This window comes from Equus przewalskii, chromosome 11 (assembly GCF_037783145.1).
Source record: "Equus przewalskii isolate Varuska chromosome 11, EquPr2, whole genome shotgun sequence".
Lineage (NCBI taxonomy): Eukaryota > Metazoa > Chordata > Mammalia > Perissodactyla > Equidae > Equus > Equus przewalskii.
Genome location: NC_091841.1, coordinates 31,934,533 through 32,070,640, shown reverse-complemented (window position 1 = coordinate 32,070,640; position 136,108 = coordinate 31,934,533). Strand labels below are relative to the sequence as shown.

General features: G+C 59.5%; 5 protein-coding genes and 5 long non-coding RNA genes across 21 annotated transcripts in view; 3 read left to right on the top strand and 7 right to left on the bottom strand.

Moving 5' to 3' along the window:
* The window catches only part of KCNQ1 (potassium voltage-gated channel subfamily Q member 1), a 389,488-nt gene extending 375,580 nt beyond the window's left edge, over positions 1 to 13,908 (bottom strand). For 3 of the 6 annotated variants that reach the window (XM_070564494.1, XM_070564498.1, XM_070564499.1), the window contains exon 1: positions 13,393 to 13,902. In XM_070564494.1, the coding sequence (XP_070420595.1) occupies positions 13,393 to 13,781 (389 nt within the window). In that variant the 5' untranslated portion in view covers positions 13,782 to 13,902. Of the gene's footprint in view, positions 1 to 13,392 lie in introns of all 6 variants that reach the window. The other 3 variants (XM_070564497.1, XM_070564495.1, XM_070564496.1) reach the window with 3 other exon arrangements.
* Positions 13,909 to 28,880: 14,972 nt separating this feature from the next.
* On the top strand, positions 28,881 to 47,147 carry TRPM5 (transient receptor potential cation channel subfamily M member 5). Of its 3 annotated transcripts, XM_070564431.1 has the most exons (25): positions 28,881 to 28,937; positions 29,258 to 29,384; positions 30,818 to 30,998; positions 31,725 to 31,891; positions 32,662 to 32,845; positions 34,092 to 34,156; positions 34,322 to 34,513; positions 34,893 to 34,995; positions 36,108 to 36,226; positions 36,627 to 36,950; positions 37,032 to 37,172; positions 37,273 to 37,396; positions 37,821 to 37,966; positions 38,417 to 38,529; positions 38,775 to 38,867; positions 38,965 to 39,223; positions 39,444 to 39,562; positions 39,738 to 39,870; positions 39,947 to 40,121; positions 43,371 to 43,524; positions 44,176 to 44,357; positions 44,731 to 44,863; positions 45,642 to 45,714; positions 46,175 to 46,241; positions 46,643 to 47,147. In XM_070564431.1, exons 2-25 carry the CDS (start codon positions 29,268 to 29,270, stop codon positions 46,747 to 46,749), a joined length of 3,471 nt encoding a protein of 1,156 aa, XP_070420532.1. In that variant the 5' UTR covers positions 28,881 to 28,937; positions 29,258 to 29,267; the 3' UTR covers positions 46,750 to 47,147. The 3 variants fall into 3 exon arrangements, with proteins under 3 accessions (XP_070420532.1, XP_070420530.1, XP_070420531.1); XM_070564429.1 differs by lacking the exons at positions 28,881 to 28,937; positions 29,258 to 29,384; positions 30,818 to 30,998; positions 31,725 to 31,891 and having other exon boundaries at positions 32,306 to 32,845; positions 39,953 to 40,121; positions 46,643 to 47,142; XM_070564430.1 differs by lacking the exons at positions 28,881 to 28,937; positions 29,258 to 29,384; positions 30,818 to 30,998; ... (2 more) ...; positions 46,175 to 46,241; positions 46,643 to 47,147 and adding an exon at positions 45,353 to 45,617 and having other exon boundaries at positions 32,330 to 32,845.
* Positions 47,148 to 48,120: 973 nt separating this feature from the next.
* Positions 48,121 to 51,191, bottom strand: TSSC4 (tumor suppressing subtransferable candidate 4). Of its 2 annotated transcripts, none has more exons than XM_070564433.1 (3): positions 50,991 to 51,191; positions 49,563 to 49,690; positions 48,121 to 49,397 (listed from the first exon to the last, which is right to left on the bottom strand). In XM_070564433.1, exon 3 carries the CDS (start codon positions 49,375 to 49,377, stop codon positions 48,418 to 48,420), a length of 960 nt encoding a protein of 319 aa, XP_070420534.1. In that variant the 5' UTR covers positions 49,378 to 49,397; positions 49,563 to 49,690; positions 50,991 to 51,191; the 3' UTR covers positions 48,121 to 48,417. The 2 variants fall into 2 exon arrangements, with proteins under 2 accessions (XP_070420534.1, XP_070420533.1); XM_070564432.1 differs by having other exon boundaries at positions 50,980 to 51,129.
* A 1,463-nt stretch (positions 51,192 to 52,654) lies between these two features.
* CD81 (CD81 molecule) lies at positions 52,655 to 71,492 on the bottom strand. The gene is made up of 8 exons (XM_070564435.1): positions 71,197 to 71,492; positions 58,828 to 58,942; positions 55,873 to 55,970; positions 54,903 to 54,977; positions 54,492 to 54,596; positions 53,945 to 54,046; positions 53,335 to 53,421; positions 52,655 to 53,253 (listed from the first exon to the last, which is right to left on the bottom strand). The coding sequence occupies exons 1-8, from the start codon at positions 71,260 to 71,262 to the stop codon at positions 53,191 to 53,193; spliced, it is 711 nt and encodes a 236-aa protein (XP_070420536.1). The 5' UTR covers positions 71,263 to 71,492; the 3' UTR covers positions 52,655 to 53,190.
* Positions 66,788 to 69,611, bottom strand: LOC139074400 (uncharacterized). Of its 2 annotated transcripts, none has more exons than XR_011523990.1 (3): positions 68,365 to 69,611; positions 67,541 to 67,608; positions 66,788 to 67,012 (listed from the first exon to the last, which is right to left on the bottom strand). It is a non-coding gene; the product is annotated as an uncharacterized lncRNA (long non-coding RNA). The 2 variants fall into 2 exon arrangements; XR_011523991.1 differs by having other exon boundaries at positions 66,788 to 66,965.
* A 121-nt stretch (positions 71,493 to 71,613) lies between the features above and the next one.
* On the top strand, positions 71,614 to 74,870 carry LOC103541829 (uncharacterized). Of its 2 annotated transcripts, none has more exons than XR_011523989.1 (3): positions 71,614 to 71,896; positions 72,262 to 72,425; positions 73,933 to 74,870. It is a non-coding gene; the product is annotated as an uncharacterized lncRNA (long non-coding RNA). The 2 variants fall into 2 exon arrangements; XR_542558.2 differs by having other exon boundaries at positions 71,766 to 71,896; positions 73,443 to 74,870.
* A 7,269-nt stretch (positions 74,871 to 82,139) lies between these two features.
* On the top strand, positions 82,140 to 100,063 carry LOC139074403 (uncharacterized). The gene is made up of 3 exons (XR_011523995.1): positions 82,140 to 82,266; positions 89,114 to 89,179; positions 96,830 to 100,063. It is a non-coding gene; the product is annotated as an uncharacterized lncRNA (long non-coding RNA).
* Positions 85,892 to 89,606, bottom strand: LOC139074401 (uncharacterized). Of its 2 annotated transcripts, none has more exons than XR_011523993.1 (2): positions 89,105 to 89,606; positions 85,892 to 87,542 (listed from the first exon to the last, which is right to left on the bottom strand). It is a non-coding gene; the product is annotated as an uncharacterized lncRNA (long non-coding RNA). The 2 variants fall into 2 exon arrangements; XR_011523992.1 differs by lacking the exon at positions 85,892 to 87,542 and adding an exon at positions 88,774 to 88,882 and having other exon boundaries at positions 89,105 to 89,332.
* A 27-nt stretch (positions 100,064 to 100,090) lies between the features above and the next one.
* On the bottom strand, positions 100,091 to 117,395 carry TSPAN32 (tetraspanin 32). Its single transcript, XM_070564434.1, has 9 exons — positions 117,152 to 117,395; positions 116,400 to 116,514; positions 115,434 to 115,531; positions 111,426 to 111,500; positions 105,303 to 105,404; positions 104,544 to 104,630; positions 102,414 to 102,497; positions 102,030 to 102,121; positions 100,091 to 101,399 (listed from the first exon to the last, which is right to left on the bottom strand). Exons 1-9 carry the CDS (start codon positions 117,269 to 117,271, stop codon positions 101,249 to 101,251), a joined length of 924 nt encoding a protein of 307 aa, XP_070420535.1. The 5' UTR covers positions 117,272 to 117,395; the 3' UTR covers positions 100,091 to 101,248.
* Positions 117,396 to 117,708: 313 nt separating this feature from the next.
* LOC139074402 (uncharacterized) lies at positions 117,709 to 120,716 on the bottom strand. The gene is made up of 4 exons (XR_011523994.1): positions 120,431 to 120,716; positions 119,732 to 119,998; positions 119,105 to 119,548; positions 117,709 to 117,915 (listed from the first exon to the last, which is right to left on the bottom strand). It is a non-coding gene; the product is annotated as an uncharacterized lncRNA (long non-coding RNA).
* Between the last annotated feature and the right edge of the window lie 15,392 nt (positions 120,717 to 136,108).

The window sequence follows — 136,108 nt, the reverse complement described above, 5'->3', positions numbered from 1 at the left end:
CCACGCCTCCTTGGAGCTGCACACGGGGACCTTGAGCAGCCCGTGACCCAGGGGACAGACTAGGAGGTGGGGGTAGAGAGCTGGCTCCACCTCCAGAGGCTGCAGGGGTTCAGAGCCCCTCCTGCCCCCCCGTCTCCCGTTTCCTCCCCCGCCCAGCGAGGTAGGGGTGGGCCTCTCCAGGGACATGAGGAGGTCAACTGGTCACCCGAGGGCACTCGGCAGGTCAAGGATGAGCCAGGAGCAGAGTGATGTGTTGGGACTCCCCACTCTGATCACAAGCAAACTGTGGCCCCCTGGAACCCACCAGTCCCCACGTCTCCAAAAGGCCCCCCACAACTGCTGTCCCACCTTCACCCCCTGCTCCCCCCCGACCCAGCAGCTCAAGAGGCTCAAACCAGCCGAGGACCTCGCCCACTGAGACCCTGTGTGGCTGCTGGGCGTGCTCGGAAGAACCTGGACTCCTGGCCAGGCCACGTGGCCCCTGCTGAGCCCGGCCTCTGCTCCTGTCACCACCCATTGGCCTCCAACTTGCCAACGTGGGGTGGGTCTCCTTCCCGCTCCTCCAAACGGCCATGCTCCCCCACCTCTGGCCTCTGCGTCTGCTGTTCTCCACCAGCGCTGCCCCCAGCCCTCAGGCCAGCCTCCTGAGAGCAGGACCACCCTTTGACCTTCCTGCACCCCCAGGGTACACCACTCTGGAAGGCGGGGGTCTCAAGGAGACATGGTGGGGCCATGATGGCTGCCACCCCAATCAGAGCCAACACTGCACACGGCTCCCGCTGGGCCACCAGAGGCAGCACATTCTAGAAACTGAGGCCTTCACCGTGAGCCTCCTGGGCGGGTGCAAGGCCAGCCAGAGGGAGGAGGTGAGTCGAAACTCAGCCCCAGAGACCAAAGCCCCAACACTGATCAGACCTGGTCTGTCCACAGCCCTGAGATGGGCTTCCAGGTCAGGCCCCATCCACGTGTGCAGGGCTAGCCTTGGAGAAATGAACCGACCGCCCAGGGCCACATGCTGGGAGGACAGGGCCAGGATGCACCAATGCACACAGACTCGGGCCCAGCAGCACCAGCCCGAGGGACGGCATCTGGAGAGCTGCATATAGTTCTGCTTACAAGAGCTGAAAGTTCAGAAATGAAGCTAAACACCCCTCAGCAGAGATCAGTCACATACACGGCAGTACAAGGGAATATTACTCAGCCATGAAAAAGATTGTCAGCCTGTCACACACTTGACAAACACATGTTGGTGCTCGTCACATGCCAAGCGCTGTTCCAGGCACAAGGATTCTGCAGAGAACAAAAGACGCAGCCCAACAGAGGAGCTGACATCCTAGCGTTTTAGCCACTTGTTTGTGATTCCACCCCAAATCTTTCACGCCTTTAGCAATCTGCGAATGTTCACACTGAAAATAGTGTAACACAAGCCTCTGTGTACACTGACAGCTACAAAGATGCTTTGTGCAACCACACAGGATTCCAGGTACGGAAAAACACAGGTGCTGCTCGCCCCCCAGCCCCAGCACACGAGAGGTCAGCTCCCCAGCCGCCGAGGCCGCAGCAGGGCACACTCAGGAGACCACGCCCCCTCGTGACGCTCCGACGCAGGACCACAGAGCTGAGATGACTCTTGAATCATCTTGAACTGTAAACCACAGAACTCCGCACTGAACAAAACGCACAGCACAGTGAAAAAGAAAGCTGTGAACACTGCAGAAACGTGTTACGATCCATATAAAGAGAGCACATGAGTGTCTTCCAGAGTCCCGGGGAGAACACTCTGGAAAACGGTGGCCACCAGGGAGGAGATGTGGGGTCCAAGGGACAGAGCAGGAGAGAGGGAGGGCACCGGGCGCCATCTGGGACCTTTTCAACGTTGTGAGACATGTTTAAGGCACCACACCCCAGACGCTGACCTCACGCCACCAGGCGCCGCGGTACACCTACGGGAGGCCGGGGAGTTCCCGCCACCGCCCACCAGGGACGCCTGGCTCTCCCGCCTTAGAGCTGAGGCACCGTGGTGAGTTGGGGAGCTGGGTGTGAACCCAGGGCTCCAGGGGCTCCTAAGGTCCCTGTCCCAGGGAAGGGGGCAGCCACTCACAAAAGGATCCTAACAGCCCCAAACCCTCCCGACTGGGCCGGGCCCAGCTTGTGGCCAGACGGGTCAGGAAGGTAGGACACCGGAACGGCACAGGCCCTGGAGTGGTGGCAGTGGGCCAGCGACACAAAACACAAAGGCACAGGATCCTGACCCAGGTAATTTCAAACAAGATGTTGTCAATTTGTTTCACCATGACCTAAAGAAGGCCATGGCCTCATGGCTCCCTGAATGGTCCCGCTGACTCTTTCAATGTGAATGTCCCCTCACCCTTTTTTTTATCTCTTGGTCATTTATTTGTTGACAAAGTCAGGCCTTTTGTCCTGCTGAGGTCCCACCACTGGGGTCTGGTGGGTGGCACCCCTGCGGTATCATTTCGCGTGTCCCCCGGCCCCCAGGATTTCCGACAAGCTTGCATTTAGGCTCCATCATATTCGCTCCCCCTCCACCCAGCCATTCTGGGGCGAAAAGCTCATGGGCGGGCGTGCTCCCGTCTCTGCTCCGGAGAGGTGGGCAGCCGCGACGGTCACCGCCGACCCACCCGCCCCCCAGGAGCCAGGGTGATGCTTCAGGCCCTGAGTCCCCCTCCGGCCTTGGCCAGGATCCTGAAGAGGCACGATCTCACCTGCCATTTGGTTTCCCTGAGTTGCCACTCTCCCTTCATTTGTGGGGGTTCAAAATAATGAGGTGTCTCCCTCTTGGCCCCAAAGGCAACTGCTGGTTCTGCCCCTTAGTATCAGCGAGCTCCAGGATTTAAACTCCCGTGACGCGTTCCAATCTTCTCCACCTGTCGCATCTTCAGCCCGTGGGCACGTCGTCAAGTTGTCCCCACATCCTGTGACATGGCCCTGGTGGCCTTTGATAATGTTCCTCCTTCCTGGCATGACTCGATGGTCCAGGCTCCCCTGGCACATTTCCTGCCCCAGACCTGGACTTGGCCATTTCTCCAGGACCCCGGTCCCTTTCAGGGGAAATGGGGGCTAGGAGCGTTCCCGGCGTCAGCCTCGGTCCTTCTCTCTAGCCCCTTCCAGTCAACAGAGAAATATTTTAAATAAAATCAGCACGAACACACACTGACACTTCTCATTCAAATACGGGCCACAGGGTTCATCTAAATTACGTCGGCTGTTTTCTCCCACTGAGTCCCGCTCTCCAGGACACGGATGAAATAACTCGTTTGCCTTAACCCACGAGTCCCAGGCAAGGGCCTCAGAATCATCGAATAAGCACCTTCACAGCTGTGATACAATCACTGAAAATAGTGCACACACCGGCACACACGCGTGCACACACACACAGCTCTGTGTCCTCGGCAGATGACCTGCTAGGGACAGATCACCTGAAACAAGTGCCTTCTGGGGGTGATTCCAGCCACTCGGCACACATTTAGGCTCACTTATTCCATTTTTATTTTGAGGGGCTTCTTTTTCTAGTTAAGATTTATTTAGGGATTTTTTTTAAATTATGAGATTAGGGGTTGCTTTTTTATTTAAAATTATGGAAACGATTTACATGGTTCCAAAGTCAAATCTATAAAACAAAGTGTATTCAGAGATGTTCGGGTTCCATCACGTCCCTTCCCCCACCCCAGCCAGGAGGTGACCTCTTTATAAGTTTTGGTTTATCTTTCCACGGCTTTTGGTTTTTGACATAAAGCAAGTACGTACATATGATAGCCTTCCCTTAATAGGTGAGTAATAGCCTGTTATATTTTTCTCCACTTACAAATAAATCCTGGTACTTAGTCCATAAAAGCATATGGAGATGGCACACGCCTTTTTCTCATCTACGTAATATTCCACACAGGGCTGATTCCACCGGTCTCCCGCAGGTGGGCACCTGAGATTTCCCCATCTGTCTTGATACAAAGAGTGCTTTAATGAACAGCTTTAGGCATGCGTATTTTCCTGCTTTTTTGCCAAGATCTTCAAGACAGGTTCCAGGAAGTGGGGCTGCTGGGTGAGAGGGGAGAAGGCTGCATAATTTTGCCAGATGTTGCCAAATCCCCCTGCTCACAGATTCCACCGCTTCACCGACCCTCCGGCAGCATGAGAGCGCCGTTTCCCCACAGCCTCGGCCGCCACCGCCCAGGGTGTTTGCCAGTCTGATGGGATCTCAGCAGAGATTGCATTTCTCTGACCACAAGTGAGTCAGCACCTTCTCGAATGTTGAAGGACCACCCCACCGGCCCTGCTCACTGTCTGCTCACATCTCTGCCCATCTTCCGTGGGGCTGTTGGTTCTCTCTTCTCTGTTTTGGGGAACTGTTTCCATGGTAGAGATGTTAATCCTTTGCGATATGTCACAATCTTCCCCCAGTTTGTCATGTGTCTTTTTACTGTTAAGGCGGCGGTGTCACACAAAGGCTGTTTCTTTCTTACACAAACATTTATATCTTTTCCTTAATGCATCTGGCGTCTGAGTCACCGTGAGAGAAGTCTCCCACCCTCGGCTGGTGGACCACTCTGTGTGTTATTCTGGCGCTTGAGCACTTCTCCGACCCACTTGGAATTCACCCTGAGGGGCGGTGTGAAGAGGGTCCGGCCTGACCTCCTTCCTCCTGGCCCCCCATTTCCCCAGCATCACATGAAAAACTCTGTTTTCGCCCCACTGGTTAGAGACACTGCCTATACTTTGGCTGAACTTCCACACGTAATCGAGTGTATACGTGGACTTTTTACTCTGTTCCATTACTTATCTGCCTGTCCATATGCCAGCAGCACACTGTTTTAATTAACCGAGCTTTATGTTTTATAATATTTTGAGCCATCCCAGCCAAGAACTTGGATGTGACTTTTACAAGAGACCAGCTGGAGACGTCATGGAACAGAAAGCCCAACCTGCGACCCATCAAGGTCCAACATCCAGAGCACACAGTTCCCGGAGCTGCTCTGGGCTCCCCGGGGATCCCCAGCTGCTCCCCTCCGCTGGCTGGTGGGCACCCCCAGGAGGGAACGGCCTGTCCCTCTGGGTCAGGCTGCTCTGCTCACTCCTCCAAGCTGTGATCAGCCTGGAGGTGACGGAGGCAGCCGCTGGCCCGGGCTGGGCTGGGGTCCCCAGGCAGTCTCCATACAGAGAAGCGTTCCAGGGCTGAAGGAAGTCGGGGAGCGGGGTGGGGTCTCTGTCCAGCTAGCCTGGCTTCAGTTCCTGTTTTCTGACTCTCTCTGGATCTTTGCATGGCGCTCAGCAGCAAACTCAGCAGGAAGATGTGAGGGCGCTGCCGTCCTGAGTGTCCTTTCAGTCTGCCCAAGAGCGGGCAGAGCAGGGGGCCCACACCTGGGAGGCACAGAGGGGAAGCCCATAGCCCCTGCTCCTCCATGAGTCGGCCCCCTGCGGGTGGGGGTGGCCAGGAGGGCACCCATGGCCGAGAGGCAAGCGTTCTTGGAAGTCAGAGGGGGGTGGCCATGGGGCGCTCCATGGAGGTACTGGAGGGAGCCTCTGCAGGTTGAGGGTGAGGGCCAGCGGGGGTGCCTGTGGGCACACACCGGGCACGAGGCTTCATCCTGCTTGAAGCCGTCAGCATCATAAGAGCTTCGGGCCCAAGTGGAGCAGCTTTCCGGGTGCAGCATGAACCAAGTAGCTGGGCCTCAGTTTCCCCATCTGCAAGCTGCTGAGCAGAAAAGCAGAGCAGGCCCAGAATCCCAGAGTGGACAGGGGCAGGCCCTGGGGTCGGCGGCCCAGTCCCTCCCATATGGGAGCCGTAGACAGGCAAGCAGACCAAGGGCTTCTGCGGAGCCCTTCAGAGCAAACTCGCTGCACCCGCGGCCACACAGTGACCCTCCCGTGGGGACCACACTCCTGCAGAGGGGCTCACCTCGGGACACACTGCCCTCCTCCCAGGGCCTTCTGGAAGCATCTGCTCACAAGCAGGTGCGGGCGGTGGGGAAGGGGTTGGACACCTGGGTCCCACCATCAAGGGCCGCGTGGCCCTGGCCCACCACCCCCAGCCCCCTCTCACTCTCCGGCCTCAGCTTTTCATCTGGGCAACGAGGTCTGTGCCCACCCCACCGGGGCTGTTGTGAAGACCGAGGCGCTCTTGGGAAGAGGGGTCTGAAGAGCAGGCCTCTCCTGCCAGCCACTGGGGGTCCCGGGGCCTCTGCTCACCACCTTCCAAGTTCATGCTTCTCCCCAGCTCAGGAATGCCGCCGGATAAAAATACCCACCGACGACGGATGCCATCAGGCCCGGCCTGTCTGTGGGGCTCAGAGCTACAGGGCAGCAGGCTGACCGCCACGGCCCAGGCTGGAGGGACTGGAATAGGGAAAAGGCAAGGAAGGGGCCTGGGCTTCTGGGTCAGATGCCAGGTGGCCCTCTCATGAGGGCCTATCCCTGCTGGATACCAGGCAAGGATGGAGACAGCTCCCAGGAGCCCTGCCCACTCACTCGGACCCTCTAACGCCCAGGAGTGCTGGGGCCAGCACACGCTAATGCCCTGCACAGCACCCAGAGCAGCTGAGCCACCAAGGGACTCTGAACACCAGGGCGGAGCCAGGGCGGGGTGGGGGGGGGCGGTGAGCGGCAGCACAGAAAGAAGGCATGGCTCTGCCTTGGGCAACATGGGAAGGCTTCTTGGAGGAGGCAGCCTCTGAGCTGAGCCTCAGCCTGTGGTCCTGGGCAGGAGGGCTTTAGGGCAGAGGCCCAAAGCAGCCAGATCAAAGCCCTCTGAAGGTTGGTCACCCCACCCACAATGCGGACAGCCCCAGGACATGGGGGGCCAGTTCACTAGCTGCTGCCAGAGGAGAGCGTCCAGGGTGGGCTGCCTGGGCCCCACGTGCCACTCTCAGGAGGTGGCTTCCTCCTGCCCAGGGGCTCTTTCCCTTCTCCTCCCATGACAAACAGTGGCATCTACTCCTCACATAGCCAAGCCACCCAAAGGTCAACGTCACAACCCCCCGGCAAGGTGGCAGGGTGGGACGGGAACCTCATTGGGCCCACTTGGACTCGAGTCCTGGCCATCAGGAGCGGCGGGTCCAGTCAGGCAGCCTAGGGCGCATCACCTCCCCTCTCTGAGCCCAGGGTCCCCAGGGCGCACAGCAGCCGCCCATCCCCTCCCACTTCCCCCAGGCCTCGAGGGGAGAGCCAGGCTGCCCCTCGCCTCAGCCAGTGCACCCGGGCTGGGCAGAAGAGGACAAATCATCACAGAAGACAAGAGCCATCACCCATTCAGAGAATGGCTCCCCGGGCTCCGGTCACAGGCGCTGCCAGTGGTCACCGCTGCCCTCGCTAGCCGTAACCCTGCCCTGATAGAGGGATGCTTACAGCACTCGGGGTGGGGGGGGGGGGGCGGCTCACGAGAGAAAGACTGCTTGTGGCCCTCTCTGCCCTCCAGGAGGACCACGGACGGTCACCTGATGTGCCCGAGGGACCCTGCGGCCGCCTCCATGCTCTGCCCCTTGCTCTGAGGTGCTTCCTCGAGGAGAGGGAGGCAGGACCCACCTGCTCTGTAACCGAATCTGTGGGTCTGAGTTGAAGAAGTCTGGATGGTGAAGTTCATCTCTTCATTCGCCTCTCTAGCAGCAGAGGCTGGGCACCCAGTACACACAAGCTTCTGGAAGCTTCTTTATGGCATCTTCACTGGATTCGCATGCCGTGGTCTCCCGGCACTGGCCACACACCCACATCTCACCTTGGGCATGACCCCAGCCCACAGTGCCTCCTGGGTCCAGCACATTCTCCTTGCAGATGGGCCTCACTGGCCATGCCTCCCACGGCACGGGAGCCGACACGAGCCTGGCCCAGCCTCGTTGGTCTCACTGGTGGACAGGGCGCTGAACTGCAGCGGGAGGTGTCACACGAGCCCAGAGCTGGTTTCGACCATCAGTCTGAGAAAGGCCGCAGAGCTCACCTGGGTCCATCCCCCAGACGAGGGAGCTGGGGTGCAGAGGGGGGCAGGCAGGGCGCTGGCGGGAGCGGCTGAGCAGACATTCCACAGGGACTCGTGCCTCCACGCCCCACCGCCCCGAGCATGGTCAAGGGACAGCAGCAGGCACATCACTGGGAGCTGGTGAGAAACGAGGATGCTGGGCTGCCACGCCACCTTCACAGCATCTCCAGGGCATGCTGGCCACGCAGTGTGTCCTACAGGCAAGGATGCCAGCAGTGGTCGAGGGACCTGGGGAACCAGCCTCTGTGGCAGGAGACTCTGGGTGGTCGTGCCCTTGGAAGCAGGACTTCAGCAGCTCCGGCAGAGCCTGGGCTCCCGCTGCTGCCCGTCAGCCTGATGTGACCTGTCTCAGCTCGGGGACATGCAGGCACATGCGTCTGGTGGGAACACGGGGGGCATGCATGGTTTGCATTGGGAGCCTCTCACCATTCCCGGGACAGCACACAGCAGGGCCCACTGCATGTGTACACCTGATATGCCAGCTCCCAGGCTCTGGTCACCCTGACCTCAGGCAACGAGGTCCCGCCAGGCATGGGATGTGAGTGTCCCGGTGCAGCCATAACAAAGCCCCCAGGTCAGGGGGCCTGAACAACAGACGTTGACTGTCTCCTGGTCCTGGAGGCTGGACGTACGAGGTCAAGGTGCAGGCAGGGCTGGTTCCTCCTGAGGCCTCTCTCCTTGTGTGTAGACACTGTCTTCTCCCCATGTCCTCACATGGCCGTCCCTCTGTGTGTGTCTGATCTCTTCTTATAAGGACACCAATCATATTTGTATATGGCCACCCCCCAAGGACCTCCCTTAACCTTAAGCACCTCTTTAAAGGGCCATCTCCAAATACAGTCACATTTGTAGGTACCGGTGGGTCAGGGCTCAACATCTCTTTCTAAGGGGTGTGATTCAACCTTAATAGAAAGATTTGTGTAAACCCATCGCGAGTCCACACTCCAACACCTCCATCACACAAAACGGCCGCCTCCTCAACAGCCAGGACCCCGTAACATGGGTGCTTGGCCCTCCTGCCCAGAGGCAGGTGGGCCCCTCAGACACCCCTCGCCTGTCTTCCCCAGGACAAAGAGCCCCGGCCCCTCTCCCGGCTCCGGTCCAGAGGCACACCGCTGTGTGTGAAGGTCCCAGTGCATGGGGACTATGACCACAAAGGGGCCCCTCCTGTCCCCCAGTGCCCTTGGCACCCTCCCGGGTGCAGGCCAAGACCATGGGCACTGAGCCCACGGGGAGCGCGGATGCAGTGCCAGGCACGGGCGAATGTTCTCTCCCACCTGAGCAACCCTGTCAGAAGGTGCCGAGCCTGCCACAGACGGGACGCAGAATCGGAGAGCTCAAGGACCGGGCAGGGAGGCCCAGCCTGGGGACAACGCTGAGACATGAAACCTTGTCCCTACTCTAGTCCACACACCATGCACCACCCACCCAGCGCCAGGCGGCCTCCTGAATCCAGACCGCAGCACACGCTGGGGACCTCCTTCCAGCCCCTGGACGGGCCCCTCTCCCCCACCACCTCCCTCGTGGCCTCAAGGTCTCCCGGGTTCCCCTCCCCAGCTGGTGGCCCCCAAGTAAGGGACGCCTATGGTCTCCCAACTAACGCCAGGCCATGATGAGGTGCTCGACACGTGGACAGCAGTGCGTCCAGAAACGTGGGGCTGGGTCTGTGGCAGCAGAGAGCTGTCTCTGGTCAGCCAGGGGTGAGGCCAGGGGACAGGCCCTGAGGAAGGGGACACAGGGAGAAGCAACAAAAGGAATTCCCAGTTTTACCAGGAATTGGGGGCTGAGGAAGCCGTGAAGGAGTCTCAAAGGGGACGGTGGGAAGAGACCGGACAGCCCATCCTCCTCCAAACAGCCCCCCATGTGGACCGCCAAGCCCTCCGCCCGCCCTGGCTGGCCCCCCTTCTAGGGTCTGCAGAATCACTGCCTGTGGGCACTTCAGCCCCTAACACCGGAGCCAGGGGCAGGCGTGTCCGGGGAGCCACAGAGTTGGGGGGACGTGGCCGGTGACCTGGCCTTCACTTTCCAAAAGGCAGGCGGGCTCAGCCCAACAAACCGCCAGGGCCGGCTTCCAGCGCCATCAATGATTAATGTGCCCTGTGAAGTGCCGCCAAAGCCACCGGAAAGTTCTTGGGAACCCAGGAAAGGCAGGGTGGCAGAAGGGCGGGGACAGGAGGCCCCAAGCCAAGTTTGCGAGCCGGGGGGAGGGAGGGTGGCTCTCCACTCACTGCTGGGCCCCACCCCAAACCCCTTCTCAGCCACACCTGGGTCTCCAAGCAGCTGGGCAATCAGAGTGGACGCTGACTGAGTGGGGCACCGTGCACCTGCATGGGGAAACTGAGGCACAGGGAAGGGGCTCGCTCAGGGTCAAACAGCCACAGTGGTTGCTGAGGACTGAGGCCGGGCTGCATGGTAGGAGGTGTGGTGAAGAAGCAGCTTGGAAAAGACGAGAATCTTCACGTGCCATATCATCCTGCGGCTCCCAAGAGCTGGAGGAGGAGAAAGAGAGGAGAGGGCGAGAGGCTCCTGGGGCTCCTGTCACTGGAAGCCCCTTGCCACTCAGGCTAGGGATGCAGTGCCCTGGGGGCAGCCTTCATCCTACCCTCCGGAGGGGTGGGGCCCAGCCTCGTGGCCTGGGCAGGCATCTCCCCAGCCCAGATGATCCCGGCCGAGGCCCATCCGCCAGGAGCCAGGACGCCCTGACGCCCTCAGCGAGAGCGGGAGCCACCCACGGTAGGGACGCAAAGGGCCTCGGAAGAGGACTGGGGGCCGAGGGGGCAGGGCTGGGGGCGGTAGCATCCTGCTCCCTGACCCTGGCAGACAGGGCCGGCCAGGCGCACACAGGAAGGGCTGTTCTCCTCTCGGCCGGAGCAGGGGTTCCCCAACGAGGGGGGAACAGGATATCCTGGCCTACTTCCCCAGCTGTGCCTGGGAGAGGGAGCCCGGCCCTGCAGTGCCCGCCAGGACCACGGCTCCACACCCGCCCGCCCGGGCCCTTCAAGGCCAGGCTCGTCCTTCTCAGGCCGGAAACCAAGCCAGGCCTGGGGCACAACAATAACCCTGCACGTTTCACAATCCGCGTCACCAAGGACAGAGCTCTTTTTCTGCCGCTATCTCAGACGATCCCTAGAGCGACGGCAGGGCTGGAGCGGGCACTGTCCACTCCCTTCACGGGGCTGTGGCCAGGCTCCAGCCACCGGGCCACAGGCCGCCGCTGCAATCCCAGCTCAAAGGCCAGGTCCCCTCAAGAGACTGGCCGATTCAGAGAGCATCCAGGGCTCTGCCAATCTCCTGGAGACATCAGGAGCGAGGGGGTGACTTCCCAGGCCCCAGACAAGCCATATGCCCTGCCTGACCGGGGTCCCCCTCCAGCCCCAACCCACACGGGGGGAACTGTGGCAGGCGTCCACTCCCCAGGGCCACAGCACACCTCTTACAGGACAGGGCCCAGAATGGGAAATCACTGACCCAAGGTCACACAGCCACCCTCAGGAGCATCCCTTTCCGGGCTCCCCGAGGAGAAGCGGCGCTGCCCGTGTCCCCAGAAGCCGCCCCTGCCCCGCCAGCTCCTGGGGAGGCCGGGCAAACGCAGACTGCTGAGCAAACTTCCGAGAGCTAAACAATCAGATCCGGAAGAAAACACAGTGTAAGCAGAGACTTCCTCTGGGGTGCGGCGGGCCCTGTTCCTCCACACGGCACTGCGCGCCCACGGGCCTGTGTCCCCAGGACTCGAACCAGCGGTGTGTCTGGAGGGCCCTCACCCCGGCAGCCCTCTGAGGGTGGGGTCACTGCAGACCACCTGGCAACCCTCTGCCAGCGCCTCCCTGCCTTTACCAGGAGCTGGCGGGCAGGGCTCCAGGATGGAGACACAGCTGGGCAGGGTCTTCCCCGGGACCCTGCCGTGGGCTCCGTCCCACCCCGGACATCTCAGGGAGCCTGGGATGCAGCAGGCGAGGGCGAGGAGGCAGGCGGCCCATGGGCACAGCAGCACCCACAGCCTGGTGTTGGCTGGATGTTCACACAGCTGGCGTCGGACTCAGGTGGGATCCCTTCGGGTTACTGTACAGGAATGCTCCCCCAAACCCTGAGACAAGCAGTGGCAGCTGCAGGGGGCGGGCACCATCTCCCGCAGCCACGGTCACAGCTCAGGTGCCCTCTGACACGTTGGGAGGCTGGGGTGGGGAAGAGGCCTGAAGATCGTGGCCCATCCATGCTTTGGGGGACACTGACCCCAAGACTTGCCCTCCTGCTGTGGAAGGCCTGCCCCTCAGCAGGGAGGGCAGCCACCCTGGGTACCACCTGCACTCCCAGCGGAGCAAAGGTGAGAAGCTGAGGCTGCCGTCCCGCCTCACCTGCCTGAGAGGATGCTCCAAGCTGGCCGGAGCCTGGCTCCCGCTGCACCCTGGGGACCCTGGTGGAGGCTACCAGTGGGAGAAAACAGGCCGCTGGACGCCCCCAGCCAGGGAGGCAGCAGGAACGAGCACCCACCGTTACCAGTAGGAAGCTAGAGGAAGGCCACCCCCGGAGGAGCCCCCGAAATCAGCAAAGGCTCACAGGCCAGAGGCTGGCACCAGACCAAGGGGCCGCTGGCCGGGCAGCCAGCAAGCAGCGCCATGCAAGGCAGGGAGGGCTCCGGCAGGCCACAAGGAGGGCACCCCGAGGAGGTCACTTCCTCGTGCCCCTGTCCCCTGCAGGCACGCCACACAGGGAATTAGAAGCACCTGGGTAACGGCGGGCCGTGCGCGGCCTAGAGCGCCCTGTCGTCTCCTGGGCGCAGCTTCCTCTGACTGGCAGCCGCAGCGTGCCCTCACCCCCGACCCCAGGCTCCTCTGCTCCAACCCAGGCTTTCATGAGCTTGGTTCCTTAAGTGGGCCGTGGACACTCCCCACCTCCATGCTGACCCCTCAGGGAACACCACCCCGCCGGGCCTGACCAAACCCGGGAGGGTCTGAGATGTCGCTACAGGAGCCGAGGGCCCTCCCCGCTGGGGGCTCCAGACTCCTGCCTACAGGCCAACCCTGGGGAAACCTCTCCCCTGCACCCAGGGGCAAGCTCCCCAGCACAGTCCTTTCCCAGAAGGATTAACACCTGGACCGTCCCTCCAGGGAGGAGAGGAGCCAACTTCTGGGCTCCAGCACCCCTCCCCAGCTGGGTCCCCACACACATGCCCAGGCAGGCCCTGCCAGGAGCTCTGCACCCCGACAGGGTCAGACCCAGACGGCCCTGAACTTTAAGGGACAGGCTCCACGTTGTTTATGTTTTTCCCATTAACCTCTCCCTTCCCTCCCAGCTGCTCCCAGTGGCACTCCAACATGGCCTGGGCAGCAGCAGGTGGCACGAGGACAGCGCTGCTCCCACGCCCCTCCCCACCCCCTCCGGGCCCGGCCCGGTCGGCCGGCGACGACACTCACACGGCGAAGTGGTAGACGAAGCACTTCCAGCCCGTGGGGCGCTCGAGGAAGTTGTAGACGCGGCCCTGGATGTGGGTGCGCGCGAGCAGCGGGCGGCGCGCGCTGTAGATGGAGACGCGCGGGTCGAGGCTCACCGGCGGCCGCGGGCCAAGGTCGGCGGCTGCGGGGGGCGCGGCCGGCGGGGCCGGAGACGCGGGGAGCGCGGGCCCCTGGGTGCCGGGAGGCACGATGGGCGCATAGAGCGCGCCGCCCGCCGGGCCGCCCTCAGCCAGCTCCAGGGAGAAGGGGCACTTCTTGGCCAGGCCCGCGCTGCCCCGCCGGGCGCCCGGCAGGCGGCCCCAGCCCCAGCGCTTCCTCTCGGCCCTGGGCGGGGAGGAGGCCGCGGCCATGGCCAGGCAGGGGCCGGCTGGGCGGCGGCACTGGGAGCTGCAGCGAAGACAGGCGCCGGGGCGCAGCGCGGGCGGCCTCTTCTGCCAGGCCCGCCGCAGGGGGCCGCTGCCTGCCCCGCCCGGGAGTGGGGGGGCGGGGCCGGGAGGGGGCGGTGGCCGCCGGCCGGTCCCCGGGGATGGCGTGCCCCGCCCCGGGCCGGACGCCCCGCCCTTGACCAACCGGCGGGCACGGGGCACCCGGTCGGTGCTCACCTGCTTCGTCCCGCCCGCGTATGCGCCCACCTGTTCCGCCCGGCCCTTTCGCATTCACCTGCTTGGCCCCGCCCTCGCCCACCTGCTTGGCCTGCCCCTTTCCTCGCTCCTCTGCTCATCCCCACCTGCACCCACCCAGGTGTTCGCCTCCTACGCCCACCTGTTCGGCCCTAGCAGAGCCTCCAGCCAATCCGGGAAGGCGCGGCGTTGGCAGGTGCAGCGACCGACAGAGAACCGCCCAGCCTGGGCAGGAGGGCCGGGTAGCGCACAGGCGCCTACTTTACCCGCTCTGACCCCTTCGAAGAGACAAGGAGGGGCGCCTTGGGGCACGCAGACTGACCCTCTGGGCGCGGGGAGAACTGCGTTGTTAGTCCCGCCAACACTGAGCGTCCCCTGGGTGCACGCTGTGGGCAGAGAAGAATGCAGTCAGTCGGTGCCCATTAGGGCCGTCGGACCGGGGAGGCAAGATGGGGCCATTGTCGGTCAGAGAAGCCCCAGTGGGAACTGTGTGCGTGGGGAGGATGTGGGCCTAGTCGGGGCTGCACAGCCTGGGTCCCGATGGAGTTTGACCAGAGACATGGCCAGTGGGGCTACCTGGGCAGGTCAGGGAAGAGGCGGTTGGACAGTCCTAGGGGCACCCAGAGTGGGTGTCCTATCCTCCTCCCCTCCCTATCGGGGCTGCCGGGTCTGCCCCTGGGCCTTCTGGGTTTCCCTGGGTGAGGGTGGGTGTAGAGGTGGGGGTTGGGATCAGGGTTTTGCTGGTCCCCCACGCTGCCTCCGGCAATCACTGCGCTGATATTTGGGTCCCCGTGCATTGACCAGGCGCCAGGATGGAGGATGGGGTGGCAAACAGAAAAACCAGCTTCTCTGGAGACGTTGCCCGGGGCAGAGGGAGAACCGCCCCCAGCCACGTCAGGGTCCATAACTTAGAAGACACTTCCCAGGTCTTCACTGAGCACCCGGGGCTGTTGTATCCACCACCAGAAAGTCAGCTCTTGGTGATGGCCAGAGTGCAGCTCCGGCCCTTCTCCCCTGACTCCCCACCCCTCAGAGAGTGGCTGCACACAGCCAGCTCATTTGTATTTGCAGAGACAAGAATCAAGTGTGTTTCAGCGAATGCCAGGCTCTGTGGCCACTGGGGGCTGCCGAGGCCAGGACAACTTCCTCAGAAGTGCATCGCTTAGGATCCCAAACAGCCAGAGAGTCCACCTCTGCAGGGCACCTCGGGGCACGGGATGAGGCACACAGCAGGCATTCAGTCAATACTTTCCGAATGAATGCATGCACGAGCGAGCAGTGTCTGCACATCCACGCCCAGTCAGCAGGGGGAAGGTGAACTTTCACAGGCATTCTTGGGACAACTGGAGAGCCGTAGAGAAAGAAAAAGAGATAAGGTTGGGTCCACATGGCACACAACACACAAGAATAAATTTTGAATGGATCAGAGGCTTAAATGTCAAAGTGAAGCCATTCAGATCCTATCAGAAAGTACGGGGGAATTCCTCCACAGCCTGGAAGCGGGGAAAACGTTTCCAGCCTCTGAGATCCAGAGACAAAAGCTGAGATGAGCAAAGTGAAAAAGACAAATGACAGATGACACCAGTGTCTGCAGTCGGCATCACCGGCCGAGGGTTAGCAGCACCGACACCTAAGGAGAAGACAGTGAGCAGTAACCCCTGGAAAAGGGAGCGAAAGATCCGACCGGTTCACAGGAAAAGAGGTTCCTGATCTTTGCACTTAGGAAAACACACTCAACATCAATCACAACAAGAAAAATGCAAATTAAAAGTACACTTGGATACTGCCGCTCACCTATCTGATTGGCAAAAATCCAGACATTTGCACACCCCATGGGCGGGTCGGCGGGGACACAGCTGGGCAAGGGGCCTGGAGGGTTAGCGAGAGCACACATACCCTTTGCCTCAGCAAGTTAGTTCCACTGCTAGGAACTGACCCAAAGATCCGTGAAAAAAATATGTTATCTGCATACGGCTATTCACAGTGACATTAATGGTATGAGCAAAAGACTAGAAACAGCCGGAACATCCCCGGAACGCTGAACCATGCTGTGCTACAGACACACAGTGTAGCCCTTATCAATGTTCTCTCTAACATTCTGAGGACAAAAGGAACCCAAAGGATCATAGTGTAAGGAACAACGTTGGCATCGTTACTTTGAAATGATTTATATGTCTAACATACACATAGTGTCTATATCATGTTAAATTCCTTAGGAGCCAAGATTTGCAGCATAAGAGAAACGAGATACAGATATCAAATCGAAGAAGTACAAACCAGTCCTTCAATTTGAATCGGGAATAGTAGCAGAAAGTCCTCAGCTATGTTCTCTTAAGATTCCTTTCTAGCTCTGTCCACTGACAAGTTTTAGGAGGGGCCATCAACAACAGAACAATTTGCGCGTCAAAAAGAATTATGCATTGAAACATATCAAATATCTTAAAAACCCAGTAATTCACAACGATACTAAAACATCCTCATTGGCCCTTTGCCCGTTGCTAGGGTTCATTTTATTCCGAAAACTTATAAAAAACTGGGACAGGGTCAAGCGTTCACCTGGCCTTCCATGCCCCAAGTGAACTGCGGGGTAGAAAGAAGCCACCGTGCTGGAGGCAAGTAAGGCGGTATTTCCGGAGACAATTGTGTGATGTCTGGGAATTGCTCTGAGATAATCAGCAGGGAGGGGCCGGCAGTCAGGGTAGAGATTAAAGCAAACGGCCTCTGAGTCCGTCCTTGTTGAGCCGCCGGTGAATGCAGTGGTGACTCTGTGCACCTTACTTTTGTGTGTGTTTCCAAGTTTCAAAGAGTGTACGTAGCCACCCAAGCACCTGAGGAGGCTTCTCGGAGGTCTGCGTGCAGGCCCAGGGTCGGCGGGAGGAACAAGGGGCCCCTGAGCTCTGCAGGCGCCTGCTCTGGGGCGCCTGGGCCCACCAGCATGGGGACACCGGGGAGCGTGGGAGGCTGGACAAGGGGTTGCCAGAGCTCCCTGCAAGCTCAGAGGAGCTGGTGGGCCTGGGGGAGCACTGGGGACCCCTGGGTGCCCTGAAAGGTAGGAGCTGGGAAGGGGGGGAGGGGTGCGGCCAGGTGCGCAGGTGCGGTGAAGTCCGGCTGAGTGCTGACGAGGGTCAGGTGAGGAAGGGCCCAGGGTGAGGGTGGAGGGCTGGGGGTGGGGCTGGGGCTGGGCCTGCAGCAGGAGCAGGAAGCACAAGCCAGCCGAGCCTCCTGGTTGGTGGGCGGACCTGACCCAACGCACTGGCTCCCCAGGGGCCCTCCCCCCTACAGCCCCCACCCCAAGACCTGCATGAGGTCTCCTTGGTCACTCTAGCTACAAGTGTCACATCCTGGGTTCTTGAATGCAGAGGCTCATGGATCTACTTGGCTGAGTGTGGACCGAAAAGCAGCCCCCTCCCTGCCTCTCAGGCCCACAGGCTGTCTCCAGGCCTCAGAACATTCTGGAAACGCTGCACTCACCTCCCCTCAGTGGCCACTTTGCCAACACCCCTCTGTTCACCATACTCACCCCATATTCCTCCCCTGGGGTCAGAAGCCAATCGTGGGAGGAGCCTAGAAGTCTAAAGAAGAGAAGGGTAAGCTGAGGCCGGGGAAGGGAGGGCTGTGTGGCTTCCTGGCTGATGTCCTCCTTCAGCTTGACTCCTGATTCATTCGTTCATCCATTCCTTCCCTGAATCCTCACTGAGCGCCGGCTGCATGCCAGGCTCTGCTCAGGCACTAGCCGTAGAGCTGTGTGTGTGAGGCCCTGCCATCTGGGGCTCAGAGTCGGCAGGGAGCACTCACGGACGATGAAGACCCAGGAGGCGGGGGGCGGGCAGATGGCTGAGAGCGATGCCGGTGAGGGTCTGGGGGCGGTGTGTCCACAGAGACCCTTCCCAGGGCCCTTCAGCTGACCAGGGAGGTATGTGCATGCAGTAGGTACTCAGTACAGAATGGATGGATGGCTAAGTGGGGGGCAGGGAGAAGGTGGGAGGCCACCACCTCTGTCTTCCTTAAGCTAATGAGGCTCTCCACAGAGGGTCCTCTGGCTGGTGAGTGTCCCTCAGGGACAGCAGTGCTGGGGAGTGTGACTTGGCACCACCTGTCTCCCCACTTAGCCCCATTCTCCATCCTGGCCTGCAGGCAGCTCCTCATGCACCACCGTCACTGCGTCTGAGCCCCACATGGCTGCCCCCCCACTGAGACTGATGCCAGTGCAGCCCTGCCCTTGCCAGCAGGCCGGGAAGGCCCTCCGAAGGCAGTGGCCCTCAGGGGTGGACAGGGAATCACCTGGGGGCCCTGTAAGCACGTGGTCTTCCTGTGCAGACACAGGTGCGGCGGGCTGAGTGGGGCCCAGGAACCTGCATTTTTGTGAGCTCCCCTCTCTCCTGGGCAGGGGACGCTGAGGACTCCTGAGTTTGGGCACCGGACCAGGCCAGAAGCCCAGGGGAGTCCTTCCGCTCTGACTTGATTCCGTCTCCCACACTCGTGGGCCATGAGACGGCCACTCAGTGGAGTTAACTAGCATTGACTGTGTGTCTAGCTTGGCGAGCGAGGGGCCCTGCCTTCATTGGTCTCCCAGCTGGGCAGGCTGACGGAGCTGAAAACGCCATCACAGCAGAGGCACCAGCAAGGCAGGAGATCCCGGTGCCATCGCCCTGTCCCCTCGGTTCACTGCCTGAGCACACCCTGCCCCCTCCTCCTCCAAAGCACCACGCTGAGAGTGGGTGGGAAGACTGAGGGCTGTGTGTGTGCGTGTGTGTACACTGTGTACACCTGTGGGTGCGAGTGTGTTAGGTGTGTGCATGGTGTGCATGTGCACACATATGCACAGTATGTATGAGCATGTCGTGGTGTGTGCATGGGTACATGTGTGTTGCACATGTGTGCATGTGCATATTTGGTGCACATCTGTGTGTGTGCATGAATGTGTGTGCATGCATGTGCACATGAGCCCTTCGTGACCACAAAGGGACTGGGGAGACCCTGTCCCCACTCCTGAAAAGAGCAGCCTTAGATCAGTGGGATCTGGGGGGCTGAGGAGGGGGTGCTGGAAGACCAGCAGGGTCAGAGTTGGGGGGCAGGGAGCCACCCTCGGCAGGGCCATGCCTACAGCCCAACTAGCTGGCCCACGCAGGTCGCTTGGTGGCTGGGCCCTGCCTGCAGAATCGCACACCCACACTCACCCCTCCCAGCCCAGGACCCAGAGTCCTGCCCGGCACCAAGTGTGCGGGTGGGGACCCCCGGCCTGTTTCCTGTGGTCTGAGGTTAGGTCATCTGACATCACCACCCTCCCGAGAGCTGGTCTCCACATGGCTCCGGGGCCCAGCCCAGCTGACGGAAAGCCCTCCTGGACACTCTCTGGGGCTCGGTTCCTGTTCTCCAAATCCAGCAAAAGATTTACAGAAGTTTGGGGCTGCTGACCCCGACTTCGTGCCAGGGGCTTCGGGTTCAGCAAAGGGGGTTGTGGCCAGTGCTGTGAGCTCCCTGGGGCCCCTCCAGTCACCCTCCCACCGGCCACTGACCCCCCCCCTTCTAAGTGGGGGTCTTGGGGACCAGAGCCAGGCAGGGGCTCCCTCACAGGAGCCCTGAGTAGTGGTCACTGGGGGCAGAAAAGTCAGGTCTGGGCTTCGGAGTCAGTTTCCCGCTGGCAGGGCCACCTTGTGGAATCTTTGCAGAGAATTTGCACAGACTACTTGCAAAATCAAGACTCGAATTCGTTTTAGACTTCAGCCCAGCTGTTGTAAGTGCGCATATTCTGGAGCCCTCTTTGGTGAAATCCCCCGTAAGGTGCACCCTTAGACATCACCCTGATCCTCGGTTTTCCTGTGAGCCGGAGAGCGTGGAGTCACTAAGCCAGCTGGGGCCCTCGAGGGCAACCGTCAGCCCATGTAGCCCAGAGAGTGAGGGCCAGAGACTGACATGCCCCTGCTTCTGATCACCAAGACCTGAGACTTCCCCAGTCCTCAAGGGCCCACCGCACGCAGCCCTCAGCTGAGCCTGCCAGGGCCACAGGCTGCCACACATCCCAGGAGCCCAGGCAGCACCCGTTCTGGGACGTCGGATAAGCTAGCAGGCCTTTCCTTGCTGGAGAGTCAGGTGGGTGTCCCTGGCCACTGGGAGAATGGAAGGCGGGAGGCCTGGGCGAGGTGTCCTGTCCCTAGTCATTCGAGACCACGGTGGGCACTTTCCCAGCCAAGGTCCTCGTCCATCTTGCTGGTGCTGCCAGCCTGGCACTTGAGCCAGCAGGGCCGGCCCTCTGAAGCTGCCGCCAGGGCCCGTTGAGCAGCCAGAGCCCAGGCTGGGCCTGGGCCGAGAGTGGACTTGAAGGGCAGGTGAGCAGGTCGGGCCAAAGGCTGGCAGGGAGGCCCAGGTGATGGAGCCAACAGCAAAACAGGGGTGAGCGGAGGAGGAGGAAGCAGGGATGACTCAGCCAGCCTGCTGGTATTTATTCGGCGCCTACTGAGTTCCCAGCCTTTTTTGGCTATGACGTCTAGAAGGCCAGAGGAGCAGAAGGTGAGGCCCTACCCATGGATGACAGTGATCGTGTCTGTGAGACACACGGATGGAGGGAGAAACCACATGAGAACCTCACACCTGGCATGTGTTTCACCCAGCCCCCACCCCTGCTCCCCCGACGGCCACATAGAGCCTGTGAAAGGGTTGTCCTTGCTCCAGCGCGTGGGCACCATGAGGGCTGAGACTGACTCACTCATCTCTGTGAGTCCAGGTGCCCAGGAGAAGTTAACAAATGGTGAGGGGGTGCCTGGAGAGAACGGATGCACGGGTGGGTGGGCGGACGGGTGGAAGGAGGGACCGACAGATAAAGAAGGATGGATGGTGATGGGTGGGTGGATGAATGGGTGGGTGTACAGACAGAGGGACAGATGGATGGACAGACGGATGGATGGATAGGCTGGATGGATAGATGGATAGATGGATGGATGGCTGGGTGGGTGGGTGGATGGGCGAATGGATCGCCAGATGGATGGGTGGATGGCTGGGTGGCTGGGTGGGGCGGTTAGGTGAATGGATGATGGGCAGATGACCACCTTTCCTTCACTTATTTGCACCAATGTGACCTTCCCAATGAGGTACTCCTTGACCAGCCCATTTAAAAATAAAATCTCCCAACCATTGGCTCTCCCCTGCTTTATTTTTCTGCATAGCCATTTTAATCATGTCTTTCTTTTATTCACTTATCTATTTCTCTGTTCGTTGTCTGTGTCTCGCCTGACACCTAGCACAGTGTTGGCACATAGAAGTTGCTCAACAAATCTGTGTTGAATGACTGAAGGAGCTGACGGGCGATGGGATGTTTGCGGAGGGGTGTGGAGGGGCGGGGCCTCCAAAGAGGCCTGTGTTTAATGAACCTTAAACACCTGTTTTCTCCTGCAGACCCCAGGGAAGGGACAGTTGCTTTCTTGGCCTCCTGAGGACTGAGACAGCTGAGGACTGGTGGGCCTGTGATCCCTCTGGCCTGACGCCCACATCCTGGAGCTCCAGCTGCACCTGCAGAGGAAGAACCTGTGCGTCCACACAGACACACGCACAGTGTGTCCACATACACACAGGCATACGCACAGTGTGTCCACAGACACACAGACACACAGTGCTTCCAAACACGCAGACACACTGTGTTCATATACAAAGTGTGTCCTCATAGACACACACATGCACACACATCGTGTACACACACACTGTGCACACATTGTACACACCGTGTACACACATCGTGTACACTCAGACACTGTGTACACATACACTGTGCACGCCAAACTGCATACACTCACACACACATACTTACCCTCACACTCCCCGTCCTTTTCCTGGACGTTCCCCAGGAGCCCTGGCCCGCAGGCTCCTCCGAGGTGGTGTGACTGTCCTCCCCTCACATGGGGACCTGGACCCACAGGCATGAAGGGACTCACGGAGGGGCGCCCGCTGCCCTGCCCCTCACACAGGCGCTCCTGGATGGTGCACACACAGGCGTGCCCGTGGCCTGCCAGCTGTCCACCCCCGCAGCCAACACAGCTCTCGGGCTGATGGACGGGCTGCCCTGCGAGCTGCGGAGGGAGGTGCTCCTCTACTCGCAGGGCTGCGTTTGACCGCCAGGCATGCTGCGCGGGGAGCAGCGGGGTGTCTCCTTCCTGGAGCTCCCGACTCCAGAAAGCCCCAGGGGCGAGACAAGGGGAGGGAGAGAGGATGAGCCTGTGACGGAGGCCATGCCCGAGTGCCGCTGTAGCCCCTCTCTGGCCTCCACCCCGCACCTATGGGGGGCCAGTGCCCCTCCCAGGTTGATGGGAGGCCTGCACCAGACACAGAAGTGCTGACTGTGGGGCCGACAGCCCCCTGTTCGTTCCTTCCCCATCCCTGCTCCTGTGGGCAGAGGCCACGGACAAGGGTCCATCTGCTGGACGCAGGACCCTGGGCTGAGATCCTGGTGGTCACTTCGGGGAGAAGACACTGACCATGGCTGTGGGGGCGGAGGCACAGTTTCAGAACTGTGGTGCCCTTGTGGGGAGGAGGGGTGCCGGGTCCCTGGAGTCCCAGGGGTGGGGGTGGGGAGGACCTTGGAGTGCAGGGGTCAGCAAGGACGTGTCTGCTTCACTGGGGTGGGGGGCGAGTCTGGGCTGCTTGGTGTGGGTGACCCTTCAACAGGGTGGCCCCCAGGCTCTCGGCTCCACTGCGGGCGCTCGGGCAGCCCAGAGGTTGTGGCCGGATCCCCGGCCTGCCGAGCCTGCCCTGAGCTCTCCAACCAGGAGGGGCCAGAGGTGGCATCCCCAGAGAGGACCGGGGGGTCCTGAGTCTGGACCTCATGTGGACTCAAAGGAAGCACTGGGTCGGAGGAGGCCCCCACACCGGCTGGGAGACCCAGGGCCAGCTGGGCCCTCTCTGGGTCATGGCTTCCGTCCCACGAGACAAAGGAGCAGAGGTGACTCAGAGGGCTGCAAATCTTCCTGCAAATTAAACCCCGCGTGGCACCCAGCATGCACCGGGGGAGGGCTGCCCATGGGGGGGGCATGTGTGTCAGAGCCCACCCTCAGCCCCCTCCCCTCCCTCCCTCCCCAGCCTCAGAAGACAGGTGGGTCCCCGTGTTCAGCCCACTCCAGAATCGGATCTGCTGTCCCAGGGACAGAGGCCTGCAGGGGCTGGGCCCGCATTCTGCCGGGCAGCCTCTCCCCTAAAGGAAGTGTCACGTGAATGCAATCCTGTCCCGTGTGGAGCAGCTCTGGGGCCAACTGTAGCAAAGGGGATGGAGGCAGCTAAAAATACAGCAGAAGTGCAGGCCAGCTTGGACGTCCCTCCAGACAGTGTCGGGGGCGCAGATGGCACCCAGACACCTCCATCCCCTCCATGTCCTGCTGAGCTGAGCCCGGCCCCTCCCGCCCTGCCCACCCCGGGCACAGCAGCCCATTGGTCCCAAAGACGCCCAGACACCCCCTCTCTGCCTGCGGCGCCTCATGCATAAATGCACAGGTGCACGCTCACCATTCATTCGCTCATTCATCCAACAGCTTGGGTCCTGGGCCCCGGGAGGCAGCAGAGAACGCTTCCCAAGCAGGAAGCAGACAGACGACAAACGAGTAAACAAAAGGTCACTCCAGAGGGTCAGACTCCCTGGAAAATAATACCAGGTGACATGGAAACAGAGATGGAGGGCAGGACCCCTGCACTGGTGTGGCCAGGGGTGGGGTTGGAGGAGCAGAAGGGAAGGCTGTCAGGTGAGGACAAGGGACCAAAGACGAGGCCAGATGGCCGAGGAGAGGGGTGGAAACTGGGTTTTATTGTTGGGTCCTAGGGAGCCACGGAGGGTTGTAGGCAGGGGAGGAGCTGGAGAGGGGCATCCAGGAGGCAGAGGTAGAGAGGCGGAACTGGCATAGAGGAAGGGAGGGGGCAAGGACTGTGTGTTCCCCACTCCCACAGGCTCGGAGGGTCTGGAGAGACCCCCTCGCTTGCCACATACCCTGACAGGCCCAGGCCAGCAGGGTGGGTGTGAGCCCAGGCTGCTCTCTCAGAGTTAGGCGTGTGGCCCAGTGGACCACCTTGCCAGGCCTGGGGTCTGACCCTTCTGCCCTGGGGCCCCAAGATCAGCCTCTCCCCCTCAGAATCTGGCCCACAGGGTCTCAGGCCCTGAGGGCTGGTGGGTCCCTACCCTGGATCCCCAGTTTCCTGAAGCCCAGTCTTTCCTCCTCCCTGGGTGGGCTCCAGGAGAAGCAGTGGGACGTGCCCAGCCCATGACCGGAGCCCTCCTGTTGGAGGGCGAAGCTGGCCTCCACTGCCTTGGACCGCCTCCGCCATCCCCGACTCTGTGCACAGGCCTGGGGCGCCCTCTGGTGGCCTACCAGCCAGACTGGAGCAGCCGCTAGGGGTCCCAGAGTGCAGGGCCTGGATGCCATTGCCCGTCCCCACCCAAGCACAGGGGGTGAGGGTCCCTGGGAGGAGGTCCTCAGGAGTGGGGGGGGGGGGGTCCTGGGGGGTCTCTTTGGAGACTCAGAACTATCATGAGGTTCTGCTTTCCTCGGGTGTTGCCCACAAGCTCCCAGAAGCTGACTACTCAGATCCCCATTTTCCAGAGAAACAGGTCCAGAGTGGTTGAGGAACCTGAAGGTCAAGCAGGATGTGAGCCCAGGACCGTGGGACTCCTGAAGGCGTCCTTCCCCCCGTAACCCCCGTCCTGTCCCAGGACGAAGGGACAGAGTTCATGCAGTGCTTACGTCCAGGAGGATGGCACACCCTCGGGGCCGATGCCTCTCGGCTTTACAGGACCCCTGCAATGAGACTGCAGAATTGCAGTCTCTGCAATGAGTCCCCCGGGGGACGGCTGCGCTGCACACCCTAGGGTCAGCCACTCCCACCTGTTGGAGAGGGCAACTGAGGCTTATTGGGAAACTGAGGCAGGTCAGGGTGTGACACTGGCTGGACTCGGCCCCAGCCAGTCCACCCCCAGGCATAGCCCTTGGAGGGAATAACAGCAAGCAAGGTGGCCCAACCGCCTCCCCGACGCAGGGTCACCTCTTGGCACCGGGCAACCGGACATGCCCGAGGGGCCACTGGGCCAATCAGGCCGGGGGAATGCTGACCCTCGGCACCAGGAGGCTTTGGTCAGGGCAGGCCTGCGGGCCCAGCCGTGCTGAGACCAGGCGGCACCCACGTTGGTCCCGGCCTTGGCTGCCAGGTGCCAGGCGCCAGGCGTGGTGGGCGGGGCAGGGAGGAGGGGGGCACGGGCTTCAGGCTCTCGGTCCCACGGGCAGCCTCCACTGCTCCTTGGCCAGTGGCTGCATGTCAGGGCGCCGGGGAGAAAGCAGGCAGGTAGGTGCCCAGGGCCGCCGGCTGCCAGGTGGGAGCAGGGGTGGGGGTCCCTCTTCCTGGGCGGGAGAGAAGGGTCTCAGGCCACACACCTACCTCTGGCCTCAGTTTCCTTGTGTGGAGCCTGGGGAGAATTCTGCCCTCCTGGGCGGCAGAGGGAGGCCCCTCTGTGGGGGAGGCAGGGGCTGCCCCTCGACCCCGGCCCATAGTCTGGGCAGGAGCGGTGGTCTCCAGGCCCTGGGTCCTGGACTCGGGGCTGGCCTCTGTCCCAGTGGCTGGAGAGGCCGGGGGGCTCAGAGCCAGAGCCTGTTGGGGTTGGGAGGCTGAGAAGTGCAAGGGGGTGCTGGGGAGGCCGTGCCCCTCACTGCCCCTCCCCGGTCCACACCCGGTCCCGGGAGACCCGTGTCCTCACTGGGACAGGGGGCCACCTCACTGACCACTGGTCTGTTGGGTGCAGTTCGGGCTGGTCCGTGCTCCTCCTGGTTACTGCCGTCTTCCTCCACCTCACGGAGGAGGATATGGGCCCAGAGAGTCTGAGGGGCTTGCCCAAGGTCACACAGTGGAGGAGGTCTGGGCTGGGACCCCAGGGGCCTGGGACCATTTCCCTGATGGCCTCCGACCAGGGGGTGGCCGTCTGCCCATCGAGCAGGAGCACCCGGTGCCTTCGCCGCTGAGGCTGAAGATTTCGCCTCAGTTGGTCCTCTCTGGAGCTGTGGGATAGGATTCCAGCCAGCGGTCGGGTAGGACCCCCAGCTGCCCCGCCCCCCTCCCCCTCCAGGAACCAGGGGGCATTTAAGAGCCGCCATCTGCTCATGCAAATCCTGCCCGTTTGCATTCTCTTCCCACTTGGTGGCCCCATTTGCCTGGCATCTGGCACAGTGCCCAAATGCCCCCTCGGCCCTGGGTGGAGAAGCAGAGGGCCTGGCCCAGGCCTGTTGGGGTGTGGGGTGAGGGGCGGTGGTTGTGGCCTCAGGGAAGGTAGGGCTGACCCTCCACACGCCTGCTTGCCACTACCTGTGCCATCATCGAGGAGAGAGGTGACGTGGGCCCCAGGTCGGGAACCCCCCAGGACCCTCTCCGAGGCAGGGCCTCCCACCAGCCAGGTCCCCCTCACTGGCCCAGCAAGCCTGAGACTCATGGCGTATGAGCACATCCATGCTGTCCAGGCCCCCGAGCCCCAAACCCCCCACACTTGGGATGGGGACATGTCCAGCTGTGCGCTCCCTGCTTGTGAGGCACTGTCCAGACACAGCGACAGGTGACCCCACTGGTGGCCAGGCATGACCGGGCCCTGGTGGGAGTGAGGGCCGTCCCCAGACAGCAGCCAGCCCTGAGGCCCCCACTGCACCCCACCCTCCCGAAGTGACACACACTCCCCACCTCAATGCCTGTGCTTTGGGGTTGAGGAATGTCCCCCAAATTCACACCCGCCAGAACCTCAGAATGTGACTTATTTAGAAGCAGGGTCTTTGCAGATATAATTAGCCGAGACGAGGTCATAGTGGAGTAGGGGGGGTGGGCCCCTAATTCCACGGCTGGTGTCCCTATAAGAAGAGGGAAATTTGGACAGAGAGACACAGAGGAGAGGCCGTGTGAAGATGGAGACAGGGGTTGGAGCAATGTAGGCAGGAAGAACCCTCCCCGGACCCTACCAAGGGAGCGCCGCTCAGCCCACACCTCGGTTTTGGACTTCTGGCCTCCAGAACTGAGAGAATAAATTCCTGTGGTTCTAAGCTGCCTAGTCTGTGGGACTTCGTTACAGCTGCCCTGGAGACTCACGCACAGCGCATGTCTTGTCCCCCTCCCCCACACACCCAGGCCTCGTCCCCAGACACCAGCCTCCAATACTATAAACCCATAATCATCAACTCGGAAAGGCCATATTCAAATCCCATCGCTCTGTGGCCCCTTGGTGCCGAGTTCCTGCTCTAGGAATGGAAAACCGCCAGGATTTGCATCCCACCCCACCCGCAGGGCGGGGCCCGAGGTCACCGGTACCCAGAGCATGGGCAGCCTCCCAGGCTGGTCCTGCCTGGACCCGGGGGTGCGGGGGGAGCTGGACCTGGCCTGGGGCCTGGCACCAGCCCAGCTCACCTGTCTGGCTCTGTGGCCCTCTGGGTCAATAACTGTATGCCTGTCCTGGGGCGTCCGTAACAAACGACCGCAAATGGGGTATCTTAAAACAACAGGAATTGATTCTCTCCCGGTTCTGGAGGCCAGGGCTCCCAAATCAAGGTGTCGGCGGGGCTGCCTCCCTCTGCAGTCTGGGAGAGGGTCCTCCCAGCTTCTAGGGGTCCAGGTGTTCCCGGGTTGTGGCCGCATCACTCCCTTTTGCCTCCGTGGTCACACACGGGTTCCTTGTCTTAAAAGGACACCAGTCATTGGGTTTGGGCCCACCCTAATGATCTCAGCTTAACTTGACGGCATCTGCAAAGAGCTTCTTTCCACACAAGGCCCCGCTCGCAGGTGCAGGAGTCAGGACGGGGCACATCTTCTGCGGGACGCTGGGGAGGCCATGAGGATCCAGGACCCTGTCGTGCCTGCGGGCATCCTGCCCCCCTGCGGTCCCCGCCTGTGTACACAGGTGGACCCTCTCTGAGAAACAAAGAGCTGGTCTTAAGAGCCACCGGCAGAGAGGGTTTGACAAAAGGATCTATTCTGCTCTCACAAAGGGCCCCGGCCGTGGCCGGGCACTGCCCAGGGCGCCTCCCGGGGGTAGAAGACTGGGTGGGGCTGACCGTGGAGAAGCTGGGAAAATAGCTCAGTGAGAGGGGGCTGCTGACACCCCAGGTTGGACAGGGGGGCTGTGGAACCGAGGGCTGCTTCCCGCCCAGGGGGCCGGAGAGACTGAGTTTCACTGGTGTCTCAGGGGCAGGGCCTCGAGCAGGGTTCTGGGGGACCTCTGCTCCTCCCGCGGGCTCACTCCCTCTGCGGGGTCTACGGAGAAAACCATTTGAGCCCTGCAGGCCTCGGGCCGGGCTGCCATGGCCACAGTGGGTGTGGTGGGCTGTGGCTGGAGCTGGGAGGCTGGGAGACTTGGGGTGGCTGGCCACAGAGACGTGGGGGTGTTTGCAGTCGGGCGGGCTGGTAGGACCCAGCTCCTTGTTCCATGAGCCAGTCCTGGACCCCCAGCCCTCGGGCCCCTGCTGAGTGGAGTGGGGCTGACGTGCCCCACCCTGCTGGGCTGCAGGGAGATGATCTGGGCGCCAAGACTGGCGGTGGGCTGGGGTGAGGCGGGAACTCAGTGGGAAGAGCCCGGGGTCGGGGGATGAGGGCCTGCCCACCTGGGCAAAGAGGAGTGGTCCCTCCCTCCTCCACACCGTCTTCTCCAGGCCCACTCGGCCCCCCAGCACCTGAGCTGCGTGTATTGGCCTGACCTTCTCACCTGCCCGCCCCCTTACCCCCAGGCACACCCAGGGGGCCCATTCCTGTCCTGGGGCCCGACGGGGATGTGGGGCAGGTGGGCTTCGTATCCGGAAGGGCACCAGACTTCCACTAAGTCTTTCGGGCTTTCCAGGACACCACCTGCCAAAGCCTCTGCAGAAGTAGCGACGGGAGTGGCCGGCCCGAGGCGCCCGGGGTGGGGTGAGTAGCGGGACCAGGAGCCAGGCAGAGGCACCAGGATTCGACCGCCGTCCCAACCCAGGAAGAGGGGTCGGGCTGCCTGGGAGGCTCTGGATGCTGAAGCAGGAGCTTGATGGGCGCGACGCGGGCGTGGGCAGCTGAAGCTGCAACTGGGGCCTTTAGGCAGGGTCAGTGGGTGGGAAGGGCACTGGGGCACAGACGCCCTCTTGGTGGCCCCAAATCTCTGCCAGCACGTAGGCTGGGGGAGGGGTTTCCCTCGAGGGAGAAAAGGAGGCAGAGTTTGCCTTTCCAGCCCTCAGGGGTTGGCTCTGTCCCTGCAGAGAGGTCCCCATGCAGGATGCCCGGGGCACCTGTCCTGGCGCCCCCAGGGATGCTGGAGATGCTTGGGGGCCGGGCCTGTGCCGGGGTGAGATCGAATTCGGAGGCTCTGGAAAGAAGCGAGGCAAGGTGAGCCCCTCCAACCCCCATGCAGGTGCTCAGCCTCCACTCCCCGGTCACCAGCCTCCACGCTCCCTAGAACCCCTGAGCCCCCGTTTCCTCCCCGAACCTGAGCACCCCAGTGCCTGCCCACGCCCCAGGCCGCTCTCAGAGGCTGTGTCCAGAGGCCCCAGGAGGGCGGAATTTCGAAGCTGGCAGTGCCCTCTGGTCCCCGCCTCCTTTCCCCACGCATGGCACACCAGGACCCTCCTCTATCCAGACCCACCTCTCACTGAGGGGAGTGAGGCCAGACAGGAGTCAGGACTGCCCAGTTCACAAGGCCAGGCAAGGCAGGGCCCGCCGAGCCCTGGCCTCCAGCAGCTGCCCTACCCTCAAAAGGGTCTCGGGCCTTTCTCCTTCTGCTGCCTGTCCCCCATTCCCTGGTGCCCAGCACCCCCATGCCCAGCACCCACCATGCCCAGTGCACCCCAGGATCAGCACCCCCAATGCCCAGCACCCCATGCCCAGAAACCCCAATGTCCAGTATCCTCTGCCAAGCTTCCCAAATGCCCAGCAAACCCCATGGCCAGTACCCCCATGGCCAGAAACCCGCATGCCCAGCAATACCCATGTCCAGGACCCCCCATGTCCAGTACGCTACACCCAATATTCCCATGCCCAACAATACCCTTGTCCAGGACCCCCCATGTCCAGTACTCGCCTGCCCAGCACCCCCAACGCCCAGTACCCCCATGCCCAGTACCCCTGTGCCCAGCATTCCCAACCCAGTCCCCCTCATGCCCAGGACCCGCCATGACCAGCAACCCCCAAGACCAGCACCCCCAATGCCCAGCACCCCATGCCCAGTACTGCCTATACCCAGCAACCCTGATGCCAAGTACCCACCGTGTCCAGTACCCCCCTGCCCAGAAACCCCAATGCCAAGCACTCCCCATGCCCAGTACTCCATGTCCAGCACCCTGCATCCTCAGCATCCCCCATGCCCAGCAGCCCCATGACCAGTACCCCCCAGGTCCAGTACCCCCCTGCACAGTATACACATGCCCAGCACCCCCATGCCCGGCAACTCCCATGCCCAGCACCCTCAAGGCCCAGCACCCCATGCCCAGTACCCCCAATGCCCAGTACCCCCATGCCCAGTACCCCCCATGCCAAGCACCTCCCATACCCAGTAACCCATGCCCAGCACCCCTCATGATCAGTATGCTCCACGTCTAGTACCCCCATGAACGGCACCCCCAATGACCAGTACCCCTATGCCTTGCACCTCCCATACCCAGCATCCCTAAGGTCCAGTACTCTGCACGCCCAGGATCCCCCATGCCAAGTACCTCCTATGCTCAGTACCCCAGTCATACCCAGCACACTCCCTGCCCAGCACCCCCCCTGCCAAGCACCCCCCTGCCCTAAGCCCTGAGGCTGCCAACTGCCTTGTCCTGCAGTTCGTGAAGGTGCCGAGCAGCGTGGCCCCCTCCGTGCTCTTCGACCTCCTGCTGGCTGAGTGGCACCTGCCAGCCCCTAACCTCGTAGTGTCCCTCGTGGGCGAGGAGCGGCCTTTTGCCATGAAGTCCTGGCTGCGGGACGTCCTGCGCAAAGGGCTGGTGAAGGCGGCTCAGAGCACAGGTGCGACCCTGCCTGGCCCAGGCTCAAGGCCCCCCGTAGCCCCCCGAGCGTGGAGCACCCCAGCCTGCTGGCTCCCATGGCCGTCCCTCCGTGGCAGTCCCTACGGCCTCTCTCCCTCCACACAGCCTGCAGTGGGAGCGGCTCCTGGGAACACAGCAGAGGGGTTGAGGGTCCCCCCAGCTCAGAAGCCCCCCAGGAGGGTGCCAGCCCACCCCGTGGGCAGGGACCTGGCCCCTCCACTTGTAGGGCCCACAGGCCTCAGCGAGATGCCCCGGTGGCGGTCACTGCTCTTACACCCTGCTGCCCAAGGGTGGGCCCCCATTCCCCCGCCATCTCCCCGGGGGAGCCATCTGGCCTTCCAACCGTTGGGGTCAGAATCAAATCACTGGGCTTTATTTTCAGGCCGGCTGGGCCTACAGAAAACCCTGTACAAGGTGTGGGCTTTCTGGACTCCCTCACCCCGGAAATGGTTGTAGCAAAGGAAAAAGATCTATGAACCAGAGGTGGGCTGGGGCTTTGTAATTTGGAAAAACCTTCCCAGGCACTGGTCCAGCACAGGCAACTGGACAGAGCTGCAGCCTGCTCTGCCCCAGACAGCGCCCGGGGGTCCCAGCAGACACGCTGAGGGCGGGAAGGGGCGCTGCGGCTCCACCGGGCCTGCGTCCTGGGCAGACCAGCAGGCTGGGGAGGACCTGGGGGCCACAGTGAGCCCCCCCATACCTGCAGGTGCCTGGATCCTAACCAGCGCACTCCGCGTGGGCCTCGCCCGGTATGTCGGGCAGGCTGTGCGCGACCACTCGCTGGCCAGCACGTCCACCAAGGCCCGCGTGGTGGCCATCGGTATTGCCTCGCTGGGCCACATCCTGCACCGTCAGCTTCTGGACGATGCCCAGGTGAGCGTGTGGCTCGGAGCACTGAGGCCGCAGGGCAAGGCAGTCTCGAAGACTGACCACATCCCGCCATCTGTGGACCCGTCATTATTTGGCAAACATCTTCTGAGCCCCTCCATGGGCCAGGCCGGCAGTGGACAGACCAGCCCCCGCCCTTAGGGACTCACGGGCTTGGGGGTCCGGGGGGCAGTGAGGCAGGTGCTCTGAAGGATTGAGACGGTGAGGTAAAGCTGTGGGAGGACAGGACTCAGAGCCAGAGAGGGGGCGGGGAGGGGAGGAGGGGGAGGGAAGGAGAAAGAGGGGAAGGGAAAGTGGAGGAGGTGGGGGAAAGAGGTGCTGGGGGAGGATGAAGAAAGGGAGGAGGGGGATCCATGTGCCCAGCATGCGGCCAGCAGATGGCAGCATTGCCTAGGGAATGGCCTGGGCGGGGCTGCCAGGCTCACAGCCAGCACAGACCTGGGATGGGAACCTGGGCTCTGAGGCCCTGCCCAGGACTGGTGCCCAAATGGGCCCAGGCCTGCCTTGGCCACTGTCCCGCAACCCCGGGCGACCCTGGGCGAGTGGCCTGTGCTCCCACCCAGAGTCTGTCTCAGGCAGGGCTCCAGGAGGCCCGGGCAGCCCCCAGTGAGTGAGTGAAGCTTCCTGCAGGCCTGGGTTCTGTCTGGGGGATCCCCTCCCAGCCCGCACCTGCCCCTGGGCCCTCTCTCTGCCTGGGGGTGGGAACAGGCCCAGGCAGAGCCTTGCCCAGGACTCATGGTGTGTGGGGGGCCCAGGAGGACAGCCCCGTCCACTACCCCATGGATGACGGCGGCAGCCAGGGCCCTCTCTGCTCCCTGGACAACAACCACTCCCACTTCATTCTGGTGGAGCCGGGTCCCTCCGGGAAGGAGGACGAGCCCACGGAGCTGCGACTGAGGCTGGAGAAGCACATTTCAGAGCAGAGGACCGGTTACGGGGGTGAGGACTGCCTGCCACCAGGGAGGCCGCCGGAGACGTGGGGCACGGCATGCGGGCTGGGCTGCAAGGACCAGCAGGTGGGCGGGGAAGGGCATTCCAGGCAGAAGGCACCGAGCATGCCTGAGTGTTGAGACCTGGGCCAAAAGGGGGCCTGGGAGGGGAGCTGCCAGTGGAGCCATGGGGGCGCAGTTCGGGGAGTAGCCCTGGCAGGCAGCGGCATTCCCACCAGACGGCAGAGTAGTTGCAGGTCCGTTTCCACTGGGACTCCCCTGGCCAGAGGCTCTGGCTGCGGGCTCAGGGCTTTGGGAAGACATGAGATTTGTAAATTGAGAGAGGCCTATTTCCCTCCACCGGCCGTGAGGTATGCTGCCACCAGGAGGCAGTGTTGCCCGAGGAATGGATGCCGCTGTGGCCGGTGGAGCGCTTGAAAGCTGGCTTCACTCAGACGTACCAGTGCGTGACTAATATTTATACACAAGATGTATAATTGCTTAGGACATAGATAATAATATGGAATATTTATCAACTGAGCGCTCTTTAAAAATGAAAACACAACCAAAGCCGTGTTTAAACCGCGTAGGGGCAATGTGGTGCTCTGGGTCGTGGAGGCGTGGCTGGCCCAGCACGCTGGCGTCCCTTCAAGGTTCCCCCAGGAGGCGCCTTTAGGAGTGAGAGGGGACCCTGCCTGGGAGCCGGGCGATTCCCGCCTTCTCAGGGCCCAGAGCCCCCGGCAGGTTGCTGACACTCCTCCCACACAGCACACCCGGCAGGTCCTGGCTTCTCTGGGGGCTTCACGTGGGAAGTCTCATTTCCAGTTTATGTTTGGGGGAGAAACCCGCCAACGCCCCTCCTGCACCTCTGGCTTGCTCCAACGGGCCTCAGATGATCTGGCAGCGTGGTCAACAGAGTTCCCTGCCGTGGGGGGGAGCACAGGCTGGGCACTTGGGATGTAGGTGGTGAGGCCAAGGACTGTGCTCAACTTTGCTTATGTCACTGTGAAGCGGCCATATTGGACAGTGGGTTGTGGGATCAGCGTCCTTGTCCCGGGTGATGGGGCTTGTGACAAACGGTCCCTGGCATGCAGCCTGGAGCCCACACTTCACTAGAAAAAGCCTCTTGGCTGGCGTTTGCCCAGAAAACATGGCAGGTGATGGTCTGAGGCCTGAGTGGTCACCCCCTGAGTAGGGGCCAGGCTCCCCGCTGGCCCCAGGCACCCGGGGGGACATCACTGGTGCTCTGTCCACAGGAACCGGCAGCATCGAGATCCCAGTCCTCTGTCTGCTGGTCAATGGTGACCCCAGCACCCTGGAGGTAGGGGAGGGAAGGGAGGTGGGGTTTGCCTGGGACCCCCTCCAGGGCCTGCCCCGGCCTGGGACGGGGGAGGGAGGGATGACTGGGGGGCACCTGCAACCTGTGGTCCCAGGACGGTGCCCAGAGCTGATTCGGGGTCTGCTCTCCGCTCTCTGCCTGCCTCAGAGGATTTCCAGAGCTGTGGAGAATGCTGCCCCGTGGCTGATCCTGGCGGGCTCAGGGGGCATCGCCGACGTGCTTGCTGCCCTGATGAACCAGCCCCAACTCCTGGTGCCCCAGGTGGCCGAGAAGCAGTTTAAAGAGAAGTTCCCCAGTGAGCATTTCTCCTGGGAGGACATTGTGCGCTGGACCGAGCTGGTATGAGCCACCCAGAGACTGCCGGGTCAGGCAGGCCGCCCCCTCCGCCCTGCTCCGCACCCCTCCTCCCAGGCAGGGCTGGTCTTTGGGGAAAACACCGTGTAGTCTCTGTGCCCCCTTCCCACCCGGATGGCCTGGCCCTTCTTGCCACAAAGCCCCCATGCTCCTCACTCCTGCTTCAGAGCCTTAGGGGCAACCTTGACGCGAGCCCCCGGGTCTGTGGGTGGTGCTACGCTGGGCTGGCATTCTCACCAGGGGACATGGCCTCAACACCCTGTGCCCAGCTCCGTGCCTCCAGCCACGCTGGGCCCGCGGTCTGCCCACTGCCCCGACCCCTGCCCCTGGGGCCACTTCATGGCCTTTGTCCTGGTGTCCCCAGCTGCAGAATATCACCTCCCACCCGCACCTGCTCACTGTGCACGACTTCGAGCAGGAGGGATCCGAGGAGCTGGACACTGTCATCCTCAAGGCTCTGGTGAAAGGTGAGGGCCTGGCAGGCTGGACGCCCCCTGGGAGGCCCAGAGAGGGCACTGGGCACAGAGGGCACCTGGCGGAGATGGCTTGGCCAACCACTGCCCACCCCACGGCTCAGGGCTCCGCGCCTGGCACGGGCTGCTTCCCACACCCTGTCCCATCCTGGGGGATGCCCCTGTGTGTGTGAGTACGTGTCGGTGCCCGTGTGTGTGGGGGGGGGTGGTAGCCGCATGTATATGAATGCGTGTGGTTGTTCACGAGTGTGTGCGGCTCTGTGCTCGGCTCGGCAGCAGACCGTATGACACGACTGGAACAATATGGAGATTACTGTGGCCTTGGGTCAAGGATGACACACAAATTCTGTATTTTGCAAATTTTCTATTAGATATATTTTACCACAATTTAAACACATGATTTAAGTTTTCCATTCAGTTTTAGTATATTTCCGAGGTTGTGCAAGCAGTGCTACCATCTAATTCTAGAACATTTCCGTCACCCCAGAAGAAATCGGGCACCCGTTAGCACCCCACCCCACAGCCCCTGGCTCCGGCTCTGGTGCCTCTCGGGGGCATTCCTGGCGGTGGCATCCTCACCGCGTGGCCTGAGGTGTCTGGCTTCTCTCCCGGAGCCGCGGGTTTTGAGGGCGTCCACGCTGGAGTGGGCTTCGGCGCCTCGCTCCTTTGTGAGGCGGAATAACGTTCCACGGCGTGGGAGGACACATTTTGTTTCTCCGTTCCTCCGTCGACGGACACTTGGGTTGTCTCCACTTTTTGGTTGTCACTCGATGTACTCTTTTGGGGACAAGCACGTGCTGAGGGGCTGACTTCTGGCAGCCGGACACAGGCCCAGGCAGGGAGGGGCTGTGCTGGGCAGGGGGTGGGGATGCCCTTGAGGGGGGCTCCTCCTGACAGACAGTCCTGCTCCCACCCCTCCCTGCTCGCCCCGTCCCATGGTGTCCCTGGGGGTCTGTGGCGTTTTGTGCCTCTCGCTGTTACCCAGGCTTGAACCAGGGCATGGTTCCAGTTGCCGTGTTTCTAGAAGACCCACCTTGAGGGACTCTGTGCCCAGTGGCTCTGTGGGCCCTGGGCTGGCCTCAGCCCCTCTGCCCACTCCGACACAGCCTGCAAGAGCCACAGCCAGGAGGCACAGGACTACCTGGACGAGCTGAAGCTGGCCGTGGCCTGGGACCGGGTGGACATCGCCAAGAGTGAGATCTTCAATGGCGACGTGGAGTGGAAGGTGCCCTGCCCACCCTGGCAGCTGGCGCATCCTGAGACCTGTTTCTGGCCGACACGGCAGGGACCAGGCAGAGGGTCTGGGGGCAGTTGGTGTCCTGAGGGCCGTTGGCTGGGCCCGTTCTGGCCCAGCTGTTGCCAGGGTTGGGGGGCCACCTCCCAGATTGACACCTCACTCTTCGGCCCCCCAGGCAGGATGGGCTGAACCACCAGTGGTTGCGGACCTCCCCTGAAGCCCTCTGGACTCCTGACACCCTCAGCAGCCCAGAACCCCGAGCTCTGAGTGGCCCAGAGGGACAGGCTTGGGTGCCTGGGAGCTGGGGGTCTGTGCCGAGGGTCCCCTTCTCCACCGGCACCCACTCGGTCTCCCCTTCTCCCCCTGGGCATGTCTCCGTGGCCACCAGTCCTGTGACCTGGAGGAGGTGATGATGGACGCGCTGGTGAGCAACAAGCCCGAGTTTGTGCGTCTCTTCGTGGACAACGGGGCCGACGTGGCGGAATTCCTGACGTACGGGCGGCTGCAGCAGCTCTACCGCTCCGTGCCCCCCAAGAGCCTGCTCTTTGACCTGCTGCAGCGCAAGCACGAGGAGGGGCGGCGCCCGCTGGCCGGCCTGAGCACCCAGCAGTCCCGCGAGCCGCCCGCAGGGCCGCCCGCCTTCTCCCTGCACGAGGTGTCCCGCGTGCTCAAGGACTTCCTGCACGACGCCTGCCGCGGCCTCTACCAGGCGGTGAGCGGCCGGCGGGGGCTGGTGGGGGCTGGCGGGGGCCGGCAGGTGCCGCGGCTGCAGGCTGACAGCTGTGTCCTCCAGGAGAGGGGGCCGGCCAGGCGGCCTGGGGGCCAGAAGTGGCTGCTGGACCTGAACCAGAAGAGCGAGAACCCGTGGAGGGACCTGTTCCTGTGGGCCGTGCTGCAGAACCGCCACGAGATGGCCACCTACTTCTGGGCCATGGTGAGCATGGCCACCCAGCCCTGGGCCCTGCTCCACGGAGCCCGGGGCTCCCCAGGGTGGCGGGGGAGGCTGGCCACCCTCCTCAGACCCCGTCTGCTAGGGCCAGGAGGGTGTGGCAGCCGCTCTGGCCGCCTGCAAGATCCTCAAAGAGATGGCGCATCTGGAGACAGAGGCCGAGGTGCACCGCACCATGCGCGAAGCCAAGTATGAGCAGCTGGCCCTGGGTGAGTGACCAGCCTAGCGATCAGGCCACTAATTCGGGGGGGCGAGGCAGGATGACCTCCGTAACCCACCTCGGCCCGTGGGCTCCTCCCGGGGGGGCGGTGGGCCCTAAAACCCTACCAGAGGGACAGATGGGTGCACAGTGATGACCACGCAGCCCCACACCTCGGGCACACACCAGGGCCTACAGCGGGGCGGGGACACTCAGGGTTGTGGAGGCTCCCATAATCCTGACTGACCAGGAAGGGAAGGGCCCTGGGCAGGCCAGGAGGGGACGGTCAGCATCCACGTGGCACAGGCCCCTGGGAGGTGGGTACAGGGCAGAGTGGCCCGTCCTGCAGGGCCGGCCTAGGGCAGAGGAGGAGGGAGGGTGGAGGCTGGGTGCCAGGCGTCAGCGTCCACGCCAGCGGGCGGTGCCCGGGGCAGACCTCTTCTCCGAGTGCTACAGCAACAGCGAGGAGCGCGCCTTTGCCCTGTTGGTGCGCCGGAACCGCTGCTGGAGCAGGACCACCTGTCTGCATCTGGCCACCGAGGCTGACACCAAGGCCTTCTTTGCCCACGATGGGGTGCAGGTGAGCGGCCGGCCTCGGGGAGGGGCAGGCAGGCAGATAGGAGGCAGCCCAGTGGACCTCCCTGCCTGCCCTCCCCCGGCCTGCGGCCACCCGCCTTCACGCCCCCTGTCCTTACCATGTGGGGTGGGGGGCACAGGAGAGGGCTGTTCCGTTCCTGGAAGGCACATGCCCGGCTTCCTCCTCCACCGGCCACTCTCCCTGCTCGTCCCATAGCCAGCCCCTTCCCCAACTCGGGTCTCAGGGGACGTGCCACCTCCTCAGCTCAGCCCTCCCGGACCCCGAGCCTAGCCTCCCCTCTTTGAAGGTTCTTCCCCACCAGGATGGAGGCTCCAGGAGGCAGGGCTGGAAGGGGCGATGCTTCAGCTGAGCCTTGAAGGGAACACTTGGTGCAGGGCACAGCCGGGGCAAAGGTGTGGGGACGGGAGGCCAGCAGCCGTGCCTTTATTTCAGGCCTTCCTGACCAAGATCTGGTGGGGGGACATGGCCTCGGGCACGCCCGTCCTATGCCTGCTGGGCGCCTTCCTCTGCCCAGCACTCATCTACACCAACCTCATCACCTTCAGGTCTGTCCGGCAGGCATGTCTGGCAGCGGGTTTACCAGAGCCGCTGGGGGGCCCTGGGCCTCGTGGGTGCTGGTGGCGGCACGTCCCCACGTCCCTCCTTGTCCAGCATCCATGTGGGGCTGCTATGCAATGCACAGCTGCTGCCCATGTCCCTTCTTGGTGTGCCCAGCACTTTCTTGGCGGGCTGGGTGCTTGGGGCCAAGCAGGCACTTCTCACGGGCCCTGAGGGTGCCCTGTGCTCGCAGTGAGGAGGCCCTGCCAAGGGGTGGCCTGGAGGACCTGCGGGAGCTGGACAGCCTGGACACAGAGAAGAGCTTGCTCTGCAGCCCAGGCAGCTGGTAAAGGCCCCGAGGAGGCGGGCCGGCCGCAGGGAGCTGACTCCCGTGGGCACTGGGCCGCCCACTCACCGCTGGCTGTGGCTCCTTTGTGGCGTAGGGTGGAGGAGCCGACCGAAGCACCGAGGACTCAGGGCAACCGAGGCCTGCGTGCAGCCTTCCTGCTCACGCGCTGGAGGAAGTTCTGGGGTGCACCCGTGACCGTGTTCCTGGGGAACGTGGTCATGTACTTTGCGTTCCTCTTCCTGTTCACCTTTGTCCTGCTGGTGGACTTTAGGCCACCTCCCCAGGGGCCATCGGGGCCTGAGGTCACCCTCTACTTCTGGGTCTTTACGCTGGTGCTGGAGGAAATCCGGCAGGTCAGTGGTGGGCCCAGATCAATGAGCTCTGATCCCAGCTTTACACTGAGTCCTAAACCCAGCTCCAGACTAAGCCCCGATCCCAGCTCCAGACTGAGCCCCGATCCCAGCTCCAGACTCAGCCTTGATCCCCACTGATCCTAGCCTGGTCTGGACGGGGCTGTCTCCAGCAAGGTGGGAGCCCAAGCAGCTGTCAGTGGACTGCTTGCCTCTCCGCCAGGGCTTCTTCACAGACGAGGACACACATCTGGTGAAGAAGTTCACGCTCTATGTGGAGGACAACTGGAACAAGTGCGACATGGTGGCCATCTTCCTGTTCATCGTTGGTGTCACCTGCAGGTCTGTGGGGCCCCGAAGCTTTGCAGAGGCAGCCTCAGGTGGGCTGGTTGTAGGGTGGAGCCACTAAGGGCCTCAGAAATCCCGCTTGTCTCTAGCACCTGTGCTGTGTGTCCTGGGGGAAGTCTCTTCCCCTCTCTGGGCGCTAGCAGCCTGTCTGCCCACCATCCTCCCCCAGGATGCTGCCCTCCGTCTTTGAGGCCGGCCGCACAGTGCTTGCCATCGACTTTATGGTGTTCACACTCCGCCTCATCCACATCTTTGCCATCCACAAGCAGCTGGGCCCCAAGATCATCATTGTGGAGCGGATGGTGAGCCCCCTGACGGCCCACCCCGACCCCAGGGGAGGGCGGGACAATGCCCCAGGCGGCCTCTGACGCCCCCCAGATGAAGGATGTGTTTTTCTTCCTCTTCTTCCTGAGCGTGTGGCTCGTGGCCTACGGCGTGACCACCCAGGCGCTGCTGCACCCCCGCGACAGCCGCCTGGAGTGGATCTTCCGGCGCGTGCTCTACCGGCCCTACCTGCAGATCTTTGGGCAGATCCCACTGGACGAGATTGACGGTCAGCAAGCAGCCCGTTGGGGCAGGGCCGGGCGGGGTGGCTCCTCTGGCCCAGCTTGAAGTAGGACGCCCCCCTCCAGGGGGCGGTCGACCTGAGTCCAGGTTACGAAGGTTCCTTTTGTAAGACCCCAGACATGTGGCCCTCGACAGGGCTCTTTTGGGGTGACGTGAGACCCTGGCTTGGAGCTGGTCGAGAGTGGGGAAGTCCCTGAGGCCAGCCGTCAGGCCCTGCACACCCACACAGGGCCAGGCCCCCGACCTCGGGCTGGAGACTGAGACACGAGGAGGCTGCAAGGTGGGCAAGGGCAAGCCTGGCTTTGGGGAAGTCTGCTAGGTGGAAGGATGCGCAGGTGCTGTGGACTCAGGGCAGGGGCCATCCCTGCTGGACCCTGACCATTGCCTGGGTTCTGGGCCCCTCTGGCTACCCCACACCCCCAGGCCCCTGCCCTCCTGCTTGGCCCTGCTGGGCAGGGGTCTCCCTGTCAGTCACCCATCCACCAGAAGCCCGGCACCCAGCCTGGGCCCATCTGCCAGAAAGGCCCCTCTTCTTCGAGGCCGTTCCTGGTGGCACCCTTGCTTTTGGGCATCCACCCCAATGTGTGTGCCTTACCTCCTGTCGTGTGTGTGTGGCCTGTCTGAGGGTGTGGGTGTCTCCCCCGGTACTGGGCTGGGGCTGGTGGAGGCTCTGAGAATTTCCCATGACGTTGGGTACAGTGCAGGAGGCAGAGCCGCTCAGCCATGGGGGGCTTGGTGGTGATGGGTACAGGGGATCCCTGGGGTGGGGGGTCTGGGACACCTGTATAGGCCCTGGGATGGCTGGGATTCAGTGAGGAGAAGGGGGAGGCAAGGGGACCAGCCCCCTCAAGGCAGGGGGGCCAGTGTGAGGGGCCCAGGCCCATGCCGTACTCCCGGGATGTGGAGCAAGGGCAGAGGGGTCATTCACTCAGGTTGGCGTCAGACTGGGGCCGCCGGGGCCCACAGGGCAATCTTGGGAACACCGTGTCACTGAGAACTGAGCCTGACCATCACAGTTAATGAGGCGAGGTCTCTCGGTAAATATTTGTCAGAGGGATGAGGGCATGATTGAAGTCAACAGGCCTCCAGGATGGGAAAGGGGCCATGCCGTCACGGAAATTGCCTCCTAACTGGGGTGATCCAGAGGCCCGTTTCCTTGGGCTGTTTTCTTAGTCCCCCTGGCCCCTCTGTGAATTCTTGGTGTTTGCTCATCCACGGGCAATAGCTTTCCAGGCCATTAGTTACTCAGACCCTGCTGCCCTCCAGCCCTCCCACCCTCACCATATGGTCCCTGCTGGGAGATGGTGCCGTGACCCCCAATACTGCCCTAGTCCCACAGGGCCCCTCAGGAGGAGGGGGGTGAGGCGGGCGCCTCCACAGCTGGGTGGGAAGGTCACTCCGACCCTGATGGCTACATCTCCAGCCTGGCCAGCCCCAGCCACATGCTGGTATGGGGGGACCCGGGTATGGTTTGGGGCCACCTGGGGAGGGCAGAGGGAGTGTAGACTTCTCCAAGGGGGTTCAAGCCTGAAGTGCCGCTGTGGCCATTGCAGGCAGAGTCCTATGGCTCACAGATCGTCCTGGCAACTCCCTTCCCCTCTCCGGGCCTCGGCTCCCGTCTGCTCAGGGTGAAGCACTGGCCGCTCACTGTGAGCCCACCACGCTGCGGGTGGAGAGTAATCCACTCACATGTGCGCAGGCCGAGAGGGAAACTGAGGCTCAGGCAGCCCCCAGTCTGCGGGTCCCTGGGGCCCAGGTCAGCCGCCCTACCATGCTTGTCTGCACAGGCAGGCGGCAGCCCCGGGGCTGAGCTGCCATGACAGAGCTCCTTCTCTGGGCTCCAGGCCCCAGGGACAATTTAATTTCCAGCCCGGCCTGGTGGCGCCTTGAGAGTCACAGGGGAGGACGGGGTCTCATTACTGCAAAGCTGCTTTTATCAGACAGATTTACAGCTTCACAAACACGCTTCCCAGGCCTGGCCCCGGCCTATCTCTCGGGGCGCGAGGCGGACAGAGTAGGGTCGTGAAGCAGCTCGAGAGCAGATCCATGGGCCGGGCGGGAGGCGGCGGCTGGTGCGGAGGGGCAGGAAGCTGCATCCCCCTGACGCAGCCACAACTCCCTCAGAGAAATGAGGCAGGGACGTGCCCCAGTGAGGGAGACGTGGAAACAGGCCCTGCCAGCCCTGAGCACAGAGGTAGGGACACGCGTACACACAGGCAGACAGAGAGACAGACACTCCCAGTGCCAGCTGGACTCAGTCACAGCGTGAAGACTGGGAAGGGCAGTCAGAATCCCGGTCCAACGTGCGGGCGTGCGCACGTGGACACACCTGCAGCCTGTGGAGGTTGGCAAGGGGAGCCACAGCCCCTCTTGAAGAGGCTCACAGAGCACCCAGGGCCACCAGGGGCCTGCGCTCTCACCTGCCTTCCATCTGCTCCTTCCTCCTGTCCTGTGGGCTGGGCTGGGCTGGGGTCAGGACTGGCCCTGCAGGGGGGAAGCAGGCCTGGGAGAGGCTGGCAGGGGAGGGGCTGGAGCTGTGTTCTTTGGGTCCCTCAGGGATGCCGCCCCCCCCCCCCCAAGTCATCCCTGGCCAGGGCACAGGACCACATGCTCACTCCACCTCCTGGACAACGCGCCCCAGGCCAGAATGGCCGCAGGGCCCACAGTGGTCAGTGTGCGGACATTCCAGCCTGAGAGGCTTTGGAAATGGTGCAGACTTGCCCCCCTGGCAAGGAGCCCTGTGACAGGCGTCAGTGTTAGAAAAGCCCTGAGAAGTCCTGCAGGAAAGACGCTGTCTCTCCTTGCCTCAGCCAGCTCTCCACAAACTGGCTTTGAGCAGAGCCTTTGGTGGGGGGTAACCCACGCAGAAACCAGGGTCCTCTCCCCTTCATCCCCCAAAGGCCTTGGCTCTGCCTCCACACCCGTGGCCCTGGCTGTGACTGCAGCCTGGCAGAGGTGGGAAAGCAGGACCAGTGCCGCTAGGCTGACCATCTGTCTGGGTTGCCTGGGTCTGGGGTGTCCCATGACGGGGACTCATAATGCTAAAACCCAGAGAATCCCTGGTATACCAGCATGGTTGCTCACCTAAGCAGTGCCCTCAGGCCCTGAGTGGCCTCGACCCCAGGATGAAGCTCTTGCTGCCCAAGGGTGTTTGCCCGTGGCTGCCCCAGTGGGTGCCCCAGCCCAGCAGCCTGCTCAGCCCTCGCCCTGCCCCACTATGCCTGCTCGGTTTCAGAAGCCCGCGTGAACTGTTCCGTGCACCCCCTGCTGCTGGAGGGCTCGCCCTCCTGCCCCAACCTCTATGCCAACTGGCTGGTCATCCTCCTGCTGGTCACCTTCCTGCTAGTCACCAACGTACTGCTCATGAACCTGCTCATCGCCATGTTCAGGTGCCCTGCCCCGCCCCCTTTGCTCTGTCCACGTGTGGGTGGCCCTGGTGACCCCAGTTCCCAGCCGCCTTAGTCCCAGCTGGCCCAGCCGGCTTTGGCCCAGACCTGCTTGGCTCTCTAGACCTGGGGCCACAGATGCCTCTCTGCCCTGAGAAGGGGCTGGGGCCTGTGCTAGGAGAGGCCTGGATGCGGAGTGTCACCCCACACACTGGCTCCCCTGCCAGCTGGGCCTGGAGTGCAGGCAGGAGGGCAGCGCCCCCAGGAGGTGGTACAGCGCATGGCAGGTGCAGAGTAGGGCACTGCTTTCCCAAGCCCCCTGCTCCATGGGCCCCCTCCCACACCCAGGGAGCAGGCCTGAGTCTGTGAAGGCCGGGGGTTCAGTGGTGTGTCTGGAAGCCTGAGCTTTGCTCAGGAAAGCAGAGGGGCCAGTGGAAGACCCCAGAGGAGCGAACCCCACTCTAGACCCACCCCACAGAGAGAAATCAGTGATTTTAGGCAATCACAGTAGAAGGGACCGGGCCTCTGTTTCTGAAAAGGCTCCCCAGGGCTCTGGAAACGGCTCTGGGCTGCATGTGGGCTGCGGGAGGAGATGCAAGCCAGAGAGAGTGCAGGGCCATGTGTGCCCACGGCCACCCACACCTGTCCCCACAGCTACACGTTCCAGGTCGTGCAGGGCAATGCTGACATGTTTTGGAAGTTCCAGCGCTACCATCTCATCGTAGAGTACCACGAGCGCCCCGCCCTGGCCCCGCCCTTCATTCTCCTCAGCCACCTGAGCCTGGTGCTCAAGAGGGTCTTCCAGAAGGAGGCCAAGCAAAAGCGGGCACGCCTGGGTGAGGCCACAGGCCTGGACATGGCAGCCCGGCTGCCCTGGACCATGCGTGCGGAGGGGCGAGGAGCAGGGGCTGGGCCTGGGGGAGGGGCAATGCGTCCGGGTGGGCAGGCAGGAGAGGCCTGGGCCCCTCCTCAGCCTCTGGGGCCCCTCAGCCCAAGTCTGTCCAGGCCCCAGAGCAGCTGGCGCTGGCTAAGCCTAGAGGTCTCGGAAGCAGGGCCCAGCTCTGCCCCTCCACCTTGTGCTCTGCCCACATGTGCAGTGAGTGGCACGGCTGTGGGACAGGGCTCTCTCTGGGCTTGCCCTGGGTTCCCCTACCCCAGCTGAGACCCACCTGGCCCTAGCCAAGCCTGAGGCTGCCCCGGCCTTTTCAGAGAGAGACCTGCCGGAAGCCCTGGACCAAAAGATGGTCACCTGGGAGGCTGTTCAGAAGGAGAACTTCCTCAGCAAGCTGGAGAAGCGGAGGAAGGACAGTGAGCAGGAGGTGCTGCGGAAAACCGCCCACAGGTGCGTGGGGGCTGGATAGGGGCCTCTGCCCCACCCCTGGGCTGGCGTGGGGTGCTAAGCCCACAGGGTTGCCCAGAACATAGAAACAGCCTCTCCCTGGAGGCAGACGGCTGAGTCTCCTGCAGGGTGCTAAGCGTGGCCAGCAGAGCGAGTGAGGCGCCTGCCTGGGAGGGCCCGACCCCAGCTAGGGGGTTGGGAGATCCTAAGATCTCCTCCGGGACCGCTACCATTATCACTATTGGGTGCCAGGCTCCCTTAAAGCTGGGGTGTGGCCCTCTCATGCCAGTCACAGGATCTGAGCTGGGGAAACAGGCTGAAGGGAGCAGAGATGTGGCCAGGGCTCAGGGGTCCAACACTTGGCCTCCTGACCCTGGACACGCCTCTGCTGAGGCCTTGCCTGCACTGCATTTAGGGGACAGGGGCCAATATGCGTGGCGTCCTCCCTGCTCTCGGGTCTCCCCAGAATGGTCCTTCCTGTCTTTCCTTCAGGCCCATGGTTCCTGCCTGCGGGGGGCATGGTCCCGCCCTCTGCCCTCCTGTTGCTGGAGGGAACCCAGCCCCCGCTGCACACAGGGGGAGGGTGCAGAAGCCCTCTGTACCTAAGTCCTGGGGTGAGCGGGCCAGAGCACCCCGGACTCAAGCACCCAAAGAGAACTCAGTGACCCTAAACCCACCCAAAGGGCCTGGGTGACAGGGGAGTGGGGAGGATGGGGAGGGTCCCCAAATTGGGAAGCACCCTGTGGCCATCAGCGACTGCTGCCACCTGCTTCTGCCACAGGGTGGACTTCATAGCCAAGTATCTCGGCGGGCTGAGAGAGCAAGAGAAGCGGATCAAGCGTCTGGAATCGCAGGTAGGCAGGCAAACTCGGTGTGCCCTCCTGATGGAGCAGGCAGCTGGACGGCAGGCCCCGCCCACAGCCCCGCATCCCAACATCCAAACTCACGGGCTGCACCCAGGCTCCGGCTCAGCAGTCGGGGCAGGGCAGGGGGGCGTTGGGGGTTCAGGACTTGTACCTGCCCCACCCCCAACTCACTAGAGAGACCCTGTGGCCTCCCCAAAGGGGCTCTAGAGACTGGGCAACCTCCCTGTAGGGGATTCTGCATATAAGACCCCTCACCATCCACTCTCCACACACCACACTGGGACCTCACCCTCCTGCCCACTTCCTTTGAGTTGCAGCCACCAGAAGGAAGGGCACAGGGCAGCAGGGCCCTGGCAGGACAGGAGAGGCAGATGGGGAGGGGCCTCTGTGTCCTGCCATCCTGAGAGCTCTGGGGCTCGGCCCTGGGGCCTCCCTCACCCTCTTCCAGATCAACTACTGCACAGTGCTCCTCTCCTCCATGGCTGACACCCTGGCCCAGGGCAACGCCTCCCGGAGTAAGTGCATATCTAGGGAGGGTGGGCAACCCTCCAGCTGGCTGGTCCAGAGGCAGGAGGAAGGCCATGGGCCTGCACTGTGCCCACTGCCTTCCCCTGGGCCTCTGCTTCCCACTTGCCGGGGAGGGGACTAACCCAAGTCTCTGATGGCCCCTGGCTGGCCACAGTGTTCAGGGTGGGGAGGTGTCCTCTGACAAAGCCCCCTGACTCAGCCAGGGTGTGAGGGCATGGCCACTCTAACTCCAGAAGCTCTGCCTGGTGCCAGCCCTACTGGGCTGCTTTCCCAGCCCTCCCCATCCAGGGCCACCTCAGGCTTGCCCCTGAGCAGGCCACCTCTCCCTTCCCTGAGCCTGCCTGAATGGGCATCCAGCAGCTGAGGAGGGGCCTTCCTTCCCCACCAGACTCTCAGACCTTCGGCAGTGGGAACTGGCAGGCCTCTGCTGACCATGGAGGGGGCCCGGGCAGCAGGGAGCACCTAGAGGTTGGCCAGCCACCGTCAGACACCTAAGCTACTTGGACTGTCAACGAAAGGGGCCCATCCTTCCCAGAGCTCTGGCCCCACGGTGGGCGGGGGGTGCATGGCTCTTAGCTGGTCATCTTCAGCCCTGTGGACACACCAAGCTTCCTCCAGTTCCAGTGGAATCCCCCAGTTGGATGTGGCTCTCTAAACGAATCATTCTTTGCCCTACCTGGCACCTTCCTTGGCCCAAGAGCGCAGCAGGGTATCAGGGGCCCTCTCCTGGACAGAAGCACTTGGATTCCCATCTAGAACCAACCAGCCTGGGCCAGCACAGCAAGCCCTCACTGAGCACCCTGTTGGAGCCACCTCCCGTTGGGCGGGCAAGCACCTGCACCCACCCCACCCAATCTGTGCTGCCTGCTAAGAGTGATGCTTTTGAAACTCTAGTGGTTACAATTTCTGTCCTTTAAGACCCGGGGCTGATGTCCGCTGTGTGTTCGCTCTCACCCTGGAACGCCCCCAACAGCTTGCACAGTGAGTGCTAGACTGCGTCCAGCCTGGGCAGTGGCCCTGGACACCGCCCCAGAAGACCTGCCTCCCCCCGACAGGCTGCTTTATCTTAAATGGAGCACAGAGAGCACACCTGCACCTTGGGCTGCAGCCCCAGGCCATCAAAGTGGACACTAGGGATGGATGGGAGGCATTCAGGGCACCAAGTCAATAAAGCACATGGGACAGGGACAGAGGGCTTAACTGCCCACGGGATTGGGGTGCAGGCGCCTGTGTACCCCCCAGCTAGGCAAACTGGCCAGCCAAGTGGATCCCCCTTTCCCTTGGGGGCCTGGAGGCCTGGCACAGGGACAGCAGGGACAAGACCAGGCCCGGAAGCTCAGCAGCACGACAGGCTGGCTGACCCCCACGCCCTGCCCGCTCCGATCACCCTCCCTGACACCCTCAGGGAGCTGTCCTTTTGCGGCACACGGAAGCTCAGCAGCACTGGCCATGTGGCCCCAGGACACTGGTCACCTTCTCACGGCCTGGGCAGGGCCGAGCTGAGGGGCAAGCTTGGCCAGGGCTGGGGAGGACACCCGCCCAGGTGGCCATGCCCCCGATGCCACTCACACTCGCTCCTCAGACCCATTTCATCAACCCCCTCACCCCGGCACTGTGGTCTGCAGACCCCTCAGGAGCACAGGGGCCCAGGGTCGCCACCTCTTGCCCCTGACTGAGGAGGGGTCACCCAAGTCCCTCCAAGATCTGCTGCTGCTGAAGGCAGGTATCGCTTTAAAACCCCTCTGGCCCACGACACTGTCGGGGAGGCTCAAATGTGCGAACGAGGAGATGGGGTGGGCTGGAGAGTGGAGAAGACGCAGCCACGCCAGTCCTGGGGGTTGGGGGGTCTACACAGACACATGGAGCTGAGAAATACCCAAAACCTTTACTATTCCCCCATCGGCACCCGGTGGCCAGGGCTTCCGCCGTCCTCTGGCCCACACCCTCAGCAAGGTCTCTGCCTCAGAAGACACTTTGGCACTGAGACCCAGCCAGGGCCGCTGGCGCCACCTGCCGGCAGCCCGCCAGCTCCCTTCCCAAGGCAGTGGGGCTGGAGCCTGCTCTGCCCCTAAAGCCACCCTAGGTGGGCAGTGGCCCGGACAGCCCTCTGACGCCAGCCCGCAGGCAGCCTGTTTGGGACGTCTGGCCCGACAGTCTGTCCTCTCAGAACTCAGCACCAGGGGCCTCGGGGCTGCTGCTCTTGTTCCGGAAGTGGTCTCTGCTCCGCTTCCTGCTGCCATGGAAGCCAACAGTCTCCACCACTGGGGGGCCTGCCACTGACCCGGTGGGGGCAGGCCGCTCTGGCGTGTCCCCCTCCTGTGAGCCCCCGCAGGGGCTGCTCCACGCCTCAGCCTCTGGGCTCCCAGGCCCAGCCAGGTGGGCCAGCTCCACAGGCCCCTCACCCCTGGCCACTGCCGGGTTCCCAGGGTCGCCCCTGCCCGGCTCTCCCAGCTTCCTCAGGACCCTCTTCCTCTCAGGTCTGGCCTCGCTGGCTCGTGCCGGTTTGGTGAAGATGACCCTACCCTCCCCACAGCTGGAGGGATCCTGGTTGAAAGAGGGCACATAGTCACTGGGGGCAGCCAGGCTCTGGGAGCCCAGGAAGGTCAGGGCGGCAGCCCGGTTGCTTTGCTCACTGGCCTCAGCCACGTCTTCCAGGCTGTACTTGGTCCAGCGCTCGGGGTGGGCCACGTAATCAGGGACGGGGGGCACCCTCACGAGGACAGGGCTCTGACTGGCACTGCCCGGGCCCTCTGCTGGAGGCTGGCTTGAGGGCGCCAGGGGCCGTTTGAAGACCCCACTGTCACCCATGCCTTTCTGGGCCACAGAGGGGGGAGCGTGCCTGGCTGCCCCCTCCAGGCAGTCGAAGATGTTGTGGCTGCGCTGGGAGAAGGTAGAGCTCGTGCCTCTCAGGTGGAACGGCTGCACAGCAACTGTGGGGTGGCCCTTGGGGGGCGTGAGGGGCTCATCGGGGCCTGAATCCCCCTGGGCCTCCCCAGGAAGCCCCTCTGGGGACAGAGCTTCCACTTCAGCACCGCCCGGCAGGCTGAGGTCGGAGTCCGAGTCGCTAAGGGAGATGGTGTCAGAAGGCAGGGTGTCATAGTCGCCTGTCTCTGCCTCAGCCATGTCTCCAGGCCACGCCACACCTAGACCAAAACAGCCCCGAAAGTTGTTCTGAGAATAGCATGCATTTAGAACAAATCCCTCCCCGCAGACCCACTGCCCCGGGCAGACAGCAAGGTCAGCAGAAAGAAAGGACTGTGTCTGACAAAGGAAGGGACCCCCCCCCACACCCCGAGAGCCCTCCTCACCTCCTTGTCTGCGGGGTCCCTGCGCTGACACTGGAGTGCTGGTGGGAGCAGCGCTGGCAAAGGTGTGGTGTCCTCAGTCCCAGAAGTGCCCCCGGCACAGCTCTGTTCAGCTGCTCAACTGTAGCTGGCTGAGGGTAGGGAGGGAGAGCCAAGCATCACACCGACAGTGAGCATGCAGACGTGGTGCCAGGACTCCAGGGCCGGGACCTGGCTTTACGGAGCCCCCAGCACAGGCCAGGCCCAGGAGCAGGCCCTTGGTCGTGTCACCTCATTCAATCCTCTCCAGCTAAGTCTAACTCGAGGACTAGGGGCCTGCTGGAGCGGCGGGCATTCTGGTGGTAGGTGGCCAGCAGGGCTTGGACCCAGGGCTGACAGCAGCCACTGGTCAGCACTACCACTCCCGACCAAGGAGGGGTGTCCATAAACCGCTCAGCAGGGCGCACGGCACCCAGTAGGTACTCCAGCAAGACTGGGGCACCGGCCAGGTCTGCGGGGAGGAGGTCTGCAGCCAAGTCCTGGGCGTCTGCGGGTCAAGCTCGCAGGGAACTGGTGTCAGCGATCACCTGGAGCAGCCTAGCAGGGCAGACGCAAGCCCCGCAACACTTCTCCCGTAACTCTCCACGTACCGCACCTTCCGCAGACCAGCAGAGAACTGCTGTCGACACCGCTCAGTAGTCAGTGTGACAGGCACCCCGCAGCTTGTTTCCATGATCAGAGGCATCCCAGTCTCACCAGAGAAGCCTCCCTCGCCCAGGGGGGACCGAGTGCACCTGCTCCCACCGACGACCCGGCCAGGCGGAGCAGGAGCGGCTCCAAGGGCCCTGGACCGGGTCAGACACGAGCGAGACCTCCATTCCTCGGGGGCCTGACTCCCAAAGAAAGGAACGACTGCAGGCGGGAACGGGGATACGAGCACACCCCACCGGGGGGTTCCCGAGCAGGCAGGGCAGGGGGGAGATAACCTGCCCGTCACACGGCAAGTCGCAGGCAAAGCTGGAGTTCCAAGCAGACCCCTGCTCCCCAGATCCGCACTCCCGTGCCCTGCGGCGCAGGGTCGCCGACGCGACTACAAGGGGCTGACCAGCGAGGCGCTCGGGGCAGACGGGAGCTCTTTGGGAACGTCGGGGGCTCAGAGGAGGCGGAGCTGAGTGCGGGCTGAGGGGCTGGGGGTCCCTGGGAGGATCGGGTCCCCGGGAGGCGGACCACTGGCCTCCTTGCAGGTTGTCTCCCCCTCGGAGGCAGAGCCGTGACCTGAGTTTTGGGGACCCACTCGGGCTGGGTGGGGAAATGTCTGGGCCTTACAAAGCTCGGGGTCCCCAGGGCCAGGCCGCGAGGCACGGGGGACACGGAGCACGTCGGGGTCTCCGGGCTCGGGGCAGGAGGTTGCGGACGGCGACCTCCCGGAGAACGTACTCACCGCAAACCTACCGGCTCACGGCGGACCGGGAGTCTCCATCTTGCACCGCCTCCATCTTGCGCCGCGCTCGGCCCTCTGGGAAACCGAGTCCTCCGCCGGCCAAGCGCCGCGGCTTCCACGCCTGAAGAACTCCATTTCCCACAAGGCACTGGGCCGCTACTCCAGAAGCCTGTTAGGCGTGTAGTCCTTGCGCGTGCGCCCCTGCTTTTCTCCCGAACCTCCCCTCCCCGGAAACGGCGGAACTCCTTCGCGAAGAGCCCGGAATTGATTAAGGAGAAGCGGGAAAAGGCGGTGGGACTGCGACTCCCAGAATGCTCGAGGGCTAACAGCTATCGTCGAGTCTCTGGGGCCTCAGCGCCGCCTACCGGAAGCCACGGGGACAGCTTTTCCTCGAACCGGAAGTGCGCCATTACGCGCAGCGTTGTCCCCGTGCATTTCCGGTCCTGGCCGGAAGCGGCGGACCGCGCCCCTCGTGGGTCCTGGGAGCAGGTCGGGTACCCGGCTGAGCGCCAGCTTCCGAGTCGGCGAGAAACGGGAGTGGCCCGCCTGCCTGTGGCTCAGCTGGTCCCTTCCGTCCGGGAGCGAGGACAGGCCCCGGCTCCCTGGACAGGCGCGTGTTCCCCGGCCCCGGCGGCCGGCACCCAGCCGTTCCGTGTTCCAGAGTACAGGCGCCTCGGCCCCTGCCTGCTGGACGGCCAGACCTCGGCCTCTCCCAGGGCTGTGTCCCCGGCAGTCCAGGCACCCGGAGAAGAAACGGGGCCCGTCCCTGTGCAGCCTCGGGACTCCCCATTCCTAAGACAGCCCCCCCGCCCAACGGCCTCGCCAGTCTCCCCCAAGCACTAGTTCCGTAGTGTCGCGTCGCAGCTTGCAGGTGACACCCAGGCCCTATTCCGGACCCCGGGTAAAAGGGGGACTCCTGGGACCATCCTGTATTCCCGGCCGACCCACCCCAGCATGCTCGGCGGAGGGGTGTGGCAGGAGGGGCAGGCTTGCTGAGACCCCTGGATCCCCCAACGCAGGGCTAGGGTTCCTTTCCAGAATCAGCCCCCAAGGAAGCTGCCAGGAGCCCTCACAGATAAACCCCAGCCATGCTTTTGTGGCCTTGAGGGGTCAGTTTAACATACATGCACGTCCGTGCCTGCCAGTAGCTCACGGTGATGTCGCCCAGCATTCCAGACAGGGCAGCAGCTGGATCCAAGAGGCGGCTAGGCCTCTGTCCACTGTGGTGGGCCAGGCGGGCTCCCCAAAGCCCTGCAAGATGGGGCTTAGGCCCCGAGCCATCCAGACTGAACATTTATAGGCACCTAGATGGGGAGGGACAGGGCAGGGCGTCCAGCCTCCACAGAGCTGTCCCTCAGGAGAGTCTCACAGGGCCCCCACCTCAAGCACCTCCTGCACCACATTCTCTGGTCACCCAGTCCCTTCCACCCAACTCTGGGCAGTGGTGCACAGAGTAGGAACAGGAGACAGGTGGGGTGGAAGCTGCTGCAGGTGGCACAAGGCCCAACAAAGGGGCACTCGCCATGTAGAGCATTCCCTGGAGGTCTGTCACCACCCACCAACAAGGTTGGCAGCACACCCTGGCAGAACTCAGCCCCACCCTTGCCAGGCTCCTCTTCCCCTCCAGCCGCCCCCTGGGTCTTGGACGCTGCAGGCACAAGAAGGGGCCAGACAGTTTGTTAGCATGCCTGGTTTTTCCTTCTTTATTGAATGACTTTCAAGACGTAATTACAGTTGAAAGTGACGCGTTAGAAAGGAGAGGTGCATTAAAGGCATAAGGCCGCTCATAGACCCGGCTCTAGAGACAGGAGAGAAACAAGGATTAAAACCGGCGTGAGCCGTGCAGCCCATGGGGATGGGTGGGTGGGAGGACGCAGCTCGGCCAGAAGGCCTCTGAGGTCCCCTGGAGAGCCTGGCTGAGCAGGCAAGACCTCCTAGGCGGCCCCAGAAGCAGAGGGGGCCCCTGGCCTGCAGTCCCCAGGGCCCACTCACATGCCACCTACAGGTGACGTCAGCCCCAGAAGCTAACAGGGAACTTCAAGACAAAAACAAAACCTCAAAAGTAAAAAGACTAATAAATGCAGCAAAGTAATAATACCAGAAAAGTTATATACACAGGTGGTGAGAGGCCCTCCACAGAAGTGTCCGGGTTGCTCTGGGGGTGCCGCAGGGGTCCCACCGGCCCTCCCTGCGGCCCAGGCGGCCAGAGCCTCAGTACACGGAGCTGTTCCGGATGCCACAGCAGAGCACCATGCTCAGGATCATCTCAAAGATCTGCAGGGAGGGGCAGGCCGGCCGCTCAGCACCCACAGACCTGTGGCGGGCCCTGAGCAGACACCCCGCCCACCCACTTACCATGATCACCGCCACCACGATGGCGGCGATGCCGATGAGATACAGCTTCCCCGAGAAGAGCTCGTCGATCCTCTGGTGGCAGTCTTCCTGTAGGGGATGGCCACAGGCGGTCAGGGGTGTCAGTCCGCAGGTCCCCCACAAGGCAGCAGACAAGTCATTGCAAAAAGAGCACGGAAGGGCGTGGCCCTGGCTCCCTCAGAAGAGGCGTGAACGACACCCAGTCTCTCCGTTTTAAAACAAACGTGGAACCAAGGGATGGGCTGTGTGTACCCTGTTCTGCTCAGCGGTCACCAGGCACAGACGGGCATTGACCCAGCGGTCAGGGCGCCCTCCATGCCCGCTTGGGTATAGGTACAGCTGCCAGAGGAGGAGAGCCGACCAACTGGGAACCCAGGGCACCCTCGCCTCCCCTGTGGGCTGTCAGTGCAAATTCAGCCATGGCCCAGCCCCCCAGGCAGAGCAGCTCTGACTCTGGCCACAGTGCCACTGTGTGGCCGTGGCCTACCCACCACCCAGGACCCACGGAGAGAGGAGGGTGGCAGTGAGGTGGGGGAGTGGGCAGGCCCCAGCCCCGCTGGGCCCCAGGGAGGCCCCGCCCACCGCCACGCACCTTGAATAAGTTGGTGAGGACGCTGCTGCCCGAGGGACACAGGTTGATCTTTAAGACGGAGGTGGTCAGTGCGGTCAGCGTGCTGGAGCCACAGCAGTTGAGCTGCAGAGACCCAGGGTGCCCGCAGTCAGCCCCAGGCGCACGTGGGGAGATGACCCGAGCGAGAGGAGATGGGCAAGGATAGCCATCCTGCAGGCCGCAGAGGTGCCAGCAGCTACCCTGGCCTGACGTGGGGCTAGGGGTCTGGGATGGTCCCCTCCGGGGGGGAGAACTGAGCCCAGGCGCCCCCCTCTCCCACTTCCTCTCACTGAGCTGTGCTGCTCAGAGACCCCTGCACTCCAGCCAGCCTGGCCTATCTCGTTCCCACCAGGGACCCACAGGTCCCAGAGAAGCCCCCCGGGGCTTGCACACGGGGCCCCACGGCCTCCCAAGAGCCCCTCCTACTCCTGAGGTCTGGGCTGAGGCCTCACTGGGGCCTCAAAAACCCCTGGCCTCTCCCCTGGTCCCCCAGGACCCCTTCCCCGGCCTCCCCCCAGTTCCCCCGCACCGTCTCATGGAAGGTCTTCACCACGGCCTTGGCGTTGTTGGCGTCGTCGTCCACCACGGCCTGCTGCAATGCCTGGTCGTAGAACTGCTTCACGTCCTTGGCGATCTGGGGGGGGGGTGGGGGGTGGGGGGTGGGGGTCACACCACAGCAGGGACCATCCCCAGGGACACGCGTTCACCTGGCTCTCCTGCAAGCTATCACTTTCAGGACAGCTCGGCCGCAACCCCAAGGCTGGGAGTCTGGCGGCCCTGCCTCCATGCCGCCTCCTCCAGAAAGCCCTCTGTGGTCTTCTTCCCAGGCCGGCCCCAAAGAGTACCCTGCAATCCGACCTGTCCCTGACAGCCTAAGCAGCGGGTGCTCCTCCCACCCCTCCAGGCTGGGACTGGCTCTCCCCTGTGGACTCAGGCTCACCTGGTCCTTGTTGACAAAGCCCCAGATACCAGCAGCCACTTCGCAGGCAAACAGGATCACCAGGCAGGTGAAGAACTGGGTCGGGGCAGAGAGGGGGGATCAGAGCAGGCCACACACGGCCAGGGCTTCCCGAGGCCCTGACCAGTGTGGCAGCTCAGGGCTCGCCTTCCACAGATGACAGATGCCCGAGTAACAGGTGTGCTTGGCAGTACCCACCCACCCATGTCCCGACCAGGGATGAGCTGCATGGAGCCTGACTTGGCCCCAGCAGTGGGAGGCCAATGTTCTCATTGTCCCCGCAGGACCAGGATCCACAGGACAGGGCAGCTGATGCAGAAGGATGAGGTTCGGGGCTCAGTGGGTTGGAAAGTGCAGAGTGGCACATGCCCCGAGGAAGCTTGAGCCCTAGTGCCGCTTTCCTTGCTTCATTTCTCCCTCTCCTCTCCCCACGGGAAGGGGCTCATTGTGGTGGGCTTCCGTTTCCCCCAATGGAGACACTGGCACAGGCTCCTACAGCCCACGCCTCCTGGACCGGCTAGACCCTGGACGCCAGAGCCAGGCCTCAGCTTCCCATCAGGGGGTGACGTGCCCCGGGACACCTGAGATTGGCCGTGGGACTGGGACACACTCCTATTATATCTGTGGCTTTTTCTTTAAAGAAAGAAAAGAAAAAAGCAACTTTGGAACTTAGACTTAGGAACTAGACATAAGGGCAATCAACCGCAGTGCAACTTAAGACCCAAACAGGGAAACAGGGAGCTGGCCCTCTGGGGAAGGTCCTCAGGCTGCCCGGGACCCCTCCTCCAGGGCCAGGCTGGCGAGGGGAAGCGCCGAGCTCCACATGGGAGGCCTGTGTAGGCTGACCACACGTTGCCTCCCTGGAGCTCCTGGTGCTGCCTGTCGGCATCAGTCCGAAGCGCCCCCTGCTCACTGAGCTGGACGCAGTTCCCCACCCAGCCCAGGACCTTACCGTCCCCAGCAGGCACTGGGACTCCTGGATGGCCCCATAGCAGCCCAGGAATCCGACGAACATCATCACGGCCCCCACAGCAATGAGGATGTAGATGCCTGTGGGAAGAAAGATGGACATCCTCAGTGCTCGACATCCCAGAGAGACTGAGACATCCTCCCCGGCCTTGTGCACACATACCACTGCCCAGGACTCTGGAGGGTCCAACGGTTACTGACGCCCACCCTGAGGCTGCCCTACCAAGAAGAGGTCAGGTGCCCAATGCCCTGGGGAGGGTGCCACAGCCCGGCCAGGCTGCACGAGCACCTCTCCATGCCTCGGTTCCTCTTCTACAATGTGGGAGGGAGACTGGTGATGCGGGGGCAGCACGCAATGGCACATGGTAAGTGCTCAGAGAACCTGGAGATCAGAGCTTTACTCGGAATGTCTCTCCCAGGGTGACCCACCCACCACCTGCATTCACTCTGGTTCCCATAAGCCTCCTGGTCTTGTGGGGGCCAAGAAGGATCATCCTCGTCTTGGTGCAGAGCTGTTGGCCTGGGGGTGGGAGGGGGTAGGGCAGCCAGGGATCTGCTGGCAGGGATCCCCTGCCAGCCACATGCAGTGCCCACTTCAGTTGCTCCTCCTCTTAGGCAGCTCCGGGCAGCCCCTCAGGCCGGAGGGGTAGGCTGGAATCTGCCTCTGAGGCCCCCAGCCGCGGGCTGGAACCTGCTGGACGAGGTGCCCTGGCGGCTGGGGTGGTGAGGTGGCTGTGCCCATGGACAGGATAGGGCATGTGGTAGCAGGTAGCAGGGATGGCTCAAGGACAGCACACAGGGGGCAGTTTGCCCTCCTGACCTGCCCAACACCCACTGGGCTGAAAACAGGTTCCTGGGGAGGCGGGAAAGGCCACCAGAGGCTGGGGGCACTGGGGACCGAGAGGCCTCTGGCCTGGCCAGGCTGCCCTTCTCAGTGTCCACGCCCACCCAGACAGGGCCCTGTGTCCTGTGGGAAACACTGACCGCGTCTCTCCGGGGACGTCCCACGTCCCTAGTTCTCCCCGCAGATACTGTGGGCTGCCCAAGCCCCCTCCAGAGCCAGGACAATGGCTTCCAAGGCTCAGGTGCCCGGCTAGCCCTGGGAGAAGGAGCCTGGGGGCCAGGCCGGGCTCAGAAAAGGCCCAGGGCCTCCTCCTGGCCAGACGCAGCCTCCGGGCAGCACTGAGCGGACCTGCCAAGGGGAAGCCTCCTGCCACGGCCGCCCTCAGGAGGCTCCCTCAAACTAGGTCTGTCTCCCTCTCCTCAGGCCCTGATACCCCCATCTGTGAGGTGAGGTGGGACCCCCGGGCCTGCATCCCCATGAGGTTCAGCGCGATGGCACAGAGTGCTGGGAGGGGCGTCTTGGCCATCTGGGCTATGGAGGGTCCTGCAAGGGGCTGGGAGACCCAGGAGCAGATGCCTGAGCCACAGCCCCTCCCAGGCCCAGCCCAGACCTCCCCCCAGTGTGGGGCTCCCATCCACACCCCTGTGCCTGGCTCTGACAAGTGAGGTCAGGGACGCACCCGGGCCCTGCAGCGTTGCCCAGGGTGCTGAGCGAGTCATTTAACCCACCCCCACTTCCCGGCACCAGACAAAGGGCCTTTGTCAAGGCCGCCATCTCCTTGCCTGCCTCCCTGGCAGGCCCAGCTCGCATCAGGGCCAGCAAGAGGCTCCAGAAGGCCAGTCCTGGATCGGCAGGGACTCAGTGGCCAGAGGGGCTCCCCAGGGACAGCTGGCCCCTTGAAACCACTGCCAGAGCCACAGGCTGCCGTCTCTGGGGAGGAGAGGGGCTGCCCCATCGAGGCTCCCTGGAACCCAGACCTCTCCACCCCATGGCCCAGAGGGGACCCATGGGCCGGGAAGGGACGGGCACCCCCCTCATGGCCCTGGGCGGGATGGGGAGGATGCAGAGCCATCCCCACTTCAGCAGCTAAGCATGTATCCCAAGTGTGTGGGGTCCCGAGTGGGAGTGGCTGCTGGCCCCAGCTGTAAGCCCTGAACCCTGAAGGCGCACAAGCTTCCCGCCCTGCTGCTCAACCTGTGGGGCAAGAGGGGCCGCCCAGGAGCCGTCCCTTTAAAGGAGAGAAACATCTCAACAAACACGGCCAGAGCTCCACAAGGGCCTGCCCGCCTGCCACCCCTTGGCTGGGGACCAACTGGAAGGAGAGGTCCTCCTCAGTTCCCCCGCCCGGTCCCCCGAGCCGGACAGACGCCCCCGGGGGGCCACAGCTGGTGCCTGGGAGGCAAACATGCAGCCTAATAAGGCAGCAAGGTATGGCTGCAGGGGTGGCCTGAGTCACCGCTGCTGGCCCGTGTCATCCATCCGTGTCCTCCCTGCCACTCTGGGCCTGAGTCTCCATCCTCTGTGGCTCCAGGCTCAGCTGCCTCAGCTGCAAGTCCTGCTGCCCAGGCATCCAACCCCACCCCTTCCCAGGGAGCCTGCCCCAAAATACCCACCACATGACACAGCGGCCCTGCCCCCACCCAGCTGCCGCCCTCCTGCCCTGGCTCAGCCCCCAGAGGCCATCTGCTGGGGTCCCAACAAGCCACATGCCCCTCCAAGTTCCAGCTTCCCCAGGAACCTGACTCCTGCCCCAGGCACCCCAACCCGGCCAGGCACCGGACCACCTCCGAAGAGGGACCTAGGCCCCACGCCTCACCCAGGCCCTCCAGGCCCCCAGGCTGACCTCACTTCACCCATTCTCTGGCTCCTTCTCACCCTGTCGCCCAAAAAGACCTTCCTGGCTGGCCTCCTCCCCACCCCAGCATGCAGCAAGCCCCGTGGGGCTGGCTCAGGCCCTGCCTCCTCCCAGAAGCCTTCCCTGATCGCCCGTCTGCAGCCTCACTGAGCTCATGGTCAGACACCTTGCTGGGCCGTCCCTGCTGACCCCCAGCCCACAGCCGGCTGGGGTCCTTGGCCCACCCCACGTGCACTCACCTACATAGAAGGTGTTGGGTGCAGGCTTATCTCCAAGCTCCAGATAGAGGAGGTTGGTGGTCTGTGGGTCATGGCGGAGCCACAGGGCCACGCCCAGGATCACACCTCCGGCGAGCTGGGGAAAGAACGGACACAGCGTTACTTGTGGCCCAGAGCAGTGCAGGGGTGGGTGCGAATCATCCACACTGAACAGCCGGAGAGAGGCGGGTACCGGCCCCTCCCCTCCACGGCTCCGAGGTCCCTCTCCGGGGGGGGTCTCCCCTCTCGGGCGGTGCTCATAGGCGCCGCTGGGCTCTGGGCCGCCTGCTGGCTCCAGATGTCTGCCCAGGTACTCCAGAAATGCCTGGGCATCAGCAACCACCTGGCCAGCTCCAGACCCTCCAACCAGCACTACTGTAGTGAGACCCCATGAGATGTTGCCAGATAAGATGCGAGACACTCGGTTAAATTTGCATTTCAGGTGAACAACGAATACTTCTTTAAGCGTGTCCCAAACGCTGCACAGGACATGCTTATGCCAAAAAACCACATCTTGTTTATCTGACACTCAAGTCTAACTGACGTCCTGTATTTTTCTTTGCTAAATCTGGCCAGATGCCACACTAGACCCGAGCGCCCCAGGAACGCTGGGCCCTCCTCCAAGGGTGGGTGCTGCCCCAACAGTGTGTGGAGGGCACTCCACGTCCTTGCTGCCAGGACAGAGAGAGTGGGAGTGACTGTGAAGGGGAGGCAGCTGGGGCTGGTGGCATCCAGGAAGCCACAGGGGAGAGGGGCCAGGCGGTTTGTGGGATAAACCCCTGCCGTCAGCCCTGAGTAGGGAAGCTGCTTGAGGAAGGAAGCTCGTTGTGCTCTCTGGGTAGGCCAGGAGAGGAAAAGCTAGGGCCTGGCATGAGGGAGGGGGGCTTCCCAGCTGACGGAGACTCGTCCTCCTGCCAGCATATGGCTTGGTGGTGGGGATTGGGGCCAGGGGGGCGTGACGTCTGCCCTCGAGCATGAGCCCAGACTAGGCCTGGTCAGGCCTATGCCTGAGCATCAGATCAACCCTCGCAAGCACCCAGGCTGCCCTCCACACCCCAGACTCCTCCCCATCTGCCCTCCACGCCCCAGCCTCCTCCTTGGGCTGTCCTTTATGCCCTGCCTCCTCCCCAGGCTCCCCTGGCCCTAAACGCTCCACCAAGGCAGAATCCACTCCCAGAGCCACAAGCGCAGCCGCCAGCCAGCTCCTGGCATCCTCTGCCTCTCCACCATCACATGCTGGCAGCTGAGGCCTTCCCATAGCAGCACCCGGCACCTCCAGTTGCTGACCCCCCCGACAGACACACAGCTACATGTTCAATGGGGAAGAGAAACTGAAAATCGGACCCCGAGAAAACCACCTGGCCTTGCCTCGTGCCTGCCCCTGAGACCCTGGCCAAGGAGCGGGGCCCCGAGACGATGCTCAGAGGAAACATGCTCAATAGTGTGTGTGAGAATTGAGACCCCAGCACCATGGGACACCCCAAGGAAAGCCCCACCAGCCCGGGGGACTCCCCAGGCAGGTGGCACTATGGGGACGGTGAGAGGACAGGAGGAGCCTAGGGCTGCACCCCCTTCCCCGGCCTTCTACACTGGGCTTGGCTGACAGCAGGGCAGCAGCTGGGCTCCCACTACCAAGGGGATGCTGTCAACACCTCCCCCAGAGCAGGAGGTGAGCACCTCTCTGACCCCCACCAGCCTGGAGCTGTAGTTTCTCAGCCCCTCTTCTCCCAAAGTTTCCACTTGATTTCATAGTCTGATGGGGGTGGGAGGGACCCCACTCTCCCACCGCAGCAGGACCCAGGCTCTGAAGCTCTTCCCCGCGCTCGAGCAAGCACGTGGTGGGACCATCTGGGCCTCCTGTGCACCTGCTGCCTGAGGTCCCAGCATCCTGTCACTGCTCTTTGGTGCCTGTCACACCTGCGAGAATGCCGGAGGGCCTGTGGGACATGTGCAGGGGGAGGTGGAGACCGTGAGGGCAGGGCGGGTGCCCCAGAGTCCTCAGCTCCTCTCTAGCTAGCTGCCATCTGCGGCTCCAGGGGAGGCGAGGCTGAGGGTTCCCCTGGTAACTGGCTTCAAAACATCCCTTATTCTGTTTTGAAACTGTGGTCCAGAAACGGCTTTGTGAGACGTTCCAGGACGCCGTGGGGAGGGGCTGCGGGAGCTCCGTCCCGGGCCGCCTCTGTAGTCGCAGAGACTGGCCGCAAGCCCTGACTCAGGCTCAGTATCCCCGTCACTAGAGGGGAGCCGAGCATGGAGCAGCGCATGGCTCGAATGCTGCTGGGGCCTGCGCCGCCTCAGCTGGGCTGAGACCATCCCTATCTTCCCTCTGCAGTCCCCTCACCTCAGGACTGGGAGGACAAGCCCATCTTGGGCACATGGTCCTAACAGAAATGCGGGCCATGCTTTTCCTACCCCCCCAAACCCTAATGGTGGGCTTGCAGACAGAGTCACCACGTCTCACTGTTTTGGGAAGAGAAGGGATTCTGTTGAGACTCCAGGGTGGGCGGGGTGGGGCAATGCCTCGGACTCCCCTGTGGCCCTCAGCCCACCCTCCCGGGGCGGGGGGGTGGTGGCAGGAGAGAGCCTGGCGCCAACGTGCTCCCTGCTGGCACTACTTCAGTCACTCCCCGCCCTGCGCAGACGCGCTGGGGTGGAGCTGGATGAAGGCGACGACCATCCCCAATTTCCAGGTGAGCAAACTGAGGTCACCTACGAGGTGGGGGAGGGTAAAGGCAGCACCGGGGTCACCCCAGCTGTGGGGAAGAGCAGAGGAGGGGTGGTTTAAAGGGAAGGCAGCCCGCCCCACAGCCGACCAGTGGGGCGCAGGGCTGGAGCCCCTGAGACAGCACAAGCCTTCAGAAGACGAGGCACGGACTGGGACTTGCAAACGGCTAATAACGGACTTGTATCCAAAATTTACAAAGAACTTTCAAAACTCAACAATAAGAAAACAATCCACTTTTTAAAAAATGGGCAAAAAATTTGGACGCTTCACCAAAGAAAAGACACAGATGACGAGTAAGTAAGATGACGAGCAGCGTCATCAGTCAGGGGAAATGCACCTAAAACCACAAGAGACGCCACTGCACAACCACCCGAGCGGCTGAAATGAGGACAAGTGGCCGGACCACATGCTGAGGTGGCCGCGGAGGAGCGGGAGGCCCGAGGAGTGGGAGGCCACAGCCCCTCAGGAAAACAGTGTAGCCGCTCCCCGCTCCCCAGAAAGTTCGATCCACACGCCCCGGCCCCGGCCACTCCTCCCCTAGATCTCTCCCGGGGGACGTGAAGGGGCTCGTCCACACAAAGATGCGTCCCCTGCTTGGCCCGGCAGCTTTCCCCGTGAGGACCCCGCACTGGACACGACCCAGATGGCCTCCAACTGGGGCAGGATGGTGCCCACGGACCGCCTGTGGTCCAGCCACACGGTGGAATCCTACGCAGCCGTAAAAAGGAGAGAACTACTCATACAACACCCTGGATGGCCCTCAAAAGGACCACGTGAGTGAAAGAAGCCAGACCAAAAAAAGAAGAAAGAACCCCCTTCTGATTCTATTTACATAAAGGTGTAAGAAATGCAAATTACATAGACAGAAAACAGACAGTGGCTGCTCTGGGCTGGGGGAGGGGCAAAAGGAGCCTCACAAGGCCCGGAGGACACTTTGGGGGATGACGGCTGTGTCCACCATCCTGACAGCCGTGAGCTTCTCAGGTGTCTGCTTCTGTCAGAACTTAACAAGTGGTACATTTTATGAACTTTTTTTTTTTTGAGGAAGATCAGCCCTGAGCTAACTACTGCCAATCCTCCTCTTTTTTGCTGAGGAAGACTGGCCCTGAGCTAACATCCATGCCCATCTTCCTCTATTTTGTACGTGGGATGCCTGCCACAGCATGGCTTTTGGCAAGCGGTGCCATGTCTGCACCAGGGATTCGAACCGACGAACCCCGGGCCGCCTAGAAGCGGAAGGTGCAAACTTGACTACTGCACCACTGGGCCGGACCCACAAGCTGTACATTTTAAATGTGCGCAGTCTACTCTGTCAAATAAAGCTGTTTAAAAACTCCCCATCCCCCCAGATCCCTGATGACTGAACTTCTAGGCAGCAAGGCCTTTGGGGTAAATGTCTCTTCCGGGTCCCAAAGGATCCAGGCTGCCGTGCTGGTGCCAACTGTGCGCCGAGGTGAGAAGCAGGATCCTGGGCTCGCCAGGCTTCTGGCGGCCAGCAGCAAGCCCCTGGGACATGGCGGTCTCGTCCACAGAGCTGAGGGTTTAGGGTCAGTCCAAGAAGGGACTGGGCAGCTGGGGAACACAATGTCCATGATGAAGCTGAGGCCAGCATGAAGGGGAAGTGTGTCATAATGGCACTGGGCGAGGCCCGGAGCATGGCGATCAAGGGCGGCCCCCAGGCCCCTGGCTGCTGGGTCACTTCAGGCCCATCTCGGGGTCTTTTTTTTTTTTTTTTGAGGAAGATTAGCCCTGAACTAACATCTGCCAATCCTCCTCTTTTTGCTGAGGAAGACTGGCCCTGAGCTAACATCCGTGCCCATCTTCCTCTACTTTACATGTGGGATGCCTGCCACAGCATGGCTTGCCAAGCAGCGCCATGTCCGCACCCGGCATCAGAATCAGCGAACCCTGGGCTGTCGAAACAGAACAGGCGCGCTGAACCGCTGCGCCACGGGGCCGGCCCCCCATCTCGGGGTCTGTGTGCCTCCAATATCCTTTGTAAAAGGAAGAAATAAAAGTACGTCAACTAATAATGTCGAGTGCTTAGCATAACGCAGCTGAATACAGAAAGCCATCGACGACAGGGCGATCAGTATTAACTGGCAGGAGTTTCAAGGCCGGTTTATCGGTGGCAGTCTGCATGCATCTCTCTCCCAACAGATCCCTCCACACAGGGTCACAGACACCTCTCTCCTGCCCGCTGTCCTGTTGGAAGCACCACTGCCACCTGCTCCTGCATCCCCAGATGCTCCTGCTCGGGCTGGGGGTGGGGAGCCAGCTCTCAGGAAGAGCCAGCCAACTTGTGGGGGTTCCTGGAGGTTCCGCGCTAGAGCACAGCACACGGTGTCCATAACCCTAGGAAAGATTCTGTTTCGGTTTCTTTCTTCCTCCTTTCTGGGAATTAATAAATAACACATCAGCTAAAAGAAGAGCGGGGCTGCCAAGGGCACTGGGTTCCTGCCCAGCCTGTCTGCCGTTTCCAAGAAGCCACTGAAAAGGGAGCGAGTGGCGCGGGCGCTGCCCAGGCAGGCCCGGGGCAGCCCCCCGTCCCATGCCAGCACCGGCTGCGCCAATCTCTGCCAGGACTCTCTCCCATGCCAGCAGGCATGCCCCTGCCCCAGGAAGGGACAGCGATCATTTCCCCAGCCCTCCCCCACCCCCACCCGGCTGGCCCAATTGGTCACCCAGGTGCTGCCCACGCATTCCATGGGCGGCTAGGACGACTGGAGCATCAACATACTCTGGTAAGTAGCAGCTGGTCTGGAGCCCGGACCCTCAGCGCCGATGTTCAGAGCCGGATGCTCTCAGCAAGGGCAGCTCCACCGTGACAGGGGAGGACCACCAGGCGGGGGCACACCAAGGGGCCTCAGTCTGTGCCAGCTCTGCTCCCTAACCTACCACCGTGAGGGGTGCACATGCTTGCTGGGAGAGTGCCCGAACAGCTTGGCAACCGGGGGGGGGGGGGCGTCTCCCAGGGGCCTGGAGACACTCCCAAGGAGGCAGTGAGAGCTGAGGCAGGAAGTAAGGCAGAAATGCCCTTGGAGATGCGGCGATTTGTCAGAGGGAGGCGGCAAGCAAGGACTCTTTCAGGATGAGATGTGGAGGGTCAGTGAGGGAGAGGAAGGCTCTGACAGTGGCTGGGGGGCCTGGGTCCCTACAGGCTGACCCTCGCTCCCCACTCACCATGAGGGGACATTGCCAGACTCCTCCCTGAGTGACACAGGGCCTGTCTGTGGCCTTCCCGGGGGGTGGGAAGCTGCCCCTAGGACCTTGTCATGGCCTCCGGGAGCAGAGCCGCCAGGCTCGAAGCAGGAAGGAAGTGTGGAGGGAAGAGCAGACCCTAACCTCAGCCAGGAAGTGGAAACCACTGTCGGCCCCTCGACCTCAGGAAGCTGCCTGGCCTGGCAGCTAAAAATAGGTGGGGGGAGGTGAGGACACTGGCCCTCCTGGGCCCCACTGGCTGAGGGATGCAGGAGCCACTTCCCGCCAAGAGGTGAGTGCAGGCCACCGAGGATACCCTGCCATCTCTCGGAGTGCAGCGGAGTGGGCCTGGGGCCCTAAGGACCAAGTCACTTCCAGGGAGACCCTAAGCCCGCTACCCCCTCCCCACCCAGGGCAGGGAAGCTAGGAAATGGCCTGCTCTCCCACCCTAAACCCACCCCAGTGGCTGGAAGGGCCCCTCCTGTGGGAAGCCCTCTGCCCCCTTGGCCCCTGCAGGGAGGGGCATGTGGACACTGACGTCCCAGTGACCTGCCAGACAGAGGCATGTGAGGGCCGTGTGCATTAAACAAGGAGGATCTGGGTGGGCCGGGCACCCACTGGGGAGGGAGATGGGAGGTGGGTGGGGTCAGTCAGGGGACCAGAGTGGGTGGAGGGGTCCCAGGGCAGGTCAGGGTGTCCCTGGGCAGCAACAACACTGAGAAGCCACCTGATGGCCTGGCCAAGAGCCGGAACCTGCTACCTGGGCACAGCCAACCACTCTGGGGGAGCCCACGGGCCTGGAGCCGTGCCGGGCCACGAACCACAGTGGTTGAAGGACACACTCCGGTTTCCAGCCCGCCTCCATGACTTCCTCATGTGGTCACTTGGGAACCTCAGTCTCCCCTTATCTCCTCAGTGGGTCTGATAAAAGCCCGGCTTCAGCCCGAGGCCTGCCTGGCACAGGAGAGTCCTGCTTCGTGTGCACTGAGCTGTTACCCTCTGGGGACAGAGGGAAAGACTGTCCGTCCAGAGGGTGGGCGGGCCGAGCCTCTGCTGCAGCTGTGTGGGGGCTGAGCACCCAGTGAGCCCTGAGCGGGCGGGGCCAGACTACAGTCCGCGGTTCCCAAAACCACTGCCGCCGGGAAGCCCCCGAACCCCTGAGACCTATGGCATTGAGCCCGGGGGCTCAGGCCTCCCAGCCCCCAGGACTGAGACCTGGGAAGGTGGGCAGCCTGGGGTCCTTACTCCCACAGCCCTGTGGGGCTTCAGCCTGAGTCCCCACACCCACCGCCGGGAGCTGGCTGTCAGCTGCAGCGTGGAGCCACCCTGAGCGCCCGCCCACAGGTGCCAGCACCAGGAAGACAGGTCACCAGGCGCCGTTAGATGTACGCCAAGGGACAGTTACGACTCAGGCCAACCTGGGCGTGGGACAGTGGGTACAGAAGATTCCTGCATGACAGCGCAGGATGCCAGGGTGGGTCACCTGCCCACCAGCTCTGCACGGTTTCCTGGTTTCCTGTCCTTCACCCTCTCAACAGCGAGCGTGTTACGCCAACAACTAGGGGTGGGGAGAGCACTAACTTTCCAAAGTCAGAAGAAGAGCCAGAGCTTCAGAGAAGAGGGCAAGGGGCTCCCTGTCCCCAGGCCTCCAGGGCATTTGGACCACCCATGCATGGGCTCTCAGCTCCCCAGCCCGGAGCACCCTCCCCACCAACTTGAGGCACGTACAGGGCCCGACCCCACCAAGCCCCAGGCCTAATGTGCCTCCCCAGCCTGCTAACCCTGTGGCCTCACCAGCCGTCACACCCACAGAGGGCGGCTGGCCCGTCCCAGGTGCCCCCGTGGCCACAGTGCTGGCTGCTGGCTTAGGAAAGAAGATCCAGCTGCCAGTTGACGACTGGTGAGCTTCTTGGGCATGCCCCCTGCCCACCTGTGGGGACTCCTCGGCATCTGGGGGCCCACCTGGAATGAACCAGCACCTGCTCGGCCATCGGGAGGAGGGGCTGGGTCAAAACATTTTTTTTTTTAAGATTTTATTTTTTCTCTTTTTCTCCCCAAAGCCCCCCGGTACACAGTTGTATATTCTTCGTTGTGGGTCCTTCTAGTTGTGGCATGTGGGTTGCTGCCTCAGCGTGGTTTGATGAGCAGCGCCATGTCTGCGCCCAGGACTCGAACCAACGAAACTCTGGGCCGCCTGCAGCGGAGCACACGAACTTAACCACTCGGCCACGGGGCCAGCCCCTGGGTCAAAACACATTTTGCTGGACAGGTGGAAAACGATTCAGAAGGGTACTGAGGGCTAGTTCTTGGCGAGCCTGGTTCTCCGCCCAGGACAAGGAGTCCTGGCCACCAGGCAGGTGCCGCCTCTGGGGTCGAAAGTCACCCTGCCCTTGCTGGGTGGCCAGCCTGGGACCTGGGGGGCCAGGCCCTGGGCTTCTCCTCGATCCCCACCCCCACCCCCACCCCAGGGCCCTCTCCAGAATGCCGGGTCAGTGCAAAGGTGACTGTCAGTCCTCCCTGACCGGGTGCCTGGGCTCTAAGCCGTATTGATTTTATGCCCTGGTTCTTCCCCGCCACGGGATTTCGGTGCTGAAATGAAGGCATGGGGGGAGTGTATTTGGGAGGGAGTGGGATGGTTTTTCCTTTTTTTTTTTGAGGAAGATTAGCCCTGAGCTAACTACTGCCAATCCTGCTCCTTTTGCTGAGGAAGATTGGCCCTGAGCTAACACCCATGCCCATCTTCTTCTACTTTATATGTGGGACGCCTACCACAGCATGGCTTTTGCCAAGTGGGGCCATGTCTGCACCCGGGATCAGAACTGGCGAACCGTGGGACCCTGAAAAGCAGAACAGGCGAACTTAACCGCTGTTCCACCGGGCCTGGCCCTGTGTTTTTTTCTTTAGTTTTGTTTGGTCCATGTCACTGTCCGGGCTTTGAAGCAGTATGAGATGGGGACTGAGAGTGAACTCAAATTCTGGAGACAACTGAGCTGGGGTGGGGGTGGGAACCCCACAGGGAGAACACCGCGTCAGCACCGAAGCAGAGCCCGCCAGGGGCCCAGGCTCCCTGCCCCTCACTCCAGCTCCGTGCCCCTCACTGCCCCGACACCCTCACTGGGGCCAGCCCATCCCAGGGACAGACCACAGATTTCTTCTTCTCAGCCCCGGGACAGCCCAACGGCCGTTTCCCCAAAGCACCACAGCACACGGGGCGCACTGGGGCGAGTCCCTGGCCCACCCACTGAAACCGGGCACAGGAAATCCCCACCCCTACCGAGAGCCCGCCTGGGTCACACCCCCTCCCTCGGAAGGAAGGCGACAGCATCACTAAGTGACAGACAGTCATGTGCTGTCTGGAAGCGAGAATTAAATGCCAGTTAGCAAGCCTTCTAATCAGCCCCGTTCCCAGGCAGTTCTGGCCGCCCTGCCTCTGGAAGGCAGCCACCGACTGCATTAGGTTGGAGGAGCAGCCCGTCCCAGTCCCAGGCGGGGGACACTGGGGCAGTGGCACCTCCAGGGCTCCCTGGCCAGCACCCAAGGAGAGGGCTATTGTCATACCCATTCCACAGATGAGGAAGGCAGGGAGGACTCACACAGGTCGGCCGACTGCCCAGGTCACCGGCTGGGGTAAGCAGGGACAAGAGCCTCTGTTCTTCCGGATGTGCTCCAGGAACGGGGGTCTCGAGTACCGGCTGCCTGTGCCAGGAAGCTCCTGGTCCCACCCCAGGAGTAGGATCTCCACACCGCCTGGCAGGGTGTCCGCACTGTCTCCCCTGCTCAGGCCGGGTGGCTGCTCGTCCTCCTGTCCTATCCCTACCTCACAGCCTGGTGCCTGCCTGGCCAAGGAACCCCCAAAGAAGGCTGAGTGCACACCGCCCGGGGCCCTGGGGTCTCGGTGCAAGGGCAGGGAGCAAGTATGTGTGTGGGTGCACAGGGTGACCGGCTCCTCCCTGGAGAAGCATGCCAGCCTGCCTCTGACGCCTCCTCCCCGTGGGAAGCCCCTTTACTCTCTAAAAGAGAACTTTAAAACGTGCCCTAATCCAGAGACCCACTGTCCACCTCTCCTCCTGGCTCCTGCCCTCAGCATCCCTTACTGCACTGGGGCTGGGGTGCACAGTGAGGAGTCATGCTGGGCACCAGGAGCCCTCCCTCACCCACTGGGTCCTGTGCCTGAGGCCCCTTCCCCAAGGCACTGCCTAAGCCAATGGGCTGGGCTCCCTTTGGCCATCTTCCCAGCCAGCCACCATCCCCAACATCCATTTCCTGAGGGTGGCCCCTCCGTACATCAGATACTCCACCAACAATCCCAGGAGAGAGCACTCAGGACTCCCACTTTAGATGGGAGGGGCTGAGGCCCAGGACCAGAGTAGTGGGGTGGGGACTCCATCTGGGTCCATCTCCCCCACCCCCAACCATACTCTCAGCCAAGAGATGCCAGGGGGCAGGCAGAGTGGTTCCCCTCAGCCCAGCCTCGCTCAGTTCTGCATCTCCCCACTGCAGGAGGTGGCCCTGCATGGGTGTGTGGGGCTACGGTGACTATAGCAGGCAGGCGCTCTCAATACTCAGCTGGGCAGGCCCCAGGAGGGGAGAGAGAGGCCTCGGAAGCATTTCCTCAAGCCTCAAGGGACAGCAGCCACAGATGTCAGGCCTCCACCCCAGCTGCCTGGGAAACTACCAGACTCACCCAGGCTAAGCTCCAGGGGGCCTGCCCTGGAGACCTCCCAGGCTGGGCAGGTGGGAGGGAATTACCCAGCACTAACACCCAGCCCCAGAATCCACTCTGGGAGAGGTTCCCTCCTCTGTCTCCCCTCCACCTCCTGCTGGTCCTCCCCCGCCATCCAGGCTGTGCTTGTAGGGGACGATGGGCTCAGGAGCCAGCAGAGGTGTCTGGGTGGCCCCATAATCCCCACCTGCCTGGGCCACAGCAGGCAGACACTAAAGCTACACAGACACCACTCCTTCAGCAAAGGTGCCCCCCAGGGAGGATGTGATACCCCCATTCCACCCCCAGCTAGAATTCAGTCCAGTCTCTCTCCTCCCCACCCCAAATACCTCACTGCCCTGAGATCCACCCCAAGATCCTCGGGCGTCCAGATGGCAAGCAGATGTCCCCAGTCCCACACCTTAGCTCCAGGGGCCATTTTAAAAGTTTATCCTCCCTGAGTCAACTTGAGAAATACACCATCCAGCAGACGTCACCCTGGTCCTCAGTGAGAAGGGGTGAGCAGCCTGGGGTGGCAGAGCAGCAGGGAGGGTGCCCCGGAGGGGGTCCCGGTCCCTGCCCAGGCGAGCACGGAGGGGAGGTAGGGGACGGCCCTCGGGCAGGCTCCTGACACTCCCTCAGGGGCCCATCAGGCCAAAAAGTGATCTCCACCCCCTTCCCAATTCCAACACCGACAGGAAATGGAAACAAAAGCAAAAGCATCATCGGCCACTGGACAGCAGTCAAGAATAAGGTCAGGAAAATGCAACTCTCAGGCCAGCAGCTGGAGATCCCAGGAGACCTCCCTACACCCAGAGATGACCATCCTGTGGCTGCCTCTTTTCAAAGTGGATGCCCGAGCACAGACCTGGGTATCCACCGGGAACCCAGGCCCCCCCGAACTCAGAGACGCTCAGGTCTTCACGGCCCCCTGCCCCGTGCCAACTCAGAAGGCAAGCTCCGACCCCACTGCCCTCAAAGCCTCCACAGCACCCCTCCAGGGCGAGGCCGGGCTAGAATCTCGGTCTGGGTGAAGAGGGCAGGAGGACCGGACCCCACAAACTGGGGCCACGATGGTGCAGGCACCCCAGCACGCAGGCCACCAGGTTCCCGGGCCCGGACCCCCAGGACGATCCCCAGCGTGGCGTTAGCAGACTGGGAGCCTAGGCCAGGAGTACGGTGAACGTTCCCCCAGACTCGGACAGAGTGTGCGCCCCCTCCCACCACGGCCGCTCATCAGGGGCGGTGGCCCAGATGAGCTCATGGGGGCGGGGCGCCATGAGCCCGGCCCTCGAGCCCCCGCTCCGTCCTCGCAAAACAGGGTGGTCCCAGGAACAGCGCCAGAGGGGCTGAGCGGTGGCCCGGGTATGGGTGCGCGGCCCCGGGCCCGCACCCACCGCACCCCCCATCACCAATCGGGAACAGACCCGTGGCGCCCAAAGGCGCCAGTCCGGCCGCGGGGCTCTGGGCCCGGACACAGAGGCCCCGAAACCCGGCTCGCAGCCACCCGCCCCACCGTCGAGGGGCGCGGCAGCCCCAGACGACCCCCAACGGCGGGGCCTGCCGGCCCAGGACTCCCCACCCCGCGCCCGCCGTGCACAGGTGGCCCAGCAACTTGGCGGCCCCGCTGCGCCCCCTGCGCGGGGCCTAGCGGGGCGCGCGGCCTGCGGGGCTCGGGGCGCCTCGCCCCCCCCGCCCCCCGCTCCCCCTGGCCGGGGCTCACCCAGAAGACGAAATTGAAAACGAAGAGCAGGTACTTGATGCACTTGGTGCAGCCCTCCACCCCCATGGCGGCGCGGGCGGCGGCGACCTGGGGGGCGCGGGCTGGTCCTGGGAGGCGGGCGGCGGGGCCCGGGCCGGGTGAGCAGCGGCTGGGTGCCGAGGCGGCGGCCGGGGCCGAGGGCGGGGGCGCGGGGGCGCGGGAGCGCTGGAGGCACGCAGACGCCGGGGGGGGCGCGGGGCGCGGGAGGCCTGGCCGGGGCGCGCCGAGGTCGTTGCCGCCGCTGCGCGCTCGCTCTCTGGTCGGGCGCGCGCTCGGCTCCGCCACTTATCGGGCGCCGCGCCCCCCCCCCCCAGGCCCCGCCCCGTCCCGCTCCGCCCCGCCTCCCGCCTCCCGAGCGCCGAGCGGCCGCGGCCCGGTACCCAGTCCGGCCCCCGGGGAGGCTGCGCGCAACCCCTCCCCTTGCCGCGCGCACACTTTGCGGACCCTGGTGCAGCCAGGACCGCGGGATCCGGACGCTCTGTGCGGGGCGCAGCCTGCGGGGGCTGCCCAGGGAAGAGCCCCTTCCTCTCTCCTTCTCCCCTCCCTCAGGCTCCTTGGATATCCGAGAAGGCTCCCTGGAGGAGATGATGCTCTCGCGATGGTGATGCCAAAGTAGCCAGCCGGCGCTTTGTTCACACCCCTCCCTGGGACGGGAACCTGGGTGAGGCCCGAGAGTCAGGGGGTCTGGCCTGAAAATCCTACAGCGAAATTCTAGACAGCCAAGCCCTTGTCCCGTGGACAGGTGGAGTTGCTGACCGCCGTTAGAGGAGTCTGTGTTTGGAAGGGGCACTGAGAGGGTGTCCCCTAGACCCGTGTTGTGTCTAGACGGCCCAAGTCACTTGTATGAGAACCTCCAAATATTGTGTATTTCTTGCACACCGTGGTGGTGCCAGTAGCACAGGGAGGCCAGCCCCACAGTCCTGCTGTCTTCCCGAAGGTGTGGGGGCTGGGCCCCAATGCCCTCACTGCCTGGGCGATGAGGAAGTGGAAGGGTGACATATCAAGTGAGGGGTGTCCTCTCCACAGGTGACGGAGCAAGTCTTTGGCCAGGTGTCGTGCAGGTGAAGAGCTGGAAACCTTCTGTGTCTGCAGGAACTCTAGCACAAATGACCACTGACCGCTTGAAACACAGCCACTGCCGCGAGCGAGGAAGGGAGTCTTTTGTCGTCATCGTTCGTTGTAGTTTAAATGTGAGTAGCCGTGGTGGCCAGTGGCTGCCACTTTAGACAGAAGCCTGATCGCATTCATCTCTGCTCTAATAGTTTCGTAGTTTGCTTGGTGATTAATTTTAAAGTTTGTTTTGGCTTCATGCTTGTGTAAGAGCCACAAGCACACGTTGATACCCAGTGTTATGTTTGTGCACGTGAAAGTGACACTATAATCAAAATAACGTAAGTCTTCACTTGGGGGTCTGCCAGGATGCATTTTGGTTGCAAAGGAGGCAGAACAGACCTCCGGCGTGAGGAACCTGGTCAGGATGTCCTGGGTGCCCTCGTGTCCTGTCAGCTCCCCGCCATCCACAGTGATGAGGACATTCCTGCCAAAGTTGTGAGCTGTATCCTCAGAAAAGGGTCTTCCCTGAGCCCTCTGGGAAGGGGGCAAAGGGAGATATTGAGCTCACCCTCAGGGACCAGGGGCAAGGGCAGAACCAAGCACGCTGCATCCTCGGTCCCCCATCTCCAAAGCAAGTCCTGCCCGGCTGGCTTGTTCTGTCCCCTGCCTCGGGCTGGCATCAGATATTTAGCTGTGTGCCAGGTGCCCTTCCAGACGCTGGCTGTGGGGAGCCGGGCAGCCGGGAGCCGGGCAGCCAGGAGCCCTTCCCTTGAATAACTTAGGCCCTGGGGAGGGTGACGGATGTTACCCCACAATGTTTATGTCCATACTGGGAAGGGAGGGAACTCCCAGGATACTTGAAAGAGAGTCACAGATGGGGGCGCTGTTGCAGCCTGGGGGCTTGGAGGCGTTGACAACGGATCCAGGCCCTTAGGAGGGGGGAGGCAGCCCTGCAGCGCCTGGGGAGGAGCAGTCCAGGCACAGAGGGGCAGGTTGGAGGAACAGAAAGGAAGGCAGTGGGATGCGAGCAGAGGGATGGTGAAGAGGCGGGACGCTGAGGTCGGGGGCAGGTGGAGGTGAGGGGGCAGGTGAAAGCCAGAGTGGGGCTTTGTTCGCTTCTGACTGCAGTGGGAGTGACCAGAGGGTTTCCCCAGGGAGCCTCAGGCCTGCTCCAGATTGAGTGGGAACACAGACGGCAACAGGCTGCCTTGGCTCCACGGTGGAAGCAGCTCTCAGCGGCACCTGGGGGCTCGCTAGGAAATGGCTGCGAGGGTGTAAGGACCACCTCCAGGTGCCTGGCACCTGGGGGCTCTCCCCGGGGACCACTTCTGAAGTGCCCTGTCCAGTGGCCCATCAACTTGACCTTGTGAGGACCTCAGGGGACCCACCAGCAGCGTATTGGTCAGGGCTCTCCAGAGAAACAGAACCAGGAGGAGATGAAGGAGCTTTATTATGAGGCATTGGCTCCTGTAGTTATGGAGCCTGAGGACTGCCAAGGTCTGCCGTCTACAAGCTGGATGCCCAGGCGAGTGGATGGTGTGTTCCCAGTCTGAGGGCTGGAGAAGATGAGCTGAGATGTCCCAGCACACGGGGTGAGGCGGGAAAAGGAGTGAATTCCTGCTTCCTCCACCTTTGTTCCTCCAGACCCTCGGTGGACGACGAGGCCCACCGCACGCGGGAGGGCCGTCTGCTCTCCTGCATCCAGTGATTCCAAAGCTCATCTCATCTGGAAACACCTTCCCAGACGCCCCCAGATATAACGTTTATCTGGGCACCCTGTGGCCAGTCATGCTGACACACAACACTAAACGTCACTGGCAGTGATGAGATGACGTGTACCAGTGTGATCGGGGGGCAGGTGGGCCATCCCGGGGGTGCGTCCTGAGAAAGGCTCTTGTTGTGAGCTGGATGCTGCCCCAGCACTCGTGGAGGAGCACCCAGATGGGCTGCAGGGAGAATGAGGGAAGGAGGGGCAGGGCTGTGCCTGGGATGGGAGACCCCTCCCTGCACTTTGCCCTGAGGGCAGTTGGGGCTGATGGTTTGATGGGCAAGTAGCAGGCAGCAGGGCGAGAAGAGCAGGCCTTTCCTGGCCAGCTGGCTTTGGCTTGGAGTCTGCCCCTCTGTGTGGCTTCGGACTGGTTCCTCAGTTTCCCCATCTGTGGCAGAGCAGCTCCCTGCGTTCTTGGGTTGGTGGAATGCAAGGATTTTTGCAAGCACTTGGAGCAGGGCCTGGCCCTGAGGCAGGAGGTCACTGCCTCCTTTAAGCTTGTTTGACTGAGAGGCTTGTCCACCAGGCACAGCCCCAGGACTGGTGACTCACCACTCTCTTGGGGGGCACACACACTGTCGTCCTGTCCAGGGGGAATCACTGAACCCCACCCCCCTGCCTTGATTTCCTGTGGAAATAAGAGAGGACCACCCAGATGAAACCGACAGAGGCTGTTTATGCAGAGGCTGCTATAGCAAGGGACCCAACCACCCTCACTGCGTTTGGCAGAGACTCACAGAGCCGGAGAGGGACAGCTTTATATTAAAAAAAAAAAAAAAAAAAAGGGAGAGTTTAACATCCGAAAAACAACCAATGTCATACACTATATTAATAGAATAAAGGACAGAAGTCATGTGACCATCTCAATAGATGCAGGAAAAGCAGTTGACAAAACCCAACACTCTGTCACGAGGGAAGCGTTTGGAACAGAGTGGAACTTCCCCATTTGATAAGGGGCGTTACAAAGCCCCTAGCTAACCCCTCCCCATTGTGAAGGATGGGAGTTCCCTCAGACCAGGAGCAAGACGAGGACGTCCACTCTACCCGCTTGCATGCCACATTGTCCTGGAGGTTCTGGCCAAGGCAATTCGGCAAGAAGAAGAAATGAAAGGCGCCTAGATTGGACAGGAGGGCGTAAACCATCTCTATTTGCAGGTGACATGATGCTGTGTATAGAAAATCCTGAGAAATCAATCTGCAGAAAAACTATTCCAACTAATAACCATGTACGGCAATTGGCAGGATCCAAGATCAACATACAAAACTCAGTCTTATTTCTATACACTAGCAATGAACGATCCAAAAATGGAATTAAGAACATAATCCCATTTGTAATAGCAGCAAACAGAACAAAATCCCTAGAAATAAATTTAGCAAAAGAAATCTAAGACTTGTACACTGAAAACTACCAAACACCGTCACAAGTAATTAAAGAAGATCTAATAAATGGAAGGATATCCGATGTTCACGGAGCAGAAGACTTCATATTGTGCCCACGTCAGTATGCCCCAAATGGACCCACAGCTTCAATGCCATACCTATCAGAATCCCAGCTGGCTTTTTACAAGCTCGTCCTCAAATCCACATGGAAATGCAAAGGCATCTCGAAGAGCCAAAACAACTTGGAAAAAGAAGAACAAAATTGTTGGACTCACGCTTCCTAATTCAAACTTACTGCGAAGCTACAGCGATCGATACAGCGTGGTCCTGACATGAGGACAGGCAGACAGACCATTGCAATGGAACTGAGACTCCAGAAATAAACCCTCGCATTCATGGTTGATTGGTTTCATGCCAAGACCATTCAATGTGGGAAAGAACGGTCTTTTTAACACATTGTACTGGGACCACTGGGTATCCACGTGGAAAAGGATGACGCCGGGCCCCTACCTCACGCTGTACACAAAAATTAACTCAGCGTTAACTCAAAATGGGTGATAGACCTCAATGTAAGAGCTAAAACTGTAAAACTCTTAGAGAAAGACATGAGTGTAAATCTTTGTGACTTTGTGTTAGACCGTGGTTTCTTATATATGACACCAAAAGCGCAAAGTAAGAAAAAAGTAGGTAAGTTGGAGTTAGTCAAAATTTTAAACTTCTGTGTGTCAAAGGATATCATCAAGAAAGTGGAGGGGCCAGCCCTGCGGCCAAGTGGTTAAGTTCCCGTGCTCTGCTTTGGTGGCCGAGGGTTTCACTAGTTCGGATCCTGGGTGTGGACCTAGCACCGCTCATCAAGCCATGCTGAGGTGGCGTCCCACACAGCAGAACTAGAAGGACCTACTGCTAGAATATATAACTATGTACTGGGGGGCTTTGGAGAGAAGAAGGAGAAAGAGAAGAAAAAGATTGGCAACAGATGTTAGCTCAGGTGCCAATCTTTAAAAAAAAAAAATCTGGAAAAAAGAAAAGAAAGTGGAAAGACAACCCATGAAATGGGAGGAAATCTTTGCAAATCGTGTCTCTGATAAGAGACTAGTGTCCGTAACATGTAGGGAGTTCTTCACAACAACCGGAAAGCAAACAACCCAACTTAAACAGTGGACGAAAGATCTGGATAAAGATTTTCAAAGAAGACAAACAGATGGTCAAAAAGCACATGGAGAGGTGCTCAGCCTCGCTAACCGTCAGGGACGTGCCAATCAAAACCACAAGGAGATAGCACCTCCCACCCACTAGGATGGCTATCATGGAAGGACAGGCTGTAACAAGTGTTGACTAGGACGTGGAGGAATCGGAGCCCTCATTCATTGCTGGTGGGAATGCAAAATGGGGCGGCCGTTTTGGAAAAGTCTGGGAGTTCCTCAAAATGCTAAACATAAAGTTGCCACATGACCCAATAAGTCCTCTTAAGTATATTCCCAAGAGAAATGAAAATAGATGTCTATACAGAAGTGTGTACACGAGTGTCATTGTTCACAACGGCTAAAGGGCAGAAACAACCCAAGTGTCCATCATCAGATGACAGCTAAGCCAGCTGTGGTGTAGCCACACCATGGAGTATCATTCAGCCGTAAAAAGGAGTGACATGCTGACACCTGCTCCAGTGTGGATGAACCTTGAGGACGTTGTGCTGGGTGAAGGAAGCCGGACACAAAAGGACAGGTCCTGTAGGATTCCATTGTGTGCAATGTCCAGAACAGGCAAATCCACAGACAAAAAGTAGATTCGTGGTTGCCTGGGGCTGGGGGGTGGGTGTGGGGAGCGACTGCTAATGGGTATATACAGGGTCTCTTTTTGGGGTGTTGAAATGTTAAATTAGGTAGTGGCGATGATTGCACAACTCTGTGAATATGCTAAAAACCACTGAACAGGGGCCGGCCCAGTGGTGTAGAGGTTAAGTTTGTGCGCTCTGCTTCGGCAGCACAGGGTTTGCCAGTTCAGATTCCAGGCATGGACCTAGGTACCACTCATCAGGCCATGCTGTGGCAGCGTCCCACATACAAAATGGAGGAAGATTGCCACAGATGTTAGCTCAGCGACAATCTTCCTCAAGCAAAAAGGGGAAGATTGGCAACAGATATTAGCTCAGGGCCAATCTTCCTCGCCAAAAAAAGAAAGAAAGAAGAAAAAGGAGAAAACAGTTTCTCGATTTTTCCAATGACTTAAAAAAAAACCAAAACACTGAACTGTACACTTTAAATGAGTAAATTTTATGGTATGTGAATTCTGTCTCAATAAAGCTGAAAGAAAAGGGAAGGTTTCAGGTGTGTTCTGATTGGAGGCTGTGGGCCTGCGGGAGTTGGAGGTGGCCAACCGGGAGTGGGCATCCCATGTGATTGGTTTGAGGGGGGCGTTTGTGGCTTTCTCTGGGCGGTCCTGAGTTGGGGGCAAAAAAAGAGAATCTGGTGGTCTTGGCTGTGCCTCGAACCTCTGGGCTGATCGCTCCAGAGGTTGTCACTCGCCTTCCTGGACTTCCTGTGTGGGTCGGAATTCTGCTGTTGCATATGGCCTGTCCTTGTCCGTTGGTACGTCAGTCTCTCGTTCCTCGCGGACAAGGTGGGGATGTTAGTGCACCTGCGCCCGGGTGTTGCGAGGCACGAGTTAGCCCACGGAGGGTGCAGGGTGCAGTCTGGGGCCAGGTGGATGCTCACTCAGCTTCTCCAGGGTGCTCTGTGCCAGCGCTGCGCTCACCGGGGGCTTGACCTCATGGAGCTCCCTCTTTGTAAATTAGAGGGCTCAGCTTAGTGACCGGAGCTGGAAAGGGCCCAGGAGGTGATGTGGACTGAGCATGCTGGGAGGGAGAGTTCTCAGGGAGCTTTGCCTAATACTTGCGGGGCTGGGGGCACTTCCTGGCCCAGATGATAGCAGAGTCCTGGGGGCTGCTTCCTGCTGGGGAGTGGGATCCGGGGCCGCCTCCGCTCTCCTCTAAATCGGTGAGTCAGGACCCCATTCCCTGAGGAAGGGCTGGGTGGGACGAGGTGGACGGGGGTCTGTCCTGCTGTGACCTGGGCTGCCTGAGATGCCCTGGGACTTCCGGCCCTTTGGAGCAGTGACTTTGGGAGGCCCTCTGAGCTGCTCCTACTCCACCCGTGGGGTTTGCAGGAGCTGGGATGGGGCAGCACGGATGACAGAGCTCCTGCTTCTCAGAATTACTCGGCCCATCCAGACCTGGCCTTTGGCCACTGTCAACCTGCTCTGACCTGACTCCGGCCCCTCCTGTCCCCCCACCCCCACCCCCTGTCGTCACCATCCCCTAGGAGGAGGGGACCTCGGTGCTTTCCCTGTGCCTCCAGGCCCTATTCCAGCTCCAGGGACCCTCAGGGTCCAGGCCTTCAGCCAGAGGCTCCCAGGGGTCTTTCTCCCCCTGGACGAACTCAGATACCAGCTATCAACATTGCCTTCTTTACATCAACACGATTGGGGCCACAAAGAGGTCCCGGAACGTACTTGTGGGGAGGGGGCTGCCCGGCTGAGACCTGAAAGAGAAATGGGCCATGCACAGGAGAAGGAGGGGTGCCCACACAGGTGGGGGCCGAGGCGGGGCTACTGAGAGCAGGAAGTTTGGTTGAAGGTGGGTCTTTCAAAAGTGGGAAGCTTGTTGGGGACTGGTAACGCCCAGGCTGCAGGGGTCCCCAGCAGGGGAGGGGTCGGGGACCTAACTGTCGTGGATGCTTCTCCTTGGAGAGTTGATGGGTCCCCATGAGCCCAAGGCTTCGAACAGGCTGCGGACGAGGAGGGTGTCCTGCCAATGGAGACTGCAGGCTGTGGCGTGGGGGCGGGCGTCCTCAGTATCTGAACCGTGGTGGGGGTGGGGGGGTGGTATGTGGTTTCAGTTCTTAAGATTAAGGAAGAGGAATGCAGTCAGATCTGCCTCCTGTCACAGCTTCACCAAAGGGCCGGCTCTGGTCTCCAAATGACTACATAATCGGGAGAGAAAATGTCAAAGCCACGCCCTCGGATGGCAGGTGGGAGCACCTTGGCGGATGAGGGGGCAGGGCGCAGGGGAGCAGAGACGGGCCCTGGGGTCGCGAAGGTTCCACCCAGGAGCCAGGATTTGACCATGGGCAGTGGGTCTTCAGGCAGTGGGGCTCCAGGCTTCTGCAGAGGAGGGCACGATGCTCATCAGGAATTTGGATGCCTTTGGCCGTGACATTGAAGACAGATTGGGGGGGAGGGGGAGGGGGCAGTCATCCAGGGGCCCAGGTGGGCGACGGAGAGGCCAGATGGAGCCACAGCGTGACAACAGGGCTATTTGGGGGACAGCCCAGGTGATGGGCAGGCGGGAAGGGGGCGCTGAGGGAGGCTCCCAGGCTTGGCTGTATCGGGGTGGAAAGGCCATTTCCTGAGGTGGGGGCACCGGCGCAGGGGAGGGTGGAGAAGGAGTCCCCCCAAGTAGAGGGCCTGAGTCTGCCAGGAGGGTAGGAAAGGACCTCAGCGGAGAGAACGCCGAGGTTCGACCTCCCCTCTGCTCGTCCCCGTCCCCGAAGTGCGCCGGGGCTCCGCGACGGCTGCCTGTACCCCCATCATTCAGGCCTCACTCTCTCCCCACCCCTACCAGCAAGGGCAGAGGGTGGCAGGGGACGTGGCAGATCCAGTGCGGGCACTTCCCACTGGGTGCCCAACCTGAGGGCACTGGACCTGGGCTGAGCCCTGAATCTGGGTGCAGCCAAGCAACCTTCGACCTCAAACACAGGCTCAGGTGGCCAGGCCTGCCCAGGGGGATGGGATAGCGGGGCAGGCCAGGTCTCGGGGGTGGGCAGGGAGCATATACGGGGTCCAGGATGGGTCCTGGCTCCAGCCTGCTTCCTTCCCAGAGTCCTGGGGTGGGTGAGCCAGGCTTCCTGGAGGGGTGGGGTCTGCGTTGGAGGCCCCCCAGCCGACCTTGGACCTTGTCGGGCACGTGGGTCTGGCTCGATCAGCTGCAGGGCAGCAGCTCCCACGGCCCTCTCCTTTGGGACACTCTGGGGTCAGATCCCGTCACCCACTGGGGCCGGGTGCTGCTGTGCGTCCCCGTTAGAGCAGAGGGCCCTGGCTAAGCACAGCCCCTGCCTCTCCTAAATAGCAGTGACCCGTCCCATTGGCCGCGAGTGTCCTGGGGAGTGCGTGGGCCCTGTGGAAGCTGAGCCCAGGGCGCCGGGCCAGCCTCAGGCCAGCCTTCCTGTGCGGCCTTGGAGCCTTGTATCCTGGGCAGGCAGAGCGGGAGGCCCAGCTGACCCAGAGCTCGGGTGTGATGGGTGGTGGGGGACGGGGTCCCAACCCCTTTGGGCCCTGGGGTCTTCTCTATCTCAGTCTCTAACTCCAGACTCCGGTGTTACCTTCTACCCCCACCCTCCGTCCGTGAAGTGCGCAGATGTGTGGTGGGTGGAGAGGGCTCCACGGGGCCCGAGCAGAGCCGCGGGCTTGCAGTATCTGTCTGTCCAGATCACAGCCCCCTCATTCCTGCTGCCCCTTCATGAACCCCTCCTGACCCCAGGTTCTGTCAGCCCCTCAGCGTCCCCTCCCAAGGCAGGGGGGCTTGCCCCTGCCCCTCCCTGTGCCCTGCACAGGCTCTGGGGCAACGTGGAGCCTTACTTGGAGGTTTACATTGTCCCCTCTGATGCCCGGGAAGCACCCTCCGCCCCTGGGTGGCCTGACTCCTTCTGCTGTTTGCTTTAATAGCTCCAAAATGCTTTCTGCAAACCAGTAGGGAGCCTGATTTTGCTGACGAGGGAGTTGTGAGGACCATGTGGTCACAGGAACAATCCTCCAGTCACGAACGAGCACAGGGCAGGGAGCATGCAGCCCCCAGGACAGTGGGACATCCAGCCGGGCCTCCCTGGGACACGAGAAGCCCAGGATGCGGCTGCCTTCTTCCCACTTGCTGGGGGAGCACAGCGCTCGGCCACAGGTGTCCATGTGGATCTCGTGCCCAGCTTAATGTGTCTCCAATTCTTTTGCTACTGTCGAACTTTCCCCACGCTTCCTACTTGAATTCCGGAGACAGGGCATTCAACGGCTCTCGGTCGTGATGGCTTTCACCCTCAACCGTGTCAGGCTGCTGGCCAGACCCTGACCTCTGCGGGGACCCAGGGTCCAAGGTCATGAGGGACAAAACATGGACATCTACGCATAAGGAAGGGCGTCAGCCCCACTCCGCCAGAGGCTGTGAATGGAGCCCCTGACCGGGGCCTGTGGGGGATGCCCATGCCTGCATGGCTGACGGAGCACCTATAGCTCTTCGTGCTGCTGCCCTTCCCGGAGCCATTGACTCAAGCCACTGGGTGTCTGCCCACTTCACCCTTCAGGCGGATCCCCGGATCACACCTACTGGTCTGATTCCATGATGGTGGGATGATGTTATGGGTTGAATTGTGTCTCTCCAAAATTCACAGGGTTGAAGTCCCAACCCTCAGTACCTCAGAAAGTGACCATGTTTGGAGATAGGATCATTGCAGACGTTACAGGTCTCAACATGAGGTCACCCTGCATTCAGAGTGGACCCTAAATCCAATGACAAGTGTTCTTATAAGAGAAAGGCGGAGGGAGACTAGAGAAAGACTCAAGGAGAACGTCATGTGAAGATGGAGGCAGAGATTGGGGTGATGCCTCTACAAGCCAAGGAGCCCCCAAAATTCCCTGGACCAGATTCTCCCTCACAACCCTGGGAGGAACCAACTCTGCTGACAGCTCCCTCTTGGACATCCAGCCTCCAGGACTGCGAGAAGTAAACTGCTATTGTCTGCGCCCCGTCCGCAGTGCCTTGTTACGGCCGTCCGAGCGGACTCACACAGGTGAGATGAGATGTTTAGCAGGTGACACTGCGGGGTACTGACCCATCAGAAGGGCCTGGCCACGGTGCTGAGCATCCTTCCAGGAGTCCTCTGTGGTGCCCTGGATGGATCCTGGGGGATTGGCTGGGGTGGCCTCGTGGGGACACCTGGAGGCTCGAGGCAGGGGCTGCTTATGAGTCTGTATGGAAGTAGCTTAGCATTTTAACAGCCAGTGTGGGCGTGCCAGTGCCCACCACGAAACGCTAGGCCTGGGGGACGAGCAATACCCTCAGGTCCCGGGGTGGAGAGGTGTCAACCCAGCTAGAGGCCTGGACACCTCCTGAGGATTCATTGTCTGGAAAGAGTCTGCGATTGGGTTTCCTGAGAAAGACACTCTGAGACAGAGAGGTCAGGCCAGAGGTTTCGTGGGGAGGACTTGGAGCAAGCGTGTGAGAGAGCCCCGGAAGCAGGGCGGGCAGAGGCGGATGTCGAGCTTTGACGGGCTCCCGAGGACGAAGGCTTCGCATGGTACCTCAGGACGTCTCTGGCCCTTGAGAGATGTCCTGAATTGAGGCAGAGGAACCAGCCTTTTTGCTTCGTCCTCTGGTCATTCGTTGGGTCCAGGCTGCCAGCAGGGAGGGGGCAAAACCTCAGGTGGGGCAGCTCCCCTTGGCGGGGGCATTTCCTAGGGAGGGACACTGCGTGAGCATCGCCTGCTGGGGGAATGACCCTCTAGTCAGCATTCCTGTCTCAGGCTGTGGCTGCTGCACTGGCCCACTCTCCAGTAAAATGGGCAGGGAGATACCAAGAGACCCCGGTGGGCCACCCAGGCCCCATTGTGGATCAGCAGTCCTACTTCCTCATGGTCACTGTCAGTCTCCCTGACAGTCTGGGGACTCCTTGTCCTGCCTCTGGGTCCCTGGGGACAAAGAACCCAAAGTGACAAAGCAGGAGCTATGGCCTAAAGGTCAGCGGGACTCCTGCCGTGTCCACTGGTGGAATGGTCCTCCTCTGATCCACACAGCCTAGTGGAGAGGCAGCAAGCGCAAGTCCCACGTGGGTCACTGGGAGTGAAGCCGGGTACCTGAGGGTTACTGTAAATATTCAATGAGGCTAAGTTACAGATCAGGGATAACCAGCCCCCAGCTGCCCTTGATCCCCAGAAGTCAGGTTGCCCAAGGGCTTGTCTGGAGTGCAAGAAACACAGATTACCTCTTTGTTTCTCTTCAATGCCTCTTCCCAAGCCCCTTAGCTCTATAAAACCCCCTGCTTTCTTCTCTTGTTAAGGTGGATTTGGGAGGACCTATCCTCCTGCCTTCTCATTTTGGCCAATTCAAATAAACCTTTCCGCATCTCCAAGCACTGCGTCTCAGTGACTGGTTTCCTGTGCATCGGGCACACAAACTTGAGATTAAGAGGTTCGGTATCAGGAGTGATGGTGAGTGAGGCCACCCCCGCTCTATCCCTCATTCCAAGACTCAATGGGGATGGTGCACCACATGGTGCTTGTTGGTTTAGAGTGAATGCTGCATCCTGCAACGTGATGCCCCATTCTCAAATGGTGTCAGCCCAGCGGTGGCCTCAGCTGAGCTTTCCAAAGGCAGCTCCCATGCTCTGGGGGGCTGGTGGCCTCTGAGTGCTGTGGTCTCTGCTGGGAACTGCATGGCCACAGGCCCACTGCCACACCTCCTGTCAAGTCATAAAGTGGGTCCCTTGGTCCAGGGTGATGCCATGCACATCCCGTGTTGGTGGGTCAAACACTTTATAAGTCCTCATAGAGTGGGGTGGGCTGAGATCCTGTGGTCGGGGATGATCAGCCTGGTGTGTGTGTCAGTTCCACTGAGGATGCAAAGCTGCCCCTTGCAGTGGGAAGTCTCCAAAGTGAGTGGTTTACCTGAACGCCCCCCTCAAGGGTGGCACCATAGCTGGGGCTCAATAGCAGCCTGTGACTGGCAGGTTGGACATTTGGCTGCGGTCCTAGCTGGATCAGCCTTGGTGGATGAGGCCATGCTGTTGGCCCCATAGACAGCCTCCACGTCTGTCCCCAAGGCTACCCCATTCATTGGCCCAGTGGGCCAGCATTTGGGAGGCCAGTGTCAGAGGCCATTCTACCTGTCGGTTGCTTATTGCCTCTCCTGGAGGACACAAACACGTGGTACCAAGATCTTGCCCCTCACGGCCAATCCCGTAGGTTTACCACGTGCCTCTTCCCCAGGGGCGCAGGGCAGGATAACGGCCCCCCAGAGATATCCAGGGCTCCTTCTTACTGGGGGTGGAATAGGACTCACTCGCGAGATTGGTGGCCACGTACCATGTACCCAACGCTGTGTCACTCTGCTCTAGCGAAGATGTCATAGCTGGCCCAGCAGCTGCCACTGGGCGACTGCTCGGTTGACTTATGTACTGGTCAGGGTCCTCCAGAGGGACACAGCCAATAGGATAAATATACACAAAGGGATTTATCATAAGGAGTTGGCTCGTGTGATTATGGAGGCCCAGAAGTCCCAAGCTCAGCAGTCTGAAGGCTCGAGAACTGGGAGACCAATGGTATAAGGTCTGGTGCAACTCTGAAGGCAGGAGGAGACCCTGGCTCCAGCTGGAAGGCTGTTCGGCAGAGAGCACGCTCGCCCGCACTAGGGAGGGCCGGGCCTCGGCCCTCGTTCCTTCCTTATCTATCCTTTCAAATGTTAATCTCTATGAGAAACGCCCACACAGACATGCCCAGAATAACGGTTGACCAAATGTCTGGGCGCCCCAGGGCCCAGTCGGCTTGACACAAGTTCGCAGTGGTCTGCCAGCATCCTCCGCCATTCCTCCCGTTTTGTGCAGCTGGACTGGTGAACTAATTGGGGGCGATGGTGGTCTCTCGGAGGGGCACCATTCGCTGCTCCTCCCCAGCGTGTGTATTATTCTTGTTTTCCTGTCTTGGCTATGGTGGAGGGGCAGTTTCAGAGGCTTCTGCTGTGATGGTTTTTGCTCCCCTGGACCAACAACCTACGGGGGAGTTCTGCCAGCCACTAAGATGGTCCGGGTATACATTTGGGGTCTGGGGGGAATAAGCAGTGGTCCAGGGACCCAGTAGTGGCCTGGTTCAGTGTGAGCCACCAAGCCTCCATGGCCTCCATACGCCCTCCTCTGACAGGGCCACACTGGTGCCTCCATCCCTGGCTGTCAGTGCCAGCTTGGCGCCCAGGTCCAGCAGCCTCGAAGAGCCTGCGTGCTCTCCTTTCCCCACGATGTGGTTCTGAATTACATCTCCAGTCGTGGTGATGGCTTTGGGGGTGGGGCAGGGCCGCTGGGGTCCACCACATCCATGCACCATGGCATCTCAGGGTCCTTCCTAAGGGGACCTGACTCCTCCTTTGGTCAGTGGTTACGGGTCTGAAAACTAGCTCAGGCAGGGGACCATGCCTTGGGCTGCCGTGACAAACACTACACAAAGATGGCTCATACTGGAAAAATGTATTGTCTCCCAGTCCTGGAGGCTGGCCATCTGAGATCCAGGTGTGGGTGGGCCTGGTTCCCGCTGAGGCCTCTCTCCTTGGCGTGTAGACGCCGTCTCTTCCCTGTGTCCTCACATGGTCGTCCCTTTGTGTGTGTCTGTGTCCTCATATCCTCTTCGTATAAGGACGCTAGTTACACTGGATTAGGGCCCACCCTAGTGACCTCATTTTACCTTAATCACCTCTTTAAAGACCCCATCTCCAAATACGGTCACATCTGAGGTGCTGGGGGTCAAGACTGACATATGAATTTGGGGGACACGGTTCAGCCTGTAATAGGCTGGCCGTTCTCAGCCTCCTGAGCAGACCTTGTTAATTTCTTTTGCTCATAGAGATGGTGCAGTATCCTTGCTGGCTGCCCATGGGTCTCACCTAGGAATGCCATGTTTTACTGATGGTCTCTCAGCTCTCTGCCGGTCACTGAGCCCCTGGCTCCAAGACCACCCTGCTGGGCCTCTGATAATGCACCCTCCTTGCTTCTGATGTTTGGGTGCTGCTCCTGGCCTTCTGCTGTTTCGGGTCCCATTGTCCCAGGTGCTCTGGGAGTACAGTTCTGAAAGAGCATCCCTGCCATCGGCCTGGCCCACAGTGGCCGGCCTCCACTCGCCTTCTCGCTGATGCTGGTGCTCTCCTCACCCGAACACTCCTGTTACATTGGTAAATGAAGTTTCCTTTAGGGCCTCCCACAGAGCACAACCCGCTGGTGGGGTTTCTGGCTGTGATCGGCTAAATAAGGACCCCAGAGATATCCAGGTTCTAATCCCTTTGCAGATGCGATGAAGCATTCTGAAATGAGGAAATTTAGCCTGTTTCTCCGGGTGGGCCCGATGTCATCACCAGGGCCCATAAGGGAGGCAGAGGGGGATTTGGCAGAAGAAGGTCATGCGAGGATGGAAGCAGAGGGAGATTGGAAGATGCCAGGCGACTGGCTTTGAAGACAGAGGAAGAGGCCATGATCCACGGAATGCCATTCTAGAAGCTGGAAAAGCCCAGGAAAAGGACACTCCCTTAGACTTTTCGGAGGGAACAGGGCCCTAAGGCATCTTGATTTCAGTTTCATTTTCTGGCCTCCAGACTGTGAGAAACCACAAAACCGTTTTAAGCCACCAAGTTTTCAGGAATTTGCACATGTTTACAGCAGTGAGAAGAAACGAATACACTGGTCTTCCGAGCTCATATCCAATCTGGCATTCCTGCTTTCCTGAGTTCTGGCATTTTTACCTCCTTTAGTGTTATAGACTGAGTAGTTCCCCCAAAACACGTATGTTGAAGCCCCAACCTCCCATGTGGCTGTATTTGGAGATCGGGTCTTGTGTGGGGGGCACTATAGCTGGTGTAGTGAATTAAGAATCTGCAGATGATGACCTGCTGAATGATGGGGCACGAGCCACCCACACGGGGTTAGCAGGTTGCTCCCTGGGCGTCCCAGCTCCCACTCTGCTGGGGAAGTGAAAACCCCAGGGTCATTTTGACGCAAGGCGCCATTTCAGGACCATCACACAAAGGAAGTGGGGTCACAGGTTTATCACCATAGATCCAGGAGCTGGGGGGCAGGGAGATGGGGGAAGGGCAGTCCTCTGTCCAGGTCCTGAGCCCGCAGGAGACGGATAGCAGGGCGGTGGGCACCTGTTATGTGCAGGGTGGTTGGGGCAGAGAGCACTCACTTTTCTCGGGCTCCACTCTGAGCAGTCGTTTTGAAAGGTGTCCTGGGAGAAGCAGAGGGAGCTCGAGGCGGGCCTCCTGCGCTCGGTCCTTCTCTGAACGTCCAGGCTCGGTGCGAGCGGAGCCGTCCTGCTGGGAAGTGCCGGGCAGCCACTCAGAGTGGCTATTTCCTCATCACAGGTCTTTAGGGAGGTGACTAAGGTAAAATGATGTCACTAGGGTGGGCCCTGATCCCATCTGACTGGGGTCCTTCTAAGAGGAGATGAGGACACAGACACGCACAGAGGGACGACCCTGCGAGGACACAGGGAGGAGACGGCGTCTACACACCAAGGAGAGAGGCCTCAGGAGGGACCTGCCCTGTGAGAGCCCCCGACATTTGACCAAACATGATTCTGGGCGTGTCTGGGAAGGTGTTTCTGGATGACATTAGCATTTGAATGTGTGGACTGAGTAAAGCAGATGGCCCTCCCTAATGTGGGTGGGCCTCATGCAACCAGTCGAAGATCTGAATCAAACAAAAGGCTGAGTAAGAGGGAACCCCTCCTGCCTGACTGTGAGTGGCAACATGGGCCTTTCCCTGCCTTCAGTGGACTGAAATGTTAGTCCTTGTTGGGTCTCAAGCATGTGGGCTTTGGGACTGAAACTCATATATATGGTTGGCTCTCCGGGGTGTCAAGCCCTCAGAATCAGACGAACTACAGCACCCAGTTTCCTGGGTCTCCAGCCTGCTGGCTGCAGATCTCAGGACTTGTCGGCCTCTGTAGTCGCATGAGCCAATTCTTTATAACGAGTCTCTTTCTATGTATATACATATCCCATTGGTTCTGTTTCTCTGGAGAACCCTGACTGATACACTGCGTCCTTGGAATTGTTCCAAGAGTGTGACGTCAGCATGGGAGCTGGTTCCAAGGGACTGCGTCTCTGTCCTTGGAGCTGGGTGTGCAGGATCTGGATGCCACCAGCTCAGGGTCATCTTCTCCAGCCCAATCCCGGTATCCGTGCCTGGGGGGACAACCCACCCAACACCAGCTGACCTCCCATCTCAGGCAACCCTCACCTCTGCTGCCGTGAGTGAGCCCATTGCCACCTCTTGGATCTCGTTGATCTTGGGACCTCCCACCACTTCTGAGCCTTCCAGTTCGCCCTGTGTGTATTTCACTCAACTCCTTATTCGTCAGAGGGGACCTCAGTCTCCCTGGAGGGCTCGTTAGAACACCATTGCCGGCCCCACCCCAGCACTTCTTTGTCAGGAGGTCAGGAGTGGGGCCCAGGGATTTTGATTTCTCCCACATTCAGGTGACACGGCTGGTCCAGGCGCCACACTTCAAAACTACACCATGTTACAGTAACGAATAGACCCTGAGATCTGAGGTTTTTTTTATTTTTCACTCGCGTGTGGTCTAATGTGGGTTAAGTACCTCTTCTGCATCTTCCAACTGTCTTTGGGAACATGCGGCCTCCAAGGTCACCTTGAAAGGGGAAGACTATGTAAGAAATAGATTACATCACTTCCCCTCTCATCCTATTGGTTGGAACTCAGTCACATGACCCCCGTGTGACCACACTGACCATGGGCAGGTTGGGAAATGTAGTCTTTCTGTTGGCCCAGGAAGAGGACTTGGTGCAGTGGATGGTGGCATTGTCTCTCCCACCAGCAGCCCTCTGCTCACCAGACAACTTACTCTTCTTACCTCCCACAGAGCACATTCTCTGCCTCCTAAAGCCGGTCTGGTCTCGACGTCCACCTCCAGGTCCAGAATCTCCAGGTGATGAGCACACTGGGTTGGGATATGCCTTGTCATGATCCAGCAGCCTTGACTTTAAAGTTGAGTTATCTGTCCCCCCCATGACAGATCGTGTTGGTGTCCCCAGGCCTCACCATGACCTGTGTCCAGGCTTCTGCTCTGTAACTTTGTGGCGCCCTCCCACTGAGGGGTGGGGAGTTTGCCCTTGACTCTGGTCTCAGTCACGTCACGTGCCTCACCCCCTGGACGTCCAGGACCTGGCGTGCAGGGACTGCTGTGTGACCTTTGCCCCGAGGCCTGGCGGGGCCTGTGACCCAGGTCTGGGTTCTGGAGGGCCCCCTTTGTTGCATTTGGCCCCTGGATTTGGGGCTTTCTGGTCCCTTGGGCCAGGAGGACTGAGACCACCAGTGCCCACGCCTCGCTCTCCCGTGTGCCTGAGGATTTGAAATGCCTGTCTGGTCTGAGAGCTGAAGTGTTTGTCCGCTTGGGTCACCCTGGGTCCATCTGGAGAGGCGCCCAGAATGCTGGCTGCCTCTATGCGCAGGGAGGAAGGAGGGCTGTCGTCCGTGGGCACAGGGCGCGGACCTGAGAGCCCCTGGTGGGGGCGTTTGAGAGTTGCCCAGGCCCCTTGCTGCCATTCTCCAGGACCTCCCACTGCACCCCTCACAGCATCTGTCACCTCCTCTCCTCCTCCTGCCACCCTCCTGCCTCCCAAGGGTGAGTGTTATGGATGGCGAGGGGGATGCCACATGGCCAGGGGTCCTCTGCCCGACTGCTGGGCCTCAGTTTCCTCTGTGTCTGCGATGCGACAGCACCAGGACCTCCTGGGACATGGAGTGAGTCAGCACCTGCAAGTGCACAGACCAGCGCTCATGTGGAGAGGCTGCTCCGAGCCTGCAGGGTTCCTACCATCCTGGGAGCCAGGGACCAGGACGCGGGAGCTTGGTACACAGCAGGCCAGCGATGGGGTGTCGTCGAGTCTCCAGTGTTATGTTTTATGTTTGTGAGATGTTGATATACGTAAGGAATTGTATATCAGTGTACAGAGAGAGGTGCAGAGAGAGCAAGTGTAGACACCTGTGCGCCCTGCCCAGCCCAAGCAGTGGGACATGGCCAGGACAGTGCGTGTCCATCTGCAAGGGGACCTGAGAGTTTTATTGTTCAGAGCTGAAAACCTGAGTGGCCAGCACACCCCAGTTGGTGAAGGAAGTGGCCAGGCTGCCACACGACATCTCCCGGGGGACAGAGGTGGAGCAGAGGCCCTGGCTGTGGTCTGGCCGCTGCTTCTGAAAAATTTGCAAAACCCCCTTCTGGGGAGACGGGGGAAAGAGTCACGAGGAAATCCTGGGAGGCCTGTGACCCACCACCCCCCGCCCCCAGCCAGGGTGTTGGAAGGGCAGCAGTGGGACCAGATAAGGGAGAGCTGGCAGGAATGTGACCAGGGGCATGGGCTGCTTCTTGTGGCACCAAAGCCAACTCAGGAGCCTGCTGCGGGTGAGAGTGTCGCCAGCTGACCCCAGTGGGGAGGAGGAGCTCATTGTCACTAGGTCAAGACAGGCCAAAGACTGAGGAGAGCTGGGCCGGGCTTGCCGGGGCACTCCGAGGACAGTGGACGTAGGACCTGGGTGCAGCTGTCCTCCAGCAGGATGCCCCTCGAGCCCCGTTCCTCCACACTCTGCCACAAGACAGGCTCCGCGATGGTAGAAGATTCAGCATCACACGGCCTGTCCCTCCTGCCGACCGCGGCAGGTCGGTCATCGGTGACAAAACGAGACATCAACTCTAAACAACGAGAGGGCCGAAGAAGAAATCATGATGGAAATTTAAAAATACCTAGAAGTGGATGATATTTGAAAAGCTACAGTAAAAACTCATGGGCCGCAACCAAGTGGAGCTTGGGAGACATGTGTGGTCTTGGTACTTAGATGAGACGGACGGCTGGAAGGGATGGAGCCAAGCATCCAACTGCAGAAGCCAGAAGGAGCACAACAGAGCAGCCCAGATAAAGCAGAAGGAAGGAAATAGTGCAGCTGGGGGCTGACTTGCTTTAACTGCCCTTGGTTAGTTGCCTGTTTGCAGAAGTAGTTAGCTAACGCTTTACTGAAACCCACCGTACAGATGAGATCTCTGACGCCTGGGTCACCATGGGCACAGGTGCTTGGGTTTTTCAGGAACTGAGGGTCGACTCCTTGTCCAGTTCAGGCTGGTTAAGACCACTAACTCATCCACTGGACCTGCACAGACGACCGATGGGTCACCCTTTGATGTCAACGAGCTGAAAACTCCACCCTCAGATCATGGTGACACTGCCATTTTGTGAACACGCGTCCCGTGAAGAGCCGTGAAGCTGGACTACGCTTGCTCAGATCATCAGCTACCTCCCTTCTCACCTCCAGTCATCTCTCCCCACTTCAGACCACCTGCCCCTTTATCCCATTGACATCCCTGATGCCCATTTCTCCAGGAGGAGGATTTGAGCTGAGTTCTCCTGTCTGCTCACTTGGCTGCCTTGTTATTAAACCCTTTCTGTTTGCAAACTTGTCTTGGCGATTGGCATAATCATGCGGCAGGCAAAGCAAACCTGGTTTACTAACAATAATAAAGAGCAGAAATTAATGAAATGAGGGGTGTCATTACAATAGAGAGGGTCAGGGGCCAACCCCATGGCCAAGTGGTTAAGTTGGCACACTCCACTTTGGTGGCCCAGGGTTTCGCCAGTTCGGATCCTGGGCGCAGACATGGCGCCACTCATCGAGCCATGCTGTGGCAGCGTCCCACATAGCAGAGCCAAAAGGACCTATAACTAGAATATACAGCTTGGTACTGGGGGGCTTTGGGGAGAGGAAGAAGAAGAAGGAGAGAAAAAAAGATTGGCAACAGATGTTAGCTCAGGGCCAATCTTTAAAAAAAAAAAATCAACCACTCTGGTGAATTGCTAACGAGTGATTCACATCTAAAAAGAAAAAAATAGAGAGGGTCAACAGTCAAAAGCTTCCCAAAGAGTTGAATGAGATTAACAGACTCCGGCAAATCAGATCGTGAAAAAACTAAAACAAAACAAAACATGTTAGGAAATTAAAAAGGGACATCATTGCTGATTCAGCAGGAGATTAAAACACTAAAGAATATTTCATTAGGTTGGCAGTTTCTTATAAAACCAAACATGCCACCACCACCCGCCCCAGCCCTGAACTGTTGGGCATTTATCCACAAGAAATGAAAATGTATGTCCACTCAAAAACCTGTACACGAACATCCTTTGCAGCTGTTTTTCTAACAGTCCCTCAGTGATGTTTTCCAACATCAATGCTTAGTTCTCTGATTCTCTGGGCACCAGCTGGGGGGCCATTCAAGTCAGTTCTGACACCATCAACTCGGAATCAGCGTCAGATGCCTCAGGTTAGGGGCTCAGCTCCACTTCAGATGCCAATTACAAGTCCAGGGCCAACCAGCTGTGAGTGGGAACTCCCACGAACCCCTCCTCACATTTGATAATTTGCGAGGACGGCTCACCGAACTCAGGAAAGCGTTTTACTTATTATTACTGGTTTATTATAAAGGACGCAACTCAGGCAGAGACAGAGGGCAGAGCTGGACCCTGTAAGGTGTGGGGACAGGGCTCGGAGCTTCCTGCCCTCTCTGGGGGTGCCACCCTCTCGGCACGTCCACGTGTTGACCAACTAAACCTGGTCAGTTCAGGGTTTTGTGAAGGCTGCATCACACAGGCAGGATTGGTTAAATCATAGGCCATGGCCATTGGTGAGCCTCTCTCTCTTCCGGGGAGGTCAAGGGGTGGGGCTGTGATCACACGTGGTCTTTCTGGAGACCCGCCCCTGTCCTGAAGCCACCTGGGGGCCCTCAGCCACTAGTCATCTCATTAGCCTACAAAAGACCCTCTTATCACTCCGGAGATGCTTAGGGTCTTAGGAGCTGTGTGCCGGGGAACGAGAACAAAGACCAAATATTTATTTTTTATTATATCACAGGCCACCCTCTGGTCTTTGACTAGATCCCTTATAGCAAAACGATCCTAAAAGTCGAAAGCTCCTGGCACATTACTAGCTTAGTGCAGTCCGTCATATCATATGAGAACGTCTCCCCGACAAAGACACGCAGGTTTGCAGGCTTCCATTCGATCAGGTTCCAAAAGCAGGAGTGGTCTCGGCAATACCTGGCTTCTCCCTTCCAGGCGTCTGGTGTAATGGAGCTAAGAGCCAGCATCACCTCTTGCTCTGAGCCTCTTTCGAGGTGTTAATGTCACATTGGATTTCCCTCATTATGTAACTCATGTATTCATTCTTTTACCCTCAGCCACAGGACAAGACGAGGTTTTACAGACTAGACAGTACAGTACTAGGGGCGTTGTTCCCCAGTGTGACACAATGTCCATTCCCATAAAACGTTCCGGTAAAGGAGACGCAGCCTCTGGACGTACAGCCTGTCTGACGTTCCGACTTTCACATCCTATCGTCTTGCATTTCGATGGGCTCTCACTCTAGTCGTAGCCCACGTCAGGCCTTCACCAACGGGTTTGGGTACCACGGCTCATGGGGCTCCTAATCAAGGAGTCCTGGGAACTCTCTTCCCCACCTCCTGACCCTTTACCCACTCTGGGCTAAAGGCTCTGGGTCCCAGCGGGGCCTGAGCCGAGACCCCGGCCCTTTGTCCGTCTTTTTCTTGATTAAGCTGCCTGATTATTGCCCCAGGCCATTCCAGGGCTGATTTCTCATCGGAATCTCCGCTTTCCTGCTTTTTGCATTTCTCCACGCTGGGGTAAATAAACCAGACTTGTTTGGGGCTCTTTCATGTTGGGGGACCAGCAGGGAGTCCCTTTGGCCCACCAACCTTGACAGTGCTGTATTAAGACCTCTTTTTAGCCTCCAAGGATGTCTATTTTATTCACCCAATTTCTTTTTTTTTTATATGCTTTTTTTGGTGAGGAAGATTGGCCCTGACCTACATCTGTTGCCAGTCTTCTTCTTTTGTGTTTTAAATTTTCTCCCCAAAGCCCCAGTACATAGTTGCGTATCCTAGTTGTAAGTCATTCTCGTTCTGCTACGTGGGACGCCACCTCAGCATGGCTTGCTGAGTGGTGTGTAGGTCTGCACCCAGACTCCAAACCTGCGAACCCTGGGCTGCCGAAGCGGAGCACATGAACTTAACCACTCGGCCACAGGGCCAGCCTCCACCCAATTTCTTCATAATCGTCTAAAGATTTTCACCCTGCTGGGCGCAGGCCCGGTGACTCTGCTCTGTGCCTTCCTCATTTTCCCGTTCATTAATTTTATGCGTTTTTTTAGCATCTGTTAAGCCCACAAGGGGAAGCTGAGAGAGCAGAATCTTCCATAAGACTTTCTGAAGAAGCGGTGAAGGGTGCGTGGGACCTCCCTGTACATTTCTTGGCAACTTTCTGTGAATCTAGAATTATTTCAAAATAGAGTGTTAAAAAAAAAATTGCTGACCATGAAATTTGAAAACTGTCATGTAGTGAAAACATCGACAGAAAATTATAAATGGACAAAACTGACCAAGAAGAAACAAAATTAAGAATCTCTAGGGGCCAGCCGGGTGGCCCATTGCTTAAGTTCGCATGTTTCGCTTCTCAGCAGCCTGGGGTTCGCTGGTTTTGATCCTGGGTGCGGACATGGCACTGCTTGGCAAGAGCCATGCTGTGGTAGGTGTCCCATGTTAAAGTAGAGGAAGATGGGCACGGATGTTAGCTCAGGGCCAGTCTTCCTCAGCAAAAAAAGGAGGATTGGCAGTAGTTAGCTCAGGGCTAATCTTCCTCAAAAAAAAAAAAAAAGAATGTCTGAAGTTCCCAGGAAGTCCTAGTTGATAAGGGAAAGCTCGTTTTCCAAAGAAGGGCCATCTAAGGAACACAGAAGGAATGGCAAAATCAGTGTATTAGCTATCTATGGCTGGGTAACAAATTAGCTTAAAACTTAGTAGTTTAAAACAACCACCAATTATTATCTCATGGTTTCTGCAGGTCAGGAGCCAACGCATGGCTTAGTGCTGAGCCCTCTGGCCGAGGGTCTCTTGCAAGAATGAGCCCCAGGACCTACCACAGGGTGTCTCATGGGCTGCCCTTGATGGCTGGGCTGCAGTCTCATCTGAAGGCATGACCAGGAAGGGTCTGTTTCCAAGCTCACTTAGTGATTACGGGCAAAATTCAGTTCCTTTCTGGTTGTTGGCTGGAGGCCACCCTCAGTTCCTTGTCTTGTGGGCCTCTCCCTAGGACAGCTCTCAGTATGGTGGTTGGCTCCCAGTGGAGTGAGCCAGTGAGGAGGAGAAGATGGGAGCTGGGTCTTTTTGTAGCCTAACCTCACCACTTTTACCGTATTCAGTTGTTAGAAGTGAACCCCCAGTTCCAGCCCACACTCTGGAGGAGAGGGTTGCACCTGGGTGTGAAGATCAGGACGCAGAGATCTTTGGGGCTATTTTAGATGCTGCCCACCACCGTCAGAGACGTGCTGCTTTGCAACACCCGATGAAATGATTGGTTCAGGCAAGGAACCGGCAGCCGATGTTTCAACCAGGAGGAGGAGGCGTGCTTGCTGGAACTGGTTATCACCGTGACCTCCACGGACTGTTTGCTGGTTGCAAAGAAGTGGAAATATCAGTGGCCCTCGGTGATCAAACAGCCTCACTGATGTGGGAGCACCCGACACCATGTTCCCCGCGTGTGGGCAGTAAGGAGCACCGGACCTCACCTGTGGAGGGTTCTTGCCAAAGTGCTTGAGCTCCCAGCTGACCAAGCCTTTAACACCAACCTCCAGTTACTGGAAAAACGGGAGGGAGGAGCACGTAAAATGGCACCGTAAGGAAGTTGCATCCAGACCCTGGGACCTTCAGGCACCTGATCTGTGTCCCTGAAGCGAGTTACTGATATGGGAGAAAGAATGCTAGGGGTAGAGAAAAGTGCTGTGAATTAGAACAGACTAAAGAGACACTCCCAAAGCAGGGGGCCTGATGGGCTCTCAGCCTGAACAAACCAGCAACAAAAGCCATTTGGGACCTGGGGACAAATGAACATGGATTATATTTTCAATATTATTAGGGGATTATTGTTAATTTAGCTAGATGTGATTGGGGGCTTGTGGTTTTGTTGGAGAAGATCTTCCATTTGTGGAGATGAATGCTGAACTTGCTGAACTATTTATCTACTTATGGTTGAAAGGTCATGACGTCAGTAGTGTACTTTAAGAAATTTACCTATACATTTCTTAAAGTAATATGTATGTGTGTGTGTGTGTATATAGGGAGAGACAGAGAGAGGTTCGTTTTAAGGAATTGGCTCGTGCAATTGTGAGGGCTGGCAAATGTGAAATCCGTAGGGCAGGTTGGCAGACAGAAAACTCAGGCAGGGTCTCTATGCTGCAGTCTTGAGCTTGAATTCCTTCTTCTCCGGGAAACCTCAATCTTTGCTCTTAAGGCCTTCAACTGTTTGGATGAGGCCCACCCACATTATTGAGGGTGACCTGCTTTACACACAATCCTCTGATTTCGATGTTAATCACATCTGCAAAATACTTTCATGGAAACATCTAGACTGGTGTTTGACAGAACAGCTGGGCACCACGGCCTGGCCAAGGTGACACATCAAATTAGCCATCACAGTGATATATGCATGTTCATTGTGTTATTCTTTCTATTTCTTTTCTGTATTAGAATTTTCCTGAGAAGGTAAGAAACAAGCAAAGAACATTTGTTCACCAGGAGTCATTATAAAGAACGTGAAGTCAAGCCACAAATTAGGAGAAGCTATCTCCCATACACGTAAGCGACAAGCGGTTTCTACCCGGTAAGACATCAAAGCTGCCCCACACGTCAGTGAGATGTGGGATCCGAGAGAAAAATGGGCAAAAGACACGAAAAGGCCCGTCACAGAGCAGGAAACAGAAATGGCCAAGAAACATGTGAAAACCGGGTTAGTAGTCAGGGAAATGGGAATTAAAGTCATAAGGTGATGCCCTTTAACACCTGCCTGACTGATGAATGTTCACACTTGTGGGCAAGGACACGCGTGCCTGGATGGCCGTGCGTGGACTGAACAGCATCAGAAACGGTGTGGCGCTCTCCAGCGAGGCGAGCGCGATGGACGGGACTCGGCAGCCCTCCTCTAGGTGTTACCCTGGGTCAGCTTTCCAGCTGCGGGCTGTGCTGCATTGGGGAAGGTCTTAAAATCGAGGGGCTGTGTGTGTGTGTGAGACATAATTGCAGCCGTCCTTCCAGATAATCCTTTTTTTTTTTTTTTTTAAATTATTTATTTATTTATTTTTTTGAGGAAGATCAGCCCTGAGCTGACATCTGCTGCCATTCCTCCTCTTTTTGCTGTGGAAGGCTGGCCCTGAGCTAACATCTGTGCCCATCTTCCTCTACTTTATATGTGGGACGTCCGCCACAGCATGGCTTGTCACGCGGTGCCATGTCCACACCTGGGATCCGAACTAGTGAACCCCAGGCCGCCGAAGCAGAACGTGTGCACTTAACTGCTGCGCCACTGGGCGGGCCCCCCAGATGTTCTTACTTGGAGCAAATCAATGCAGACAATCGCACCCGGCAAGCAGCAACTTAGCCAGTGAACCCTGCTTTCATGTTGGCCTTTTTTAGGTGTGTCCTGACATGCAGAAAGCCACGGAGGCCGTGTGCTGTCACCCGGGAGGCATGTAGCATGGTCTAGCCTTGGGGTGACTTGAACTCTCTGGCTCTCAGCTGTGAGTGGGTGCACAGGGACCCTGACCCCTTGTTCAGCCCCAGGACATGGTGGCAATGGAACCTGGAGAGGAGGAAGCAGGAGGTCACTTTGCTAGAAACCATGGGTGGCAGAGAGTGGGAAGGAGACCCTATGAGAAGACAGGCTCGTGCATTCTCAGTGACGTTCTCTCTGGGGTACAGTGAACACAGACACACTCATGGTGAAGGACAAGCGCACAACACTTTCTGGAGGAAGCATGGACCACATCTGGGCGTCTGCTTCTCTGCCTCTATCTATATCCAGGTGGCCCGAGTGGATGCCTGCTTTGAGAGAACTCAAGCGCCCGTCCTGAGTGTGGGGCACAGCCACACCCTCTCTGGCCAGGACCTCTCCTCCCTTTGAGATTCAGCATTCAGCTTCCTCCTGGGCCCAAGGAGAGACTGACTCTTGTCTGTTAGGCATCAGGTGACCTGAAGTACCCATCCTGAAGTCACTTGTCTGCTGGGTCACGCAGCCGATGTTAAGTATCTGGACTCTCATAAGGTTCTTGGAACTCCCGCCACTCGCACGCTGCCCAGTGGCCTCCTGTGCATAGCAGACATGAGGTGGGAAGGGGAGCCACCCATGGGTCCAGCCACTGAGGCTCCCCGGATACCCCTACAGCCGGCAGCCCGGTTTGTCACCGTGGCAACCAATTCTGCACTGCAGTGTGGTACCTTACTTCACAGGAGAGCAGCCTGCAGGGTCACTGACTTTGTACCCTGTATAGTCAGCGTTCTCCAGGGAAACAGGACCAGAAGGACATATATCTCTCTATCTATGTATCCACCCATCCATTCATCCATCCATCTATCACCTATTTACCTCCCTCCCTCCCTATGAAAGGAGATTTATTGTGAGGAATTGGTTCCTGTGATTATGGAGCCTAAGAAGTCCGCAATCTGCCGTCCGCAAGCTGGAGACCCAGGAGGGACGGTGGTGTAATTCAACCCGAGTCTGAAGGTCTGAGACCAGGGCGAGCGGATAGTGCGTTCCCCGTCCAAAGGCGGGAGAAGATGAGCTGAGATGTCCCAGCGCACGGGGTGAGGCGGAAGAGGAGTGAATTCCTGCCTCCTCCGCCTTCGTTCCTCCAGGCCCTCCATGGACGATGAGGCCCACCGCACGGGGAAGGGTCGTCTGCTCCCCCGAGTCCAGTGATTCCAAAGCTCGTCTCACCTGGAGACACCCCCGGAACATGCTGACACAGCGCTAACCGCAGCTGCCCTTGTAGCAGTGATTTGTCCCAGCGCCCTTGACCCTTGACCCTTGTTCAGACTGGGATTTGCTCCCCTGCCTGTCATACTTCTGCCAGCAGGGCACTTTCCTTAGACAAAGCCTGATTTACTGTCCCGGTTCCCCATCGTTTCTGGCCAAGACTCAAGAGGGTTACCATTTAACCTGGTACTCAAAAGGAGGTGGCCCTGTGGGATGGTGGCCTGGCCTTCTTAGGCATCATTTAAGACCACGGCGGGGGGACAGTGCTGCGAGGCTGTAGCAGTGTCCTGAGAGATACGGCACTAGCAGCTAGTCAGTGGGGCCATTTCTCCCCAGTCAGGGTGCACAGGGTGGGCATGGGGCCACACATCTTGTGCTTAGAGCTAATGAGCCACTCACAAAAGTGTGCCTCTTGGCCCCGTTGGTCCTCACTCTCCTGGTTTGGGGATTTTGGTAACCAACGGAGGAATGCTTTGACTGGAGACAAAAAAAAAGGATGTCCTTGAGTTGGGAGCCCTGGTTGCCACCTGGCCCATTTCGGGGCTCCTCTGCCACCAGGTTAAGAGGCCAGAAAGGGTGCCATGGTGGTGGCTGGGGTGACCCTCTGAAGAGGAAATGGGCGCTACTCCATGCGGGTGGGACTGTGGGTCCCGAGGTCTTTCCTCATCCGGCCACGTCTGGTAACGCGACAGTGGGTGGAAGGCCATGGCAACAAGGATGAAGATCTTCACTCCTCAGCATCCTCCGAAACGAAGAGTGGGGTCGCCCACCAGGACCGGCCTCGGGCCCGCTGAGAGAAGACGGGATGGGGTGTGGAGGAGGCCAGCCGTGGACACAGTCATGGCCTCGCGGCCAGCTGCAGAAAGCAGTCCAGAGCTTCTGGCAACATTTCTCTTTTTGCTGTGTCGTCTAAGTTTTGCAGAACTCAACTAAATTTCCTTTACTTTCCACCATTGTTGTGCATAGGACATACGTCTGGCTCTTTCTTTAAAATTTATTTTGTAAGTTGTAGAATAGTGAGAGGAGAAGGACAGACCCAGAGGAGGAATGCACGTCCCCAGAGACCCTGGACTGTCCCCGAATGCAGGACCCATGGGACGCTGGGGCGTCTTCCCTTGGGGACAGGATTTCAGTCGCAGGAGTGCTGTTGGCTCGATATTCGGTGGCAGCGTTCTGGTTTTTGGAAGTGGGAGTGTGGGAAGAGGTGTGTGTGTGACTGGAAACCCAGGAGGGGACGGTAGTGGCTATCGGTCACTTTTTGGCTGCCCATCACAGAGTGAGTCTTCTTGTTTTGGAGGACCACCCCCCACCATTGGTCTGGGTGGGGGCAGGCCCGACCTCCATGTGTGGAAGCCAAAAGGACCCCGACATTCCCATCTCCTTTGTCCGTTCTGCTGGGGCCCCGGCCTCCCTGGGCCAATTTGGTGTGGCCACCCAGGACTTTGGATTCTGAGCAAAGGACACAAACCCTTGGGGACAGTTAGAGAGAATTCACGGAAGAGGTGGTTTCAATGTCCAGTGGGAGTGGCCGTGGCAGGCTGAATTTCTAAAGCACCCCTCCCCTGACATCCTGCCTTAGTCCCTGGAACCTGTGGACACAGTGTCACTGGGAATGTGGTAGTGCTCCCCCCTTAAGATGGGGCAGTCACCGGGGCGGACCTCATCCGGCCCCATGAACCTTTGAAACCTGGGTGCTGTCTTCAGCCAGGAGGAACGGGGAAGGCAGAGAGATGCTCAGCACGAGAGAGGAGGCCTCAACAAGCCGCCACTCACCTGGACATGAGGGACTGAATTCCGCCAACAGCCGGACCAAGCCCGGAAGCGGATCCTTCCAGAGGCTGCAGCGGGGAGCCCAGCCTGGCCCACCCTGGCTCTGGCCTTAAAGGGAGAGCCTGGTCAAGCCTGCCCTCTGGCTTCTCTGTCTTGACTCCCACCCAGCCTGTCCTGCGGTGTCTGAGAGCGACCCCACCCCTCCGTCTGCTTAAACGGAGCCTGCTCCTTGGGTCTCCATCCTTCCCCATCCCACCACGGGGTGGAGGAATTGGCTCACAGCCTCCTGTCGGGATTGTGTGGGCCCAGGCCGGAGCGCCTTCGCCTCTGTGGGTGGACGGGTGACAGGAAAGGCGGTTGAAACAGTGTCAGTCGCCCTGGAGCAGCCGAGGGCCATCCGAGTGTCCCCTTGGACCCAGACGGCCACTGAGAGCATCTGCTTTAGACGAGTGTTGAGGTGCAGGCCCCCACTGGGAGCATCTGAAGAAGCTGGGCTCCTGGGGCTGGCAGCCACGGGCTCTGAGGAGTAGAGGATACAGTGAGGCTGTTCCAGAACGTGGAGGGGCCAGGCAGGACGCCTGGGCAGGGACGGGGCCCGGACAGCCAAGGTGAGTAACCGGGTGGAGCGAGCGGAGGGGATGGCAGGCAGGGATGGCCGCAAGCACCAAGGCTGCAGGAGGGGCTTCTTGGCTGCTGGGTCTGAGTCCTCCCTGCTCTCTGCGCATGAAAAGCCCTGGGATTCCCCAAGATCAGAGGTCCTGGCCTGGGGCCGTGGTTTGGGGGCCCTGGGAGCATCCATCTCTTGGTGTTGGTGGAGATGGCACTTGTGAGGCTAGGCCTCGGCAGGGGTTGGGGGCAAGCAGAGGGGGTCCCTGTGCGGGCTGTAGAACAGAGTGCATGCTGCTCTGGCAACTGTCCAGCTGCCCCCCTCCCTCAGTGACCAGCTACCACCAAAGCGCCTCCCCTGGAGTGTCAGCCTCGGCTCTTGGTCCAGGGGTCCTACCCAGCTGCGCGGAGGAAAGACATCTGGGGAGTGGGAAGCAGCCGAGGCTCTCTGGCCGGGGAACCAGCTTGAGTGTGGGCTCACCTCCGCCTGCAGGGCTGTGGGACCCCCTGGGCAAGGTGGTGGAGGGGCAGGTGGGGGCCTACCCTGGGCTCAGGGTGTATCTGCCTTTGCGGTCCAAGCTGCAGCCGGCGCGGATGGTGAACCAGAGGAAGGAGCTGAGCAGCATCCCGTACACCTGGGAGGGAGGCGGTGTCAGCACGAGCACCAGCAGCTGCAGGACGGAGGGGCCTCACCGCCTTCCCAGCAAGTTACCCGTAGGGTACAGTAAGGTTCCCTGCTGTCTAGGGATGGGAGGGAGGCAGCGGCCTGCTCCTCCCTGGCTCCCTGTGCGTGGGGAACCCTGGTGCTCCCCAAGACCAGAGATCGGCCTGGGGCTGCCCAGCCCTGCCCTTCCATCGGGGGTAGGGGACGGCAGGTGGAGGGGCAAGGAGGTGGGGGAGGGGCAGTGAGGGAGGGCGAGTGGGTACCGTGGAGGCGAGGCCAATGGCAGTCAGGGTGAAGGTGATGTTTCGATGAGTCCTCAGAAAGCTCCTGATCCCCTGCAGGCAGTCCTGGGCAGAGGGCAACAAGCTTGGCGCCCACCCTGACCACCCACCCCTGCCCAGTGTGAGGGGCCCTTCCGAGGCTGGAGCTGTGGCGCCCACCCAGGCCGAGTGCTAGGACGATGGGAAGTCGGGGTGCAGCACATCCCAGGGGCAGCCACCCCAGAGCTTTGGGAAATGCATGGCAAGCAGGTGACAACAAGCAGCCTAGAGCTGGCTTCTGTGGGACCGAGGGGGCGCTACCCAGGGGGCCAGCGGGTGCCTTCCTCCAGGAGTCCCTGAGCTGCCTGCGTTGGCTCAAGCATCTGGCTCCCCTGGGCAGGCTGGGTCTCAGTCACTCTGGGTCCCCAGCACCCAGCCTAGGGCCGGGCACAGCGCCTTAGTGAGGGGAGGGTGCTTGTTAATGGGGACATCAGAGAAACAGCAGTGGAAGGACCCAGGGTCCCTGGCTGTCCCAGCATCCTGGCTCCATCCTGGGCTTCCATGCCTTGCCAGGGCATGGCATCGCATCCCCAGAGGCTCCCTCTCCAGGAAAAGAGAGGAGACAGTGCATCTCTGAACCACCCAGATGGTGGCATTCGGTTTTGGGGAAGGACGTTGGCATTTTGGGGCAGGCTGAGGGAAGGAAGCACAGTGGGACTTGTAGGGTGTGGTTCTGAAGGCCAGGATGGGGAGGGAGAGGAGGCTGGCGTGGTGTCTGTCCATCCATCTGTCCATGGGTTCACCTGACAGAGTCTGGGCCCTCCGGTCTCCCCGCTGGACCTCTAGTCCTGGCTGGAGTCCAGCCCCAGCTCACACTGGGATGTGGACCGACTTCGGCTGCCCTGGAGGTTGGGATTGTTGGCTCCTGGGGGCAGCTGGCACTCCCACTTGTCCCAGCTAGAAAACAGCCCCAAACGGCCCCAGGAGCCCTGGGTGCACCCCTGTAGCCCGGCTGGGTGCCCCGTGGGAAAATGGACCCAAATTAGCCCCCTACTCCTGGGCCCCACTTGGTCACACTTCCTCTTGGAAGGCAGCCTGAGGGCAGACCACCATCCAGGACATCAGCCCCGCCCCCAGGTGGCTCCACAGACGGCCCAGGGCCCGCATCCACCCTCATGTGCTGGCCCTGGTGTCCCCACCGAGGAGGCCTTTACAATGGGTCCCCATGGCCCTGCCACCTGCAGGGTGCACGGAGATGGCCCTCAGCCCTACTTTGCAGACCAGACGGGGGACCTGAGGCCTCTCCCTGGGAGGCATGAACAGGCCTTCCAGACGCTCAGCCCCCTTCCCGGGCACGCTGGGCCCTCCTCTGCCCTCGCCCCTCCCCAGCACACCAGCCCTCTCGGCTGAGCTGGCTCAGTCCCTCGCTGGGCCGAGGGCCATTTGCATCCTCCTGTCTGTTCTTGGAGGGCGGCCAGGAGCCTCTCTCCCTGAGATAGGGAGATAGGGGTGGGTTTGTTTCCCTGACAGTGGGGGAGGGGAGCTGGGGAGGTGGGTGGGGGAGGGCACGGCTGGAGGGAGGGGAGGGTGGGCTCTCCAGGCCTCAGGAAAGAAGGGCTTGCCTGCCTCCCTCTCTGTCAATGAAGCCCATGGCGGCCAGACTCGGGCTCAGGGCGATGCTCCCTCCGTGGAATGCCCTTCCAGCTCCTTCCAGGGCCCTCGGGAGGCCTGCCTGCCCCCAAGGAAGGGCTGACCACTGCTGCTCTGTGGGCCCTTAGCATTGCTCACCCCCGTTTATCTCCCAACCACCCTTGGTCCTTCTAGAGGCTTCCGAGGGTGGAGTCTCAGTGTCTGGCACTGGCCCCTGGCCTCGGGGAGCCCCCCTGAGGCTGTGTGAAAGAGTGAAGGAGTGAGTGGAGAATGGGGCCGTGTGTAGCCTGGAGAAGGACCTGGGCCTGTGGTCAGAGTCAAGCTCACCCAGCCCAGCCAGCCCCTCTCACTGAGGCCCCTGATCACAGGGCAGCCTTCCCTGTGCCCTGAGTGGGCACGTCCCCAGGGTCTGGGGGAGACCAAGGGGTGGGAGACGTCCGAGGTCTGGGGTTGAGCCCTGGTCGTGGCTGCCCCTCTCCTCACCTGTCTCTCAGCCTCTGCTCCCCGACACAGGTCAGCCTCCGAGCTCCCCAGGAGGCTGAAAGGAGAGCTCTTCCCACAGCACAGGAACTGCAAGAACAGAAGAGAAGGAGGTGGTTTGCTCTCAGAACCCTGGGATCCCTGTCGGACAGATGGGGAAACTGAGGCCCAAAGAGGCCAAAGGACTAGGCAGGGTCCAGCAGAGCTGGGGTCCCCCGAGAGGCCAGGACTGGGGCTCAGGGTAATGTGGCTGCCTTTGCAGGGACACCAGGCACTGGCCAGCCTGGTCCTTCCTGCCCACCAAGAGGGCTTTCCTGTAAAAGGGGGGTCGACTACCCTCACCCCTGGGGTCCTAGCCAAAGCTGCCTGCCTGCCTGCCTGCCTGCAGACTGCTCACCTGCTGGGGCCAGGCCAGCCTCACGGGCTGACACCCTGTAGTCACCGGGCCCTGCTTAGTGCTGTCCCATCTCTATGTCATAATTCTTAATCATTTTTGGACAAGGGTCCTTTCATTCTGCTCTGAGCCCTGAAATTCCATAGCCGGCCCTGTCCAGGGAAGAGGGAAGAGCACAGGAACTCTTTGTGCCTCGCCTGCCGCCCCGGCGGGGCATCAGTGTACTGGGACCCCCTGTTCAGTGCCTGGCCTCGGGCCGGCTGACTCTGAGGGCTGCCCTGTGCCCATTTTCTGGATCACAGTCCACTTGGGGAGGCTGATCGGCTCAGAGCCGCTCAGCAAGGGGAGGCCTCCCCCACCACGCTCACCGTGTCCTGGATGGCCGCCAGCTCCTGCCGCCAGATGCTGGACGAGCTCTTTACTGCCTGGTCATACACCAGATCGTAGGTATCCAACACTGCATCCTCCACCTGCACCAAAAGCATTGTGGGAAGCTCCCTCCCCCGACAGAGCTCCCCGAAGGAAGGGCCTGGCCCCTGTGTGCTGGGCCACATCCAAACGGCCCCCTCCTCCCCCTCCCTGAGCGCAGAGCCCGGGTCCCCTGGGTGGGTGGGTGACAGTGGTTCCTCAGACTTCAGTTGTGGGGACCTCCCCCCAAGAATGGCTGTTCATGCCACACTCCTGCTCCTGGGGGGGTCCTGTGGGATGAGTCAGAGACCCAAGCTCTGCCGCCTGCCCCCGCTCTGGTCTTCAGGAGCGTGGGGGCCCTGCCGAAGGAAGTGTCCGCCCTGCTCCTGTTGATCTGGAAACGGGCAGAGGGGCAGGGAAAGCCAACAGCCTGGCCTGGCCGAGGGCCGGGAGAGGCCTCATGCCAGGAGCTCAGCTCCCCAAAGATGCTCCAGGTCTTTCCCCAGAACCAGCCGAGTGTGTCCCAGAATGCCCAGGTAGGGCCTTGGGCCAGGGAATCGGGGGGCACCTGGGGCCAGCTCTGAGCGAACAAGGACCTGTGGGGGGCAGACAGTGGAGAAGGAGGGTAGCGACAGGCGCCCAGCTGGGCTCTGCCTTGCCTCTGCACCCCCACATCACCCAGACCTCACCGCCTCTGCCCTCCTAGACACCCCTTTCTGTGCCTTGGTCCATGCTGCCCCCCGAAACTGAAATGCCCTCCTCTTGCCAAGTTATTCCTTCAAAGACAAACTGGAATCTCACCTCTTCCAGGAAGGCTTCCCTGACTGCACCGGAACTGCTGGTCTAGGGGCGCAGGCGAGGCCTCTTTGAGCTCCCCTGCCCTCTGATGCTTCCTTTCCCCCCTCAGAAACCCAGAGTTCTCCCTCCCTCCCTTCCCGCTCCCACACCGTGCTGACAGGTGGGACATGCTGATGGGTGCTCAGGGGGGCCCCAAGGGGCTGAGGGTGAACAGAGGGCCTCTGTCTGCTCTGGCCACTCACGCCAGCCCTCGGGAGAGGAAGTCTGGTGGCCCCCCACAGCCTGGAGGACCGGGGGGCAGGGGGCCGGCGGGCAGTGGGGGCTCTCCAGACCAGCCGGGTCCAAAGCCTCTGTGCCCCAGTAGGGACCAGATGGACTTCCAACCCCGCTCCTGGCACCAACTAACCCTCCCCACGGAGATATCGCTCTGCAAGTCGTCCCAAGCCCAGCCGGACGGTTGCCTCCTGCCCGCTGGGAGGTGGGCTGTGTCCTGGGCTGGGGGCAGGCGCCAGGCTAGCCGCCTCTGCTGGAGGGCCTGGCCCTCTCTCTGCCTCAGTTTCCTCAAGTGAAATAGGGGCGGAGAACTGCCAGGCCACTCTGTCTTTATGGGAGGAGGTCCTGGTGAGGGCTGGGGCCTGGCGGAGTGGGCCTGGGGTCAGTGGGGCAGATGGCCATGACAAGGAGGCCAGCTCGGACCAGCCCTCCTGGTTCCATCCCCCCACCCTTTCAACTCCTCCCCTCCCCCACTAGGGCCCGGGGAGGACCTGGCTGCCTCCATGGCAAGCTGTCATTATTGTAATATTGGCAGGAGAAGCAATAGCCGCTGATGGCAGAGCAGCTCTCCACGAGCCCCTCCGTCAGATGAAGACGCAGCCCCAGCAAAGCCACAGCCCCTGCTGAGACCCCCGGGCCTGGCGGTGGAGGCCAGGCCGCACTCTCCCAGCAGGGCTGGCTGTCTAGCTGGTGCTCCACCGTCCGCTCCCCATTGCTGGGTTCAGTGGGTGCTGGGGGAGCCAGAGGCCTGTGTTTCTCTAGAAGAAAAGTGGGGGTGGACCATGTGGTCTTGGACGCCACGGGTCCCAGACATTGGGGTGCTCCCTGCCAGGATGCCTTGGTCTTTAGCCCTCATCTTCCAGAGCTCCAGGGGTGCCCTCTCAGGGTGGGGGTTCCTGGTTTGCTGAATGCACATCTCAGATACTGGCACAAACCAGGTGCCCTGGGAGCCCCCACCACGCCAGCTCCCCACCCCCGGCCCCCTGCTGCCCCCATCGGCCCGGGCTTGGTGACGCTCTGGGCTGAGCCCCCATTCCCATGGTCTGCTAAACCTGCCTGGGTGGGGACACTCCCAAGGTGGCCTGTGGGGAGCTGCAGGTGGTCAGTAGACCAACCCCATGGGCCCGAGGGCCAGCTCTGGCCTGAGCCCACACAGTGGCCAGACAATCAGGGAGGAGAGTGGCCTCAAGGCGGGGGGGGGCCCTGACCACTGGGAGCTGTGAGGACAAGGGACCTTTTGACACTTCTCTCACTGCTGTACTTAATCCGCACATGAATTATTAAGTGGAGCCAAGCAATTCATTTCCCCGTGCAGGTCCTTCTGGGGACAGGGGAGCCACGGCGGAGTCCTTCTCAGGCTGTGTTGGGCGTAATTAATAGCCCTCGCGCTCTGTATTCATCACACAGCCACCCGTCCCCACAGCGCGGGCCTTAGCCAGCTTCGGGGCGCCTGCCAGGGCCCCAAGGGAGCCAGCGTCCTGGAGGAGTGGCTGCTGGAAAACCCCGTGAGTGGTGGGAGCAGTGGGGGGTCCCCCCTCACCCCACCAGGGTCTGTGGCCCGGCCTCTGGGCCACAGAAGACGTGGCTGGTCCCTGAGCTCCTCCATCCTCAGGTTCCCGTCCACAGGGATGCCCTAAAATGCTGTCTTGACCTTGTGTTTCAGGATATCTTAGGGGGTCCCTTGGGGGAAGCACAGGAGGGGAAATGGGGTGAACAGGACTGGCTGGGGTCCAGGCTCCAGATCCCCTAGAGCTAGCAGCTTGGCCCTTTGGCCTCCTCTGCTCGCTGGGCCACGTCAGGGCCTTGTGGGACAAAGACACTGGGACTGTTTGGCCCGGGTTGGCCCAGAGGCTGAGGCTCCTGCCCCTGCCGCTCGGTGCCCCAGTGCCAGCACCAAACATGGCCTGGTGCAAGCCCAGGACGGCGCCACACGGGTCACATGTGACTTGGGCTCAGACGCAGGTGGATCCCACAAGGCCCTTCCCACGCACTGGTTCCTTCCTGCCATGAGCAGCCCCCTCGGCAGGGTCTCTGCCTTCTTTTACAGATGAGGAAACAGGCCCAGGAAAGTTAGCTGACCACCCAAGCATGCTGGGCCGAGAGGCTGACCCCCCCTTGAAGCCAGAGCTCCTTCACCCAGGCCACCCCTGTGCCCATGTGGGCCTGGACATGCACATGGACCACAGCGGAGGGTGGATGGGGCCCACCAGACTGAGGGCCTGGGAGGAAGCCCCAGCCCCGACCTGGGGTCAGGCAAGGCCCAGAGAACTGATCCCTGGCGGCCAGTTGGAGTGTGGACCAGACCAGGATGATTTTTGTCAGGGGCGTGGTGAGGCTGGGACAGAGCAGAGGCCCAGCTGGGAGCCATCCGGCTTTTCGCCCCCACCCCTTCCCAGCGCAGGAGCCCCAGCTGGATTGTGGCCTGTGGCCCCTGCACGGCCCTCCCCTCCAGAACCTCAGATCCTGGGCTCAGAGCTGTAAACACAGTGTCAGAGAAGAGAGGATGGGCTGCAGCCACCCTCAGGAGAGCTGGATGGGGAGCCAGGGCACCCTGGCAGTTGTCTTGAACAGGACCACCCACGCTGTGACCCAGGCCTCGAATGGGCCAGTGGATGGGGAGTGTGAGGCCAGAACCCCAGCCTAGCCTGGCTCTCCCGGGGCCAGACTGCGAGCTACCCCCATGGAATGGAGGCCGCCTTTCGGGGGCTCCAACCTCCTCCAAGAGCCAGAGGAAACGTCCTTTTTCTGATCTGGTCACAGGTGGGTGACCCCAAATGATGCTGGGTTGGTGGTGAGTGGCTTGGGGTGACCCTTGGGCAGGGAAGGAAAAAGAGGCACTGACTCAGGACACAGAGCCGAGCCCTGGGTGGAGAGCCAGACTTCTTGGGCCCCCGCTTTGCCTCCTGCTCTCCCGGCCCCCTTGAGCCTACCCTCCATTCGCAGACCAAAGGTAAGGAAGGCAAGGACCAGAGAGGGTGATTATACACCTAAAAGCACACAGCACAAGCTCAGCCCGGGGGACCCAGGCCTCGCCTTCTGCCCCAGCTGTTCTCTGCGCCTTACATGACCATCTTGGGGGCCCGGGCCACATGGAGGCTGGGGCTGCTGGGTCTCCTGATACACAGGCAAGAAATCAGCACTTGTCACTTGCTGCTGGCATGAGGTTTTGCCCAGAAACCAGCACACTCCAGCCAGACCAGCTTGGGTTTCCCTGGGCTGGTTCTTACAGAGCACACGGGGAAACTGAGGCCAAGGGAGAGGCAAAGAATTGCTCATGGTCGCAGAAAGTCTGGGCAGACAGAGCCTGTGGAGCGGGCTCTCCTTTCCCTCTCTGCAGCCCCACCTGCTGGCTGCCTTGGGGGTCTCGCCTGGAGCTGCCGCCAGGGTCTTGTCATTGCTGAGGACCAGGGGGAAGCTTGCCCCTTGCCTGCTCTTGCAGCTGTGACCTCTCGGCCGGGGAACAGCTGGGCTGCCGGGCTGGGCAGCGTGGCCAGGAGTGGGCCTGAGGCCTGGGACAAGCACTGGAAGCAGACATGCTCCCCTGTGGGGCAAGAGGCCCCTTTGGGAAGGGTAACCTGCATCCCGTGGTGCCTTCACGGCCACCCCACCAGCTCGGGCCCTGTAGCTCACAGCTCAGTGAGGAGAGAAGCCTGATCCCATGGTGGGGGGCTCTGGGCACATGGGCTGAGACAGGGCGTTGGCATTGGTCAGCCCTGCTCTGTGGCCTGGCCCAGTACTGGTTACTATAGCCACCAGCGTCCCCTCCTGGACCCCGCCAACCCCCAGCCCCAACCTGGACTGCCCCACTCTGAACTAAGGGTCCAGATAGGCCTGGGGCTGGGGGCTGGCCCCCACACCTGAGCCCCTCAGGACCCGATGGCCCTCTCTCCCAGCCTTTTGGGCATCCGTCTCCTCTGCTGCGATGGAGTGGCCTGGCCTTGCCCCTGGCCCTCGTCTGGGAGGGGTCGGCCCTGCACACACACTTGCCAAGCCTGTTTCCCAGACAGGCTCTCAGCTCTGTTCCCGAGTGCAGACAGAATCTCTGCACGGCCAGCCTCCCCCCCAGGATGTGGTCCTGCTCTGCTCCCCGGGGCCAGCGCCTTCCATAGACCCACGGCCAGCATGCTTCGATCCTGCTCGTGTGTGCTCTCTGGGGGCTATGGCCCCATGAGACCCCTTCTTCCAGAGCTGGGGTCTCCTTCCTTCCCTTAGAAACAGGACGGGAGCTGTCTCCCAGCCCTGGGCTCCTGGGATGGCCTGCTGACGCAGCAGGCACCACAGAACCTTAGCCGAAGGGTGGATGGACGGATGGACAGATGGAGGAAGGAACAAACGAGCCGCCTCCTGTGGGGACCCGCCCCACCGTTACCATCATCACCCCAGTCGCACCAACATGGAGTCCCTGGGGAAGAGCCCACGTTGAAAATGGAACCAGCAGGTATCCTGGACCACTCTCCCCCTCCGGGTCCCCGGGGCAGCCCCACTGCAGGCAGGTCGGTGTCCGGGGCTGAAGGACTGCTGTCATCCTGTGGACGAGGCCTGGACACCCTGTCCACTCTGCCCTCCAGGCCCCCGCTGGGCCCCCCCCAGGAGTGCAGACCCCTTAGCGCATCTTTGGGAACACAGCCCCCCACTAATCAATCCCTCAGGCTAGTGGGGGGCCCTTCCTCCCCCTGCTCCCCTCCCTCCCCCAACTCCCTGGGCATCACTTTAGGGCCCAGGAGGGGGCGGGGCTGAGGGGCCTTAGGGAGAAGGGGTCCAAGGCCTGTACCTGCCTCCCTCCTTCCCTGGGGAGTGCTGCCCCAGCCCAGGGGATGACCAGCCAGGTGGTCCCTGTGCCCCCATCCCACCCCAACCCACCCCCAGGCAGAGGATGTCCCCACAGTGGTCCCTGCACCCGCCAGGTCTCTCCCTTAGTCAGGCGGGTGGGAGCATGGAGCCGACCCTCAGCTGAGCGATGTGGGCATGGAACCGACCCCCCGCTGAGTGATGGGGGCAGGCCAGGCACTCACCTGGGTGGGCTTGCGGAAGCTCCAGAAGGCCACCTGCACCAGGGCACAGAACACCAGAGCAAAGCACAGGAAGCCCTGGGCAGAGGAGAGACGGGTCACTCTCCATGCGGCCGTGCATGGCCTGGCGGGCTCCCTCTGGGCTGGGGGGATCGCTGGGGGTCCTGCATGAGCCCAGCTCCCCACTGCCCAAGATGAAGACCTTGGGCAGCGGGGAGACCTTGGGCGTTGGGTGTACTGGATCCCATCCCTTCTTCTGGCTCTTTTCTGGAATTCTTCCCCTGCTGCTTGTTTCGGCTCCCGAGGGCCTGTCAAGAGCAGTGCCACACTCCCTGCTGCAGGGAGGCTCTGTCCGCTGCGGCTGCTTCTGGGAGGGGCACTGACCCCAGAAGGCCTGGCAGAGCCTTCCCTGAGCCTGAGATTCGGACCTGGGAGAAGACGCTCCCCCTTTCAGGCGGTCCGGGCAGGAGGAATGGCTCCGGGGCAACCGGCTACGCCCGCATTGGGGAAGGCCTTGGGCAGGGTCCAGCAGGGACCTCTGGTTGTGGGCCAGTGGGACACCCCAAGATGGTGTGACTCCCACAGGGAAGCTCCCCATCCCTCTCCTCACACCCGGCTGGGTCCCAGGGCCCCTCCAATCCCTGCCCCTCACTCTTGCCGCCTCCTGGACCCCAGGATTGGAGGAGACCGGAGTCCTCTGGAAGGAATGCCTTCCCATCCCCGGCACCCTGCTGTTGCCTCCTTCCCTTCCATCAGGGGTTCTGAATCGTTGAGGTCCCCCCAGCAGAAGCTGATGAACGTAATGGACCTCTCCCCTGGAAAAGGCACACAGGCCCCAGTGCTCTTTCGAGGGCACTTTCAGAGGGTCACCCGAGACTAAGAACCCTGGGGACATCACCCCCGCCCAAAGTTCCACCTGCCACCTTTGTGCCAGTGACTCTGGGATCTGAGTCTCCGGCTGAGGCTCCTCCCGGAGCTCCAGACTGGCAATCTGGATGCTGTCCACACAACCCAGGAGTCCGGAGGCCTGACGTAACTGTCTGCACTACCCCCTCCCCACTGCTGCCCCAGGCTGGGTGTGGCTGGCTCGGCCCACACATCACCCGCCCTGGACTGCTGGCAGCCTGGGCCAGGCTGTGGCTGGGCTCTCCCAACCCAGGAGAGTTGATGACCAATGGAATGGAGAGAAGCCTGCAGACGCAGACAGACACACAGACACTGGCCCGGCTAGGCAGGGACGAAGAAATGGTCCACACCGGGGTTGGTCCACCAGGCTCCAGGAAAGGGCAGGCTGCCCCCACCAGCCCCCAAACTCAGGTGCAGGCACAGCGGGGCCTCAGGCTGTGCTGGGCTGGGCTGCCCTCCAGCCTTCTCCTCGTGTTCCCTCCTGCCTGCCCCAGAGTCCACAAGGCCTGTCTCAGGATGACCTTAGAGATGCCTCCTCCTCCTCCTCCCTCTCCCTCCTCCTCCCTCTCCCTCCCCCTCCTCCCGCTCCTCCTCCTCCCTGGCTGGCTGCAGGCCGCCTTTCCCATCTGGAAGTCATCGCTCAACGCTGCCTCCAGGGCTGGAGGCCCTGAGCCAGCTCAGGGGACCAGCATTTTCCAGAAACCGTTTCATGCCTCAGGAGAGAGAGCATGGACTCCCTGCTTCCCATCCCACTGGCTGGCCTGCCCGCCCCTTGGGCAGCAGATGGGCCCACCGGCCCCCAAGGCCTCCAAAGTGCTGACGCTGCTGGGTTTCTTTCTCCTCATTCTAAACAAAAATATGTAAATAAATTGAAATGGCTTCCTTCAGCCGCTGCAGCCAGCTCTGTTCTCTCAGTTGGGCCGTTTCCTGCGCGAGAGGCCAGTCTGGGGAGCAGCTGGAGGGGGTGGGGACAGGAAGTGGGGGAGCACCAGGCTCCTATCACGTTGGGAAAGGTCTCCCAACCCCTAGCTCCTTCACCTGTGGTCACACACACACAGACAGACACACAGATATGCCAGATGCAACACGCACACACACATGCATGCACACACAACACAACAGAGCAGCGTCTCTAGAGTAGGTCTCCCAGCACCCCTCGGGGGCCACACTGGGTGCATGATCCAGGCTGGGGCCAAGGGTGGGGTTGGGGTCAGCAGACCTCCAGCCCTGGGGCTCCCAGGCCCTTCTCACAGCCTGCCCTGCCTGACAGTCGTCCTGGCCCTCGAGTTGCTAGGGATGTGGAATCCAGACCCCTGGTGCTCCCTGTGCCCCTGCCCACAGATCAGAGCTGGAGAAGGCCCTCGCGACCGGCTGGGCCCAGAAGAAAAGGCCAGCCCTAGCGAGACCCAGCCTGGAGCATCTTCCTGCCTCCTGCCTTTGCCGCTTTAAGCCCAGCTCCATGGCGCCCCCTGGCGGCTGACCCCAAGCCCCGCGCTGACCTCTCGAGGCCACCCTTGCCCGGACCCCAGGCCTGGCCCTGCCGGCACCTTGTCCTCCAGCCATGCACCCCTGTAGACCTCACGCCTTAGGACAGAGCCGTGGTGCCCAGCGAGGCCCACACTGCCCTGCGCATGTGCCTGTGGAGTGTGCTTAGGGCTAGAGCTGCTTAGGGCCCAGGGCTGCAGCTCCAGGAGGTGACCCTGTCCTTGCCCTTGGAGATGTTTATAAACTGGGAGTCATTCAACAAACTTTTGCTGACACAGGCTGCGTCCTCATAATGCCCAGGGTGGTCGGCCTCTGGGCCACGCGGGAAGCACAGCCCCAGCACGGGCTCCCAGGAATCTCTGACCCCATGATACACTCACAGGGCAGGGGTGGGGTCTGCAGGAACAGAGGGCTGGAAGCAGGGAAGTGGGGTCCTCGTGGCTGGAAGGGAGGGAAGGAGGCTGGAGGGACCTCTGAGGTAGCCTGGACTGGGTCCTGAACACCATGGGGAGCCTGAGAAGGCTCTGGGCAGGGAGGCATGTGGTGTGTGGTGGCTGGGATGCAGGTGAGAGACCAGAGCTCCAGCAAGTGGAGCCCCAATTCAGGTCAGAGAGGAGGGGCTTGAGTCAGAGGGGCAGGTGGAGTGGCAGGATGGCCCAGGGAGGAGCAGGTATGGGGGCAACAAGAAGCAGGGTGAGGTGGGCCCTGTGGGGCCTGTGGGACCTCAGCAGGTGGCGGAGACCTCCCCTACCAGGGGAGCTGTGGAGGTGGCTGTGGTGCTCAGGAGGACCCAGGCTGCAGGCCACCTTGGGGCCGCGACACAGGCCAGACATCCAGGCCGCCGGTCAGGCTAGCAGAGGGCCTTTCTCTGCCTCCCCGGGTCTCTTGGTAACAGGAAATGGAATTCACCCAAACCCTCTTGCTGGGGCCTCCAGTGTGACAGAACCAGGCTCTCCCCGGGCCTTTGTGAATGGCTCCCAGGTCTGGGAGGGCCAGCTCTGATTGGGTGAAGTGGGGCTTGGTGGACGGGTCCTAAATGGCCCGAGTGGAGGGGTCCTGGCTGGCCTCAGTGGAGGGGTCCTGACTGGCCCAGGTGGAGGGGTCCTGGCTGATCTGAGTGAAGGGGTCCTGGCTGGCCTGCGGGGAGGGGTCCTGGCTGATCTGAGTGGAGGGGTCCTGGCTGGCCTGTGGGGAGGGGTCCTGGCTGGTCTGAGTGGAGGGGTCCTGGCTGGCCCAGGTGGAGGGGTCCTGGCTGGTCTGAGTGGAGGGGTCCTGGCTGGCCTGTGGGGAGGGGTCCTGGCTGGTCTGAGTGGAGGGGTCCTGGCTGGCCCGAGTGGTGGGGTCCTGGCTGATCTGAGTGGAGGGGTCCTGGCTGGCCTGTGGGGAGGGGTCCTGGGTGGCCCGAGTGGAGGGGTCCTGGCTGGTCTGAGTGGAGGGGTCTTGGCTGGCCCGTGTGGAGGGGTCCTGGCTGGACTGAGTGGAGGGGTCCTGGCTGGCCCACATCCCTCGGGCCTCTGTTTCTGTCGGGACATTGCAGGGAGGCAGGTTCCGTGGTCTCACAGCCTGCCAGTCCTTGATCTAGCCTGGGGGGCCGAGGGGGCTGGGGCACAGAGAACTTACCACCGCCATGAGGCCCCCGGCCTCCCGCACAGTGGCTGTGGCAGTCAGCACGGCCCCCAGGGTCAGGAGCCCGGCCAGGCTGATGCCCACGTAGAAGGCTGGGTGGGAAGAGAGAAGAGGAGGGCTAGGGGGGCCCAGAACAGGGGTCCCAAATGCACAGATCCGGGTCTGAAATCCAACTGGAGGGTCACCACAGGGCTGCGGGACTTCTGGGAGCTCTGAATGGGCCACGTCTCCCCCATCAGGCAGGGAGGTGCCACCCCACCCTCCTCTCCGCCTCCAACATTCAGAAGGTGGAGGGCAGAGGAAGCCTGGGAGCCCCTGCCCCCCTCTTGCCCCAACCCCGTCCTCCTCTTGGGGCTATCTTTGAAGCCACATCCCCCCCATGCCCTGGTGACAGGTGGCCATGAGGGGGCTGTATCTTATCAGTCCCAGCCCAGGCCCCAGGCTTCCTGCTGTAGGGAGGCTGGGGCCCAGGGTTCAGGGTGAAAATGTGAGGCCTAAGGGGTGGGAGGCCTGGGGGCTGGGACCCAGGTCCCGACCTTATGGGCCTCACTTTCCCCCACATCTGCCTTCCTTGGCCTCCTGTGCTCTCACCTGAGGCCAAGCCAACCAGGGTATGAGCTGCTCAAGCCTCATCCTGGCTGGGCCCCTCTCTGTGGGAGCATCCGCTCCAGGACACAGGCCAGGTTGGGCCCCAACGCCCCCCGACATGCCCACGCTGTCCCCAGGCTGCTGGGGTGGGTGGGGGGACCAGCAAGAGCACACACTATCCCCCAGAGCCCAGGCTCTGCCTGGTGGAGCTGGGACCCCTCTGCAGCTCCCTCCACGCCTGTCCCCATGGCCTGCCCCCATGGCCTACCTTAGCCCAGCTCCGCTAGGGAGAACTCACCCCTGGGCTCCTCCCCAGCCACCTTTGCCCGTGAAGCTCCCTCCCCAACAGCAGCCCCCCAGGATCTCACTCACCCCAGCGGTGCATGGCCTTGTAGGAGGTCCTCTCTGAGGATGCGTGGCCGAGGACAGCAAAGTGGGCCCCGAAGTAGGTGAGAGCCGCCATGGAGGCCACCGCGAGGCCCAGCAGCTGGGGGTGGGGCAGACCCAGAGCATGGGGGGCAGGGCTGGACACAGACTGAGGCCCCAGAGAGCCGAGTCTAGGGCTCCTGGGTCCCCCTGACCACCCTCCCTCCAGCTTCCTCGTCTCACATGAGACGGGTTCAGCTGTGGGGCTTCCGAGTGTTTCTGTGGGGTGGTCTCAGGAGGCCACACACACTCACCGCCCCCCACCACCACGCACACTCATTGTCCAGCTTCTCCAAGGACCTGCAAGCTCGGATCTTTCCGTCTGCAGAGCAGAGAGTGGGCCCACCCCAGCCCCTAGCAGGCCCCTCCCCTGCTCTTGCAAGAGCACCTCCAGGAGGGGAAGCCAACGCCACCCCCACCCCTGGGCATCACCGCCTCCGACCCCAGTTCACCAGACTCCGCCTGGCCCTGCGCTGTGTGGAGGGAGGATGGACACGTCCCACAGGGACAGCCCGCCAGGAGTCCACTACCAGGGACCCCAGGCCCATGTTCAAGGGGGCAGCATGGGGACAGGGCTGGTATGTGTGTGTGCGTGTGCGTGTGCGGTGTGTGTGTGTGTGTGGAGGGGAAACCACAGTGCTGGAGGTCCAGTCACATAGCCCACCCCATACCCGCCTCCTGCCCCACCTGCCTGTTACCAAGACAAAGAAGCTGGTGACCAGCATCTGGCATTTGGCCATCCTGACTCGACTCCGCGGCCTCATGGCGCTCTCCTCTTCTCCTCTCCCCTCCTCTCTCTTCTCCTCTCCTCTCCCCATCTCTCCCCGCCCCTCCTCTTCCCTCCCACTGTGGTTTCCAGCTGGGTGGGGGCCTCAGACCGCACTGCACGCCCAGGAGGGAGCTGCGTCCGCCTGTCTGTCTGTCAACACACCCAGAGAACTGAGCCGCTGGGGGTTCCGGAAGAAGGGCAGGCAGGAAGGGGAGGGGACATCAAGGCCAGCTCCTGCCACGCCTGCTGCCCCCAGCCCTGGCCCAAGACATATGTCTGAGGGGTCTCCCAGAGGGTGTGGCCCTGTTCTTGGTGTGGCCGCAGTGGATACCCTGGGAGGAGGTGGGAAGACGTGGGTGAGTAGAAGAGGGTGCCTGGGTAGGGGGTGAGCTCCCTGTCTCAGGAGTGTGCAAGCAGAGGCTGGACCACTGGTGAGTCCTGCCCGAGGCCGTGATCCTTGAAGGAATTTGGGAGGCAGGGTCTAACCTGAACATCATTATTGAAGCATGGTTTTATGAAATGCCATTTGAAGCGTCCTGTGACAACAAAATTTTGAAAAGGTAATTCGAGTTTTGATGCCTCGGTGGCACAGATGAGTAATTTGGAGTGGAGCTGTCTTGAGGGCACGAGCAGGGCTGGGGCCTTCACTCATACCCATGTTGGCCTCCAAGAAGACTTTGTCACAACTCGAACCTGTGATTAAACAAAACGAGGTGAATGTGAGGATGGGGCCGGGCTGCAACTCAAACGCATGTGGGCTGTGCTGTCTAAGTGGGTCACGGGGGCCGGCATGGACCTGGACGGGACAGGTGGTGAGACCACCCATCTGGGTCTGGTCTGGGCCGGTTTGAACCGTGGGGACGGCTGCTGTGGTCCGCCAGGGCAGCAGGCTCAGCTCTCATGCTAGAATTGTTCCCCTCTGACATCTCGTAATGTGAGGTCCTCCTGGACACTCGGGGACCTCAGCAGGGGAGGAGATGTGCCCCACACAGCTTCAGGCAGCTTGGTCTTCGTCACAGCTTGGTCTTCTAGAAACCAGCAGAATGGGGCTCAGCTGCCTTCTCTGCCCCTCTGACAAGAGTGAGGGGCAGTCAGGACCCCTTGTCTGTCCCAGCCCCTTCGGGTGGCCCCCCTGACTCCCAAGAATTCCTTCCCGGGGTCTCCAGAGGCACGAGGGGATTCCCAATGCCATGGGCCTGCACTGTTACTCCAGGTGCGGCCCAGGCGTGGCCCAGGCTGGGGCTCAGGCGTCACCCGAGGGGAGCGGCAGGACAGGAAGTGCCGGATCCGGGTGCGCCAGGGCGTGGGCTGTGAGGCTGGCCATCTCGACCTTCTCTGTACCAGGACGAGCCGCTCCCCGCTGTGCACCTCACTTCAGGAGTGTCTTTCTCCGACTTTGGTGAGAGAAGCAGCACCTGGCAATGTCTTGGGGATACAGGGGGTGACACTGTGCATCGCTGCCTCCCTGGGTGCCTCTGTGTCATATGGAGTAAAACTTTCAGAGTTGGGGCCAGGCCTGGGTTCTTGACCTACTGCGTGCCAGGCACTTTGCACAGATGACCTCGCTGTGTCTTCCCAAAGCGCCACCAAACCCCTCGGCTGGCAGGTAATGAGGCTCGCTGGGTGACAGGCCGTATGGGGACTGACCCCCGGCCAGCCCCTCTAAAGGCCAGGACTCTGACCATGGCCCCCTTTCTCTGCGCCCACTGGCTGGGGCAGGGAGCCTGGCATATCTCAGGCACCACCCACATTTGCCCCACGAACACCCAGCGGCCTTGGCTGAGCCACGCCCTCCCTCTCCAACACTCCCTCTGCAAGAGGAAGTGACATCCGGAGGGGAAGACACTGGCCCCACCCAGCTGCCCGGCCCTTGGCCACTCACCCATCTCCTCTGGGCGCCTCAGGTGGCCTCCGCTCCAGAGGGCAGCCCGTGGGAGCCAGGAGGGTGCCCTAAAGCAGCAGCTTCAGTCCCGAGGGGCTGGTCCAGGGGTACAGATTCCCCTGCTCCCCACAGACCTTGTCCTGAGGCTACTGTGAGCCAGCCCGGGCCAGCTCTCGTCCTCATTTCCCTGGGAGACGCTGGGCTTGGATGTGAGTGCACATGCTCATGTGTATAACATAGTCGCCAGCCAGAGACCTCCTTTTTCCTCCGTCTTCCTCTCCTACATCTAATAATTACTTGGTTAATTGAAACTGTTTTGTCACAGGAACCAACTGAAAGAGCTCCCAGTGGCCAAAGTGGGAACAACGTGAGCGAGAAAATCAATAATGTTGTATTGGACAATAACCCACAGTGTTCAACAGACATCCGTGAATCCATGCTGGTCTAAATAAGAAGGAATAAACAAATCAATGGTGGAGAAGAGACGAATCGCCCGCACAGAAGAATCCCACATAATGTGTGTGGATACACCTCCTTTGCGGGGGGAAACCCAGCTCCCAGGTGGCTGCGCACAGCGACTTCCTTCCCTTCCGGAGGGCATGGGATGGAAAGGGGAAGCACACACACCTCACAGGGAAACGTCATGTCGGGAGCCTGTGTCCTGATGTGAGGGGAGCAGAAGGGCACTTCACCCTGTGGTCTTCCTCCCCAGACCAACGCGCCCAGTGCAATCATGACGTAAACATCAGACAAATCCCCATAGAGGGGCATCTTACAAAAATCCTGACAGTCCTCCTCCAAACCATCAAGGTCACCAGAACAAGGGAAGTCTGACTGCCAGAGGAGTCTAAGGAGACGCGATGACTGAGTGTCTGTGGTGTCCAGGATGGGATCCTGGGACAGAGAAAGGACATTAGGTAAAGGCTAAAGAAACCTGGATAAAGTATGGACTTGAGTTAACAGTAATGAATCGATATCAATTGATGGGTTGTGACAAATGTCCCACACCCACATCGGATGTCAATAATGGGGGGAACTGGGTGTGGGGTACATGTGAACTCTCTGTACCATCTTTGCAACTTTTCTGTAAACCTAAAACTGTTCTAAAATAAATCTTAGTTAAAAACCTGGCTTTGTCCACCACCCGGTCTCACGGCACAGGGGAAGCAGGCGTCTGGAGCTGGCTCTGCCCGTTCACTCGCTGTGTCGTGAACTCTTGGCCCCGAGCTAGCCCAGCCCCACTCCACTAACTGCTCGTCCACCCAGATGTCCACTCGTTCAGGGATGCCACCTGCTCGCTCACCCATCCTCCCTTCCCTCACTCACCTCCATGCAGCTGTTTATTCATTCAGCTCTTTGCTTGCTCCTGCCTGCTGCCTCTGTGTACCTGGGCAGCCAGGAGGCGACAGCCTGCCCCATCCTAACGGCCGTCCAGGGGGAAGCCCAAGAGAGGTCCCCCTTCTCCCCCATCAGAGATAAGCTGGGGGCCCTACCCCTGAGCCTGCCCCAGCCCCTGCCAGCCGAGCTGGGTAGCGAGCTCGTTGCCTTCCTGTAGCCTTGTGCAGGGCCAGGAGAGGGGAGACGTGTCAGGGCCACGCGGGGACTTGAATTTGGCCTCTGGCCTTCTCTCTGCCCTTTGCCTTGATTCCAAAATTGTCCCCAACAGCCCAGACATGCCACTACCCGTCCTGGCGCAGCATCTCCCGAGCCTTCCGCTGGGAGGGGTGCAGACTTTCCCCTCCTGGTCGCCTAATGCCCGGGTCAGCTGTGTGTGCCCTGACAGGCCTCCGGATGGACCCCCGTGGCCTGGGCAGCCCCGCTTCCCCCAGAAGCACCCACCTGGGCTTGCGGGGCATACCCTGGCCTGACCTCTGAGTAACTGAGCCAGACCCAGGAAGATTCTGGGGCAGAGCGTGTCAGGGCCCCTTTGCCATCTCAGATCTTAGGCAGTCAACTGCTCCCTTCCCCTACCTGGCCCCCAGGGGCCTGGCTCCTGGCCCTGCCCCTCCTCCCGGAGCCTGGCTCCTCCCTCCATGGGGGCGGTGGGGTTGGAGTTGGGGCTGGGGAGGGCTGTGCTGCTGCATGCAGGGGCGGGGGAAGTCATGAGTGCCAGGGACAAATCCCTCCATCCCTGTGTGTCGCCCCAGGAGCATGCGGGGCTCAGGCACTGTGGAGTCCATGCTTGCCCAGGGGCCATGGCCATGGGGCTAAGACTCAGGTGTCCAGTGACCATGAAGGAGCAGAGAAAGGGCTGGAGGGGCCCCTGGAGTGGGAGGGGATATCCTGCAGTGCCCCCGGGGCAGGGCTGGGGGGCCTGGTAGACCCTCCCTGGGCCCAGGCCTTGCTGAGGAATGTGGACCAGATCCCCCTGCCTGGGGATCCCTGGCCCCCTGCAGCCTCCAGGGCAAGTGTTTCCAGCCCCACTCCTGGAGATGTGGTTTATTGAACTCTCCATGAAGAGAACGTGCAAAGGCCAGAGGCTGCGCAGAATCTGCTGCACCTCCAACCGTCGCACTCAGCAGTGTCCACGCCTTTCCGGGGAGCGCAGGGAGCTCTGCGCATCGCCCGCCCCATTCAGACACGGTAGGTCCAGGCCCAGGTCGGGGTGCTCCCCTCTCGCCACCGGGGCGGGTGAAGGGGCCTTGGGAGGAGGGGGCACCATGTGGGTGGATCTGAAAGCAGAATGAGGAAGAGGGTGAGAAAAGACTTTGGGTGGTGAGTTCAGTGTCAGCGTCTGTTAAGGACTGAACATCTGTGTCCCCCCCCCCAAATTCTTATGTTGAACCCCTAGCCCCCCATGTGATGGTTTTAGGAGGTGAGGCCTTTGGGAGGTGGTTAGGGTTAGATGCGGTCCTGAGGTCAGGGCCCCATCATAGGATTAGCGTCCCTAGGAGAAGAGACACCAGCTCCCCCCCACCTCCCTCTCCCCCTCCCCTCCTCCTTCTCTTCCTCCCCCCTCTCTCCCTCCCCTCTCCTCCCTCCTTCTCACCCTCCTCCTCTCCCCTCCTTCTCTCCCTTCTCCTTCCCTCTCCCCTCCCCCTCCCCTCCCCCTCCCACTCTCCTCCCCTCCCCCTCCCTCCCTCCCTCCCTCCTCCCTCTCTCCCCCTCCCTCCTCCCTTCCTCTCTCCCTCCTCTGTGTGAGGACAAGCCAGGAAGAGAGTTCTCACCAGGACCCCTGACCTGCTGGCACCTTGATCTCTGACATCCAGCCTCCGGGAACTGTGAGAAGTATACTTCTGTTGTGAAGCCGCCACCTGTGGTGTTTTGTGACGGCCGCCCCAGCTGCCCTGAGACAGTGCCCGACGTTCATTCATCCATCCGTCCATTCATTCTGTCATTCATTCACCCTCACTGGGAGGCACTCAGCCACTTCTGAGGACAGCAGTGGTTCAAAGAGACACGACTGGCAGCATCGTGGGTCGTGTTTAGTGAGAGGAGGGACTGCAGAGGCAGGGGGCAGAGAGGCCAGGAGAAACCCAGCAAGAGGCCAGGAGCAGAGGCTGGGCGAGGTGAGGCTGGGCGGGCCAGACCTGTGGGGCCCCGGGGCGGAAGCAATAGACGTGTGGGGTAGGGGGGCAGTAGGGGTAAGAGGAGAGGGGTGGTTACCCCTAGGCCTGACTGGGCCCCCCCTCCAGGTCCCCTGGCCTGTCCTGGCCCCAGGACCCGGCTGGCCCCGGGCAGGGCACCCTCGGGCCTCACAGTCACATGAGCCGAGGGCTGCCCTGTGCATACACAGGTTTGCGGTGCAGTTCTGATAGTCCAACTCCAGCTCAAGACCAAGGCACATGAAAGGATTGGTTGGGGGGAGGTGCTGTGTCAGGAAGCACCTGGAGCTGCAAGGAGGATGGAAGGGACACTGCGTGAGTGACAACGGAGGCCAGATTGTCGCTCAGAGGGTGCTGTGGCAGGGCAGTGATCCGGAGAGCCTACCCCACAGGGACCGAAGGCCGGGCTAGCTGATCCCGTGTCCCCAGAGTGGAAATGCATGGGCAGCCCGTAAAGGCTCCCTCGATGGGAAGAAGCGAGCCCCAGGTCAGGTGCGCAAGTCTGGCCAGAACCCCTGAAACAGAGTCAGGGCCCTTCTGTTGTTCCCAGACTGCAGCCAGTTCACAAGCCAGAGCCCTTGAGTGGAGGGGAGGCCGGTCCCCTCCAGAGGACCCCGGGACACTATCAAAAGTGGCGGCTGTGTATCTTGCTTCCCACCGTCCCCAGAGGTCCTACTGCCATTTTCCTGGGTGACTGTGCACAAGGGCAGGGGACATTACCAGACTTTGGGGACTACTGACACTGGCTCTGAACTGACTCCAATTCCTGGAGACCCCAGACCCCACTGGGTCTGACAATTAGAGAAAGGGCTTGCCGAGGCCAGGGGTCAGTGGCATTTTAGCTCAGCTCTGTTTCAACGGGCCCACCCGAGCCCACCGGGGAATTATTTCCCCAGTTCCGGAATGCATAGTTGGGACAGACATACTCAGCTGGTGGGATCCCACACTGGTTCCTGGACTGTGGAGCGAGGGCTTTTGTGGCGGGAAAGGCCCAGGGGAAGCCGCCAGGACTGCCTCGACCTAGAAAGACAGTACAGCAAACTCGATGCTGCCTCCTTGGAGGGACTGCAGAGGCTGGCACCACCACCAAGTCACGAAAGACGCGGGTGGTGATTCCCACCACATCCCTGCTCCCCTCGCCTGCTCGCCTGTGCAGAACACAGATGCACCTTGGAGAATAAATGATGGGAGTTACGGCAAACTCGACCAGGACCCCACCGCAACTGCTGTTCAGAGGCGGCGGATTGCTGGAGCAAATCAAAACATCCCTGGCCACCTGGTATGCTGCCACTGATCTGGGGAAAGCTTTTTTTAAAAAGAGATTTTCCTTTTTCAGCAGTTTTAGGTTTACAGATAAACTGAACAGAGAGTTCCCATATGCTCCTCTCCCCACAGGCAGCGTCCCCTGTTGTTATTATCTTGCCTTAGTGTGGGACATTTGCTACAGTTGATGAGCCAAAATTGACACATTATGATTAACTAAAGTCCATAGTTGACATCAGGGTTCCCTCTTGGTGTTGGACATTCTAAGGGTTTGGACGCATGTTTAAGGACCCATATCCACCATTACAGTATCGCACAGAGTCGCTTCACTGCCTTAAAATCTCCTGCTATCTGCCTGTTTATTCTTTCTTCCCCCTGAGCCCCTGGGGACCACTGATCTTCGTGTCTGTATCGTTTTGCCTTTCCCAGAACATCACATAGTTGGCATCATACACTATGCAGCCCGTTCAGACTGGCTTCTTCCACATAGTGGTAAATATTTGAGGTTCCTCCGCGTCTTCTCAGGGCTTGAAATCTCATTTCTCTTTATCGTGGAATGATACTTTGTTGTCTGGATGTACCACGGTTTGTTTATCCATTTACCTGTCGAAAGGCATCTTGGGTGCCACCACATTTTGGCAATTATGAATAAAGCCGTTGTAAACATCCACGTGCAGGTTTTTGTGTGGACGTGTTTTCAGCTCCTTTGGGTAAGTACTAAGGAGCGTGATTGCTGGATCATATGGTAAGAGTGTGTTTGGTTTTATAAAAAATCACCACACTGTCTCCCACAGTGGCTGTACCATTTTACCTCTCCGCCAGCGATGAAGGAGTGTGTTTGTTGCTCCACATCCTCGTCAGCACTTGGTGTTGTCAGCCTTCTGGATTTGGGCCATTCTAATAGCTGCGTGGTGCTATCTCACTGTTGTTTTCATTTGCATTTCCCTGACGACATAGGACGCAGAGCATCTTCTCACGTACTTATCTGCCGTGTGTACATCTTCTCTGGCGAGCTGTCTGTTCCAGTCTCTTGCCCGTTTTTTAAATTGGGTTGTTTTCCTATTGTGGAGTTGTAAGAGTTCTTTGCATATTTTGCATACGAGTCCTTGATCAGATATGTGTTTTGCAAGTATTCTCTCCCACTCGGAGGCTTGCCTTCTCATTCTCTTAACAGTGTCTTTCACAGAGCAGAGGTTCCTAATTTTAATAAAGTCCAGCTTATCAGCCATGGTTCTGGTGAGGCGTGTGACCCCTCTGTACCTCTTAGCAAAGACCACCAGAGAAGCGGGTTGCCGTCAGCTGGCACCAACAATCAGTCTTCACTGTCCTGGCTCAGGGTATACCCACTCTGTCACGATCTAGCCTGAGGGCTCCTGGATCAGCTTTCCCTCCCGCACGATGTCGTGTTGGCCCATTACCTTGATGGCATCACACTGACCGGGCCGGCTGAGCAGGAAGCAGTGCTGACTCAGACACCTTGGTGACACCGAGGGTAGGGAACAAATCCCACAGGAACGCGGGGGCCTGCCACTTTGCAAGGGGTCCGGTGGTCTGGGGCGTGTTGAGATCCACATCTGGCCCTTCCTCCTACTTAAGAAGAGGTGCAATGCCTGGTGGGCCTCTTCAGATTCTGGGGGCAACACATAGTGAGATCTGCCCATTGGTCGAGGGACCTGGAAAGCCGTTGGTCTGAGTGGGGCTCAGAGTGAGAGAAGCCTCCGAAACAGGTCAGGCTGCCGTGTGAGCCGCCCTGCCTCTTGGGCCTTACACAACTAGCAGATGCAGGCATGGTCGAGGTGGCAGAGAAGGACGCTGCGTGGAGCCTTGGGGAGGCCCTGGTCGGGAGGTGACAGCCCAGTGCCCTGAGCATTCGGAGCAAAGCCCTGCCTTCCTCTGTGGTACCTCTCATTTGGAGAAACAGATTCTGGCTTGCTTCTGGGCCTCAGTGGAGACTGTGTGCATGACCATGGCCACCAATTTACCACGTGACCTGAATTGTCCACCAAGAGTGGGTGTTGTCTGACCCACCAAGCGTACCATTTCGTACCATACAGTTGGGCATACTCAGTGGCGTTCCATCACCAAGTGGAAAGGGTATGCACAAGACTGGGCTCAAAGCAGCTTCTGAAGGCACAGGTAAGTCACGTGAAGACGTGGTTCAAAGCCTACCGCGCCCACTCCTGCTACGTCACCATCCATCTCAGCCAGTGCCTCTGGCTTTGCGTTCCCCACGACCTGAAAAGCGAGGAAGGAAAAATCTGGGTCTGGCTTCCAAATGATCCCGCACCAGATGTAGCCACCACTCAAAAGTGGGGGGAGCTCCTGACCTCCAGCCCCCTCTGAGGGACAGTGGTGCGGGGAAATGCTCCCGGGGGGCATCGCAGAAATTCCAGCAGGGCCTCTGGTGGTTCCATTCTGCCTGGAAGGAGCGGTCAGAGCCTCAGGTCTACCCCAATTCATGGTCAGTTGCTAATGGCTTGAGTAGATGCTCAGGGATTTGAGGAACAATTAGAAACTAGGTGGCAGGAGGTCTGGGACAGAGGGGCACCGAGTGTGAAGATATGGTGACCCGTGGGAATGTTTGCCAAAGAGCTGCCACCTCGGCAGAGGAGAATCTCAATGTCCAGGCAGACAAGGGGACCCTTCCTTGGACATCAGCCACCCCGTCATTACCCAATGGGCTCATGGGAGAAGGGATCAGGGCGGCAGCGATGGACGTTGTGCACAAGCTCAGCCCATGGGCTTCCACTCACCAGGGCCCATCTGCTAAGTGCCCTGAGTGGCAACAGCAGAGACTAAAACTGACACCCCTATATTGTCCAGGCACCCACCAGCTTCCCGGTAGCACTGCTTCCACTGGAAAGGGCACCACTTTAGCCTCACTAGAAAAGACACTCTGGATGTGGATTCGCTCTCTCTGCCCGCGATGCTTTTGCTAAAACACCACCGGTAGATTCACAGATTGCCTTCTTCACTGTCACGGTCTCTCTTGCAACTTGGCTTCTGGTGAAGGAACTCATTTCCCAGCCGGTGGAGTGGGGCAACGGGCATTGGGCAATGGGTATTGGGCAATGGGTTCACAGCCTTACTGCGTTCCCCATCACCCTGCAGCAGCTGGCCTGAGAGGACCGTGGAATGGCCTTTTGAAGCCTCGGCTATGGCGCCTGGCGAGCAGCCGCACTCTGCAGGGCATCCTCCAGGGTGAAGTCAATCCTCTGAATCAGCGTTTTCTCTTACTGCTGATACCTGTGGGAATCACCAGGGGGAAATGGCAATGATTTCTACTATTCTAATGAAATGCCATTAGGGAAGCCTTTGCTTCCTGTCCCCACAACTCTAGGATTTCTTCGTCTGGAAGTTTGAGTTCCCAAGGGGAAGGGGGCTCCTGCCAGGGGACGTGCAACAAGTCCATTAAACAGGAAGTTGAGACTGTCACGTGGCCACCTTGGGATCCTCAAGCTTGCAAATCATCAGGCAAAGAGGGGGTTACTGCACAGGCTCAGGAACAGACCGTGCTGAGGGGACATCGGTGGTTATTACACAAGGGATGAGAGGAGCATGTCTGGAATGCAGGAGATCAAGCCCTTTTTGATATTCCCCTGCCCTGTGATTAAAATCAACGGAAAAGCGCAATCGTCAGCCCAGACCCTGCAGGAATGAAGGCTTGGGTCATCCCACATGGCGAGGAGCCACGAGCAGCTGGGGTGCTTGTCGAGGGGAAGAGAGGACGGGATGGGCAGTGGAAGCGGGCGGTCGGATATACCGGCCAGACGGTGTGAGCAGCCGCAAACAGGGGGCCGGTGATCGCTGTCGGTGTTCCTGCCTTATCTTGATGCGAACCTGTGGATGTGGCTCGAGTCAGCAATTCCTCTCCCCCTCCTCCATCCCCTGCCACGTAATCTAACTGATCACCGGGGTTCACTCTATCGCAGCCTGTGAAGTGTAGGACCTCAAAGGGGGAAAGCAACCCAGCAGGGAGAAGAACGGACACCCCCAAGGTGGATAAGGGGACCCTCTCCTCCGGGGGGCAGGGGAGCGTGCTTGGCTGGCGGCCTGAGTTGCATCTCATTAGGGTGATGCACGATTTCACTTTGTGTTTATTTGGGAGTGAGAGAGAGTTGAGAAGGTGGTGGGGGGCGTTATAGTACCACTCCGTAGTAGGAAGCTTCCAGAACAGGCAGATGCGCAGAGGCAGAAAGCGGGTTAGTTGTTGCCAGGGGCTGGGGGAAGGGGCTGGGGAGTGACAGCTCCTGGGCTAGGGTCTCCCTTTCTGGGGATGACAACGTTCTAAGATTAGATAGTGGTGGTGATTTCATGACTCCATGAATATATTAAAACCCATTGAACTGCATGCTTTGAAAGAGTGAATTTCATGGTATGGGAATTATATCTCAATCAAGCTGTATTTTTGTAAAAAAAAAAAAAAAAAAAGAGGTGCCTGTGGATGCTGAGGGGAGGAGGGTGTGGCAGATCCGTGTGGTGTCACAGTAGCTCAACTGGACATGCATTTCCCAGAGTTACCCTCCCTGCTCAGTGCTGGGTTGACGCGGGTCGTGTGACCGGTGTGAGCTTCAGAGGGTGGGAGTGAAGGGCTGGCCACCTTCCTCCTATGCCCAGAACGTTGCTCAGCCAACCTCGGTGCCATCGTGGATCCGCTGGCTCACCTGGGGGCGCCTGCCCGCTGTTGGAGGCTCAGCACCAGACGCAGGGGCGAGAGCCTGGCGCGCCCTGTTCAACTACAACCCTGGCGGACGAAATCAAATCCTGGGTTCTGAGTTGTTCCCTGGGGTCCTGTCGGTGTGATGAATGGCCAGCTGCTGCACTGGAAACCCTGCCAGTCCCTCACCGCTCGTCCCGCTGGGATCCCACTGTCCGGCTGCCGTCCACCACGCTCCCAAATCCAGTAGGCACGCTTCTGTCTCACCTTCGCCCCAACAGAGCCTTCGGCCCTGGAGACCCTGGGGTCCTCGTGTCCCTCAGCATCAATGACACCACTCTCTCTCCGTCTCTGTGTCACTGACTTTGGTGCCATTTCTGTTTCCTGCTGCCTCTTCCCACTCTCTCAGTTGTCAAAATATTGGGGTTCCTCAGGGCTGGATCCAGGCCCCCTTTCTCTTCTCGCCCTGGCTCCTCAGGTGGTCTCATCAATTCCTGTGGATTTCACTGTCACTGAATGCAGACGACACTCCAGCCCCGTCCCCAACTTTGAGTCCCACATTGGAATTTCAACGGCCTGTCTCCCATTTCTGTGTGGATGTTTCCCAGATATCCCAAACTCCATGTGTCCGAAAGGGGCCCTCACCTTCCTCTCAGTGCTTCCCTCAGCCAGCCTCCTGGCCCCCCTCAGGCAGAAACCCCGAAGTCGCTGAGACTCCCCGCCCCAGTCCCTGATCCACATGTGCCGGTGGCTTCTTCAGAATGCTTCTTTCTTTCTAAGATGGTGGAACAGTACACCTAAGATAAAATTTATCATTTTAACCATTTTTAGGTGCACGCTTCAGTGGCATTAAGCACATTCACAATGCTGTGCAACCATCCCCACCATCCATCTCCAGAACTTCTCCATCTGCCCAAACAGAACCTCTGTCCCCATTAAACGCTGACGCCCCCTCCCCCTCCCCCAGCCCCTGGTGCCCACTGTTTTGCTCTCTGTCTCCATGAATTTGATGACTCCAGGGACCTTATGTAAGTGGAATCACACGGTGTTTGTCTTTTTGTGTCCGACTTCTTTCACTCGGCATCACGTCCAGAACATTTCTCACATCTGCATTTTCCACCTCCATTGCCTTGAGCCTATCGCTTCACTCATCTGACCTCGCTCAGCTGACTCACTGGTTCTGCCTGCCCCATCCACCGCCTCCTCCACCGGAGAGGCAGAGTGACCATCCTCAAACTGGAATTTGCTGCTAGATGGCTACGCCCACAAACAACCCTGGAGGGATGCTAGACTCTAGAGGGAGGAACAGATCTGACGAAAGATCAGCAGGTGTAATAAACTTCTAGGAACACTGAAGGCCGTGGTGGACTGGCATGCCCCAACCTCCTGGAACTCTCAGCTGGAGAATCACTGGGCTCACCCGGTTTGTTTCCCTTCTTTCACAGATCGCTCACTACCTGGGGTCCATGTTTGAAATCCGTTGTCCCACGTGTGTCCTGTTTTCCAGGTGCTTAAAGCGGAAGGTGAATGTGGTCCTAGTTACTCCATCATGGCCCAAAGAGGAAGACCTGGCGATATTCACTTTGAACACTTGTTTACAGTTGTAACTGGCAGCTTCCTCCAATGGCAAGTGAATATGTTGCCCTTTGTCATTTCCATTTTGTGGGGCGGAACTTTGCAACCGTGGAACCATCCCGTTACTCCTCAAACTTTTACTCACTTGTTTTAGCATCGATTGGTGATTTGTGCCCAGATAAATCATTTCTATGATGATTGCCAAAGGATGGTTTTTCTAATTTCATCATTCCTTCCACATTTATTAGTTGGCATTCTACTGCAAAAAAAGAGCTTTTTCTTCTCCTCCACAAACGAATGAATCCATGAATTTCAGTATGGGCTCACGAATTTCTATTATATTTAATGGGTTGTGATTTAATGCTATCTTTACTTATTTATTTATTTATTTTGAGGAAGATTAGCCCCTGAGCTAACATCTGCTGCCAACCCTCCTTTTTTTGGTGAGGAAGACTGGCCCTGAGCTAACATCCGTGCCCACCTTCCTCTACTTTACATGTGGGACGCCTACCACGGCATGGCTTGCCAATCCGTGCCATGTTCGCACCCGGGATCTGAACTGGCAAACCCCGGCCCGCTGAAGCGGAATGTGCACACTTAACCTCTGTGCCACTGGGACAGCCCCATATCATTATTTGTTTTGATGCTAAAATTGTCCCAGATATGGCTGGTAGGAGCCCCTTCAAGCCAACTCCTGTGTCACTTTGATAAATCCTCATCATTTTTTGAGCAGCTTGCTTAATTTCTGACTCCATAAGATGTTACAGGTTCATCTTATCATTTCCCTTCTCCAGGCCTGGAACCAGCCATTGCTCCAAGGTATTTAGAAGCCAAGATCTGGGCCCTGGGATACTCACTGCTATTTGGCATCGACTTTTCCAGGTCCTTCAGCTGAGAACTAGTAATATATACACACATGCACACTCACATCTATATCTAGTTCTTTGTCTATCAAGCTCTCTATATTAAAAATCATGACTTTCAGGGGCCGGCCCGGTGGTGTGAAGCGATATCTCATCGTGGTTTTGAGTTGCGTTTTCCTGATGATTAACGATGTTGAGCACCTTTTCACGGACCTGTCATCCCTCTGTGTGTCTTCTTTGGGAAAATGCTTATTCAGGTCGTCTGCCCATTTTTAAATCAGATTATTTGCTTTTTGCTTTTCTTTTTTTTTTTTTTAACATTGGCCCTGAGCTAACATCTGCTGCCAATCTCCCTCCTTTTTTTTTTTTTCTCCCCAAAGCCCCAGTACATCGGTGTGTATTTTAGTTGTAAGTTCTTCCAGGTCTTCCATGTGGGACGCCGCCACAGCATGGCTTGGTGAGTGGTGCTAGGTTCACGCCCAGGATCCAAACTGGTGAACCCCGGGCCGCTGAAGCGGAGCGCATGAACTTAACCGCTACGCCACCAGGCTGGCCTCTGTTTCTTGCCATTGAGCTGTATGAGTTCCTTATATATTTTGGAGATTAACCCATTATCAGATAAATGGTTTGCAAACACTTTCTCCCATTCTATAGGTTGCCTTTTAATTTTCTTGATGGTTTCCTCCGCTGTGCAGAAGCTTTTTAGTTTCATGTAGTCCCCCTTGTTTATTTTTGCTTTTGTTGCTTATGCTTTTGGTGTCAAATCCAAAAGTTCATTGCCAAGACTGACGTCAGGGAGACTTCCCCCTGTGTTTTCTTCTAGGAGTTTTATGTTTTCAGGTCTTACATTTAAGCCCTTAATCCATTTTGAGTTAAATTTGGGAGTGATTTAAGATAAAGATTCAGTTTTATTCTATTCATGTGAACATCCAGTTTCCCCAACACCACTGATTGAAGAGACTATCTTTTCCCCATTGAGTATTCTTGACTCTCTTGTCGAATATTAGGTAACCGTATTTGCATTGGTTTATTTGGGGCTTTCGATTCTGTTCCCTTTGGTCTATGTATCTGGTTTTATGCCAGTACCATGCTGTTTTGATTACTAGAGCTTTGCGGTATAGTTTGAAATCAGGAAGTTTAATGCCTTCAGCTTTGTTCTTCTATCTCAAGATAGCTTTAGCTATTTGTGGTCTTTTGTGGTTCCATACGATAGGTTTTCCTATTTCAATAAAAAAATGTCCCTGGAATTTTGATAGGGATTGCATTGAATCTATAGATGGTTTTCAATAGTATGGATATTTTAACAATATTAACTCTTCTGATCCATGAACTCAGATGTCTTTCCATTCGTTTCTGTCTTCTTCAATTTCTTTCATCAATGTCTTATAGTTTTCAGTGTACAGATCTTTCACCTCTTTGGTAACATTTATTTCTAATTATTTTGTTGCTTTTGGGCTATTGTTGATGGGATTATCCTCTTTATTTCCTTTTCAGATAGTTCACTGTCAGCATAAACAAACGCAACTCAATTTTGCATGTTGATATCGTATCCTGCAGCTTGACTGGATTTGTTTATCAGCTCTAACAGTTTTTTGGTGAAGTCTTTAGAGTTTTCTATACGTAAAATCACATCATCTTCAACAAAGAGACAATTTCACTTTTTCTTGCTTGATTGCTCCGGCTAGGACCTCTAGAACTATGTTGAATAGGAATGGTGAGAGCGGGCACCTTTGTCTTGTTCCTGATCTTAGAGGAAAAGCTTTCAGCCTTTCACCGTTGAGTATGATGTTGGCTGTGGGCTTGTCATATATGGTCTTTATTATGTTGAGGTATATTCCTTCTTTACCCACGTTGTTGAGAGTTTTTATCATGAAAGGATGTTAAATTTTGTCAACTTGTTTTTCTGTATCTACTGAGATGATCATATTTTTTTTTTATCTTTCATTCTATTAATGTAACATATCATATTTATTGATTTGTGTATGTTGAACTACTCTTGCAACCCAGGGATGAATGTTGCTTGATCATGGCACAAGACCCTTTTAATGTGCTGTTAAATTCTGTTTGCTAGTATTTTGCCAGTACAACCTCAGGGATATTGGCCTGTAGTTTTCTTTTCTTGTGGTGTCCTTTTCTGGCTTTGGTAGCAGGGTAATGCTGGCCTCATAAAATGAGTTTGGGAGTGCTCCCTCGTCTTCAAGTTTTTGCAAGAATTTGAAAAGGACTGGCATTAGTTTTTCTTTAAACGGTTGATAGAATTCACCAATGAAACTACCTGGTCCTGGGCTTTTCTTTGTTGGGAGTATTTTGATCACTGATTCAACCTCCTTACTTGTTATAGGTTTGTTCAGATTTTCTGTTTCTTCATGATTCTTGGTAGGTTGTATGTTTCTAGGAATTTATGCATTTCTTCCAGGTTATCCAATTTGGGGGGCATATAATCGTTCATAGTAGTCTCTTATGATCCTGTGTATTTCTGTGGTATCAGTTGTAATATCTCCTCTTTCATTTATAATTTTATTTATTTGAGTCCTGTCTCTTTTTTTTCTTGGCTAGTCTAGTTAAAGGTTTGTCAATTTTTTTTTTATCTTAATAAAACCCAGCTCTTAGTTTTGTTAATCTTTTCTATTTTTGTCCTATTCTCTATTTCATTTATTTCTGCTTGATTATTTCCTTCCTTCTGCTAACTTTGGTCTTCACTGGTTCTTCTTTTTCTAGTTCCTTAAGATTTGATGTTTGATTGTTTATTTGAGATCTTTCTTTTTTCTTGACGTATGTGACTCCAGGTTTCTTTTGATTAGTTTTGACACAGAATATCTTTTGTAATCTGTACTAATTATTTATTGCTGCTTAACAAACACACCAAAACTTAGTGTCTGAAAACAATAAACGTTTCTTTCTTTCTTTCTTCCTTTCTTTCCTTCCTTCCTTCCTTCTTTCTTTCCTTTCTTTTCTTTCCCTCCTCCCTTCCTTCCTTCCTTCCTTTCTTTTCTTTTTTTGGTGAGGAAGATTGTCCCTGAGCTAACATCTATGCCAATCTTCCTCTGTTTTGTATGCAGGGTGCCGCCACAGCATGGCTTGATGAACAGTGTATAGGTCCACACCAGGGATCCGAACCCGAGAACCCCAGGCCACCAAAGCAGAGCTCACAAACTTAACTGCTACACCACCGGGCCAGCCCAAATATTTTTTATCTCAGCTGGGCACAGGTTAGCTGGGCGCCTCTGGATTAAGGATTCCCACAGTCTTGCCTCAGGCTGCAATAGGGCTTGGCATGGCGTGGTACTGTTACTAATCCTGTCTTTATTGAAAACTTTGGTATTTTGATCTTCATAGAATTTTTTTTTGCATGAATTTGTATTTTAATTAATGCAAAATATTGTATTAAGATATTATTTATCTTGATCACTGAGTTTTTTGGGTGCTTCCTTCAATTTCGTGACTGAGGCAAGTACCTCATTCACCCCACCCTAGTCCTAGCTGTAGGTGTGATCACCTGCAGCTGCCTACCAAGCCTTGTCTTACTTTTAACATATTTGTATCTTTGTATTTGAAATGTGTTTCTTGAGGGCAGCAAGAGTTGGATCTTGCTTTTTTATCCCAACTGCCTTTTAATTGGGATGTTTAGACCATTTGCAGTTAATGTGTTATTGGTTTAGTTAGGTCTATCATCTTGTTATTTGTTCTCTATTTGTCCCATCTGTTCTTTGCTCCTTTTTCTCTCTTTTTCTGTTTTCTGCAAAAATTAACTGAATAACTTTTTAGTGATTTTCTTGGTTCCTTCCTGGCTTATTAACTGTAACCCATTGTTTTCTTATTTTAGTATTTGCTTGTGGTTTGTAGTTTACGTCTTTAACTTATCAGAGTCTACCCTCAAGTGATACATGATTTCACACATAGTACCAGAACTTTACAACAGTGCTCCCTCCTGGCCTGTGTGCTACTGTGCTCACGCAATTTGCTGTTACATATGCTGTCAACTCCACACCAAGCAGTTACTTTTTTTGTTTAAACCGTTACTTATCTTTTCAAAATATTTAAAAAGTAACAAAATTTTCACATGTTTACTCATATAGTTACCCTTTCTGGGGCCCTTCCGTCCTTTGTGTACATCCATAATTCCATCTCACATAATTTTCCTTCTGGCTGACGGACTTTAGTATTTTTGTAGCGCAGATCTGCTGGTGACAAACACTCTCAGCTCTTGAATATCTGAAAAAAGGTCTCTATTTCAGCTGAACTTTTGCAGGATATTTTCAGTAGGTATAGTACCCTAGGTTGACATGTTTTTGTCCCCCCAGTACTTTAAAGATGCTGCTCCACGATCTTCTCCCTGCATTGTTCCCAGTGAGAAATCTGTATTATCCTCATTTTTATTCCGTTGTACAGACCTTATTTCTCTGTACGTATGTAGTGTAAGTTTTTTCTCTGGCTGCTTTTAAGATCTTTTTTCTTTACTGCTAGTTTTGAACCGTTTGATTAAGCTGCGTCTTGGTGTTGTTTTCTTCACGGTCCTTGTTTTTGGGGTTTGTTGAGCTTCTTGGATCTGTGGGTTTATGATTTTCATCAAATTTGGAAAAATTTCAGCCCTTTTTTCTTCAAACACTTTTTCTGTCTCCTCTTTTCTCTCCTTTCATTCAGGAAATCCAGTTACACGTGTGTGAGACCACGAGAAGTTGTCCAAGGCTCACTGAGGCTCTTTTTAGGCCTAAGCAATTCTCTTTTCTCTCTGCTTAATTTTAGATACCACCTGCTGCAACATCTTCAAGTTCATGACTTTTTTCTTTTGCATCATCTAATTTGCCATTAACCCAACCCAGTGTATTTTTCATCTCAGATATTGTAGAAATTCAATTTGGATCTTTAAAAAAAATTTTTTTTTAAAGATTGGCACCTGAGCTAACAACTGTTGCCTTTTTTTAAAATTTTTCTCCCCAAATCCCCCCAGTACATAGTTGTATATTTTAGTTGTGGGTCCTTCTAGCAGTGGCATGTGGTATGTTGCCTCAGCATGGCCAGACAAGCAGTGCCATGCCCAGGATCCAAAGGAGTGAAACCCTGGGCCACCGACATGGAGCACGTGAACTTAACCACTTGGCCA

What these genes read in the sequence shown, in the direction of transcription:
- TRPM5 (XM_070564431.1), top strand. Translation starts at nt 29,268, where the DNA reads ATGCAGGATGCCCGGGGCACCTGTCCTGGCGCCCCCAGGGATGCTGGA. An exon ending in ATGGCGACGTGGAGTGGAAG is followed by an intron (nt 36,227 to 36,626) that starts GTGCCCTGCCCA and finishes CGTGGCCACCAG; the next exon opens with TCCTGTGACCTGGAGGAGGT. An exon ending in CCCACTGGACGAGATTGACG is followed by an intron (nt 40,122 to 43,370) that starts GTCAGCAAGCAG and finishes GCTCGGTTTCAG; the next exon opens with AAGCCCGCGTGAACTGTTCC.
- CD81 (XM_070564435.1), bottom strand. Translation starts at nt 71,262, where the DNA reads ATGGGGGTGGAGGGCTGCACCAAGTGCATCAAGTACCTGCTCTTCGTT. An exon ending in TCCTCACCAACTTATTCAAG is followed by an intron (nt 53,422 to 53,944) that starts GTGCGTGGCGGT and finishes CATCCCCTACAG; the next exon opens with GAAGACTGCCACCAGAGGAT. An exon ending in TCGTGGTGGCGGTGATCATG is followed by an intron (nt 53,254 to 53,334) that starts GTAAGTGGGTGG and finishes CCCTCCCTGCAG; the next exon opens with ATCTTTGAGATGATCCTGAG.
- TSPAN32 (XM_070564434.1), bottom strand. Translation starts at nt 117,271, where the DNA reads ATGGGGAGAGGAGAGGAGAAGAGAGAGGAGGGGAGAGGAGAAGAGGAG. An exon ending in TCACCAGCTTCTTTGTCTTG is followed by an intron (nt 116,515 to 117,151) that starts GTAACAGGCAGG and finishes CCCCACCCCCAG; the next exon opens with CTGCTGGGCCTCGCGGTGGC. An exon ending in GAGCAGAGGCTGAGAGACAG is followed by an intron (nt 102,498 to 104,543) that starts GTGAGGAGAGGG and finishes CCCTCTGCCCAG; the next exon opens with GACTGCCTGCAGGGGATCAG.
- TSSC4 (XM_070564433.1), bottom strand. Translation starts at nt 49,377, where the DNA reads ATGGCTGAGGCAGAGACAGGCGACTATGACACCCTGCCTTCTGACACC.